The 144179-nt window shown below is 40.2% G+C and overlaps 1 protein-coding gene and 1 long non-coding RNA gene across 2 annotated transcripts; one reads left to right on the forward strand and one right to left on the reverse strand.

Annotated features, from left to right (window-relative positions):
• Nucleotides 1–11683: 11683 nt before the first annotated feature.
• LOC148639355 (uncharacterized) lies at nucleotides 11684–12683 on the forward strand. The gene is made up of 2 exons (XR_015930655.1): nucleotides 11684–11878; nucleotides 12283–12683. It is a non-coding gene; the product is annotated as an uncharacterized LOC148639355 (long non-coding RNA).
• Nucleotides 12684–23281: 10598 nt separating this feature from the next.
• Nucleotides 23282–75689, reverse strand: LOC148639356 (uncharacterized). Its single transcript, XM_088621595.1, has 4 exons — nucleotides 75219–75689; nucleotides 74925–75068; nucleotides 28909–29937; nucleotides 23282–23307 (listed from the first exon to the last, which is right to left on the reverse strand). Exons 3-4 carry the CDS (start codon nucleotides 29900–29902, stop codon nucleotides 23282–23284), a joined length of 1020 nt encoding a protein of 339 aa, XP_088477721.1. The 5' UTR covers nucleotides 29903–29937; nucleotides 74925–75068; nucleotides 75219–75689.
• Nucleotides 75690–144179: the final 68490 nt, after the last annotated feature.

The raw sequence follows: 144179 nt of genomic DNA on the forward strand, positions 1-144179 counted from the left end.
AAACATACTTTCAAAGGACTGGTAAAATCACAACTCCTACGCTTCCACAAAATCTGCACACAACAACAAGACTTTGAGGAAGCCAAACACACACTCTTCCAAGCTCTACGCCTGAGAGGATACACACGAAGTTTCCTCAGAAATGTGGCACAAACATTTCTAAACAGAAAAACACCTGATGACAGCAAAATAATACCCCTCATCACAACATACTCCCAACTCAGCGTAATAACCAACCAAAAACTAAAGTCTACATTCACCACGATATTAGAAAACACAAACCTACTGAGGGAACACAAAATCATATCTGCATATAGAAAAAACAAAAACCTACAGGATTATTTAGTCCAAAGCAAACTAAAACCTGTACAAAACAGATCAAATACACCAAAAGCCAAACACTTCAAACAGAAAACAACGATCCAAAACAACAAAACCAAAGAAATTTTCCAGTTGCAAAGGGCGCTCTCAGAAAACACCAATAACGCTGTCTATGGCATCCAGTGCAAAACGTGCGGGGTGACCTATGTGGGGGAAACAGGTAACTCCATCCGAACCCGACTGGCACAACACAGGTACAACATCCGGAACCAGCGGGAAAGGAGGACTCACCTGGTGGCACACTTCCTACAGCACGGGCTGGAAGCGCTGGAGGCCACAGGACTGGAGAGCAACCCCAACTGGACAGAGATGGAAAGAAAGAAAAAGGAAACGGAGTGGATCAAAAGACTTCATACTACCTTTCCACAAGGCCTGAACATCAGAAAATAAACTGGGAGGGTTTCAGTCGTTGGAAGGAGAGTGCAACACTCCTTGTCCCAGATGGTCCCTTTTTAGAGAAAATCTGGGAGAAAGAGCTTTGTTCCCCTACCCTAACCCTAACCCTAACCCTAACCCTAACCCTAGCCCTAGCCCTAACCCTAAACAAGATAAAAACAGGCCAACAGGGACACAGTGCCCCATAACAACGCCTGAAGAAGACCCAGGCAGGTCGAAACGTCGCGACACAAAGAAAAGCAAGATTGCCTTTTCACGGAGCCACAGACTCTACAGAGGTAAATTGCCTAACAGTGGAAACCTAACGGTGCCAACGAAGCTTTAGGCATTTTACTGGTAAGTATGGATCGTTATGGTATGCGTCAACCCAGAGTTGACAACGCACGCTGCCGTACGGTCACTCTCCACACCGCCGCCCACACCGCCTACACACCAAACCACACCACATCAAACACATCAAACAGACAGGATACCTTCCAACTAGGAACCAGGATCATCTACAAAATGATCCAGACAGTCCACCACCTAAAAAACACAGCAGTTTCCGGAGGGGAGAACCAGGCACCCGCCAGCCTACGACGGAAGACAGAGGAACTCAAGCACCTCATAAGACCGGCCAACCCAACCGCACTCACATGTTTGAAGCTAGTAAGCAATGCCAAAAACTGGCTCCACACCTCATTGCAGATCCTCGAAGAGCACTACGAGGAAACTCTCACACATCTGTCCAGACGACTGGAGGACCTGGAGCTTCCCCGCTGGGAACAAGCTTTCGCGGTTGCCTCCAACTGGGCAAAGAAAAATTATGGGAGGAAAATACAGAAGGACACGTTGGACCATACACAAGCTATGGTTACTGCTACACTTAGCAACAAGGAATCCACTATCCCCACGTCTCCAAACAGATTCCAAATACTCGACACACTAATCAGGGAAGAGGTAAATGGCTCGGAAGAGACATACGTAACCCAGGCAGAATCCCATCCAGAACCAGTGAAGAGACACTGGGAAAGCAGACATCCAACCCAGCAATCTGGCCCCATGAGAGCCAGAGCATATACTCCGGAAATAGATGACTTTCCTCCGATCCCCATGCCACAAAGGATCCGAAGAGAGCAGAGAAGACAAGAGGGAACCATGAGAAACACCCTAACTGGAATCTGTATCCCAAACAGCACCACCAGGGTACACCTCTCCCAGGACTCTAGCTCTGACCCTAACCTCAGCCCTAACCCTAACGCTTATACTGACGTTAACACCAACCCCGACACCAACCCTAACCCTAACCTTATCCCCAACCCTAATCCTAACCCTGACATTAACCCCGATCCTAACCCCGACCCTGATCCTAACCCTAACCCTAATACTAACACTGACATTAACCCTGATCCTAACCCCGACCCTGATCCTAACCCTAACCCTAATACTAACACTGACATTAACCCTGATCCTAACCCCGACCCTGATCCTAACCCTAACCCTAATACTAACACTGACATCAACCCTGATCCTAACCCCGACCCTGATCCTAACCCTGACTCCGACCCCGACTATTACCCCCCCACACCACCACCAGCCCAACCAAGATACAGACCACACCGACATGACAAGACCACAAGAAAGCTAACGGACTGGAAGCTGGAAACCCACAAACGCTGGCTCTGCATAGGGGACTCCAATTTATCAAGAATACCCCCCTATGAAAATCCAGATCTACAGATAGAAAGCTACCCAGGAGCATCATTTTACAATGCAGCAAACCTCCTACAACACACCCCCCGGAACACAGGAGTGGAGAAAATCATTCTGTCCTTTGGAATCAATAACAAGGCACAAAAAGCAAAGGAAACAGCCATCAAACAACTACAACAGATGCTACGGGAAGCTAAGGGAACCTTCCCATCTGCAGAAATATACATCCCACTGATTAATTACTCCAGAGACCTGGAACCAGGATTCAGGAAAAACCTGGACACAATAAACAATCACATACAGCAAAACATGCCATACCTCCCCAAACTGGAAGAAGCCCTTTTCAAGACAGAAAGAGATGGAATTCACTGGACCACCGCAACAGCTCAAAAAATGCTAGACCACTGGTCACAACATTTAAACTGGTAAGCCCCAAAGCCGCAGAACAAGATGGGGACAAGAACAACAAAAACATTGTAAATCTAAGCAACAACTTCCACCCCACAACTGAACAAATAAACCTCCTCAATAAGGGCTTATCATTTGTCCCCACAGTAGGGACAAAGAAAGGTCAGAAAACCCGACTGAAAAGCGAAATCCGACAATACCACCGTCGCCTTAAACTGACTGCCTTCTTTGAGGATAAAGACACCGACACAGAAAGGGTTCCCTTCCTGCCTAAATCCAGTTGGGAACCAAGGGAAAACCAACTGCCACCAGAAATCCAGGAAATAATCCAAGAGGACAACACACTTCTACAAAAACTCCGACCATACAGGGACTCACACAACATAACAAAGGAGGAAACCGTAGCCTTAAAACATTTAAAGGAAAACAAACATATAGTCATAAAACCAGCAGACAAAGGGAGTGCAATAGTTATCATGGATAGAGAACAATACATTGCAGAAGCACACAGACAATTAAATAATCAGGAACACTATACTACTTTGGAAGAACCTCTGTACCAACAAACAGCACTAGAAATAGGGCAAATCCTACAAACTCTGGTTGAACTAAAACACCTAACAAAAAAACAGGCATTCTACCTAAGAGGAGAGGAATCACCACGACCGAGGATCTTCTACCTCCTCCCAAAAATTCATAAAGCCCCAGAAACATGGCCACTCCCCTACGAAATTCCACCTGGGAGGCCCATAGTGTCCGACTGCAACAGTGAATCCTACAGAATAGCAGAATATCTAGACCATTTCCTCAACCCCATTTCTAAACACCACCCAAGTTACATCAAAGACACCTATGACTTTGTAGCCAAAGTCAAAAATACTACAATACAACAGGAAGCCTTCCTGTTCACCATTGACATTGACAGTTTATACACCAACATTGAAACTACGGAGGGGCTGAAAGCAGTCCGGGAGTGGTTTCTCAAATACCCTGACCGCAACAGACCAGAAACCCAAATTCTGAAGCTATTGGAAATTAGCCTCAACAAAAACGATTTTGAATTTGAAGAGCATCACTACTTACAAATAAAAGGAACTGCTATGGGGAAGCGCTTTGCTCCGGCCTATGCTGACATCTATATGGCCCATTGGGAAGCCACAGTATTCCCAAAATGCACACACAAACCTACACACTACTTCAGGTACCTCGACGACATCTGGGGAACCTGGACGCACGGCCCACAGGCCTTTCAAGAATTCATTAACACCCTCAACACACACCACAGGTCCATTAAACTCAAATACACCAAGCAGGAAAACCAGATAGATTTCCTAGACACCACCACATACAAGGGTTCCTCCTTCAACAACACAGGCAAACTGGACATTAAGGTATATTTCAAAGACACGGACACACACGGCTTACTGCACAAAGACAGCTTCCATCCAAAACATACTTTCAAAGGACTGGTAAAATCACAACTCCTACGCTTCCACAAAATCTGCACACAACAACAAGACTTTGAGGAAGCCAAACACACACTCTTCCAAGCTCTACGCCTGAGAGGATACACACGAAGTTTCCTCAGAAATGTGGCACAAACATTTCTAAACAGAAAAACACCTGATGACAGCAAAATAATACCCCTCATCACAACATACTCCCAACTCAGCGTAATAACCAACCAAAAACTGAAGTCTACATTCACCACGATATTAGAAAACACAAACCTACTGAGGGAACACAAAATCATATCTGCATATAGAAAAAACAAAAACCTACAGGATTATTTAGTCCAAAGCAAACTAAAACCTGTACAAAACAGATCAAATACACCAAAAGCCAAACACTTCAAACAGAAAACAACGATCCAAAACAACAAAACCAAAGAAATCTTCCAGTTGCAAAGGGCGCTCTCAGAAAACACCAATAACGCTGTCTATGGCATCCAGTGCAAAACGTGCGGGATGACCTATGTGGGGGAAACAGGTAACTCCATCCGAACCCGACTGGCACAACACAGGTACAACATCCGGAACCAGCGGGAAAGGAGGACGCACCTGGTGGCACACTTCCTACAGCACGGGCTGGAAGCGCTGGAGGCCACAGGACTGGAGAGCAACCCCAACTGGACAGAGATGGAAAGAAAGAAAAAGGAAACGGAGTGGATCAAAAGACTTCATACTACCTTTCCACAAGGCCTGAACATCAGAAAATAAACTGGGAGGGTTTCAGTCGTTGGAAGGAGAGTGCAACACTCCTTGTCCCAGATGGTCCCTTTTTAGAGAAAATCTGGGAGAAAGAGCTTTGTTCCCCTAACCCTAACCCTAACCCTAACCCTAACCCTAATACTAACACTGACACTGACATTAACCCTGATCCTAACCCCGACCCTGATCCTAACCCTGACTCCGACCCCGACTATTACCCCCCCACACCACCACCAGCCCAACCAAGATACAGACCACACCGACATGACAAGACCACAAGAAAGCTAACGGACTGGAAGCTGGAAACCCACAAACGCTGGCTCTGCATAGGGGACTCCAATTTATCAAGAATACCCCCCTATGAAAATCCAGATCTACAGATGGAAAGCTACCCAGGAGCATCATTTTACAATGCAGCAAACCTCCTACAACACACCCCCCGCAACACAGGAGTGGAGAAAATCATTCTGTCCTTTGGAATCAATAACAAGGCACAAAAAGCAAAGGAAACAGCCATCAAACAACTACAACAGATGCTACGGGAAGCTAAGGGAACCTTCCCATCTGCAGAAATATACATCCCACTGATTAATTACTCCAGAGACCTGGAACCAGGATTCAGGAAAAACCTGGACACAATAAACAATCACATACAGCAAAACATGCCATACCTCCCCAAACTGGAAGAAGCCCTTTTCAAGACAGAAAGAGATGGAATTCACTGGACCACCGCAACAGCTCAAAAAATGCTAGACCACTGGTCACAACATTTAAACTGGTAAGCCCCAAAGCCGCAGAACAAGATGGGGACAAGAACAAAAAAAACATTGTAAATCTAAGCAACAACTTCCAGCCCACAACTGAACAAATAAACCTCCTCAATAAGGGCTTATCATTTGTCCCCACAGTAGGGACAAAGAAAGGTCAGAAAACCCGACTGAAAAGCGAAATCCGACAATACCACCGTCGCCTTAAACTGACTGCCTTCTTTGAGGATAAAGACACCGACACAGAAAGGGTTCCCTTCCTGCCTAAATCCAGTTGGGAACCAAGGGAAAACCAACTGCCACCAGAAATCCAGGAAATAATCCAAGAGGACAACACAATTCTACAAAAACTCCGACCATACAGGGACTCACTCAACATAACAAAGGAGGAAACCGTAGCCTTAAAACATTTAAAGGAAAACAAACATATAGTCATAAAACCAGCAGACAAAGGGAGTGCAATAGTTATCATGGATAGAGAACAATACATTGCAGAAGCACACAGACAATTAAATAATCAGGAACACTATACTACTTTGGAAGAACCGCTGTACAAACAAACAGCACTAGAAATAGGGCAAATCCTACAAACTCTGGTTGAACTAAAACACCTAACAAAAAAACAGGCATTCTACCTAAGAGGAGAGGAATCACCACGACCGAGGATCTTCTACCTCCTCCCAAAAATTCATAAAGCCCCAGAAACATGGCCACTCCCCTACGAAATTCCACCTGGGAGGCCCATAGTGTCCGACTGCAACAGTGAATCCTACAGAATAGCAGAATATCTAGACCATTTCCTCAACCCCATTTCTAAACACCACCCAAGTTACATCAAAGACACCTATGACTTTGTAGCCAAAGTCAAAAATACTACAATACAACAGGAAGCCTTCCTGTTCACCATTGACATTGACAGTTTATACACCAACATTGAAACTACGGAGGGACTGAAAGCAGTCCGGGAGTGGTTTCTCAAATACCCTGACCGCAACAGACCAGAAACCCAAATTCTGAAGCTATTGGAAATTAGCCTCAACAAAAACGATTTTGAATTTGAAGAGCATCACTACTTACAAATAAAAGGAACTGCTATGGGGAAGCGCTTTGCTCCGGCCTATGCTGACATCTATATGGCCCATTGGGAAGCCACAGTATTCCCAAAATGCACACACAAACCTACACACTACTTCAGGTACCTCGACGACATCTGGGGAACCTGGACGCACGGCCCACAGGCCTTTCAAGAATTCATTAACACCCTCAACACACACCACAGGTCCATTAAAATCAAATACACCAAGCAGGAAAACCAGATAGATTTCCTAGACACCACCACATACAAGGGTTCCTCCTTCAACAACACAGGCAAACTGGACATTAAGGTATATTTCAAAGACACGGACACACACGGCTTACTGCACAAAGACAGCTTCCATCCAAAACATACTTTCAAAGGACTGGTAAAATCACAACTCCTACGCTTCCACAAAATCTGCACACAACAACAAGACTTTGAGGAAGCCAAACACACACTCTTCCAAGCTCTACGCCTGAGAGGATACACACGAAGTTTCCTCAGAAATGTGGCACAAACATTTCTAAACAGAAAAACACCTGATGACAGCAAAATAATACCCCTCATCACAACATACTCCCAACTCAGCGTAATAACCAACCAAAAACTAAAGTCTACATTCACCACGATATTAGAAAACACAAACCTACTGAGGGAACACAAAATCATATCTGCATATAGAAAAAACAAAAACCTACAGGATTATTTAGTCCAAAGCAAACTAAAACCTGTACAAAACAGATCAAATACACCAAAAGCCAAACACTTCAAACAGAAAACAACGATCCAAAACAACAAAACCAAAGAAATTTTCCAGTTGCAAAGGGCGCTCTCAGAAAACACCAATAACGCTGTCTATGGCATCCAGTGCAAAACGTGCGGGGTGACCTATGTGGGGGAAACAGGTAACTCCATCCGAACCCGACTGGCACAACACAGGTACAACATCCGGAACCAGCGGGAAAGGAGGACTCACCTGGTGGCACACCTCCTAATGCACGGGCTGGAAGCGCTGGAGGCCACAGGACTGGAGAGCAACCCCAACTGGACAGAGATGGAAAGAAAGAAAAAGGAAACTGAGTGGATCAAAAGACTTCATACTACCTTTCCACAAGGCCTGAACATCAGAAAATAAACTGGGAGGGTTTCAGTCGTTGGAAGGAGAGTGCAACACTCCTTGTCCCAGATGGTCCCTTTTTAGAGAAAATCTGGGAGAAAGAGCTTTGTTCCCCTACCCTAACCCTAACCCTAACCCTAACCCTAACCCCAACCCCAACCCAACCTATGTGGGGGAAACAGGTAACTCCATCCGAACCCGACTGGCACAACACAGGTACAACATCCGTAACCAGCGGGAAAGGAGGACTCACCTGGTGGCACACTTCCTACAGCACGGGCTGGAAGCGCTGGAGGCCACAGGACTGGAGAGCAACCCCAACTGGACAGAGATGGAAAAAAAGAAAAAGGAAACGGAGTGGATCAAAAGACTTCATACTACCTTTCCACAAGGCCTGAACATCAGAAAATAAACTGGGAAGGTTTCAGTCGTTGGAAGGAGAGTGCAACACTCCTTGTCCCAGATGGTCCCTTCTTACAGAAAATCTGGGAGAAAGAGCTTTGTTCCCCTACCCTAACCCTAACCCTAACCCTAACCCTAACCCTGACCCTGACCCTGACCCTGACCTGTACAAAACAGATCAAATACACCAAAGCCAAACACTTCAAACAGAAAACAACGATCCAAAACAACAAAACCAAAGAAATCTTCCAGTTGCAAAGGGCGCTCTCAGAAAACACCAATAACGCTGTCTATGGCATCCAGTGCAAAACGTGCGGGGTGACCTATGTGGGGGAAACAGGTAACTCCATCCGAACCCGACTGGCACAACACAGGTACAACATCCGGAACAAGCGGTAAAGGAGGCCTCACCTGGTGGCACACTTCCTACAGCACGGGCTGGAAGCGCTGGAGGCCACAGGACTGGAGAGCAACCCCAACTGGACAGAGATGGAAAGAAAGAAAAAGGAAACGGAGTGGATCAAAAGACTTCATACTACCTTTCCACAAGGCCTGAACATCAGAAAATAAACTGGGAGGGTTTCAGTCGTTGGAAGGAGAGTGCAACACTCCTTGTCCCAGATGGTCCCTTTTTAGAGAAAATCTGGGAGAAAGAGCTTTGTTCCCCTACCCTAACCCTAACCCTAACCCTAACCCTAACCCTAACCCTATACCCTATACCCTAACCCTAACCCTAACCTGATCAAAACAGATCAAATACACCAAAAGCCAAACACTTCAAAGAGAAAACAACGATCCAAAACAACAAAACCAAAGAAATCTTCCAGTTGCAAAGGGCGCTCTCAGAAAACACCAATAACGCTGTCTATGGCATCCAGTGCAAAACGTGCGGGGTGACCTATGTGGGGGAAACGGGTAACTCCATCCGAACCCGACTGGCACAACACAGGTACAACATCCGGAACAAGCGGTAAAGGAGGACTCACCTGGTGGCACACTTCCTACAGCACGGGCTGGAAGCGCTGGAGGCCACAGGACTGGAGAGCAACCCCAACTGGACAGAGATGGAAAGAAAGAAAAAGGAAACGGAGTGGATCAAAAGACTTCATACTACCTTTCCACAAGGCCTGAACATCAGAAAATAAACTGGGAGGGTTTCAGTCGTTGGAAGGAGAGTGCAACACTCCTTGTCCCAGATGGTCCCTTTTTAGAGAAAATCTGGGAGAAAGAGCTTTGTTCCCCTACCCTAACCCTAACCCAAACCCTAACCCTAACCCTAACCCTAACCCCTAACCCTAACCCCTAACCCTGACCCTGACCCTGACCCTGACCCTGACCTGTACAAAACAGATCAAATACACCAAAAGCCAAACACTTCAAACAGAAAACAACGATCCAAAACAACAAAACCAAAGAAATCTTCCAGTTGCAAAGGGCGCTCTCAGAAAACACCAAGAACGCTGTCTATGGCATCCAGTGCAAAACGTGCGGGGTGACCTATGTGGGGGAAACAGGTAACTCCATCCGAACCCGACTGGCACAACACAGGTACAACATCCGGAACAAGCGGTAAAGGAGGCCTCACCTGGTGGCACACTTCCTACAGCACGGGCTGGAAGCGCTGGAGGCCACAGGACTGGAGAGCAACCCCAACTGGACAGAGATGGAAAGAAAGAAAAAGGAAACGGAGTGGATCAAAAGACTTCATACTACCTTTCCACAAGGCCTGAACATCAGAAAATAAACTGGGAGGGTTTCAGTCGTTGGAAGGAGAGTGCAACACTCCTTGTCCCAGATGGTCCCTTTTTAGAGAAAATCTGGGAGAAAGAGCTTTGTTCCCCTACCCTAACCCTAACCCTAACCCCTAACCCCTAACCCTAACCCCAACCCCAACCCAACCTATGTGGGGGAAACAGGTAACTCCATCCGAACCCGACTGGCACAACACAGGTACAACATCCGTAACCAGCGGGAAAGGAGGACTCACCTGGTGGCACACTTCCTACAGCACGGGCTGGAAGCGCTGGAGGCCACAGGACTGGAGAGCAACCCCAACTGGACAGAGATGGAAAGAAAGAAAAAGGAAACGGAGTGGATCAAAAGACTTCATACTACCTTTCCACAAGGCCTGAACATCAGAAAATAAACTGGGAGGGTTTCAGTCGTTGGAAGGAGAGTGCAACACTCCTTGTCCCAGATGGTCCCTTTTTAGAGAAAATCTGGGAGAAAGAGCTTTGTTCCCCTACCCTAACCCTAACCCTAACCCTAACCCCCTGAAGCCTATGGGTAACAGGAAAGTCTCCGGCCCTGGTGAGGTTCCGGCTGTGGACCGCCCGGAAGCACAGAGTGATTCCTTGTTTGCCCCCACCCCGCCTCAGGATGGTCATGAGAGGCCCTGCGAGAGGCCGGGCAGGAGGGGCTCAAGAGTACGCAAACCTAAGGACAGGACTGTCCTCCCCATGGTGGCGACCCCTCCAGGGCAATGCCCTTCTCATGCCAATAGGAAGGAACACTTTCAGTTGCAAGAGGAGCTACGAAAAGTGGCCGAGGCAGAGGCCGCGCTGAAGGAGGAGCATCGCCGGAGGGAGGCCAGTCTGCAGGATGTGATGCGCCGGAAGGAGGCCATGATGAAGGACGAGATTCGCCAGAAGGAGGCCATGATGCAGGCGAAGCTCTTTAGAGCTCAGGAGGAGCTGAGGATGGTTCAGAGAGAGATGGAAGACTCCAGAGAGGTGGCCGGAAGGGAAAATAGAGGACTCCTGACCCGAAGGAAGACACTCCAGGCGAGGCAGAGCGAGCTTCGCCCCAGAGGACCGTGGGCCAACCACTGCTCTAAGGCCGTGCCTCTTCTGACCTGCAGAATGGAGAAGCAAAAAGCCTTCACTCCAAGGAAAGCCCTTCCTTTCAAAGGAGACAACCTTGATTATGGTTCTCCAATGGAAGACGGCGGATGCGCAGAATCGCACTTTCCCTCTGCGCTTTCCATCAGGAGAGACGTCAAGTGAGCCCTTACAGCCGTGGGCTAGAAGACGTCCCCTGTGGAAGGAGAAAGTACCTCAAGAAAGCAAGGCTCCCTGAAAGTGACGTGTCAGCGGCACAGGCTGCGCAGGCCCACTTCAGAAATAACACCGCATGTCTGGATGAACAAACTCTGTCAGTGGAAAACAGATATTTGTCACCTACAAGTCTGATGTGCCCTATCGCTGAGCAATTTCCATATGAGAATAGCCAGAGTGGAAACCCTCAGCTGGTGCCCTGTGAACTGTGTCACAGGAAGTTTGCTGTAGAGAGGTTGGAGAAACACAGCAAGATCTGCAAGAAGCTTCAGAATTCAAAGAGGAAGGTTTTTGACTCTTTCAAGCACAGGGCCAAGGGAACAGAACTGGAGACATACATCCATAAGAAGAAGGTTAGACCGCCAATCGTGGTAAGGGCTATCCTTACACTCTTTCCAAGCTTCCCTTGTTTTCTCCTAGTGTCAGACTCAGCTTATAAATCAATGTAAACAATAAATAAGTGTTTTATGAAGTACTCTACTGAAAAACTGCCGCAAAGGCACATTTGCCAGACAGAATAAATGGGTCTTAGTGACCTCTAAATTCTGTTGTAAAAATCTACATGAGATATCAAGCAAATAGCACTCACGGGAAACAAAACCATAACTAAATTGTACTCTCTACCCAATGACATGAAAGGTAGGCCCAGAAAGCTACGTTATTACTGTATTGATATTTTCTTGCCTTGTGAATGGTTTGCGACCAGACTGTGTACGCAGTGCTAGTCTGGACTTTTTCTGGAAGCTGTTTCATTGGTTTCATTTCCTGTTCCCAGCTGAGAAAGAACAACTGGAGGCAGAAGCACGAGGATTTCATTCGGAGCATCAAATAGGCCAGGGAGGTGCAGCAGGTGATCACGCAAGGAGGGAAGGTTGTGAACCTGCCCCAGCCCCCCGCGAATCCAAACCCCGACTACGTGCCCTGCCCTCACTGCGGCCGGCGCTTTGCCCCCAGGCCGGCACAGAGGCACATCCCCAAGTGTCAGCACATCACGAGCCGCCCCCCTCCTCCTCCTCACAGATGAAAACTGATGTGAAGAAGAGTAAAAGAGTCATGATCTTGGCTCACGACTCACGTCCTGCTTTTTCTTTTTAGAAATATATTTAGCACAGTTCATCCGTATGATGATAAAAAAAATGTTACCTTGTTTTAATAAAATGATTTTTTTTTGGTGGACTGGTGTTTGCGTAACTGTGGTTATTTCAGTTTTTTCCCTTGCGAAAATGTGTGTCGACCGTGAAAATAAATTTCAAGCTGTTCTTATCATTCATACACATTGACCTCCTAAAAATAATTGTTCAACCTGGAACGTACAATTAGCAGGCAATAGAACAGGTCACATTGGCCTTGGAACCATCAAAAAGTAGTATTCACACATTCTCGGCATCAATTTTCCTTAAAAACAACTGAAAAAGCAAGGTAAAGAGTGATTGATTTTTTTAATGAAAGTTATTTGATTTAATTTATTTAATTTTCATAATATTTGAAATATGTTGGGATTAATGTGACTCAATATTATCTGCAGCTCTTACACTCCAGGCACCTGATAAAGTGGAACGCAGTGTCTTTGCCTTACATGGCGCTCAGCTCTTCCTCAATCCCAGCAGAAGCAGCAGCCTCCTGGTCCTTCCTCATGCACAGCTTAAAATGCAACACCGAGTAATACAACAAACAACAGGGAAAACCATTCACGATCAGACACATCCGTTGATTGCTGGCTCAGTAAAGGGACATTGCTGTGGTCCACGCATGAATCTGTTTTCTAAGTGCCTTATCCAATACAGTGTTGAGGCCAGTTTTCCCAGAAGCCATCTAAAGGGGAACACACAATAACTTATAAAACCTCCAATTTACATCACAAAATAGACTACATTTCAAGGTTAAAGAATTACCATGTTCTGCGATTCAGAACGAGGCAGCAAAACTTCATGTAATCTGATGTGGCCCTGTGACATTGTAAAGGAGCAGGCTTGTGAATACATCTCGTTTAATCCAATGGAAATATTGCTCTCAACTTTTTTACGTTTTTGCCAATAAATAATATTACATTGTTAACTCTGCATAAAGAACCTTGGAATGGAACGTTTTTTGCAGTGAAATGTTTGCTGCATAACCTATACCTTTTCTCTCCTACATCACATTGCATTAGTCATTACAGTGATTAGTGAGCAGGAAGGGCTGCATCACATCGCAATTTGTGTGGAACTTGAATGCGAATTTGTTACAACATGGCGTAACTTACAGTACTTTCACAAAATTCATGATTTTGTGCTCAATTTTGAGTTTGTAAAGTTTTTCTATAATGTCAATGATTTTATTTTGTGACTGAAATTAAATACTTTTGTGTCTGCAAAATTGGGACTGTAGTTCCACCTTAACCTACTAGTACTGTATGTCTTTGGACTGTGGGAAGAAACTGGAGCACCTGGAAGAAATCCACACAAATGAAGGGAGAACATACAATTCCATCCAGACTGCACCCCAGGAATTGAACCCAGGACCCCAGCTCTGTGAACCACAGTGCCACCTCATTGCTATAGTCACTATAATTAATGTCAAAACTCATTTGCAAATGAGCAGCCTGGGATCCAAAAGGATCAAGACAAGGATCCAAACAAAGCACTATCCCAAAGCTTGGCTTTGTACAGTATATCATACAGGGCTTGATGCAGAAGGCAGATAATCTAAGTCCATGCAATAATTGCTAAGGGAAAGTGACTTTGTGTTTTTGGAGGGAAGTCACTCAACATGGAGCTGTGTTAGTGAAATGATTGTTCTGATGTACGGCTGATGTCCAAACACTGAAAACATGATTGTGTATGCAATCGCACTCCCGAACTCCATTGGGTATGGTTAAAATAACTTTTTATAGTTCATCACATTCAAAGTGTGTGTACCTGATGAAAGTGTAACACGCATTTGGAGGAGTTATTCAGGATTTTCTTTCATTCAACTATTTCAAGACCCATTATTTTCAGATGTTGTAGTATACGTGAATAATGAAAGGCCTTTATATTACACAATGAAGGAATGACTTCGCAGGTGTGAAGAATAAAAGATTAATTCAGCTCACTTTGGGGAGTTTCACAATGGCCCTCCTTAAAGAAATGTGGGTTTGATTAAAGGAGTGAAGAAAAAGCTGAATAATATTTGCTTCTGTAAACGTAATCATCTCAAAATATGGTTGAAGAAATTGAAGAAGGTTAAACATAATCCAAAACGTATACGGTCAATTTAAGTACAACCAGAATTCTAGTGTTTATGCAATGCATCTGTGGGTTGATATGAAATACGGCCGTTCTTAAACTAAACGAGGTTATCGAGAGCATATTCCGAGTACGGCTGTGGCCAGTTGTACTTTGAACTGCGAGGACCGTATCTTATCCTGAACTGGCTGTGCGAATACCGTCCTCTGCTGGCAGAAGGAATAGATTACAACGGCACTGTATTGGCGATTAGTCCTATTGCTAGAATATTGAAACAACAAGGAGTCCGCGGAGTCAAGCAATGCTGAATGAACAAGTACCTGAAATTCAATAGGATTTTGTGTATTGATTACAAATAGGTGTGAAATTCTCATGTACAGTGGTATTCATGGATTCCTTACACAAGCAGCCGTTGTTATGATACTTTCGTAATCTGAATATAAATCTTTTATCTACTTGAAACTGTAATTATTGAATAGATTAATGTCTTTGAAATGCTTCATTAACTGGGCAGTTTCCATGTTTGGAAATGTTTTTATTTTGATTGCTGATTGCTAGATACTGTATGTTTAATAGGCATGCTGTTAATATTTTCTACAAGAGCCAAATAAGACAGTTATGCTGTAGTAAGTTCTATATAAGTTATATAACATAAGTTATATTTTGTTCTGAGGTCAATTTGAATCTCATACTAAATTACTGGTGTCCTTTTATCTGAGAAACACTACCTGATTGATCACCTGATGCCTAGAAATTTGCATGCACAGTAGCCCAGCGTTTAGCATTGCTAGCTCACAGTGCTGAGGCCCTGGGTACACTTCTGGACCTGGGGTGCTATCTGTATGGAGCTTGTATGTTCTCCCCATGTTTGCATGACTTTGCTTTGGGTGCTCCGGCTTCCTCCCACAGTTCAAAGAACTACTGGTAGGTTAATTGGCTTCTGGGATAATTGGTGAGTGTCTGTGTCTTCCCTGCATTGGACTACCATCCAGTCCCAGGTATCTCCTGCTTATTACTTTCTGAGGCTCTGGCTCCCCCGTGCCCCGCGACCCCCTGACCCCCTGACCCTGAATTGGATGAAGCGGTTAGAAAATGGGTGGTTTCTGTTATGCTCTGGTCATGCTCTGCCATAGCAACAACTTGTAAAAAATGCAGATGCTAGGATTTAACTCAAAGAAGGAGCTCAGATCACTGTGTTGGCATCACTGTACAGGTGTCCGGTGTGTTTTAGAACATATGTTAAAATCTTATTTACTAACTTCTAGACTTTTTACCCCCCATATCAGCCTGCAGGTGCACAGTGGTCTGTGGACACCCTCCTTGCTCTGTCGTAAAACAGGAAATAAAAAGCAACTGGTTTTGACTTTAATGCACTGAGACTGTGGAACTCACAGAACTCTCTTGTCAGAAAGGCAGCTTCTAACAGCTTTTAAGTGAAGACTAAGAACACTTTTCTATTTTATTAAAATAGATGATATATGTTTTGTTTAAATATATGTTATAAATGTTAAAACGACAGCTCGTATAAGCTTGTATTTTTACCTTTCGATCATTTTTAGAATTGCTTTGAGTTGCTTTTACCATGATAAACAGTACAAAATATGAGGTGTTGAACTTGTCAAAAGTTTTAAAGCGCTTTATGACGTAAAGTGTGATGACAGTCCTTGGCGGTCTATGTAACAATTCTTCTTGAAGTAGGTCATCAGGCCAACAGTATATAAACATTACAGCTCAAGTGCTTTTGTATCTGAACGCTTTTAGGTAAGTAATTTAGCAGCTGCGGTATTAATCGTGATTTTAATGGCAAATTCAATTGCAGGTAAAATAAAAATGGCGGATAACTTTCTTTCTAGCTTTGTGAAGCGGTCGCGCCACATTATACATATATACCATAATAAGAAACATAATATGTACAATAGAATTTTTCACTTTAAGCTGGCATTATCCAGAACCGGGTCAGGGCCCGGACCCGGACCGTGCAGTGTGGTCCGTCGGCCTTCTAAAGATGTTTAGGAGATCGAGGCGCCCTTGGATTTGATTAGAAACTTGCATAATTTCTTAACTTGACCCCATTATCCTAAAAAAAAAAACGGCCAGGCCCAGACCAAAGCATGAAGGCTGCGAGGATCGGGGGACTCTCATTTTTGGTCACAGCGTACAGTAGTAGATCAGTAACCTCTGTTTATCGTGATAACATTTAATTATTTTCCAGTACTTTTTTAAATGATAAAACACATTGTCTCGCCAGTTTTGCTAAAGATACAGTTTTAGTGTTTACGCATAAATTTGTAAGCCGTAGGTTTAAATCTCGTGTTCTTATTTGCCTCATTTTCATCGTAAGAGAGGCGCTCGTTTGCGATTTACGCGCTGAATATTGTAAGCAGAGGAGCCTTAAGGCACAGCCTCGCCTTAACACCATCGTTTGCATTGTTATTGTCATCCAGAAAAGCAGTCGTAAGAAAATGAATCTGTGCCAGCTCCGAACATTAAAAAAACTATATCTAGACTGCAAATACATCCCAATCTTACTATCAACACGTTTTAAGAGCCCTCTCCTTTCCACCGGTATACAAGCTAAGAGAGAAATGTTGGAAATCCCATCTGAAGTAGCCCTCGTCTCAGCTTCGGAGCTGTGAGCGATGGGGATCATAATTAAAAGGGGTACAGTTACTTTGAAAATGTGTATGTGATACTTAAATTTAAATAAAATAAAAAGATAAATTATATAACACAGACTGCTATCAATGTCCATGTGTTTAAGACGTATGAATCGGTTTTAAATCAGGCACACCCCTTTACTTCTCACAAATCCAACTGGAGTCTCAGTCCATCGTCGCGATGAATTAGGAGCTCAGATGTAGGCTAAGTGATTGCAATTTACTTATTTAAAAGAACCACTTCAAATCAAAAGGGAGACATTTTGTAATGGTAGTTATCGTATTATACAGTATACGTAATTGAAGATATACAGTACATAAAGGGTATGAATAGGTGTGAGCTTTTACTGTATATTTAATATTTTATCTGACCCATTTGCAGAAACCGCCTTCTCAGATTTAGTTAAGTGGTCTGCCACCATAAAGACAGAAAAATATAATGACATCCTGTTACATTAACTGTAAAATAAACGCCGTAACTGCGGCCATATGAAAATTTGGATAAAGATTATACAAACATCCTAAGGAGCTCTATGACATATGAGCGTCGTAATAATGGTTGGTGACCTGACGTAACAGTGCTCCCTGAATTACGTGATCTGTATTTACCCAAATACAGATATATCACATAGGGAGATGCAGTCAAACATTGCATTGCTATCGTCGTGGTGAACTATTTCTCCGCTGTTTGAGACTTGTTTGGTAAGTGTCATCAAATATTCTTGTCAATTTGTAGCGAAATCGATATACTGTATCATAATCCTTCAGCTATCTATAATGTAGTGAAACGGCTAATTAATATTGATAAATTCCCTTATTCACAGTGACTTTTGCTCAAACCCCTGTTGCATAATAGGTTAACTTTATATAAAAAACATTTATATCATAGATATAATACAAGCTTTGAAATGAAATAGTACATTTCCAGGTTTCAGTTAAACATTTTTAAAAAAGCTCATGACTTTAAGCATTCTGAACATTGAGAATGTTATTTGGGAAACAAATGTTTATTATAATGTTTATGTTTAGGATCTGTCTCCTACTGAGTCAGCATGCAGCATTCAACACCATTAGGCTTAATATTAAAAAGTTGTGTATTTCCTGAATTGTTTTTTTTATTCTTTTCTATTAGACCATACTAGACTGTGCAGGATATCATTTATTTGCCATTTTTGCCTTTTCCAGATACCTGGGAAACAAAGCTCATATCTCATTTGCCAATGGAGCCCAGTCCTAAGCCTGGTGCTCTGTCCCCCTCCCCGAAGGACACAGACTCGAATCGACCCGCGCCCTTAAGGCGACAGGATCTGATCTCCACGTACTGCCCGCCTCCCAAGATACAGCTTCTGAAGGACACCTTCCAAGAGAAACTGATGCAGGAAAAGGAGAAAAAAATGATCGCCATATACAATCGACGGCAGGAGGCGGCTCTACAGAAGATGAGAAAATCTTTCCAATATGTCAAATACGCTGCGGAGAAGAAGACGGGGAACAGCTATCGCTTCCAAACCCAACAGGGCCCCGAGAAGAACATTGTGGGGTATGATCGGTCTTACCCCCTGAAGCCTATGGGTAACAGGAAAGTCTCCGGCCCTGGTGAGGTTCCGGCTGTGGACCGCCCGGAAGCACAGAGTGAATCCTTGTTTGCCCCCACCGTGCCTCAGGATGGTCATGAGAGGCCGGGCAGGAGGGACTCAAGAGTACGCAAACCTAAGGACAGGACTGTCCTCCCCATGGTGGCGACCCCTCCAGGGCAATGCCCTTCTCATGCCAATGGGAAGGAGCACTTTCAGTTGCAAGAGGAGCTACGAAAAGTGGCCGAGGCAGAGGCCGCGCTGAAGGAGGAGCATCGCCGGAGGGAGGCCAGTCTGCAGGATGTGATGCGCCGGAAGGAAGCCATGATGAAGGACGAGATTCGCCAGAAGGAGGCCATGATGCAGGCGAAGCTCTTTAGAGCTCAGGAGGAGCTGAGGATGGTTCAGAGAGAGATGGAAGAGTCCAGAGAGGTGGCCGGAAGGGAAAATAGAGGACTCCTGACCCGAAGGAAGACACTCCAGGCGAGGCAGAGCGAGCTTCGCCCCAGAGGACCGTGGGTCAACCACCGCTCTAAGGCCGTGCCTCTTCTGACCTGCAGAATGGAGAAGCAAAAAGCCTTCACTCCAAGGAAAGCCCATCCTTTCAAAGCAGACAACCTTGATTATGGTTCTCCAATGGAAGACGGCGGATGCGCAGAATCGCACTTTCCCTCTGCGCTTTCCCATCAGGAGAGACGTCAAGTGAGCCCTTGCAGCCGTGGGCTAGAAGACGTCCCCTGTGGAAGGAGAAAGTACCTCAAGAAAGCAAGGCTCCCTGAAAGTGACGTGTCAGCGGCACAGGCCGCGCAGGCCCACTTCAGAAATAACACTGCATGTCTGGATGAACAAACTCTGTCAGTGGAAAACAGATATTTGTCCCCTACAAGTCTGATCTGCCCTATCGCTGAGCAATTTCCATATGAGAATAGCCAGAGTGGAAACCCTCAGCTGGTGCCCTGTGAACAGTGTCACAGGAAGTTTGCTGTAGAGAGGTTGGAGAAACACAGCAAGATCTGCAAGAAGCTTCAGAATTCAAAGAGGAAGGTTTTTGAATCTTTCAAGCACAGGGCCAAGGGAACAGAACTGGAGACATACATCCATAAGAAGAAGGTTAGACCGCCAATCGTGGTAAGGGCTATCCTTAAACTCTTTCCAAGCTTCCCTTGTTTTCTCCTAGAGTCAGACTCAGCTTATAAATCAATGTAAACAATAAATAAGTGTTTTATGAAGTACTCTTCTGAAAAACTGCCGCAAAGGCACATTTGCCAGACAGAATAAATGGGTCTTAGTGACTTCTGAATTCTGTTGTAAAAATCTACATGAGATATCAAGCAAATAGCACTCACGGGAAACAAAACCATAACTAAATTGTACTCTCTACCCAATGACATGAAAGGTAGGCCCAGAAAGCTAAGTTATTACTGTATTAATATTTTCTTGCCTTGTGAATGGTTTGCGACCAGACTGTGTACGCAGTGCTAGTCTGGACTTTTTCTGGAAGCTGTTTCATTGGTTTCATTTCCTGTTCCCAGCTGAGAAAGAACAACTGGAGGCAGAAGCACGAGGATTTCATTCGGAGCATCAAATAGGCCAGAGAGGTGCAGCAGGTGATCACGCAAGGAGGGAAGGTTGTGAACCTGCCCCAGCCCCCCGCGAATCCAAACCCCGACTACGTGCCCTGCCCTCACTGCGGCCGGCGCTTTGCCCCCAGGCCGGCACAGAGGCACATCCCCAAGTGTCAGCACATCAGGAGCTGCCCTCCTCCTCCTCCTCACAGATGAAAACTGATGTGAAGAAGAGTAAAAGAATCATGATCTTGGCTCACGACTCACGTCCTGCTTTTTCTTTTTAGAAATATATTTAGCACAGTTCATCCGTATGATGATAAAAAAAATGTTACCTTGTTTTAATAAAATGATTTTTTTTTGGTGGACTGGTGTTTGCGTAACTGTGGTTATTTCAGTTTTTTCCCTTGCGAAAATGTGTGTCGACCGTGAAAATAAATTTCAAGCTGTTCTTATCATTCATACACCTTGACCTCCTAAAAATAACTGTTCAACCTGGAACGTACAATTAGCAGGCAATAGAACAGGTCACATTGGCCTTGGAACCATCAAAAAGTAGTATTCACACATTCTCGGCATCAATTTTCCTTTAAAACAACTGAAAAAGCAAGGTAAAGTGTGATTGATTTTTTTAATGAAAGTTATTTGATTTAATTTATTTAATTTTCATAATATTTGAAATATGTTGGGATTAATGTGACTCAATATTATCTGCAGCTCTTACACTCCAGGCACCTGATAAAGTGGAACGCAGTGTCTTTGCCTTACATGGCGCTCAGCTCTTCCTCAATCCCAGCAGAAGCAGCAGCCTCCGGGTCCTGCCTCATGCACAGCTTAAAATGCAACACCGAGTAATACAACAAACAACAGGGAAAACCATTCACGATCAGACACATCCGTTGATTGCTGGCTCTCAGTAAAGGGACATTGCTGTGGTCCACGCATGAATCTGTTTTCTAAGTGCCTTATCCAATACAGTGTTGAGGCCAGTTTTCCCAGAAGCCATCTAAAGGGGAACACACAATAACTTGTAAAACCTCCAATTTACATCACAAAATAGACTACATTTCAAGGTTAAAGAATTACCATGTTCTGCGATTCAGAACGAGGCAGCAAAACTTCCTGTAATCTGATGTGGCCCTGTGACATTGTAAAGGAGCAGGCTTGTGAATACATCTCGTTTAATCCAATGGAAATATTGCTCTCAACTTTTTTACGTTTTTGCCAATAAATAATATTACATTGTTAACTCTGCATAAAGAACCTTGGAATGGAACGGTTTTTGCAGTGAAATGTTTGCTGCATAACCTATACCTTTTCTCTCCTACATCACATTGCATTAGTCATTAAAGTGATTAGTGAGCAGGAAGGGCTGCATCACATCGCAATTTGTGTGGAACTTGAATGCGAATTTGTTACAACATGGCGTAACTTACAGTACTTTCACAAAATTCATGATTTTGTGCTCAATTTTGAGTTTGTAAAGTTTTTCTATAATGTCAATGATTTTATTTTGTGACTGAAATTAAATACTTTTGTGTCTGCAAAATTGGGACTGTAGTTCCACCTTAACCTACTAGTACTGTATGTCTTTGGACTGTGGGAAGAAACTGGAGCACCTGGAAGAAATCCACACAAATGAAGGGAGAACATACAATTCCATCCAGACTGCACCCCAGGAATTGAACCCAGGACCCCAGCTCTGTGAACCACAGTGCCACCTCATTGCTATAGTCTCTATAATTAATGTCAAAACTCATTTGCAAATGAGCCGCCTGGGATCCAAAAGGATCAAGACAAGGATCCAAACAAAGCACTATCCCAAAGCTTGGCTTTGTACAGTATGTCATACAGGGCTTGATGCAGAAGGCAGATAATCTAAGTCCATGCAATAATTGCTAAGGGAAAGTGACTTTGTGTTTTAGGAGGGAAGTCACTCAACATGGAGCTGTGTTAGTGAAATGATTGTTCTGATGTACGGCTGATGTCCAAACACTGAAAACATGATTGTGTATGGAATCGCACTCCCGAGCTCCATTGGGTATGGTTAAAATAACTTTTTATAGTTCATCACATTCAAAGTGTGTGTACCTGATGAAAGTGTAACACGCATTTGGAGGAGTTATTCAGGATTTTCTTTCATTCAACTATTTCAAGACCCATTATTTTCAGATGTTGTAGTATACGTGAATAATGAAAGGCCTTCATATTACACAATGAAGGAATGACTTCGCAGGTGTGAAGAATAAAAGATTAATTCAGCTCACTTTGGGGAGTTTCACAATGGCCCTCCTTATAGAAATGTGGGTTTGATTAAAGGAGTGAAGAAAAAGCACTTAATAATATTTGCTTCTGTAAACGTAATCATCTCAAAATATGGTTGAAGAAATTGAAGAAGGTTAAACATAATCCAAAACGTATAAGGTCAATTTAAGTACAACCAGAATTCTAGTGTTTATGCAATGCATCTGTGGGTTGATATGAAATACGGCCGTTCTTAAACTAAACGAGGTTATCGAGAGCATATTCCGAGTATGGCTGTGGCCAGTTGTACTGTGAACTGCGAGGACTGTATCTTATCCTGAACTGGCTGTGCGAATACCGTCCTCTGCTGGCAGAAGGAATAGATTACAACGGCACTGTATTGGCGATTAGTCCTATTGCTAGAATATTGAAAAAACAAGGAGTCCGCGGAGTCAAGCAATGCTGAATGAACAAGTACCTGAAATTCAATAGGATTTTGTGTATTGATTACAAATAGATGTGAAATTCTCATGTACAGTGGTATTCATAGATTCCTTACAAAAGCAGCCGTTGTTATGATACTTTCGTAATCTGAATATAAATCTGTTATCTACTTGAAACTGTAATTATTGAATAGATTAATGTCTTTGAAATGCTTCATTAACTGGGCAGTTTCCATGTTTGGAAATGTTTTTATTTTGATTGCTGATTGCTAGATACTGTATGTTTAATAGGCATGCTGTTAATATTTTCTACAAGAGCCAAATAAGACAGTTATGCTGTAGTAAGTTCTATATAAGTTATATAACATAAGTTATATTTTGTTCTGAGGTCAATTTGAATCTCATACTAAATTACTGGTGTCCTTTTATCTGAGAAACACTACCTGATTGATCACCTGATGCCTAGAAATTAGCATGCACAGTAGCCCAGCGTTTAGCATTGCTAGCTCACAGTGCTGAGGCCCTGGGTACACTTCTGGACCTGGGGTGCTATCTGTATGGAGCTTGTATGTTCTCCCCATGTTTGCATGAGTTTGCTTTGGGTGCTCCAGCTTCCTCCCAAAGTTCAAAGAACTACTGGTAGGTTAATTGGCTTCTGGGATAATTGGTGAGTGTCTGTGTCTTCCCTGCATTGGACTACCATCCAGTCCCAGGTATCTCCTGCTTATTACTTTCTGAGTCTCTGGCTCCCCCGTGACCCCCCGACCCCCTGACCACCTGACCCTGAATTGGATGAAGCGGTTAGAAAATGGGTGGTTTCTGTTATGCTCTGGTCATGCTCTGCCATAGCAACAACTTGTAAAAAATGCAGATGCTAGGATTTAACTCAAAGAAGGAGCTCAGATCACTGTGTTGGCATCACTGTACAGGTGTCCGGTGTGTTTTAGAACATATGTTAAAATCTTATTTACTAACTTCTAGACTTTTTACCCCCCATATCAGTCTGCAGGTGCACAGTGGTCTGTGGACACCCTCCTTGCTCTGTCGTAAAACAGGAAATAAAAAGCAACTGGTTTTGACTTTAATGCACTGAGACTGTGGAACTCACAGAACTCTCTTGTCAGAAAGGCAGCTTCTAACAGCTTTTAAGTGAAGACTAAGAACACTTTTCTATTTTATTAAAATAGATTATATATGTTTTGTTTAAATATATGTTATAAATGTTAAAACGACAGCTCGTATAAGCTTGTATTTTTACCTTTCGATCATTTTTAGAATTGCTTTGAGTTGCTTTTACCATGATAAACAGTACAAAATATGAGGTGTTGAACTTGTCAAAAGTTTTAAAGCGCTTTATGACGTAAAGTGTGATGACAGTCCTTGGCGGTCTATGTAACAATTCTTCTTGAAGTAGGTCATCGGGCCAACAGTATATAAACATTACAGCTCAAGTGCTTTTGTATCTGAACGCTTTTAGGTAAGTAATTTAGCAGCTGCGGTATTAATCGTGATTTTAATGGCAAATTCAATTGCAGGTAAAATAAAAATGGCGGATAACTTTCTTTCTAGCTTCGTGAAGCGGTCGCGCCACATTATACATATATACAATAATAAGAAACATAATATGTACAGTAGAATTTTTCACTTTAAGCTGGCATTATCCAGAACCGGGTCAGGGCCCGGACCCGGACCGTGCAGTGTGGTCCGTCGGCCTTCTAAAGATGTTTAGGAGATCGAGGCGCCCTTGGATTTGATTAGAAACTTGCATAATTATCCTAAAAAAAAAACGGCCAGGCCCAGACCAAAGCATGAAGGCTGCAAGGATCGGGGGACTCTCATTTTTGGTCACAGCGTACAGTAGTAGATCAGTAACCTCTGTTTATCGTGATAACCTTTAATTATTTTCCAGTACTTTTTTAAATGATAAAACACATTGTCTCGCCAGTTTTGCTAAAGATACGGTTTTAGTGTTTACGCATAAATTTGTAAGCCGTAGGTTTAAATCTCGTGTTCTTATTTGCCTCATTTTCATCGTAAGAGAGGCGCTCGTTTGCGATTTACGCGCTGAATATTGTAAGCAGAGGAGCCTTAAGGCACAGCCTCACCTTAACACCATCGTTTGCATTGTTATTGTCATCCAGAAAAGCAGTCGTAAGAAAATGAATCTGTGCCGGCTCCGAACATTAAAAAAACTATATCTAGACTGCAAATACATCCCAATCTTACTATCAACACGTTTTAAGAGCCCTCTCCTTTCCACCGGTATACAAGCTAAGAGAGAAATGTTGGAAATCCCATCTGAAGTAGCCCTCGTCTCAGCTTCGGAGCTGTGAGCGATGGGGATCATAATTAAAAGGGGTACAGTTACTTAGAAAATGTGTATGTGATACTTAAATTTAAATAAAATAAAAAGATAAATTATATAACACAGACTGCTATCAATGTCCATGTGTTTAAGACGTATGAATCGGTTTTAAATCAGGCACACCCCTTTACTTCTCACAAATCCAACTGGAGTCTCAGTCCGTCGTCGCGATGAATTAGGAGCTCAGATGTAGGCTAAGTGATTGCAATTTACTTATTTAAAAGAACCACTTCAAATCAAAAGGGAGACATTTTGTAATGGTAGTTATCGTATTATACAGTATACGTAATTGTAGATATACAGTACATAAAGGGTATGAATAGGTGTGAGCTTTTACTGTATATTTAATATTTTATCTGACCCATTTGTAGAAACCGCCTACTCAGATTTAGTTAAGTGGTCTGCCACCATAAAGACAGAAAAATATAATGACATCCTGTTACATTAACTGTAAAATAAACGCAGTAACTGCGGCCATATGAAAATTTGGATAAAGATTATACAAACATCCTAAGGAGCTCTATGACATATGAGCGTCGTAATAATGGTTGGTGACCTGACGTAACAGTGCTCCCTGAATTACGTGATCTGTATTTACCCAAATACAGATATATCACATAGGGAGATGCAGTCAAACATTGCATTGCTATCGTCGTGGTGAACTATTTCTCCGCTGTTTAAAACTTGTTTGGTAAGTGTCATCAAATATTCTTGTCAATTTGTAGCGAAATCGATATACTGTATCATAATCCTTCAGCTATCTATAATGTAGTGAAACGGCTAATTAATATTGATAAATTCCCTTATTCACAGTGACTTTTGCTCAAACCCCTGTTGCATAATGGGTTAATTTTATATAAAAAACATGTATATCATAGATATAATACAAGCTTTGAAATGAAATAGTACATTTCCAGGTTTCAGTTAAACATTTTTAAAAAAGCTCATGACTTTAAGCATTCTGAACATTGAGAATGTTATTTGGGAAACAAATGTTTATTATAATGTTTATGTTTAGGATCTGTCTCCTACTGAGTCAGCATGCAGCATTCAACACCATTAGGTTTAATATTAAAAAGTTGTGTATTTCCTGAATTGTTTTTTTTATTCTTTTCTATTAGACCATACTAGACTGTGCAGGATATCATTTATTTGCCATTTTTGCCTTTTCCAGATACCTGGGAAACAAAGCTCATATCTCATTTGCCAATGGAGCCCAGTCCTAAGCCTGGTGCTCTGTCCCCCTCCCCGAAGGACACAGACTCGAATCGACCCGCGCCCTTAAGGCGACAGGATCTGATCTCCACGTACTGCCCGCCTCCCAAGATACAGCTTCTGAAGGACACCTTCCAAGGGAAACTGATGCAGGAAAAGGAGAAAAAAATGATCGCCATATACAATCGACGGCAGGAGGCGACTCTACAGAAGATGAGAAAATCTTTCCAATATGTCAAATACGCTGCGGAGAAGAAGACGGGGAACAGCTATCGCTTCCAAACCCAACAGGGCCCCGAGAAGAACATTGTGGGGTATGATCGGTCTTACCCCCTGAAGCCTATGGGTAACAGGAAAGTCTCCGGCCCTGGTGAGGTTCGGGCTGTGGACCGCCCGGAAGCACAGAGTGATTCCTTGTTTGCCCCCACCCCGCCTCAGGATGGTCATGAGAGGCCCTGCGAGAGGCCGGGCAGGAGGGACTCAAGAGTACGCAAACCTAAGGACAGGACTGTCCTCCCCATGGTGGCGACCCCTCCAGGGCAATGCCCTTCTCATGCCAATGGGAAGGAGCACTTTCAGTTGCAAGAGGAGCTACGAAAAGTGGCCGAGGCAGAGGCTGAAGGAGGAGCATCGCCGGAGGGAGGCCAGTCTGCAGGATGTGATGCCCCGGAAGGAGGCCATGATGAAGGACGAGATTCGCCAGAAGGAGGCCATGATGCAGGCGAAGCTCTTTAGAGCTCAGGAGGAGCTGAGGATGGTTCAGAGAGAGATGGAAGACTCCAGAGAGGTGGCCGGAAGGGAAAATAGAGGACTCCTGACCCGAAGGAAGACACTCCAGGCGAGGCAGAGCGAGCTTCGCCCCAGAGGACCGTGGGCCAACCACTGCTCTAAGGCCGTGCCTCTTCTGACCTGCAGAATGGAGAAGCAAAAAGCCTTCACTCCAAGGAAAGCCCTTCCTTTCAAAGGAGACAACCTTGATTATGGTTCTCCAATGGAAGACGGCGGATGCGCAGAATCGCACTTTCCCTCTGCGCTTTCCCATCAGGAGAGACGTCAAGTGAGCCCTTGCAGCCGTGGGCTAGAAGACGTCCCCTGTGGAAGGAGAAAGTACCTCAAGAAAGCAAGGCTCCCTGAAAGTGACGTGTCAGCGGCACAGGCCGCGCAGGCCCACTTCGAATGAAATGCTCCGAATGAAATCCTCGTGCTTCTGCCTCCAGTTGTTCTTTCTCAGCTGGGAACAGGAAATGAAACCAATGAAACAGCTTCCAGAAAAAGTCCAGACTAGCACTGCGTACACAGTCTGGTCGCAAACCATTCACAAGGCAAGAAAATATCAATACAGTAATAACGTAGCTTTCTGGGCCTACCTTTCATGTCATTGGGTAGAGAGTACAATTTAGTTATGGTTTTGTTTCCCGTGAGTGCTATTTGCTTGATATCTCATGTAGATTTTTACAACAGAATTCAGAAGTCACTAAGACCCATTTATTCTGTCTGGCAAATGTGCCTTTGCGGCAGTTTTTCAGAAGAGTACTTCATAAAACACTTATTTATTGTTTACATTGATTTATAAGCTGAGTCTGACTCTAGGAGAAAACAAGGGAAGCTTGGAAAGAGTTTAAGGATAGCCCTTACCACGATTGGCGGTCTAACCTTCTTCTTATGGATGTATGTCTCCAGTTCTTTTCCCTTGGCCCTGTGCTTGAAAGAGTCAAAAACCTTCCTCTTTGAATTCTGAAGCTTCTTGCAGATCTTGCTGTGTTTCTCCAACCTCTCTACAGCAAACTTCCTGTGACACTGTTCACAGGGCACCAGCTGAGGGTTTCCACTCTGGCTATTCTCATATGGAAATTGCTCAGCGATAGGGCACATCAGACTTGTAGGGGACAAATATCTGTTTTCCACTGACAGAGTTTGTTCATCCAGACATGCAGTGTTATTTCTGAAGTGGGCCTGCGCGGCCTGTGCCGCTGACACGTCACTTTCAGGGAGCCTTGCTTTCTTGAGGTACTTTCTCCTTCCACAGGGGACGTCTTCTAGCACACGGCTGCAAGGGCTCACTTGACGTCTCTCCCGATGGGAAAGCGCAGAGGGAAAGTGCGATTCTGCGCATCCGCCGTCTTCCATTGAACCATAATCAAGGTTGTGTCCTTTGAAAGGAAGGGCTTTCCTTGGAGTGAAGGCTTTTTGCTTCTCCATTCTGCAGGTCAGAAGAGGCACGGCCTTAGAGCGGTGGTTGACCCACGGTCCTCTGGGGCGAAGCTCGCTCTGCCTCGCCTGGAGTGTCTTCCTTCGGGTCAGGAGTCCTCTATTTTCCCTTCCGGCCACCTCTCTGGAGTCTTCCATCTCTCTCTGAACCATCCTCAGCTCCTCCTGAGCTCTAAAGAGCTTCGCCTGCATCATGGCCTCCTTCTGGCGAATCTCGTCCTTCATCATGGCCTCCTTCCGGGGCATCACATCCTGCAGACTGGCCTCCCTCCGGCGATGCTCCTCCTTCAGCGCGGCCTCTGCCTCGGCCACTTTTCGTAGCTCCTCTTGCAACTGAAAGTGCTCCTTCCCATTGGCATGAGAAGGGCATTGCCCTGGAGGGGTCGCCACCATGGGGAGGACAGTCCTGTCCTTAGGTTTGCGTACTCTTGAGCCCCTCCTGCCCGGCCTCTCGCAGGGCCTCTCATGACCATCCTGAGGCGGGGTGGGGGCAAACAAGGAATCACTCTGTGCTTCCGGGCGGTCCACAGCCGGAACCTCACCAGGGCCGGAGACTTTCCTGTTACCCATAGGCTTCAGGGGGTAAGACCGATCATACCCCACAATGTTCTTCTCGGGGCCCTGTTGGGTTTGGAAGCGATAGCTGTTCCCCGTCTTCTTCTCCGCAGCGTATTTGACATATTGGAAAGATTTTCTCATCTTCTGTAGAGCCGCCTCCTGCCGTCGATTGTATATGGCGATCATTTTTTTCTCCTTTTCCTGCATCAGTTTCTCTTGGAAGGTGTCCTTCAGAAGCTGTATCTTGGGAGGCGGGCAGTACGTGGAGATCAGATCCTGTCGCCTTAAGGGCGCGGGTCGATTCGAGTCTGTGTCCTTCGGGGAGGGGGACAGAGCACCAGGCTTAGGACTGGGCTCCATTGGCAAATGAGATATGAGCTTTGTTTCCCAGGTATCTGGAAAAGGCAAAAATGGCAAATAAATGATATCCTGCACAGTCTAGTATGGTCTAATAGAAAAGAATAAAAAAAACAATTCAGGAAATACACAACTTTTTAATATTAAACCTAATGGTGTTGAATGCTGCATGCTGACTCAGTAGGAGACAGATCTTAAACATAAACATTATAATAAACATTTGATTCCCAAATAACATTCTCAATGTTCAGAATGCTTAAAGTCATGAGCTTTTTTAAAAATGTTTAACTGAAACCTGGAAATGTACTATTTCATTTCAAAGCTTGTATTATATCTATGATATAAATGTTTTTTATATAAAATTAACCCATTATGCAACAGGGGTTTGAGCAAAAGTCACTGTGAATAAGGGAATTTATCAATATTAATTAGCCGTTTCACTACATTATAGATAGCTGAAGGATTATGATACAGTATATCGATTTCGCTACAAATTTACAAGAATATTTGATGACACTAACCAAACAAGTCTCAAACAGCGGAGAAATAGTTCACCACGACGATAGCAATGCAATGTTTGACTGCATCTCCCTATGTGATATATCTGTATTTGGGTAAACCATTATTACGACGCTCATATGTCATAGAGCTCCTTAGGATGTTTGTATAATCTTTATCCAAATTTTCATATGGCCGCAGTTACGGCGTTTATTTTACAGTTAATGTAACAGGATGTCATTATATTTTTCTGTCTTTATGGTGGCAGACCACTTAACTAAATCTGAGTAGGCGGTTTCTACAAATGGGTCAGATAAAATATTAAATATACAGTAAAAGCTCACACCTATTCATACCCTTTATGTACTGTATATCTACAATTACGTATACTGTATAATACGATAACTACCATTACAAAATGTCTCCCTTTTGATTTGAAGTGGTTCTTTTAAATAAGTAAATTGCAATCACTTAGCCTACATCTGAGCTCCTAATTCATCGCGACGACGGACTGAGACTCCAGTTGGATTTGTGAGAAGTAAAGGGGTGTGCCTGATTTAAAACCGATTCATACGTCTTAAACACATGGACATTGATAGCAGTCTGTGTTATATAATTTATCTTTTTATTTTATTTAAATTTAAGTATCACATACACAATTTCAAAGTAACTGTACCCCTTTTAATTATGATCCCCATCGCTCACAGCTCCGAAGCTGAGACGAGGGCTACTTCAGATGGGATTTCCAACATTTCTCTCTTAGCTTGTATACCGGTGGAAAGGAGAGGGCTCTTAAAACGTGTTGATAGTAAGATTGGGATGTATTTGCAGTCTAGATATAGTTTTTTTAATGTTCGGAGCTGGCACAGATTCATTTTCTTACGACTGCTTTTCTGGATGACAATAACAATGCAAACGATGGTGTTAAGGCGAGGCTGTGCCTTAAGGCTCCTCTGCTTACAATATTCAGCGCGTAAATCGCAAACGAGCGCCTCTCTTACGATGAAAATGAGGCAAATAAGAACACGAGATTTAAACCTACGGCTTACAAATTTATGCGTAAACACTAAAACCGTATCTTTAGCAAAACTGGCGAGACAATGTGTTTTATCATTTAAAAAAGTACTGGAAAATAATTAAATGTTATCACGATAAACAGAGGTTACTGATCTACTACTGTACGCTGTGACCAAAAATGAGAGTCCCCCGATCCTCGCAGCCTTCATGCTTTGGTCTGGGCCTGGCCGTTTTTTTTTTAGGATAATGGGGTCAAGTTAAGAAATTATGCAAGTTTCTAATCAAATCCAAGGGCGCCTCGATCTCCTAAACATCTTTAGAAGGCCGACGGACCACACTGCACGGTCCGGGTCCGGGCCCTGACCCGGTTCTGGATAATGCCAGCTTAAAGTGAAAAATTCTATTGTACATATTATGTTTCTTATTATGGTATATATGTATAATGTGGCGCGACCGCTTCACGAAGCTAGAAAGAAAGTTATCCGCCATTTTTATTTTACCTGCAATTGAATTTGCCATTAAAATCACGATTAATACCGCAGCTGCTAAATTACTTACCTAAAAGCGTTCAGATACAAAAGCACTTGAGCTGTAATGTTTATATACTGTTGGCCTGATGACCTACTTCAAGAAGAATTGTTACATAGACCGCCAAGGACTGTCATCACACTTTACGTCATAAAGCGCTTTAAAACTTTTGACAAGTTCAACACCTCATATTTTGTACTGTTTATCATGGTAAAAGCAACTCAAAGCAATTCTAAAAATGATCGAAAGGTAAAAATACAAGCTTATACGAGCTGTCGTTTTAACATTTATAACATATATTTAAACAAAACATATATCATCTATTTTAATAAAATAGAAAAGTGTTCTTAGTCTTCACTTAAAAGCTGTTAGAAGCTGCCTTTCTGACAAGAGAGTTCTGTGAGTTCCACAGTCTCAGTGCATTAAAGTCAAAACCAGTTGCTTTTTATTTCCTGTTTTACGACAGAGCAAGGAGGGTGTCCACAGACCACTGTGCACCTGCAGGCTGATATGGGGGGTAAAAAGTCTAGAAGTTAGTAAATAAGATTTTAACATATGTTCTAAAACACACCGGACACCTGTACAGTGATGCCAACACAGTGATCTGAGCTCCTTCTTTGAGTTAAATCCTAGCATCTGCATTTTTTACAAGTTGTTGCTATGGCAGAGCATGACCAGAGCATAACAGAAACCACCCATTTTCTAACCGCTTCATCCAATTCAGGGTCAGGGGGTCAGGGGGTCGCGGGGCACGGGGGAGCCAGAGCCTCAGAAAGTAATAAGCAGGAGATACCTGGGACTGGATGGTAGTCCAGTGCAGGGAAGACACAGACACTCACCAATTATCCCAGAAGCCAATTAACCTACCAGTAGTTCTTTGAACTGTGGGAGGAAGCCGGAGCACCCAAAGCAAACTCATGCAAACATGGGGAGAACATACAAGCTCCATACAGATAGCACCCCAGGTCCAGAAGTGTACCCAGGGCCTCAGCACTGTGAGCTAGCAATGCTAAACGCTGGGCTACTGTGCATGCTAATTTCTAGGCATCAGGTGATCAATCAGGTAGTGTTTCTCAGATAAAAGGACACCAGTAATTTAGTATGAGATTCAAATTGACCTCAGAACAAAATATAACTTATGTTATATAACTTATATAGAACTTACTACAGCATAACTGTCTTATTTGGCTCTTGTAGAAAATATTAACAGCATGCCTATTAAACATACAGTATCTAGCAATCAGCAATCAAAATAAAAACATTTCCAAACATGGAAACTGCCCAGTTAATGAAGCATTTCAAAGACATTAATCTATTCAATAATTACAGTTTCAAGTAGATAAAAGATTTATATTCAGATTACGAAAGTATCATAACAACGGCTGCTTGTGTAAGGAATCCATGAATACCACTGTACATGAGAATTTCACACCTATTTGTAATCAATACACAAAATCCTATTGAATTTCAGGTACTTGTTCATTCAGCATTGCTTGACTCCGCGGACTCCTTGTTGTTTCAATATTTTAGCAATAGGACTAATCGCCAATACAGTGCCGTTGTAATCTATTCCTTCTGCCAGCAGAGGACGGTATTCGCACAGCCAGTTCAGGATAAGATACGGTCCTCGCAGATCAAAGTACAACTGGCCACAGCCGTACTCGGAATATGCTCTCGATAACCTCGTTTAGTTTAAGAACGGCCGTATTTCATATCAACCCACAGATGCATTGCATAAACACTAGAATTCTGGTTGTACTTAAATTGACCGTATACGTTTTGGATTATGTTTAACCTTCTTCAATTTCTTCAACCATATTTTGAGATGATTACGTTTACAGAAGCAAATATTATTCAGCTTTTTCTTCACTCCTTTAATCAAACCCACATTTCTTTAAGGAGGGCCATTGTGAAACTCCCCAAAGTGAGCTGAATTAATCTTTTATTCTTCACACCTGCGAAGTCATTCCTTCATTGTGTAATATAAAGGCCTTTCATTATTCACGTATACTACAACATCTGAAAATAATGGGTCTTGAAATAGTTGAATGAAAGAAAATCCTGAATAACTCCTCCAAATGCGTTAAACTTTCATCAGGTACACACACTTTGAATGTGATGAACTATAAAAAGTTATTTTAACCATACCCAATGGAGCTCGGGAGTGCGAGTGCTTTGTTTGGATCCTTGTCTTGATCCTTTTGGATCCCAGGCTGCTCATTTGCAAATGAGTTTTGACATTAATTATAGTGACTATAGCAATGAGGTGGCACTGTGGTTCACAGAGCTGGGGTCCTGGGTTCAATTCCTGGGGTGCAGTCTGGATGGAATTGTATGTTCTCCCTTCATTTGTGTGGATTTCTTCCAGGTGCTCCAGTTTCTTCCCACAGTCCAAAGACATACAGTACTAGTAGGTTAAGGTGGAACTACAGTCCCAATTTTGCAGACACAAAAGTATTTAATTTCAGTCACAAAATAAAATCATTGACATTATAGAAAAACTTTACAAACTCAAAATTGAGCACAAAATCATGAATTTTGTGAAAGTACTGTAAGTTACGCCATGTTGTAACAAATTCGCATTCAAGTTCCACACAAATTGCGATGTGATGCAGCCCTTCCTGCTCACTAATCACTGTAATGACTAATGCAATGTGATGTAGGAGAGAAAAGGTATAGGTTATGCAGCAAACATTTCACTGCAAAAAACGTTCCATTCCAAGGTTCTTTATGCAGAGTTAACAATGTAATATTATTTATTGGCAAAAACGTAAAAAAGTTGAGAGCAATATTTCCATTGGATTAAACGAGATGTATTCACAAGCCTGCTCCTTTACAATGTCACAGGGCCACATCAGATTACATGAAGTTTTGTTGCCTCGTTCTGAATCGCAGAACATGGTAATTCTTTAACCTTGAAATGTAGTCTATTTTGTGATGTAAATTGGAGGTTTTATAAGTTATTGTGTGTTCCCCTTTAGATGGCTTCTGGGAAAACTGGCCTCAACACTGTATTGGATAAGGCACTTAGAAAACAGATTCATGCGTGGACCACAGCAATGTCCCTTTACTGAGCCAGCAATCAACGGATGTGTCTGATCGTGAATGGTTTTCCCTGTTGTTTGTTGTATTACTCGGTGTTGCATTTTAAGCTGTGCATGAGGCAGGACCCGGAGGCTGCTGCTTCTGCTGGGATTGAGGAAGAGCTGAGCGCCATGTAAGGCAAAGACACTGCGTTCCACTTTATCAGGTGCCTGGAGTGTAAGAGCTGCAGATAATATTGAGTCACATTAATCCCAACATATTTCAAATATTATGAAAATTAAATAAATTAAATCAAATAACTTTCATTAAAAAAATCAATCACTCTTTACCTTGCTTTTTCAGTTGTTTTTAAGGAAAATTGATGCCGAGAATGTGTGAATACTACTTTTTGATGGTTCCAAGGCCAATGTGACCTGTTCTATTGCCTGCTAATTGTACGTTCCAGGTTGAACAATTAATTTTAGGAGGTCAAGGTGTATGAATGATAAGAACAGCTTGAAATTTATTTTCACGGTCGACACACATTTTCGCAAGGGAAAAAACTGAAATAACCACAGTTACGCAAACACCAGTCCACCAAAAAAAAATCATTTTATTAAAACAAGGTAACATTTTTTTTATCATCATACGGATGAACTGTGCTAAATATATTTCTAAAAAGAAAAAGCAGGACGTGAGTCGTGAGCCAAGATCATGACTCTTTTACTCTTCTTCACATCAGTTTTCATCTGTGAGGAGGAGGAGGGGGGCGGCTCCTGATGTGCTGACACTTGGGGATGTGCCTCTGTGCCGGCCTGGGGGCAAAGCGCCGGCCGCAGTGAGGGCAGGGCACGTAGTCGGGGTTTGGATTCGCGGGGGGCTGGGGCAGGTTCACAACCTTCCCTCCTTGCGTGATCACCTGCTGCACCTCCCTGGCCTATTTGATGCTCCGAATGAAATCCTCGTGCTTCTGCCTCCAGTTGTTCTTTCTCAGCTGGGAACAGGAAATGAAACCAATGAAACAGCTTCCAGAAAAAGTCCAGACTAGCACTGCGTACACAGTCTGGTCGCAAACCATTCACAAGGCAAGAAAATATCAATACAGTAATAACGTAGCTTTCTGGGCCTACCTTTCATGTCATTGGGTAGAGAGTACAATTTAGTTATGGTTTTGTTTCCCGTGAGTGCTATTTGCTTGATATCTCATGTAGATTTTTACAACAGAATTCAGAGGTCACTAAGACCCATTTATTCTGTCTGGCAAATGTGCCTTTGCGGCAGTTTTTCAGAAGAGTACTTCATAAAACACTTATTTATTGTTTACATTGATTTATAAGCTGAGTCTGACTCTAGGAGAAAACAAGGGAAGCTTGGAAAGAGTTTAAGGATAGCCCTTACCACGATTGGCGGTCTAACCTTCTTCTTATGGATGTATGTCTCCAGTTCTGTTCCCTTGGCCCTGTGCTTGAAAGAGTCAAAAACCTTCCTCTTTGAATTCTGAAGCTTCTTGCAGATCTTGCTGTGTTTCTCCAACCTCTCTACAGCAAACTTCCTGTGACACAGTTCACAGGGCACCAGCTGAGGGTTTCCACTCTGGCTATTCTCATATGGAAATTGCTCAGCGATAGGGCACATCAGACTTGTAGGGGACAAATATCTGTTTTCCACTGACAGAGTTTGTTCATCCAGACATGCGGTGTTATTTCTGAAGTGGGCCTGCGCAGCCTGTGCCGCTGACACGTCACTTTCAGGGAGCCTTGCTTTCTTGAGGTACTTTCTCCTTCCACAGGGGACGTCTTCTAGCCCACGGCTGTAAGGGCTCACTTGACGTCTCTCCTGATGGGAAAGCGCAGAGGGAAAGTGCGATTCTGCGCATCCGCCGTCTTCCATTGGAGAACCATAATCAAGGTTGTCTCCTTTGAAAGGAAGGGCTTTCCTTGGAGTGAAGGCTTTTTGCTTCTCCATTCTGCAGGTCAGAAGAGGCACGGCCTTAGAGCAGTGGTTGGCCCACGGTCCTCTGGGGCGAAGCTCGCTCTGCCTCGCCTGGAGTGTCTTCCTTCGGGTCAGGAGTCCTCTATTTTCCCTTCCGGCCACCTCTCTGGAGTCTTCCATCTCTCTCTGAACCATCCTCAGCTCCTCCTGAGCTCTAAAGAGCTTCGCCTGCATCATGGCCTCCTTCTGGCGAATCTCGTCCTTCATCATGGCCTCCTTCTGGCGCATCACATCCTGCAGACTGGCCTCCCTCCAGCGATGCTCCTCCTTCAGCGCGGCCTCTGCCTCGGCCACTTTTCGTAGCTCCTCTTGCAACTGAAAGTGTTCCTTCCCATTGGCATGAGAAGGGCATTGCCCTGGAGGGGTCGCCACCATGGGGAGGACAGTCCTGTCCTTAGGTTTGCGTACTCTTGAGCCCCTCCTGCCCGGCCTCTCGCAGGGCCTCTCATGACCATCCTGAGGCGGGGTGGGGGCAAACAAGGAATCACTCTGTGCTTCCGGGCGGTCCACAGCCGGAACCTCACCAGGGCCGGAGACTTTCCTGTTACCCATAGGCTTCAGGGGGTAAGACCGATCATACCTCACAATGTTCTTCTCGGGGCCCTGTTGGGCTTGGAAGCGATAGCTGTTCCCCGTCTTCTTCTCCGCAGCGTATTTGACATATTGGAAAGATTTTCATCTTCATCTGAGAAGTCATGAGCTTTTTTAAAAATGTTTAACTGAAACCTGGAAATGTACTATTTCATTTCAAAGCTTGTATTATATCTATGATATAAATGTTTTTTATATAAAATTAACCCATTATGCAACAGGGGTTTGAGCAAAAGTCACTGTGAATAAGGGAATTTATCAATATTAATTAGCCGTTTCACTACATTATAGATAGCTGAAGGATTATGATACAGTATATCGATTTCGCTACAAATTGACAAGCATATTTGATGACACTTACCAAACAAGTTTTAAACAGCGGAGAAATAGTTCACCACGACGATAGCAATGCAATGTTTGACTGCATCTCCCTAGGTGATATACCTGTATTTGGGTATATACAGATCACGTAATTCAGGGAGCACTGTTACGTCAGGTCACCAACCATTATTACAACGCTCATATGTCATAGAGCTCCTTAGGATGTTTGTATAATCTTTATCCAAATTTTCATATGGCCGCAGTTACGGCGTTTATTTTACAGTTAATGTAACAGGGTGTCATTATATTTTTCTGTCTTTATGGTGGCAGACCACTTAACTAAATCTGAGTAGGCGGTTTCTACAAATGGGTCAGATAAAATATTAAATATACAGAAAAAGCTCACACCTTTTCATACCCTTTATGTACTGTATATCTTCAATTACGTATACTGTATAATACGATAACTACCATTACAAAATGTCTCCCTTTTGATTTGAAGTGGTTCTTTTAAATAAGTAAATTGCAATCACTTAGCCTACATCTGAGCTCCTAATTCATCGCAACGACGGACTGAGACTCCAGTTGGATTTGTGAGAAGTAAAGGGGTGTGCCTGTTTTAAAACCGATTCATACGTCTTAAACACATGGACATTGATAAGCAGTCTGTGTTATATAATTTATCTTTTTATTTTATTTAAATTTATCACATACACATTTTCAAAGTAACTGTACCCCTTTTAATTATGATTCCCATCGCTCACAGCTCCGAAGCTGAGACGAGGGCTACTTCAGATGGGATTTCCAATATTTCTCTCTTAGCTTGTATACCGGTGGAAAGGAGAGCGCTCTTAAAACGTGTTGATAGTAAGATTGGGATGTATTTGCAGTCTAGATATAGTTTTTTTAATGTTCGGAGCCGGCACAGATTCATTTTAATCGCAAACGAGCGCCTCTCTTACGATGAAAATGCGGCAAATAAGAACACGAGATTTAAACCTACGGCTTACAAATTTATGCGTAAACACTAAAACCGTATCTTTAGCAAAACTGGCGAGACAATGTGTTTTATCATTTAAAAAAGTACTGGAAAATAATTAAAGGTTATCACGATAAACAAAGGTTACTGATCTACTACTGTACGCTGTGACCAAAAATGAGAGTCCCCCGATCCTCGCAGCCTTCATGCTTTGGTCTGGGCCTGGCCGTTTTTTTTTTAGGATAATGGGGTCAAGTTAAGAAATTATGCAAGTTTCTAATCAAATACAAGGGCGCCAGCTTAAGGTGAAAAATTCTACTGTACATATTATGTTTCTTATTATGGTATATATGTATAATGTGGCGCGACCGCTTCACGAAGCTAGAAAGAAAGTTATCCGCCATTTTTATTTTACCTGCAATTGAATTTGCCATTAAAATCACGATTAATACCGCAGCTGCTAAATTACTTACCTAAAAGCGTTCAGATACAAAAGCACTTGAGCTGTAATGTTTATATACTGTTGGCCCGATGACCTACTTCAAGAAGAATTGTTACATAGACCGCCAAGGACTGTCATCACACTTTACGTCATAAAGCGCTTTAAAACTTTTGACAAGTTCAACACCTCATATTTTGTACTGTTTATCATGGTAAAAGCAACTCAAAGCAATTCTAAAAATGATCGAAAGGTAAAAATACAAGCTTATACGAGCTGTCGTTTTAACATTTATAACATATATTTAAACAAAACATATATCATCTATTTTAATAAAATAGAAAAGTGTTCTTAGTCTTCACTTAAAAGCTGTTAGAAGCTGCCTTTCTGACAAGAGAGTTCTGTGAGTTCCACAGTCTCAGTGCATTAAAGTCAAAACCAGTTGCTTTTTATTTCCTGTTTTACGACAGAGCAAGGAGGGTGTCCACAGACCACTGTGCACCTGCAGACTGATATGGGGGGTAAAAAGTCTAGAAGTTAGTAAATAAGATTTTAACATATGTTCTAAAACACACCGGACACCTGTACAGTGATGCCAACACAGTGATCTGAGCTCCTTCTTTGAGTTAAATCCTAGCATCTGCATTTTTTACAAGTTGTTGCTATGGCAGAGCATGACCAGAGCATAACAGAAACCACCCATTTTCTAACCGCTTCATCCAATTCAGGGTCAGGTGGTCAGGGGGTCGCGGGGCACGGGGGAGCCAGAGCCTCAGAAAGTAATAAGCAGGAGATACCTGGGACTGGATGGTAGTCCAATGCAGGGAAGACACAGACACTCACCAATTATCCCAGAAGCCAATTAACCTACCAGTAGTTCTTTGAACTGTGGGAGGAAGCCGGAGCACCCAAAGCAAACTCATGCAAACATGGGGAGAACATACAAGCTCCATACAGATAGCACCCCAGGTCCAGAAGTGTACCCAGGGCCTCAGCACTGTGAGCTAGCAATGCTAAACGCTGGGCTACTGTGCATGCTAATTTCTAGGCATCAGGTGATCAATCAGGTAGTGTTTCTCAGATAAAAGGACACCAGTTATTTAGTATGAGATTCAAATTGACCTCAGAACAAAATATAACTTATGTTATATAACTTATATAGAACTTACTACAGCATAACTGTCTTATTTGGCTCTTGTAGAAAATATTAACAGCATGCCTATTAAACATACAGTATCTAGCAATCAGCAATCAAAATAAAAACATTTCCAAACATGGAAACTGCCCAGTTAATGAAGCATTTCAAAGACATTAATCTATTCAATAATTACAGTTTCAAGTAGATAACAGATTTATATTCAGATTACGAAAGTATCATAACAACGGCTGCTTGTGTAAGGAATCCATGAATACCACTGTACATGAGAATTTCACACCTATTTGTAATCAATACACAAAATCCTATTGAATTTCAGGTACTTGTTCATTCAGCATTGCTTGACTCCGCGGACTCCTTGTTGTTTCAATATTCTAGCAATAGGACTAATCGCCAATACAGTGCCGTTGTAATCTATTCCTTCTGCCAGCAGAGGACGGTATTCGCACAGCCAGTTCAGGATAAGATACGGTCCTCGCAGTTCACAGTACAACTGGCCACAGCCGTACTCTGAATATGCTCTCGATAACCTCGTTTAGTTTAAGTTTCATATCAACCCACAGATGCATTGCATAAACACTAGAATTCTGGTTGTACTTAAATTGACCTTATACGTTTTGGATTATGTTTAACCTTCTTCAATTTCTTCAACCATATTTTGAGATGATTACGTTTACAGAAGCAAATATTATTCAGTGCTTTTTCTTCACTCCTTTAATCAAACCCACATTTCTTTAAGGAGGGCCATTGTGAAACTCCCCAAAGTGAGATGAATTAATCTTTTATTCTTCACACCTGCGAAGTCATTCCTTCATTGTGTAATATGAAGGCCTTTCATTATTCACGTATACTACAACATCTGAAAATAATGGGTCTTGAAATAGTTGAATGAAAGAAAATCCTGAATAACTCCTCCAAATGCGTGTTACACTTTCATCAGGTACACACACTTTGAATGTGATGAACTATAAAAAGTTATTTTAACCATACCCAATGGAGCTCAGGAGTGCGATTGCATACACAATCATGTTTTCAGTGTTTGGACATCAGCCGTACATCAGAACAATCATTTCACTAACACAGCTCCATGTTGAGTGACTTCCCTCCAAAAACACAAAGTCACTTTCCCTTAGCAATTATTGCATGGACTTAGATTATCTGCCTTCTGCATCAAGCCCTGTATGATATACTGTACAAAGCCAAGCTATGGGATAGTGCTTTGTTTGGATCCTTGTCTTGATCCTTTTGGATCCCAGGCGGCTCATTTGCAAATGAGTTTTGACATTAATTATAGTGACTATAGCAATGAGGTGGCACCGTGGTTCACAGAGCTGGGGTCCTGGGTTCAATTCCTGGGGTGCAGTCTGGATGGAATTGTATGTTCTCCCTTCATTTGTGTGGATTTCTTCCAGGTGCTCCAGTTTCTTCCCACAGTCCAAAGACATACAGTACTAGTAGGTTAAGGTGGAACTACAGTCCCAATTTTGCAGACACAAAAGTATTTAATTTCAGTCACAAAATAAAATCATTGAGATTATAGAAAAACTTTATAAACTCAAAATTGAGCACAAAATCATGAATTTTGTGAAAGTACTGTAAGTTACGCCATGTTGTAACAAATTCGCATTCAAGTTCCACACAAATTGCGATGTGATGCAGCCCTTCCTGCTCACTAATCACTGTAATGACTAATGCAATGTGATGTAGGAGAGAAAAGGTATAGGTTATGCAGCAAACATTTCACTGCAAAAAACGTTCCATTCCAAGGTTCTTTATGCAGAGTTAACAATGTAATATTATTTATTGGCAAAAATGTAAAAAAGTTGAGAGCAATATTTCCATTGGATTAAACGAGATGTATTCACAAGCCTGCTCCTTTACAATGTCACAGGGCCACATCAGATTACAGGAAGTTTTGCTGCCTCGTTCTGAATCGCAGAACATGGTAATTCTTTAACCTTGAAATGTAGTCTATTTTGTGATGTAAATTGGAGGTTTTACAAGTTATTGTGTGTTCCCCTTTAGATGGCTTCTGGGAAAACTGGCCTCAACACTGTATTGGATAAGGCACTTAGAAAACAGATTCATGCGTGGACCACAGCAATGTCCCTTTACTGAGAGCCAGCAATCAACGGATGTGTCTGATCGTGAATGGTTTTCCCTGTTGTTTGTTGTATTACTCGGTGTTGCATTTTAAGCTGTGCATGAGGCAGGACCCGGAGGCTGCTGCTTCTGCTGGGATTGAGGAAGAGCTGAGCGCCACGTAAGGCAAAGACACTGCGTTCCATTTTATCAGGTGCCTGGAGTGTAAGAGCTGCAGATAATATTGAGTCACATTAATCCCAACATATTTCAAATATTATGAAAATTAAATAAATTAAATCAAATAACTTTCATTAAAAAAATCAATCACACTTTACCTTGCTTTTTCAGTTGTTTTAAAGGAAAATTGATGCAGAGAATGTGTGAATACTACTTTTTGATGGTTCCAAGGCCAATGTGACCTGTTCTATTGCCTCCTAATTGTACGTTCCAGGTTGAACAATTATTTTTAGGAGGTCAAGGTGTATGAATGATAAGAACAGCTTGAAATTTATTTTCACGGTCGACACACATTTTCGCAAGGGAAAAAAACTGAAATAACCACAGTTACGCAAACACCAGTCCACCAAAAAAAAAAATCATTTTATTAAAACAAGGTAACATTTTTTTTATCATCATACGGATGAACTGTGCTAAATATATTTCTAAAAAGAAAAAGCAGGACGTGAGTCGTGAGCCAAGATCATGACTCTTTTACTCTTCTTCACATCAGTTTTCATCTGTGAGGAGGAGGAGGAGGGCGGCTCCTGATGTGCTGACACTTGGGGATGTGCCTCTGTGCCGGCCTGGGGGCAAAGCGCCGGCCGCAGTGAGGGCAGGGCACGTAGTCGGGGTTTGGATTCGCGGGGGGCTGGGGCAGGTTCACAACCTTCCCTCTTTGCGTGATCACCTGCTGCACCTCCCTGGCCTATTTGATGCTCCGAATGAAATCCTCGTGCTTCTGCCTCCAGTTGTTCTTTCTCAGCTGGGAACAGGAAATGAAACCAATGAAACAGCTTCCAGAAAAAGTCCAGACTAGCACTGCGTACACAGTCTGGTTGCAAACCATTCACAAGGCAAGAAAATATCAATACAGTAATAACTTAGCTTTCTGGGCCTACCTTTCATGTCATTGGGTAGAGAGTACAATTTAGTTATGGTTTTGTTTCCCGTGAGTGCTATTTGCTTGATATCTCATGTAGATTTTTACAACAGAATTCAGAAGTCACTAAGACCCATTTATTCTGTCTGGCAAATGTGCCTTTGCGGCAGTTTTTCAGAAGAGTACTTCATAAAACACTTATTTATTGTTTACATTGATTTATAAGCTGAGTCTGACTCTAGGAGAAAACAAGGGAAGCTTGGAAAGAGTTTAAGGATAGCCCTTACCACGATTGGCGGTCTAACCTTCTTCTTATGGATGTATGTCTCCAGTTCTGTTCCCTTGGCCCTGTGCTTGAAAGAGTCAAAAACCTTCCTCTTTGAATTCTGAAGCTTCTTGCAGATCTTGCTGTGTTTCTCCAACCTCTCTACAGCAAACTTCCTGTGACACAGTTCACAGGGCACCAGCTGAGGGTTTCCACTCTGGCTATTCTCATATGGAAATTGCTCAGCGGTAGGGCACATCAGACTTGTAGGGGACTGTTGTAACAGAAGAAATAAGGTTCTTGATCCCGAGATGAAGTAAAACAAATGAGTTTATTGCATGCAAGGAACAATAAAGCCGAAGTCTTGTTTCCCGCAAGAAACAACAAAACCGAAGTATTGTTAGCCGTACTGTTACAAACTTTTGGGTTATATAGTGTTTTCTTCTCCGTTTCTGACGTCACTTGGTCTGATGGTAAAGAGGGGGGTTCATGGTATTTGGCCAGTTTACGATGTTCTGGACAAATGGTCAGTTTAAGATTACACCCAGGGGGGTTCCTAGCTTGCATCTGCAGTCCTTATCAGTTAACCCCCTTTCCTGCCATAAACCCCAGCTTGTGACTTAGAAGTCTAAACCCCCTACAGAAAGGATTAAATTCAAACCCCCGTCTTCACATCATTCTTCAATGTCAAGTGGCAAATGTTGACTGGTGATGTTATGTGAATCATAGGAAATGGTCATTTTTCAATCGAGTCTATATTTCTCAGAATTTGAGACAGAGAGGTCAATCTCTGCAATCCGAGCTGAGGGCATTTCTTGGAATGGAAAGGTAAGAGCAACGTGTTCTTTGATTTCTCTTAAGACTCTTCGCCAGATTTTACGATGAAAAATGTAAATAATAATAACAAACATTATTTGATATAGTGCCTTGAAAGGTGGCTTCTTTACAGAATGACAAAACCAACTACAATAAATAATACACAAGATATGCACGATGACAATACACAGTTAGAGGAAACAGTAGATGGTCATTGTCAGTGTACTCTGAAGGTAGTTTTCCAATATTTTGGAACGGGGTAAAAGAGGCCACCTCTACTAGAATCTTTGTCCTAACCAAAAATGTAACAAAGTATAATAATAATATTAAAAATAATAATGATAAACTTTATCTATAGAGCACCTTTCATACAAATAGTGCTTTGGTGCTTTAAAAACCAAACGTAAAAATAAAATATTAAAATTGAGAGATATACTTTCAGTTGTAAAGGAAAATACAGCAATACAGTAAAGCAACATACATGTCAATTAAATAAATAAAAATTAGGAAAGTCGTAATAAAATAAGAACAATTAAACAGAACTAAAAAAAGAAACAGAAATAGAAAGAACAAAGAACCACTTTAACTAAAAGCAACATTTTCAAATGTTTTTCAAAACAATGTACCGAGCTTGACTGCCTAATAAAAAGTGGAAGTGAGTTTCATAATTTAGAAGCATAAAAACAAAAAGCAGCCTCTCCACTCTTTCTGCATTTCACATGTGGTATTTGCAGTAGGCCAGTATGTGCAGATCTCAGGTCACGTATAGGAACATATGATGACAGACATTCAGTAAGGTACAGACGTGCTAGGTCGCTTAAAGCTTTAAAAACAAGTAAAAGAACTTTCAAATTTATCCTCGATAATACAGGTGACCAGTGAAGTTTTTTCAAAACAGGAATGATATTCTCTTTCTTGTATTTGTTAGGATCTGTGCTACTGCATTTCGAACAAGTAGTAAGGGATTTATTGTTTTCTTGGGAAGCTCACAAAACAGAGCAATAAAATCATATCCATATCAATGTGAGCAATGGAGAAGTCAAATTAACGTGTCTAAATATCATCTAGTTCTATCCCAGGGAAGAGGGCTGTTGCCTACACAGACGACAAGACACAAAACGCTCAACTGTGCAAAACACGCATAAGGACATCAGTCAGGAGGAACAAGGTAAAGTGTTTTTTCTTCTTCACCATGGTCATGTAGTTTCACTCCAAGCACTATCATATGAAATAACTGTGGAAACGACCTCCCCAACATTTTGGGTTGTTGCATTTTGCTTCAATGAATTTTAACCTTTTCTTTTAGACATTAAGAGGAAGGACACATTCACCCTTGGTAGAGATTCAGTTGTTCTATGAGATGTCAAGGTGAGAATTAACCACTTCAGGGATAAGTCAATCCACATAACTGAAAAAGGGGCAATGAACAGGATATGGGGATTTTGCTAGTTATAAAGTACAATAATCATCATTACATGATCTAAGACTACTGAAGTATAAGCTGTGTCCCTGACTCATTAATTAGCAAATTCAGCTTTGTAGAGTGCAGCTACTATCTATTCAGTGGCATTTCCTTAAAACAATTGTATTCCCACATTCTGAATATGGAGTGAGATCATGTAGAGAATGTTGGACTTGTAATAACTAATTGAAGGATAATAATAATCAACGAAAGTGCTTAAAAGTATCAACAAATGCCTTCAAAGTACTTGACACGTACTTTGCTTTCAAAAGTGAAACATAATTAATGCTTACGTAAGATTTCTCTTGACTTCTCAGGAGTATACTAACTCCAAGGACAAGTAACATCACAAACCATTATTTAAGTGCTGATGTTGGAGCTGCAATACTACTACCAAGACAAAAAATGATACAGGTAACACTGCTTTCAGATTTCTAAGAATTGCTAAAATAGTATGTTTACAGAGCATTCAGAGTTGAGAATATGACAAGTTCCTACCATCTCAAACACTGCCAATCTAGAACAAAAAGAAAGTACTTGAACGCCTGCAGTAATCGAACACAAACCAGAACATATCAGTGCATGACAAGGAAATGTAGTCACAAAATGATTCTACCCTTTCAAGTCCCAAAAAGGACCGAGGAACTTACCGGAGGCGATACCTGGATTTCAAACAGAGTACAATGTAGCCACTGTAGGGGAGAAGATCACAGAGAGCTCTTCTCAGATTGCTCAGAGTCAGCCCCAGCACCCTGTCCTGACTGAAGCAGACAAAGTGGTCAAACAGGTAGGTAGAAATGAGTAAGGAACAGAGAGTATGGTTATTCTTGCATTGTTTTGTTCGTCTGTCAAAGAAAAGAGTGCTTCTGACTTCTGTCAATGTTCATCTTTATTTTAGGAGAAGAACAAACGGTGGTATCACACTTTGCTCAAGTGTATGATACCATGTGTGTACAGCAGACATCACCAAAGGAACAGGAGACACCTGAGTAGAGAACAAGAATATGAAAAGACTGATGAAAAAAAGCACCAGGAGAAATCCATTGAATATGCACAATCTCGTCCAGTATTTCAATGAAAAGTTTCAGTGTTGTTTTTAGTGTCGTCGTATTGCATACATTTAAAACAATGTGTCTTATTTAATGAACAATTTCATTTACTTTAGTAAAAAGTGTTGTTTACTGTAGTCCTAGCATGGATGCAATTGTTAGAAAAAACGGGAATGAAAAACTGAATGTTTCATACAATATGGGTTTGTGTTAACCCACACACCTAAGTGAAATGTTTGATTACGTTTACAAGACATAACACATAGTTCAGTTGAGTGTGAAAGGGAACAACAGAGAAAGTCACAAACAAAACATTTGTGAAGGACTTGATGAATGTTTTTTCTTTAGAAATGACAAAAAATAAAGAATTTTTCAACAAGATGTCTTTCTATAGCGAGTTTCATTTGAGATAGTCTTTTCTTAGACGTGCAAGAGTGGTATTCCCTACAACTTATTCCCCAATTTGATCATTCTCAGAAATTAGGAGACGGAAACCACACCTACTGTAATATTAGACCTTGTAACAAGGCAACTAGGTTTCAATGGCTTAAAAGGTGCAGAAAGAGGCTCATGTATAATGACCTCCAGTGTCCCACAGGTTTCCCAAATCATTTCTTAGAGTATGGAAAAAGAGGAAATAAAGTGTCTACAGAAAGCGTATACCCCCTTGAACTTTGTTCAGTTTGTTGCGCCAGTGCCCGAGTTTCATGCAATTAAATGAGGACCTCTATCTCACACCACATATGTTATACTTTCAATGGGAAAAAAGGAAATATTACAATTGTATACATTTTCACCCACATGTTAATATTTGGTAGAAGCCCTTTTCACATCAATTTCAGCTGTGAGTCTGTTGGTAATGGGCTCCACCACCTCTGCACCAACAAGATTTGATAATATTTGAGAATTTCAGAAGTCTGTCTGGTTTAGCTGAAGAATCAGCTAAGGTAAGTTTCAGGAAGAGCATCTGATTTCTTTCAATAAAGCAGAACAGAGAAAAAACACACAATACAAAATCATGAGAATTTGTATCCATATGACACTTTGACTCGAATACTTTTATCAGACCTACACAGAGTATATACTGTACACACTTTTTCAGCCCAGGTTTATACATTTGGATCTGCCATTTGTAGGTGTTTTTGTGTCTTAGCTCAACACTGTGAAACCTGTAGTTACAAACATGGAGGATGAAGACATGAAGACATATATTGTACCTCTGACCGGCCTACCTTCCAAGAGGTGAAAGATGAAACTTTTCCTTTATCGTCAACTCAGTGAATGTCTCTAAACTTTCGAAAGCTGTAACAAAGAATAAGTTAAAAAACTTATTTTCATTGGACCCACAGAAAAGTCAAAGTTGTCCATAGAAATGCCCGTCTAAATCAGAAATCTACAGCACAAAGGCAGTGGCCTTTCGGGACATAAAAATGAAATCAGACTTTACTCAGACGAATTGCCCTTGGTCACGGACATCTTGCTATCAGTCACTACAAAGATGTTTTCTCTCGTGCCATGGCTTGCCTGACTTGCTTCTTCTGCTGGATGGCTTCTGGTCGCTGGTCAGGATCGACAGCCAGCATGTCCTGGAGCAGTGTCCTTAGCTCCGTGCTTATGGCTCTATTTACTTTCAGGGGGATGTGGAACTGCAGCCAGGGGTTCTCATCCAGGGCCTCTCCAACAGGCCCTGACAGACATATGCTCCTGTATCGGAAACACACTTTAGTTCAATTCTAAAATATTTCTCATAGGACTGAAGGAACCTTTCTAAAGATTCACATCTCTAAAGATCTAACCTGGACTGTGAACACTGACTCTATCATGAAGAAGGCTCAGCAGCGCCTCTATTTCTTAAGGTGCCTCAAGCGATGGGGGATGCCAATACATGTGTTGGTGAACTTCTACCGCTGCACTATCGAGAGCGTCCTCACCAACGGGATCACCGTGTGGTATGGCAACACCTCTTCGCGAGAAAGAAAGGCACTGCAGAGAATGGTCAATATGGCCCAGAAGATCATTGGCTGCGGTCTCACCGAGATTAAACAGCTCTATGAGGACCGCTGCCGTGGTAGAATTCTGGCCATCACAGAGGACAGTCACCACCCCGGGCATGAGCTCTTCACCCCACTGCCCTCAGGCAAGAGATATAAGAGCATACGGACACTTACCACTAGATTCTTCAATAGCTTCTATCCACAAGCAGTGAGACTGGCGAACACATTTAGCCATCCCCCTCGGACCACACCCACACCATCACCATCTACCTCATTGTAATTTATTTATTGTACGTCTTCAGTCATTGTTTACATGTCTGTATTGTTTACATTCAAACTGCCTGCATGTTTACTTGCACATTGTCTATTGTTTGCACATTGTCTTGATGCACTGTTTGCACTTTGTTTTGTTTTTACACTTGTTTTACAATCGAGAGACTTTCTGTAAGTAAGAATTCCATTGTACCAGTACCGGTTACATATGGCAATAAAGTTCAAGTTCAAGTTCAAGTTCAAGTTCTTTGCCTGTTAAGAGTTAACAATTAGGTCCTCAAGAACTGTTTTACGGTTTTCTACACTCCTGGCTGGCCAAGGTCTCTTTAAGGTCTCTTAAGTGGAGGTGTAACTCATGTATCCTACATGTGATTTAGCAACATGAAAGGGAATAGCTTCTTATCGGATTATGGTCTTGGTTAACTGCCTAAGGCTGACCTAAGTGCCTAACTTTCTGACTTTCTTTATACCTTATATGTTAAGAAGCTTCTTCTGACCAATCAGAAATGTATGCTTTATGTATGAACATTTTGCTCATCAAAGTGAGTGAGAGACAAGGTTAACAGAAATTAGCCACGGCAGTAAATGACAGCATATTTTTGGGTTCTTAAATGGTCTCTACCTGGCACACCTGCAGTGCAAACTGACACACACTGTTTAGAGAAACAGCTACTCTATTACTAATATTAATGAAACATTTCTTATTCTATGGAACAAAAACAAACAGTAAAACTAAAACACAGATCTCTTAGCTTCCTATTTCATGAACCAGATGACTGAATGACCAAGCCTAACTAGTAGCCAGAACCCCAGTTAACCCTCCGTAACACAAAGTTGAACCACACGACAGGAACTCTTTCAAACTGAGTGAAAATCATAAATGGATCCATAACTTTACATCAATTTACTATGTTGTGCCAATACCTGCATTTACATTTAGAACGAATGATGTCATAGAACCAGCATCACACCAGTTCCAGGTGTCTCCAAGGAGACAACAGAACTTCAGTTGTGTTTGCTAAAATACACACTTTGAAACATACTGTAACACTTAGTTAACATGTCTGGTTTAGTTGAAGAATCGGCTAAGGTAAGTTTCAGGCTTTAATGGTGGGATGGCACCTGTGCTTTTTTCCCCCAACCGCTAGAATATGATTCGCACCAAACCCAAAAGAAATACTGCACAGTTCAGGAACTTCATCAACCTAGCAACTGTAAAATAAGCTTACAAACAACTGAATTGAAATGCCAAAAAGTTAAGAGAAAGGCACAAACTATGTTTACTTGGGGTTTACAAAATTAAAGCTAACTAAAACTGTAATGATAAACAATCATGCTGCCAATGGACAGAGAAATATCATGTTTTTTGAATAATGTATTATTTGTTACATAGGAACCCAGTATAAGGGAATCCCTTGCGATCCTGTCTGCAGAGATAAAGGTAAGTATTGTTTTCTCTTTAGCTCTGTCACTCCAAGAAATATAATGAACATAAATATATTTGCCAATCTTTTCATAGTAATCCAAACAACTCTGCGTGTATCTGACATTTGTAATATTTATCTACCGCAGTATAACTCTTCTGGCAAGGCGATTGGTATTGTACCTTGAAAGAAAACTGATTGGAAATGTCATGTACTCTATGGTTTCTATTGATGTCAAGTGGCAAATGTTGACTGGTGATGTTATGTGAATCTTAGGAAATGGTCATTTTTCAATCGAGTCTATGTTTCTCAGAATTTGAGACAGAGAGGTCAATCTCTGCAATCCGAGCTGAGGGCATTTCTTGGAATGGAAAGGTAAGAGCAACGTGTTCTTTGATATTCTCTTAAGACTCTTCGCCAGATTTAACGATGAAAAATGTAAATAATAATAACAAACATTATTTTATATAGTGCCTTGAAAGGTGGCTTCTTTACAGAATGACAAAACCAACTACAATAAATAATACACAAGATATGCATGATGACAATACACAGTTAGAGGAGACAGTAGATGGTCATTGTCAGTGTATTCTGAAGGTAGTTTTCCAATTTTTTGGAACGGGGTAAAAGAGGCCACCTCTACTAGAATCTTTGTCCTAACCAAAAATGTAACAAAGTATAATAATAATATTAAAAATAATAATAATAAACTTTATCTATAGAGCACCTTTCATACAAATAGTGCTTTGGTGCTTTAAAAACCAAGCGTAAAAATAAAATATTAAAATTGAGAGATATACTTTCAGTTGTAAAGGAAAATACAGCAATACAGTAAAGCAACATACATGTCAATTAAATAAATTAAAATTAGGAAAGTCGTAATAAAATAAGAACAATTAAAGAGAACTAAAAAAAGAAACAGAAATAGAAAGAACAAAGAACCACTTTAACTAAAAGCAACATTTTCAAATGTTTTTTAAAACAATGTACCGAGCTTGACTGCCTAATAAAAAGTGGAAGTGAGTTTCATAATTTAGAAGCATAAAAACAAAAAGCAGCCTCTCCACTCTTTCTGCATTTCACATGTGGTATTTGCAGTAGGCCAGTATGTGCAGATCTCAGGTCACGTATAGGAACATATGATGACAGACATTCAGTAAGGTACAGACGTGCTAGGTCGCTTAAAGCTTTAAAAACAAATAAAAGAACTTTCAAATTTATCCTAGATAATACAGGTGACCAGTGAAGTTTTTTCAAAACAGGAATGATATTCTCTTTCTTGTATTTGTTAGGATCTGTGCTACTGCATTTCGAACAAGTAGTAAGGGATTTATTGTTTTCTTGGGAAGCCCACAAAACAGAGCATTATAATGATATCCACATCAATGTGAGCAATGGAGAAGTCAAATTAACGTGTCTAAATATCATCTAGTTCTATCCCAGGGAAGAGGGCTGTTGCCTACACAGACGACAAGACACAAAACGCTCAACTGTGCAAAACACGCATAAGGACATCAGTCAGGAGGAACAAGGTAAAGTGTTTTTTCTTCTTCACCATGGTCATGTAGTTTCACTCCAAGCACTGTCATATGAAATAACTGTGGAAACGACCTCCCCAACATTTTGGGTTGTTGCATTTTGCTTCAATGAATTTTAACCTTTTCTTTTAGACATTAAGAGGAAGGACACATTCACCCTTGGTAGAGATTCAGTTGTTCTATGAGATGTCAAGGTGAGAATTAACCACTTCAGGGATAAGTCAATCCACATAACTGAAAAAGGGGCAATGAACAGGATATGGGGATTTTGCTAGTTATAAAGTACAATAATCATCATTACATGATCCAAGACTACTGAAGTATAAGCTGTGTCCCTGACTGATTAATTAGCAAATTCATCTTTGTAGAGTGCAGCTACTATCTATTCAGTGGCATTTCCTTAAAACAATTGTATTCCCACATTCTGAATATGGAGTGAGATCATGTAGAGAATGTTGGACTTGTAATAACTAATTGAAGGATAATAATAATCAACGAAAGTGCTTAAAAGTATCAACAAATGCCTTCAAAGTACTTGACACGTACTTTGCTTTCAAAAGTGAAACATAATTAATGCTTACGTAAGATTTCTCTTGACTTCTCAGGAGTATACTAACTCCAAGGACAAGTAACATCACAAACCATTATTTAAGTGCTGATGTTGGAGCTGCAATACTACTACCAAGACAAAAAATGATACAGGTAACACTGCTTTCAGATTTCTAAGAATTGCTAAAATAGTATGTTTACAGAGCATTCAGAGTTGAGAATATGACAAGTTCCTACCATCTCAAACACTGCCAATCTAGAACAAAAAGAAAGTACTTGAACGCCTGCAGTAATCGAACACAAACCAGAACATATCAGTGCATGACAAGGAAATGTAGTCACAAAATGATTCTACCCTTTCAAGTCCCAAAAAGGACCGAGGAACTTACCGGAGGCGATACCTGGATTTCAAACAGAGTACAATGTAGCCACTGTAGGGGAGAAGATCACAGAGAGCTCTTCTCAGATTGCTCAGAGTCAGCCCCAGCACCCTGTCCTGACTGAAGCAGACAAAGTGGTCAAACAGGTAGGTAGAAATGAGTAAGGAACAGAGAGTATGGTTATTCTTGCATTGTTTTGTTCGTCTGTCAAAGAAAAGAGTGCTTCTGACTTTTGTCAATGTTCATCTTTATTTTAGGAGAAGAACAAACGGTGGTATCACACTTTGCTCAAGTGTATGATACCATGTGTGTACAGCAGACATCACCAAAGGAACAGGAGACACCTGAGTAGAGAACAAGAATATGAAAAGACTGATGAAAAAAAGCACCAGGAGAAATCCATTGAATATGCACAATCTCGTCCAGTATTTCAATGAAAAGTTTCAGTGTTGTTTTTAGTGTCGTCGTATTGCATACATTTAAAACAATGTGTCTTGTTTAATTAACAATTTGATTTACTTTAGTAAAAAGTGTTGTTTACTGTAGTCCTAGCATGGATGCAATTGTTAGAAAAAACGGGAATGAAAAACTGAATGTTTCATACAATATGGGTTTGTGTTAACCCACACACCTAAGTGAAATGTTTGATTACGTTTACAAGACATAACACATAGTTCAGTTGAGTGTGAAAGGGAACAACAGAGAAAGTCACAAACAAAACATTTGTGAAGGACTTGATGAATGTTTTTTCTTTAGAAATGACAAAAAATAAAGAATTTTTTATCCAAGATGTCTTTCTATAGCGAGTTTCATTTGAGATAGTCTTTTCTTAGAAGTGCAAGAGTGGTATTCCCTACAACTTATTCCCCAATTTGATCATTCTCAGAAATTAGGAGACGGAAACCACACCTACTGTAATATTAGACCTTGTAACAAGGCAACTAGGTTTCAATGTCTTAAAAGGTGCGGAAAGAGGCTCATGTATAATGACCTCCAGTGTCCCACAGGTTTCCCAAATCATTTCTTAGAGTATGGAAAAAGAGGAAATAAAGTGTCTACAGAAAGCGTATACCCCCTTGAACTTTGTTCAGTTTGTTGCGCCAGTGCCCGAGTTTCATGCAATTAAATGAGGACCTCTATCTCACACCACATATGTTATACTTTCAATGGGAAAAAAGGAAATATTACAATTGTATACATTTTCACCCACATGTTAATATTTGGTAGAAGCCCTTTTCACATCAATTTCAGCTATGAGTCTGTTGGTAATGGGCTCCACCACCTCTGCACCAACAAGATTTGATAATATTTGAGAATTTCAGAAGTCTGTCTGGTTTAGCTGAAGAATCAGCTAAGGTAAGTTTCAGGAAGAGCATCTGATTTCTTTCAATAAAGCAGAACAGAGAAAAAACACACAATACAAAATCATGAGAATTTGTATCCATATGACACTTTGACTCGAATACTTTTATCAGACCTACACAGAGTATATACTGTACACACTTTTTCAGCCCAGGTTTATACATTTGGATTTGCCATTTGTAGGTGTTTTTGTGTCTTAGCTCAACACTGTGAAACCTGTAGTTACAAACATGGAGGATGAAGACACGAAGACATATATTGTACCTCTGACCGGCCTACCTTCCAAGAGGTGAAAGATGAAACTTTTCCTTTATCGTCAACTCAGTGAATGTCTTTAAACTTTCGAAAACTGTAACAAAGAATAAGTTAAAAAACTTATTTTCATTGGACCCACAGAAAAGTCAAAGTTGTCCATAGAAATGCCCGTCTAAATCAGAAATCTACAGCAGAAAGGCAGTGGCCTTTCGGGACATAAAAATGAAATCAGACTTTACTCAGACGAATTGCCCTTGGTCACGGACATCTTGCTATCAGTCACTACAAAGATGTTTTCTCTCGTGCCATGGCTTGCCTGACTTGCTTCTTCTGCTGGATGGCTTCTGGTCGCTGGTCAGGATCGACAGCCAGCATGTCCTGGAGCAGTGTCCTTAGCTCCGTGCTTTTGGCTCTATTTACTTTCAGGGGGATGTGGAACTGCAGCCAGGGGTTCTCATCCAGGGCCTCTCCAACAGGCCCTGACAGACATATGCTCCTGTATCGGAAACACACTTTAGTTCAATTCTAAAATATTTCTCATAGGACTGAAGGAACCTTTCTAAAGATTCACATCTCTAAAGATCTAACCTGGACTGTGAACACTGACTCTATCATGAAGAAGGCTCAGCAGCGCCTCTATTTCTTAAGGTGCCTCAAGCGATGGGGGATGCCAATACATGTGTTGGTGAACTTCTACCGCTGCACTATCGAGAGCGTCCTCACCAACGGGATCACCGTGTGGTATGGCAACACCTCTTCGCGAGAAAGAAAGGCACTGCAGAGAATGGTCAATATGGCCCAGAAGATCATTGGCTGCGGTCTCACCGAGATTAAACAGCTCTATGAGGACCGCTGCCGTGGTAGAATTCTGGCCATCACAGAGGACAGTCACCACCCCGGGCATGAGCTCTTCACCCCACTGCCCTCAGGCAAGAGATATAAGAGCATACGGACACTTACCACTAGATTCTTCAATAGCTTCTATCCACAAGCAGTGAGACTGGCGAACACTTTTAGCCATCCCCCTCGGACCACACCCACACCATCACCATCTACCTCATTGTAATTTATTTATTGTACGTCTCCAGTCATTGTTTACATGTCTGTATTGTTTACATTTAAACTGCCTGCATGTTTACTTGCACATTGTCTATTGTTTGCACATTGTCTTGATGCACTGTTTGCACTTTGTTTTGTTTTTACACTTGTTTTACAATCGAGAGACTTTCTGTAAGTAAGAATTCCATTGTACCAGTACCGGTTACATATGGCAATAAAGTTCAAGTTCAAGTTCAAGTTCAAGTTCTTTGCCTGTTAAGAGTTAACAATTAGGTCCTCAAGAACTGTTTTACGGTTTTCTACACTCCTGGCTGGCCAAGGTCTCTTTAAGGTCTCTTAAGTGGAGGTGTAACTCATGTATCCTACATGTGATTTAGCAACATGAAAGGGAATAGCTTCTTATCGGATTATGGTCTTGGTTAACTGCCTAAGGCTGACCTAAGTGCCTAACTTTCTGACTTTCTTTATACCTTATATGTTAAGAAGCTTCTTCTGACCAATCAGAAATGTATGCTTTATGTATGAACATTTTGCTCATCAAAGTGAGTGAGAGACAAGGTTAACAGAAATTAGCCACGGCAGTAAATGACAGCATATTTTTGGGTTCTTAAATGGTCTCTACCTGGCACACCTGCAGTGCAAACTGACACACACTGTTTAGAGAAACAGCTACTCTATTACTAATATTAATGAAACATTTCTTATTCTATGGAACAAAAACAAACAGTAAAACTAAAACACAGATCTCTTAGCTTCCTATTTCATGAACCAGATGACTGAATGACCAAGCCTAACTAGTAGCCAGAACCCCAGTTAACCCTCCGTAACACAAAGTTTAACCACACGACAGGAACTCTTTCAAACTGAGTGAAAATCATAAATGGATCCATAACTTTACATCAATTTACTATGTTGTGCCAATACCTGCATTTACATTTAGAACGAATGATGTCATAGAACCAGCATCACACCAGTTCCAGGTGTCTCCAAGGAGACAACAGAACTTCAGTTGTGTTTGCTAAAATACACACTTTGAAACATACTGTAACACTTAGTTAACATGTCTGGTTTAGTTGAAGAATCGGCTAAGGTAAGTTTCAGGGTTTAATGGTGGGATGGCACCTGTGCTTTTTTCCCCCAACCGCTAAAATATGATTCGCACCAAACCCAAAAGAAATACTGCACAGTTCAGGAACTTCATCAACCTAGCAACTGTAAAATAAGCTTACAAACAACTGAATTGAAATGCCAAAAAGTTCAGAGAAAGGCACAAACTATGTTTACTTGGGGTTTACAAAATTAAAGCTAACTAAAACTGTAATGATAAACAATCATGCTGCCAATGGACAGAGAAATATCATGTTTTTTGAATAATGTATTATTTGTTACATAGGAACCCAGTATAAGGGAATCCCTTGCGATCCTGTCTGCAGAGATAAAGGTAAGTATTGTTTTCTCTTTAGCTCTGTCACTCCAAGAAATATAATGAACATAAATATATTTGCCAATCTTTTCATAGTAATCCAAACAACTCTGCGTGTATCTGACATTTGTAATATTTATCTACCGCAGTATAACTCTTCTGGCAAGGTGATTGGTATTGTACCTTGAAAGAAAACTGATTGGAAATGTCATGTACTCTATGGTTTCTATTGATGTCAAGTGGCAAATGTTGACTGGTGAAGTTATGTGAATCTTAGGAAATGGTCATTTTTCAATCGAGCCTATGTTTCTCAGAATTTGAGACAGAGAGGTCAATCTCTGCAATCCGAGCTGAGGGCATTTCTTGGAATGGAAAGGTAAGAGCAACGTGTTCTTTGATATTCTCTTAAGACTCTTCGCCAGATTTAACGATGAAAAATGTAAATAATAATAACAAACATTATTTTATATAGTGCCTTGAAAGGTGGCTTCTTTACAGAATGACAAAACCAACTACAATAAATAATACACAAGATATGCATGATGACAATACACAGTTAGAGGAGACAGTAGATGGTCATTGTCAGTGTATTCTGAAGGTAGTTTTCCAATTTTTTGGAACGGGGTAAAAGAGGCCACCTCTACTAGAATCTTTGTCCTAACCAAAAATGTAACAAAGTATAATAATAATATTAAAAATAATAATAATAAACTTTATCTATAGAGCACCTTTCATACAAATAGTGCTTTGGTGCTTTAAAAACCAAGCGTAAAAATAAAATATTAAAATTGAGAGATATACTTTCAGTTGTAAAGGAAAATACAGCAATACAGTAAAGCAACATACATGTCAATTAAATAAATAAAAATTAGGAAAGTCGTAATAAAATAAGAACAATTAAAGAGAACTAAAAAAAGAAACAGAAATAGAAAGAACAAAGAACCACTTTAACTTAAAGCAACATTTTCAAATGTTTTTTTAAAACAATGTACCGAGCTTGACTGCCTAATAAAAAGTGGAAGTGAGTTTCATAATTTAGAAGCATAAAAACAAAAAGCAGCCTCTCCACTCTTTCTGCATTTCACATGTGGTATTTGCAGTAGGCCAGTATGTGCAGATCTCAGGTCACGTATAGGAACATATGAAGACAGACATTCAGTAAGGTACAGACGTGCTAGGTCGCTTAAAGCTTTAAAAACAAGTAAAAGAACTTTCAAATTTATCCTAGATAATACAGGTGACCAGTGAAGTTTTTTCAAAACAGGAATGATATTCTCTTTCTTGTATTTGTTAGGATCTGTGCTACTGCATTTCGAACAAGTAGTAAGGGATTTATTGTTTTCTTGGGAAGCCCACAAAACAGAGCATTATAATCATATCCACATCAATGTGAGCAATGGAGAAGTCAAATTAACGTGTCTAAATATCATCTAGTTCTATCCCAGGGAAGAGGGCTGTTGCCTACACAGACGACAAGACACAAAACGCTCAACTGTGCAAAACACGCATAAGGACATCAGTCAGGAGGAACAAGGTAAAGTGTTTTTTCTTCTTCACCATGGTCATGTAGTTTCACTCCAAGCACTGTCATATGAAATAACTGTGGAAACGACCTCCCCAACATTTTGGGTTGTTGCATTTTGCTTCAATGAATTTTAACCTTTTCTTTTAGACATTAAGAGGAAGGACACATTCACCCTTGGTAGAGATTCAGTTGTTCTATGAGATGTCAAGGTGAGAATTAACCACTTCAGGGATAAGTCAATCCACATAACTGAAAAAGGGGCAATGAACAGGATATGGGGATTTTGCTAGTTATAAAGTACAATAATCATCATTACATGATCTAAGACTACTGAAGTATAAGCTGTGTCCCTGACTGATTAATTAGCAAATTCATCTTTGTAGAGTGCAGCTACTATCTATTCAGTGGCATTTCCTTAAAACAATTGTATTCCCACATTCTGAATATGGAGTGAGATCATGTAGAGAATGTTGGACTTGTAATAACTAATTGAAGGATAATAATAATCAACGAAAGTGCTTAAAAGTATCAACAAATGCCTTCAAAGTACTTGACACGTACTTTGCTTTCAAAAGTGAAACATAATTAATGCTTACGTAAGATTTCTCTTGACTTCTCAGGAGTATACTAACTCCAAGGACAAGTAACATCACAAACCATTATTTAAGTGCTGATGTTGGAGCTGCAATACTACTACCAAGACAAAAAATGATACAGGTAACACTGCTTTCAGATTTCTAAGAATTGCTAAAATAGTATGTTTACAGAGCATTCAGAGTTGAGAATATGACAAGTTCCTACCATCTCAAACACTGCCAATCTAGAACAAAAAGAAAGTACTTGAACGCCTGCAGTAATCGAACACAAACCAGAACATATCAGTGCATGACAAGGAAATGTAGTCACAAAATGATTCTACCCTTTCAAGTCCCAAAAAGGACCGAGGAACTTACCGGAGGCGATACCTGGATTTCAAACAGAGTACAATGTAGCCACTGTAGGGGAGAAGATCACAGAGAGCTCTTCTCAGATTGCTCAGAGTCAGCCCCAGCACCCTGTCCTGACTGAAGCAGACAAAGTGGTCAAACAGGTAGGTAGAAATGAGTAAGGAACAGAGAGTATGGTTATTCTTGCATTGTTTTGTTCGTCTGTCAAAGAAAAGAGTGCTTCTGACTTTTGTCAATGTTCATCTTTATTTTAGGAGAAGAACAAACGGTGGTATCACACTTTGCTCAAGTGTATGATACCATGTGTGTACAGCAGACATCACCAAAGGAACAGGAGACACCTGAGTAGAGAACAAGAATATGAAAAGACTGATGAAAAAAAGCACCAGGAGAAATCCATTGAATATGCACAATCTCGTCCAGTATTTCAATGAAAAGTTTCAGTGTTGTTTTTAGTGTCGTCGTATTGCATACATTTAAAACAATGTGTCTTGTTTAATGAACAATTTCATTTACTTTAGTAAAAAGTGTTGTTTACTGTAGTCCTAGCATGGATGCAATTGTTAGAAAAAACGGGAATGAAAAACTGAATGTTTCATACAATATGGGTTTGTGTTAACCCACACACCTAAGTGAAATGTTTGATTACGTTTACAAGACATAACACATAGTTCAGTTGAGTGTGAAAGGGAACAACAGAGAAAGTCACAAACAAAACATTTGTGAAGGACTTGATGAATGTTTTTTCTTTAGAAATGACAAAAAATAAAGAATTTTTCAACAAGATGTCTTTCTATAGCGAGTTTCATTTGAGATAGTCTTTTCTTAGAAGTGCAAGAGTGGTATTCCCTACAACTTATTCCCCAATTTGATCATTCTCAGAAATTAGGAGACGGAAACCACACCTACTGTAATATTAGACCTTGTAACAAGGCAACTAGGTTTCAATGGCTTAAAAGGTGCAGAAAGAGGCTCATGTATAATGACCTCCAGTGTCCCACAGGTTTCCCAAATCATTTCTTAGAGTATGGAAAAAGAGGAAATAAAGTGTCTACAGAAAGCGTATACCCCCTTGAACTTTGTTCAGTTTGTTGCGCCAGTGCCCGAGTTTCATGCAATTAAATGAGGACCTCTATCTCACACCACATATGTTATACTTTCAATGGGAAAAAAGGAAATATTACAATTGTATACATTTTCACCCACATGTTAATATTTGGTAGAAGCCCTTTTCACATCAATTTCAGCTGTGAGTCTGTTGGTAATGGGCTCCACCACCTCTGCACCAACAAGATTTGATAATATTTGAGAATTTCAGAAGTCTGTCTGGTTTAGCTGAAGAATCAGCTAAGGTAAGTTTCAGGAAGAGCATCTGATTTCTTTCAATAAAGCAGAACAGAGAAAAAACACACAATACAAAATCATGAGAATTTGTATCCATATGACACTTTGACTCGAATACTTTTATCAGACCTACACAGAGTATATACTGTACACACTTTTTCAGCCCAGGTTTATACATTTGGATCTGCCATTTGTAGGTGTTTTTGTGTCTTAGCTCAACACTGTGAAACCTGTAGTTACAAACATGGAGGATGAAGACATGAAGACATATATTGTACCTCTGACCGGCCTACCTTCCAAGAGGTGAAAGATGAAACTTTTCCTTTATCGTCAACTCAGTGAATGTCTTTAAACTTTCGAAAACTGTAACAAAGAATAAGTTAAAAAACTTATTTTCATTGGACCCACAGAAAAGTCAAAGTTGTCCATAGAAATGCCCGTCTAAATCAGAAATCTACAGCAGAAAGGCAGTGGCCTTTCGGGACATAAAAATGAAATCAGACTTTACTCAGACGAATTGCCCTTGGTCACGGACATCTTGCTATCAGTCACTACAAAGATGTTTTCTCTCGTGCCATGGCTTGCCTGACTTGCTTCTTCTGCTGGATGGCTTCTGGTCGCTGGTCAGGATCGACAGCCAGCATGTCCTGGAGCAGTGTCCTTAGCTCCGTGCTTATGGCTCTATTTACTTTCAGGGGGATGTGGAACTGCAGCCAGGGGTTCTCATCCAGGGCCTCTCCAACAGGCCCTGACAGACATATGCTCCTGTATCGGAAACACACTTTAGTTCAATTCTAAAATATTTCTCATAGGACTGAAGGAACCTTTCTAAAGATTCACATCTCTAAAGATCTAACCTGGACTGTGAACACTGACTCTATCATGAAGAAGGCTCAGCAGCGCCTCTATTTCTTAAGGTGCCTCAAGCGATGGGGGATGCCAATACATGTGTTGGTGAACTTCTACCGCTGCACTATCGAGAGCGTCCTCACCAACGGGATCACCGTGTGGTATGGCAACACCTCTTCGCGAGAAAGAAAGGCACTGCAGAGAATGGTCAATATGGCCCAGAAGATCATTGGCTGCGGTCTCACCGAGATTAAACAGCTCTATGAGGACCGCTGCCGTGGTAGAATTCTGGCCATCACAGAGGACAGTCACCACCCCGGGCATGAGCTCTTCACCCCACTGCCCTCAGGCAAGAGATATAAGAGCATACGGACACTTACCACTAGATTCTTCAATAGCTTCTATCCACAAGCAGTGAGACTGGCGAACACGTTTAGCCATCCCCCTCGGACCACACCCACACCATCACCATCTACCTCATTGTAATTTATTTATTGTACGTCTCCAGTCATTGTTTACATGTCTGTATTGTTTACATTTAAACTGCCTGCATGTTTACTTGCACATTGTCTATTGTTTGCACATTGTCTTGATGCACTGTTTGCACTTTGTTTTGTTTTTACACTTGTTTTACAATCGAGAGACTTTCTGTAAGTAAGAATTCCATTGTACCAGTACCGGTTACATATGGCAATAAAGTTCAAGTTCAAGTTCAAGTTCAAGTTCTTTGCCTGTTAAGAGTTAACAATTAGGTCCTCAAGAACTGTTTTACGGTTTTCTACACTCCTGGCTGGCCAAGGTCTCTTTAAGGTCTCTTAAGTGGAGGTGTAACTCATGTATCCTACATGTGATTTAGCAACATGAAAGGGAATAGCTTCTTATCGGATTATGGTCTTGGTTAACTGCCTAAGGCTGACCTAAGTGCCTAACTTTCTGACTTTCTTTATACCTTATATGTTAAGAAGCTTCTTCTGACCAATCAGAAATGTATGCTTTATGTATGAACATTTTGCTCATCAAAGTGAGTGAGAGACAAGGTTAACAGAAATTAGCCACGGCAGTAAATGACAGCATATTTTTGGGTTCTTAAATGGTCTCTACCTGGCACACCTGCAGTGCAAACTGACACACACTGTTTAGAGAAACAGCTACTCTATTACTAATATTAATGAAACATTTCTTATTCTATGGAACAAAAACAAACAGTAAAACTAAAACACAGATCTCTTAGCTTCCTATTTCATGAACCAGATGACTGAATGACCAAGCCTAACTAGTAGCCAGAACCCCAGTTAACCCTCCGTAACACAAAGTTTAACCACACGACAGGAACTCTTTCAAACTGAGTGAAAATCATAAATGGATCCATAACTTTACATCAATTTACTATGTTGTGCCAATACCTGCATTTACATTTAGAACGAATGATGTCATAGAACCGGCATCACACCAGTTCCAGGTGTCTCCAAGGAGACAACAGAACTTCAGTTGTGTTTGCTAAAATACACACTTTGAAACATACTGTAACACTTAGTTAACATGTCTGGTTTAGTTGAAGAATCGGCTAAGGTAAGTTTCAGGGTTTAATGGTGGGATGGCACCTGTGCTTTTTTCCCCCAACCGCTAGAATATGATTCGCACCAAACCCAAAAGAAATACTGCACAGTTCAGGAACTTCATCAACCTAGCAACTGTAAAATAAGCTTACAAACAACTGAATTGAAATGCCAAAAAGTTCAGAGAAAGGCACAAACTATGTTTACTTGGGGTTTACAAAATTAAAGCTAACTAAAACTGTAATGATAAACAATCATGCTGCCAATGGACAGAGAAATATCATGTTTTTTGAATAATGTATTATTTGTTACATAGGAACCCAGTATAAGGGAATCCCTTGCGATCCTGTCTGCAGAGATAAAGGTAAGTATTGTTTTCTCTTTAGCTCTGTCACTCCAAGAAATATAATGAACATAAATATATTTGCCAATCTTTTCATAGTAATCCAAACAACTCTGCGTGTATCTGACATTTGTAATATTTATCTACCGCAGTATAACTCTTCTGGCAAGGCGATTGGTATTGTACCTTGAAAGAAAACTGATTGGAAATGTCATGTACTCTATGGTTTCTATTGATGTCAAGTGGCAAATGTTGACTGGTGAAGTTATGTGAATCTTAGGAAATGGTCATTTTTCAATCGAGCCTATGTTTCTCAGAATTTGAGACAGAGAGGTCAATCTCTGCAATCCGAGCTGAGGGCATTTCTTGGAATGGAAAGGTAAGAGCAACGTGTTCTTTGATATTCTCTTAAGACTCTTCGCCAGATTTAACGATGAAAAATGTAAATAATAATAACAAACATTATTTTATATAGTGCCTTGAAAGGTGGCTTCTTTACAGAATGACAAAACCAACTACAATAAATAATACACAAGATATGCATGATGACAATACACAGTTAGAGGAGACAGTAGATGGTCATTGTCAGTGTATTCTGAAGGTAGTTTTCCAATTTTTTGGAACGGGGTAAAAGAGGCCACCTCTACTAGAATCTTTGTCCTAACCAAAAATGTAACAAAGTATAATAATAATATTAAAAATAATAATAATAAACTTTATCTATAGAGCACCTTTCATACAAATAGTGCTTTGGTGCTTTAAAAACCAAGCGTAAAAATAAAATATTAAAATTGAGAGATATACTTTCAGTTGTAAAGGAAAATACAGCAATACAGTAAAGCAACATACATGTCAATTAAATAAATAAAAATTAGGAAAGTCGTAATAAAATAAGAACAATTAAAGAGAACTAAAAAAAGAAACAGAAATAGAAAGAACAAAGAACCACTTTAACTTAAAGCAACATTTTCAAATGTTTTTTTAAAACAATGTACCGAGCTTGGCTGCCTAATAAAAAGTGGAAGTGAGTTTCATAATTTGGAAGCATAAAAACAAAAAGCAGCCTCTCCACTCTTTCTGCATTTCATATGTGGTATTTGCAGTAGGCCAGTATGTGCAGATCTCAGGTCACGTATAGGAACATATGAAGACAGACATTCAGTAAGGTACAGACGTGCTAGGTCGCTTAAAGCTTTAAAAACAAGTAAAAGAACTTTCAAATTTATCCTAGATAATACAGGTGACCAGTGAAGTTTTTTCAAAACAGGAATGATATTCTCTTTCTTGTATTTGGTAGGATCTGTGCTACTGCATTTCGAACAAGTAGTAAGGGATTTATTGTTTTCTTGGGAAGCCCACAAAACAGAGCATTATAATCATATCCACATCAATGTGAGCAATGGAGAAGTCAAATTAACGTGTCTAAATATCATCTAGTTCTATCCCAGGGAAGAGGGCTGTTGCCTACACAGACGACAAGACACAAAACGCTCAACTGTGCAAAACACGCATAAGGACATCAGTCAGGAGGAACAAGGTAAAGTGTTTTTTCTTCTTCACCATGGTCATGTAGTTTCACTCCAAGCACTGTCATATGAAATAACTGTGGAAACGACCTCCCCAACACTTTGGGTTGTTGCATTTTGCTTCAGGGAATTTTAACCTTTTCTTTTAGACATTAAGAGGAAGGACACATTCACCCTTGGTAGAGATTCAGTTGTTCTATGAGATGTCAAGGTGAGAATTAACCACTTCAGGGATAAGTCAATCCACATAACTGAAAAAGGGGCAATGAACAGGATATGGGGATTTTGCTAGTTATAAAGTACAATAATCATCATTACATGATCTAAGACTACTGAAGTATAAGCTGTGTCCCTGACTGATTAATTAGCAAATTCATCTTTGTAGAGTGCAGCTACTATCTATTCAGTGGCATTTCCTTAAAACAATTGTATTCCCACATTCTGAATATGGAGTGAGATCATGTAGAGAATGTTGGACTTGTAATAACTAATTGAAGGATAATAATAATCAACGAAAGTGCTTAAAAGTATCAACAAATGCCTTCAAAGTACTTGACACGTACTTTGCTTTCAAAAGTGAAACATAATTAATGCTTACGTAAGATTTCTCTTGACTTCTCAGGAGTATACTAACTCCAAGGACAAGTAACATCACAAACCATTTTTTAAGTGCTGATGTTGGAGCTGCAATACTACTACCAAGACAAAAAATGATACAGGTAACACTGCTTTCAGATTTCTAAGAATTGCTACAATAGTATGTTTACAGAGCATTCAGAGTTGAGAATATGACAAGTTCCTACCATCTCAAACACTGCCAATCTAGAACAAAAAGAAAGTACTTGAACGCCTGCAGTAATCGAACACAAACCAGAACATATCAGTGCATGACAAGGAAATGTAGTCACAAAATGATTCTACCCTTTCAAGTCCCAAAAAGGACCGAGGAACTTACCGGAGGTGATACCTGGATTTCAAACAGAGTACAATGTAGCCACTGTAGGGGAGAAGATCACAGAGAGCTCTTCTCAGATTGCTCAGAGTCAGCCCCAGCACCCTGTCCTGACTGAAGCAGACAAAGTGGTCAAACAGGTAGGTAGAAATGAGTAAGGAACAAAGAGTATGGTTATTCTTGCATTGTTTTGTTCGTCTGTCAAAGAAAAGAGTGCTTCTGACTTTTGTCAATGTTCATCTTTATTTTAGGAGAAGAACAAACGGTGGTATCACACTTTGCTCAAGTGTATGATACCATGTGTGTACAGCAGACATCACCAAAGGAACAGGAGACACCTGAGTAGAGAACAAGAATATGAAAAGACTGATGAAAAAAAGCACCAGGAGAAATCCATTGAATATGCACAATCTCGTCCAGTATTTCAATGAAAAGTTTCAGTGTTGTTTTTAGTGTCGTCGTATTGCATACATTTAAAACAATGTGTCTTGTTTAATTAACAATTTGATTTACTTTAGTAAAAAGTGTTGTTTACTGTAGTCCTAGCATGGATGCAATTGTTAGAAAAAACGGGAATGAAAAACTGAATGTTTCATACAATATGGGTTTGTGTTAACCCACACACCTAAGTGAAATGTTTGATTACGTTTACAAGACATAACACATAGTTCAGTTGAGTGTGAAAGGGAACAACAGAGAAAGTCACAAACAAAACATTTGTGAAGGACTTGATGAATGTTTTTTCTTTAGAAATGACAAAAAATAAAGAATTTTTCAACAAGATGTCTTTCTATAGTGAGTTTCATTTGAGATAGTCTTTTCTTAGAAGTGCAAGAGTGGTATTCCCTACAACTTATTCTCCAATTTGATCATTCTCAGAAATTAGGAGACGGAAACCACACCTACTGTAATATTAGACCTTGTAACAAGGCAACTAGGTTTCAATGGCTTAAAAGGTGCAGAAAGAGGCTCATGTATAATGACTTCCAGTGTCCCACAGGTTTCCCAAATCATTTCTTAGAGTATGGAAAAAGAGGAAATAAAGTGTCTACAGAAAGCGTATACCCCCTTAATAAATTATGCTAATATTAAATTCGATTCTGCTCTGAGAATGTAGGGGGAAGGAAAAATGCCAGTGGTCTTTCCACTGATGAACTTGTGCCTGATGAACACCACTGCGTCACACCACACAGCTGCAAGTGCACCTCACTGTGCCCGGCCACCACTGCATCACACAACTGCAAGTGCACCTCACTGTGCCCGGCCACCACTGCATCACACAACTGCCAGCGCACCTCACCGTGCCAGGCCACCACTGCGTCACACAGCTGCCAGCGCACCTCACCATGCCAGGCCACCACTGCGTCACACAGCTGCCAGCGCACCTCACCATGCCCAGCCACCACTGCATCACACAGCTGCAAGCGCACCTCAAAGTTCCCAGCCACTACTGAATCACACCACACAGGTGGCAGCGCACCGTACCAGACCACCACTGCGTCACACAGGTGCCAGTGCACCTCACCGTGCCCGGCCACCACTTCATCATACAACTGCCAGTACACCTGACCGTGCAAGGCCACCACTGAGTCACACAGCTGCCAGCACACCTCACCATGCCAGGCAACCACTGCGTCACACCACACAGCTGCCAGTGCACCTCACCGTGCCAAGCCACCACTGCATCACACAGCTGCCAGCACACCTCACCGAGCATGGCCACAGCTGCATCACGCAGCTGCCAGCGCACCTCACCGTATTCTGCCACAGCTGCCAGCGCACCTCACCGTGCCAGGCCACCACTACGTCACACATCTGCCAACGCACCTCACCGTGCCCAGCCACCACTGCGTCACACAGCTGCCAGCGCACCTCACCGTGCCAGGCCACCACTTCATCATACAACTGCCAGTACACCTGACCGTGCAAGGCCACCACTGCGTCACACAGCTGCCAGCGCACCTCACCGTGCCAGGCCACCACTGCGTCACACAGCTGCCAGCACACCTCACAGTGCCAGACCACCACTGCGTCAAACCACAAAAGTGCCAGTGCACCTCACTGTGCCTAGCAGCCTCTGCATCACACAGCTGAAAGCACAACTCACCGTGCCAGGACACCACTGTGTCACACCACACAGCTGCCAGTGCACCTCACCATGCCAGGCCACCACTGCGTCACACCACACAGCTGCCAGCACACCTCACCATGCCAGGCACCCACAGAGTCACACCACACATCTGCCAGCACACCTCACCGTGCCGGGCCACCACTGCGTCACACCACACAGCTGCCAGTGCACCTCAGCATGCCAGGCCGCCACTGAGTCACACCACACAGCCACCAGCGCACCTCACCTTGCCAGGCCGCCACTGAGTCACGCCACACAGCCACCAGCGTACCTCACCGTGCCAAGCCACCACTGCGTCACACAGCTGCCAGCACACCTCACCGAGCATGGCCACAGCTGCATCACGCAGCTGCCAGCGCACCTCACCGTATTCTGCCACAGCTGCCAGCGCACCTCACCATGCCAGGCCACCACTACGTCACACATCTGCCAACGCACCTCACCGTGCCCAGCCACCACTGCGTCACACAGCTGCCAGCACACCTCACCGTGCCCGGCCACCACTTCATCATACAACTGCCAGTACACTTGACCGTGCAAGGCCACCACTGCGTCACACAGCTGCCAGCGCACCTCACCGTGCCAGGCCACCACTGCGTCACACAGCTGCCAGCACACCTCACAGTGCCAGGCCACCACTACGTCAAACCACACAAGTGCCAGTGCACCTCACTGTGCCTAGCAGCCTCTGCATCACACAGCTGAAAGCACAACTCCACTGAGTCACGCCACACAGCCACCAGCGCACCTCACCGTGCCACGCCAGCACTGAGTCACGCCACACAGCCACCAGCGCACCTCACCGTGCCAGGCCACCACTGAGTCACGCCACACAGCCACCAGCGCACCTAACCGTGACAGGCCAGCACTGAGCCACGCCACACAGCCACCAGCGCACCTCACCGTGCCAGGCCACCACTGCGTCACACATCTGCCAACGCACCTCACCGTGCCAGGCCACCACTACGTCAAACCACACAGCCGCCAGTGCACCTCACCGTGCCCAGCCACCACTGCGTCACACAGCTGCCAGCGCACCTCACCATAACAGGCCACCACTACGTCAAACCACACAGCCGCCAGTACACCTCACCGTGACAGGCCACCACTGAGTCACACCACACAGCCGCCAGCGCACCTCACTGTGCCAGGCCACCATGCGTCACACAACTGAAAGCGCACCTCACCATGCCAAGCCACCACTGCATCACACAGCTGCCAGCACACCTCACCGTACCAGGCCACAACTGCGTCACACAGATGCCAGCACACCTCACCGAGCCCGGCCACAGCTGCATCACACAGCTGCCAGCGCACCTCACCGTACCCTGCCACAGCTGCGTCATACAGCTGCCAGCGCACCTCACCGTGCCAGGCCACCACTGCGTCACACCACACAGCTGCCAGCGCACCTCACCGTGCCAGGCCACCACTGCGTCACACAGCTGCCAGCGCACCTCACCGTGCCAGGCCACCACTGCGTCACTCCACACAGCCGCCAGCGCACATCACTGTGCCAGGCCACCACTGCGTCACACAGCTGAAATCGCACTTCACCGTGCCAAGCCACAACTGCGTCACACAGCTGCCAGCAGACCTCACCGTGCCCGGCCACCACTGCATCACACAGCTGCCAGCGCACCTCTCCATACCAGGCCACCACTACATCAAACCACACAGGTGCCAGTGCACCTCACTGTGCCCAGCAGCCACTGCATCACACAGCTGAAAGCACAACTCACCGTGCCAGGACACCACTGTGTCACACCACACAGCTGCCAGTGCACCTCACCGTGCCAGGCCACCACTGCGTCACACCACACAGCTGCCAGTGCACCTCAGCGTGTCAGGCCGCCACTGCGTCACACCACACAGCCACCAGCGCACCTCACCGTGCAAGGCCACCACTGTGTCACACCACACAGATGCCAGTGCACCTCACCGTGCCAGGCCACCACTTCATCATAGAATTTCCAGCGCACCTCAAAGTACCCGGCCACCAATGCGTCATTCCACACAGCTGCCAGCGCACCTCACCGTGCCAGGCCACCACTGCGTCACACCACACAGCTGCCAGTGCACCTCACCGTGCAAGGCCACCACTGCATCACACACCTGCCAGAACACCTGAGCGTGCAAGGCCACCACTGCGTCACACAGCTGCCAGCGCACCTTACCATGCCAGGCCACCACTGCGTCACACCACACAGCTGCCAGCGCACCTCACCGTGCCAGGCCACCACTGCGTCAGACCACACACAGCTGAAAGCGCACCTCACCGTGCCAAGCCACCACTGCGTCAAACAGCTGCCAGCACACCTCACCGTGCCAGGCCACCACTGCATCACACAGCTGCCAGCGCACCTCACCGTACCAGGCCACCACTGCGTCATACAGCTGCCAGCGCACCTCACCATGCCAGCCACCACTGCGTCACACCACACAGCTGCCAGCGCACCTCAACGTGCCAGGCCACCACTGCATCCCACAGCTGCCAGCACACCTCATGCCTTGTTATGTGAAACTTCTCTTTTTAGGAGAATTACAATTTGTGAACCACAATTCACGCTCAACCACATCACTGATCTACTACACATACCTCAGGATGGTGACGTCACTGCCTTTCATATGGAAACATTTTGACACCGCGCTCAACAATCTTAGGAAGATCACAAAACAAGCCTGCTAGCCTGGATTTTACCTAAAAAAATCACGCCCGAGAAAGTGAAGTACTGTAGCATTAACTAGCAAAGGTGTATTGCAGACATAGGCATAGTACGTAATACAGGCTTTATGAAATCTAATAATATTGTTTCGGCTGTGAATCCTTCTTCAGCTGTGAGGGTCTTCAGCTCATAATGAAACGCTTAGAGTTTGCAATGTACGGCGCTCTGAACGAGTTCAACTTTAATGCAGAAAAAATGGATTTCCCAGAAGCTATACTGATTCTTATGGAAGCCCGTTTCCGCCAGGGAGTAGAAAAAATGCGCCCTGGTATTCTCTGGGATGCAGTGCAGTTAAAACTGTTCACTGTTACTGACCATACTGCCTGCCTGCGGGCACTTTTCCTTTCCGTGGGGGAGGGTGGACTGTCTTTCATTAGAAGGTTAGTCTATTCTACTCGGAGAATGTAGAGGGGGTGGAAAGTGCCCGCGGTCATTTAATTAGTATTACAATTCGCACTGATTCCCTTGCGAAGATATGGACATAAGAATATTCGTGCTTGGTCAAAAAATGCCATAAAAACGACAAAATGAAGGCTGTGAAAACATTCACAATGTGCTGTATACACAAAGCACGTGTTCTCACAACTCGAGGAGGTTTCGTGAAAACTTTATATCGTCACACAAAATGTTACAAAGAATGTGGACCAGGGTAATACTTTGAGTTTACAGCTTGTCCAAGGTCATTCATTATTAATACTATTAGGGATATCTTCGGTAAAGACTGACAGCAGGAACATTCCTGTTCTTTACTCAGCAGCTTATTAAAAACAGGGTGTTCAAAACGTTTTTTTTTTTTACCCAGAAGAGTGACACAGCTTCGCGTTGTGAATCTGTTATTCCGTATTTACAAAGAAAGTGGAATACAGTAATACTACCTGCTATATAGATACATATTTTTAGATATTCAGATCCTTAAATTAATATCATTATTCATTTCTTTAGATACGTGATTCCATACTATATTCCCTATTACAAAACCAATAATTCCAGTCCTGAAATCTGATTGGCTGACACACATTCGAAGAACATACTGTAACACTTAGTTAACATGTCTGGTTTAGTTGAAGAATTGGCTAAGGTAAGTTTCAGGGTTTAATGGTGGGATGGCACCTGTGCTTTTTCCCCCCAACCGTTAGAATATGATTTGCACAAAACCCAAAAGAAATACTGCACAGTTCAGGAACCTAGCAACTGTAAAATAAGCTTAAAAACAACTGAACTGAAATGCAAAAAAGTTCAGAGAAAGGCACAAAATATGTTTACTTGGGGTTTAAAAAATTAAAACTAACTAAAACATTCCAAACAGAAGCCGGCCTACCTTCTTTTCTTTGTACCTGATAAAGATGAGGATGGCTTTAAAGATACAGCTAAACTTTTGCAGAACCATTCAAGCGCATTGTTACTGTTTGCTGTAGAAGCCAAAAATATGAGAATCTCAAAATCTAAAAATCTCATGGCGTCAGAATGTACAACTTTAAAAAAATAAATAATAATAATAATAAACATTAATTTATATAGCGCCTTGAAAGGTGGCGTCTTAATAGAATGACAAAACCAACAACAATAAATAATACACAAGATATGCATGCTGACAATACACAGTTAGAGGAGACAGTAGATGGTGGTACTAAACACAGTGAGAGCAGAAGGATAAAGAACAGGGGTGAGTTTCCCGAAAACAACTAATCTTAGAGACTTTCAAGCAACTTTAGGATGTACGTATGTACGTATGTAAACAATCGATTGACAATTCTTTCATTATATGGTGTCGGTTTTGGTCCTTCAGTGGGATGAAATAAAGTTGTGAAAAGGAATATGAAGTAAACTTGACATCATAGTTTAAGCAAAAGCATATAGATAGGCACAAAAAGGGACCTTATTGTTTCTAAGAGCAAAGAAAAGAAATGACTGACATGCCGTAAAAGAAAACCAAGATTAACTGCGTGGACAGTGTATGCGTCCCGCACGACGTCCTTGATTTAAAGCAATATTTTTTGGCGCACTTCCATAGTTAAGAATCAATATTTCATGAGAAAAAACTGTTATTTAGAGTTATTGGGTGTACTGGAACTCAATGGAAACATTAACTACTAAGTTTGGCATGTGTCACTCAACAAATACAGGACCTATAATCAAATTTAAAAACAAGTACATCTAAGCTTTACCGTCAACAATCACGACAGAACATCAAACGGTGTTGGAACTACGCGGTATCGACCGCGGGTTTGGGTGCGGAATGGAGCAGGCGTGGGACTCAGGAATGGGGCTGAACAACACATTTATTAACTCGAATCGGGAAAGGTACACACACAGGGACAGGGGTTACAGCGCTGCACCTTCACTAACACACACACACACACACACCTGAAGGGAAGAGACTGTATCCCAGCCTCCGTCCCGCTATACAGTCCGGTAGAACCCAGGTGCTGTTCTCAGCCTGCCTTGCGTGCGCATGACTAAAGCGCCCTGCGTGGCGCTACATTATAAATACATGTTAGGCCCAATGATTTCACTTAAATAATGCATTGCTGCATTTCATACTGAAAATAATATCATCTAGTCAAGTATAAAAATGAATATGAAATATACCCAGGATGACTCATAAATTCATCACTGTATAAATAAATGTTCTTTTTTCGAATTTCCTCTGACACAGTACAACACAATATCAAAGTCCTTCATATAAACTCTTAGTGTCCTGTATTCCCAGAGGATGCCCCTGCCGTGAAGTGACTGTGCTCTGTCTGGCGATCTCTGGCGCTCAGGGTGGGCAGGAGGAGGCCAGTTTAAGAAGCACTTAGTGATGAACGAGCGGGTCGGGGAGCACGTAGATGACGAAGGATTTAACGTGCTACTTCAGTTACGATGGGTTTTGGGAAACACTCGTCAATTAACGATCGAGCTTAAGAGCGAGTTTACGATGTTCTTAGCGCTACGATGCTTTCGGGAAACAGAATCATAATATCTAGAAGGATTACCATATATAAAAATAGAAAGAATGATATATGATATATACAAGTAATTATATCATATCATATATTATTAACACCATACCCACCATCTATGTACATTCACATTACCACACATATCAGATCAATATCAAATCAATCACAATGATTAGAATGCGCGCAGAAATCGCCCCTTTCTCTTCCCATCTTTCAGCACATTATACGTCCTCTCCACGATACAAGCCGATATCCGTTATCTTACTCTACAATGCACCTTTTTCCGTGTTGTACGTTAACATTTGGTTCATAAAATCGACACACCTGAAATACTAAATAAGAAAGAAAACAATTATAACACAACAGATGACAGAGCCTCTAGAACAGAAAACCCGTTGGCGTCACACACGCTGAATGTCTCTCTCTCTCCTGCTCAGCAAAACACAACATGTGGGTCAACACCGTGTGAGGCATTAAACATCACCTTCGTGCATTACCGCGATTCATCTGGCACACAACTGTACTACTACAGAAATAATATATATAATGTCGCCACACGAATCTGTAATGAAAATAAAATTAAAAATGCCGCTGGCGTCTCACCCGACTGGCGGCCACAGCGCGTCTGAGGGCTCCCCAGAGAAACGAGCCGCCTGTGACCCCAGGGGCACCTTCACTGGCGCCCCGCCACCAACAAACCCCAAGGGCTGTCGCAAAGCCAACTCCATACAGAAAAACGGAACTCATCTGGGGGAAGTTCACAAAATAAAATAATAAAATAAAAGATGACATCATATAACCACGGCTCAACGCAGCTGGCTACACGTGTGAGAAGGTGCAGTACTTGAAGTGCGCTGGGCAAACTTCCGAGGTCAAATTCTTCCAGCACGGTTGTACCTTTAAAGCGGAGACGACGGCACCGAAATTTTTTGGCGCGCCTTCTCTTTAAAGCCCTGGCCAAATATGAAGACAGTACGTACAGTTATAATTCAAACGGAATTAAAAACTACACATCCCAGTTACCATGGTGGTGCTTGTGATCATTGCGTTTAACCAACGAAACAGGGCGAAAAATCAGTCACATGACTTTGGGGCAGAGTTTCGAAAGCTTAACCTATCAGCAACAAAGCGAAATTTACACGATAGGCTACCTCAAACTGTCAGTTACACGACTGTGTATGTCGCTTAAGCCACTCCTATTTGGCATTTTAGTTATGGAGGCGAGAAGACGCCCCCCCCCCCTCTCTGGGTGCCTGATTTGCCGCCATCTTTAACCGCTTCGTGTCCAAATCGCAGTAGCTACGCGTACGAAATAAAGTTCATCCCAGCTACAAAACATATATATTTTTGTGGTAAGAGGGAGCAAAACATCAGTATTTACTGCTATTAATTAGTGTATGATTTATAGTTGAAATCTGAGCCTAAATATAAAGTCAAAATCTCGACAAAGCAATGTAGGAAATACAGAGAAAATAAATCCTTTCTGACATCTAAAATCAGTTTCGATCAAGGTCTCTAAAACGAACAAGAAAAAGAGGATTTTCGGAGGGCAATTACGCTGTATTTATATAGAATAAGTGATTTATGAGCAATCTAATTTCTTGTTCGTTTAAAACAGTGAAATATCAGCTGCAAAAGATCGCCCCAGAAACAGCACTCTCTCTGCCTGTCATAGACGTTCAGGAAAGGCTGAATGAAGTCATGGTGATCAATAATAACAGTTGTAGGACAAGAAACAAAAGATAGTGAAAACTTAAGATTTTTAAGGCTAAAACTCAAATTCATTCTACAAATTAAGGCAAATGAAAATTCACGACGTTAAAGTGCTAGAGGTGTAAAAAAATACAAAAATGCACATGAGCAAAAAGTTTTAGAAATGGAGCAAACAGAATAAAAGCCATGCCTATAGTGCAGAAGAGGGATGCAGGAACACTTGCTTAGATATACAACAACATTATTTTATTAAACCTTTACAATTTCTTGCATTAGTAATTATCTTTTCGCATACCCCAGCTTGCTCTCCATGAGATACACAGACACACAGATGAAAGAGATAGGGAGAGAGCCTGTGGTCAGAGTACAGGGTCAGCCATTGTACAGCGCCCCTGGAGCAGTTGGGGTTAAGGGCCTTGCTCAGCAGCCCAACGGAGTAGGATTCTTCTGCTGGGTGCGGGATTTATTGTTAAATTATTACTTTAAATGAATACTTTGAGTTACTGAAACAGCCCGCTAATAAAATTGTCGCAATTTTGTTCTCGTTTGGAAGAGAGAATCAAAAATGAGACATAATGATGGTTTCCGGCTTAGACCTTTAAAGGTACCCCCATCACGGAAGAATTTGACCTCGGAACGTTTACCCAGCGTAATATTGTATTTCATTTCACTTTGACCGATTGTCTTTAAATCAATTGTTGTCAGAATATCCCCACCTCCAAACAAGAACAAAATTGCAACGATTTTATTAACTGGCTGTTTCAGTAACTTAAAGTACATATTTAAAGTAATAATTTAACAAGATATGTAAATGTTTTAAGATATGTATATGTTGTGAATGTCTGTAGATTGTATCTTATGATTTAAATACTTTTATTTTTTCACAATCTGGCAATGCCAGACAGAATTCAAATGGCCTTGCAGATCAGAAAATCAAGGAACAAAACAATTATTGCGCCCAGCTCCTCAATGGGATAGCTTTAACTTGCTAATGCGTTGGTGTAACAGTCCGGGTGTGGCAAGCTTCTAATGTCTCCAGACTTCGCGAAAGGAACCCGTCTTTCATAGGCACTCTTTCCCCTAGTTTAACAGTCTGTCCAGAAACAAAACATTCCTGTTAAACAAGAGGAATGTAAAACAAATTGTACAAAAGTAAAAAACAATTACTTTTTGACAATGAAAACTGGTGTGTATCTCTCTCTTTGCTGGTGCGCGGGCGCGGTGGGGTGCTGTACCACCCACACAGAACATTAAAGTGTCCCTTTCCATTCAATGGGTGTCTGAGTTGCTGTGTCCTATCTTCTGACAGTCGCTGTTGTGAATGTCTGCAGAGTGTATCTTATTTTTAGCATTGTAGCGCTTTCGCCCTGGGGGGCGGCTGAAGAACACCCGGCTGGGGTGCGCGGTGAGGGGCAGGACAGGAGTGGTCAGGGCGGGGTTTAGGTAGGCCGCTGACTATTGCAGCTGCCACACAGTGAAAGGGGCATACGGGCTGGGGAGATCGCCCGTTTTCCATGTAAATAGTTCCCTGGTTCCGCACCCCTCTCTCCCTCCCTCTCCAGATACAGCTGTATGAGCTCCACCAGTCAGGACAGGAGGCTCTACTGTACGCACAGAGGGGTGGTAGAGGGGAACAAGTTGCAAGCCGTGGGGTTGAAGCTGATACCCTGGATCCTCTCCAGACACAGCTGTATGAGCTCCACCAGTCAGGAAGGAGGCTCTACTGTACACAGAGAGGGGTGGGAGGGGGGAACAAGCTACCCAGCCATGGGGTTGAAGCTGATACCCTGGATCCTCTCGAGACACAGCTGTATGAGCTCCACCAGTCATGAAGGAATGCTCTACTGTACACAGAGAGGGGTGGGAGGGGGGAACAAGCTACCCAGCCATGGGGTTGACCCTGATACCATGGATCCTCTCCAGACACAGTTGTATGAGCTCCACCAGTCAGGACAGGAGCCTCTACTGTACAGAGAGAGGTGCGGGAGGGGGGAACAAGCTGATACCCTGGCTTCTCACACAAACCTTAAAATCACGTAATAGGTTTATTCCATGCTGAAAAAAAGAAGAAAGAATACACATTCCATAGGAATCAGTGCCTTTATATAGCGCCTTTAAAGGTGGCTTCTCAAAGTGCCTTACGGGATAAAAACAACAAAAACAAAAACAATATTTTTTTCCATTGCACTTTGACAGATCATCTTTAAATCAATTGTTGATTTAAAGTTTGACAGTAAATGTTTATATTGTAAAGCATACAGCCGCCATTTCTTTCTAAAAATTAAAAAAATTGTTTGCGCAGTCTAAGAGGGGGGGGGGGGTCTGCTGACAATCCCCCATACACTCAAGTGAAATATTAATAACCCCAATGTAAACAGCGTATTTACAATTTGTTGATAATAAAAATGTTAAGTTCTCTAAGACTTTGTGATACTTTACCCAGGGAGCTGTGTAAGCATGCGTGGTGACTATTCATTGTTATTAAAAAATGACTTAGATTCGAACATGTTGTGATATTTAGAAATATAAAAAGTCAATTAATTGTCCATAATATTGCTATTTTATTTCTTCAAAGAAATGCTTGTTAAAAGAAAAGTCATGGCACAGGCTGGATTTGAACAGCCAACCTCTCGCTTACAAGTTCAGCACATGAATAGAATTATATCATTATTAATTTCTTTAGATATGCGATTCCATATTATATTCCCTATTAATCAAATTCTAAAAGTATGCTTGTTTGCTCCTGTATTGAGCGTATTTGCAGAAAAGCTTAAAACTACCACTTTTTATACACATGTTATTTCACGTTAGTTAAAGACTTCGATGCTTAATATTGTTTAGGGAGAAATGGAATACTGGTGTGTATTTTTGTACCGAGACCAGCCATATACAGTTTACATACTGTAATACTGTATGTTTATGTTCCAAAATTAATATCGTTTATGGCCTTCACACGCGTTATGCTCCTATTCTTTTTATGCTCAGCTACTAAGATTTCCCTTCAGTGGTAAAATTCCATATAAATATTTAATACTTAAACGGGCACAGTAAAGACATTAAATATACATATACATACTGTATACAGTACAGTTTGCATACAGTAATATGTTTATGTTCCTAAATCAATATCTCTTATGAGCATGCAAAAGGCATGGTGAATTGGAGATTCTCAAAAATGACTGTACTTTGCATGATTGGAAACAAATGCGTGATTGGATCAACGAAATGCTGTGGTGTTACTTTTACAAAGACGGTCAATGAAAAAAAGAATGTGGACCAGGGCAATACTTTGAGTTTACAGCTTGTCCAAGGTCATTCATTAGAACATGTGGTATTATGCGGTACTATGCGAGAATACACGGTATTAATATGGTAACTTGTGTTACACCGCGATAAGCACACCGCAAAATAATGCGGTATCGCCCGCTTGTTTTGAATGGCTGCATCTGTATATCCCTGCTAGTGATGATGACCATGGTCACCTCACCCTCGCAATACACCGGCTGAAAGAACTTTAGAACAGGGTAAATCAAGAACAGGGCATTGGCAATGAGTTCCCCTTCTTTTCATGGTTAAAATCATTTTTTGGGTCTTGGGGACTGTTTTTCTTAAAGCTATTCATGCCTGTTGTAGTGTTTTTGCTGTTGTGCTGTTGTCTGACTAGGGTGACCCCTATGAGGACTCTGTGGTATGAACACATTTAAGGATAAAAAGGAGGGAATGTAATGAAAAGTTACTGAGAAAAAGTGTTTTATTCTATGTTGTTTACGGACAGAGCTGTGCAGCAGAAGCAGCTGGATACTTAGAACAAAGTGTGATAGCACCCAACTTGTCAAGGGCACAGGATGTTTTAATACTGTTTATCTCGGCTGCTTGAAGAAGGGAGTGTGAGAAACCATTTGAATAACTGCTCTTCTTTGCTTAAAGGAAAAACCTATAAGGAATGGAAAATGACTGCTTTGCCTGTCCTTGAAGTGTTGCATCAGCTTAAAAAAGATATAAAACAAGGGGTCTCCCTGCTTGCTTTTGAATCAGCTTTCACTTCTCTGCGCAGACAGGTGATGGCTTTTTCCCATATTGCAAAATGAATAAAGACCTTACTGAGTGAATGAGAATACCTCTCCTGGCTAAATCCCTTACAACTTGTTCGAAATGCAGTACGGCCATATTTCATATCAACCCACAGATGCATTGCATAAACACTAGAATTCTGGTTGTACTTAAATTGACCTTATATGTTTTGGATTGTGTTTAACCTTCTTCAATTTCTTTCATTTCTTCAACCATATTTTGAGATGATTACGTTTACAGAAGCAAATATTATTCAGTGCTTTTTCTTCACTCCTTTAATCAAACCCACATTTCTATAAGGAGGGCCATTGTGAAACTCCCCAAAGTGAGCTGAATTAATCTTTTATTCTTCACACCTGCAAAGTCATTCCTTCATTGTGTAATATAAAGGCCTTTCATTATTCACGTATACTACAACATCTGAAAATAATAGGTCTTGAAATAGCTGAATGAAAGAAAATCCTGAATAACTCCTCCAAATGCGTGTTACACTTTCATCAGGTACACACACTTTGAATGTGATGAACTATAAAAAGTTATTTTAACCATACCCAATGGAGCTCGGGAGTGCGATTGCATACACAATCATGTTTTCAGTGTTTGGACATCAGCCGTACATCAGAACAATCATTTCACTAACACAGCTCCATGTTGAGTGACTTCCCTCCAAAAACACAAAGTCACGTTCCCTTAGCAATTATTGCATGGACTTAGATTATCTGCCTTCTGCATCAGGCCCTGTATGATATACTGTACAAAGCCAAGCTTTGGGAAAGTGCTTTGTTTGGATCCTTGTCTTTATCCTTTAGGATCCCAGGCTGCTCATTTGCAAATGTGTTTTGACATTAATTATAGTGACTATAGCAATGAGGTGGCACTGTGGTTCACAGAGCTGGGGTCCTGGGTTCAATTCCTGGGGTGCAGTCTGGATGGAATTGTATGTTCTCCCTTCATTTGTGTGGATTTCTTCCAGGTGCTCCAGTTTCTTCCCACAGTCCAAAGACATACAGTACTAGTAGGTTAAGTTGGAACTACAGTCCCAATTTTGCAGACACAAAATTATTTAATTTCAGTCACAAAATAAAATCATTGACATTATAGAAAAAACTTTACAAACTCAAAATTGAGCACAAAATCATTAACTTGGTGAAAGTACTGTAAGTTACGCCATGTTGTAACAAATTCGCATTCAAGTTCCACACAAATTGCGATGTGATGCAGCCCTTCCTGCTCACTAATCACTGTAATGACTAATGCAATGTGATGTAGGAGAGAAAAGGTATAGGTTATGCAGCAAACATTTCACTGCAAAAAACGTTCCATTCCAAGGTTCTTTATGCAGAGTTAACAATGTAATATTATTTATTGGCAAAAACGTAAAAAAGTTGAGAGCAATATTTCCATTGGATTAAACGAGATGTATTCACAAGCCTGCTCCTTTACAATGTCACAGGGCCACATCAGATTACAGGAAGTTTTGCTGCCTCGTTCTGAATCGCAGAACATGGTAATTCTTTAACCTTGAAATGTAGTCTATTTTGTGATGTAAATTGGAGGTTTTACAAGTTATTGTGTGTTCCCCTTTAGATGGCTTCTGGGAAAACTGGCCTCAACACTGTATTGGATAAGGCACTTAGAAAACAGATTCATGCGTGGACCACAGCAATGTCCCTTTACTGAGAGCCAGCAATCAACGGATGTGTCTGATCGTGAATGGTTTTCCCTGTTGTTTGTTGTATTACTCGGTGTTGCATTTTAAGCTGTGCATGAGGCAGGACCCGGAGGCTGCTGCTTCTGCTGGGATTGAGGAAGAGCTGAGCGCCATGTAAGGCAAAGACACTGCGTTCCACTTTATCAGGTGCCTGGAGTGTAAGAGCTGCAGATAATATTGAGTCACATTAATCCCAACATATTTCAAATATTATGAAAATTAAATAAATTAAATCAAATAACTTTCATTAAAAAAATCAATCACTCTTTACCTTGCTTTTTCAGTTGTTTTTAAGGAAAATTGATGCCGAGAATGTGTGAATACTACTTTTTGATGGTTCCAAGGCCAATGTGACCTGTTCTATTGCCTGCTAATTGTACGTTCCAGGTTGAACAATTATTTTTAGGAGGTCAAGGTGTATGAATGATAAGAACAGCTTGAAATTTATTTTCTCGGTCGACACACATTTTCGCAAGGGAAAAAACTGAAATAACCACAGTTACGCAAACACCAGTCCACCAAAAAAAAATCATTTTATTAAAACAAGGTAACATTTTTTTTATCATCATATGGATGAACTGTGCTAAATATATTTCTAAAAAGAAAAAGCAGGACGTGAGTCGTGAGCCAAGATCATGACTCTTTTACTCTTCTTCACATCAGTTTTCATCTGTGAGGAGGAGGAGGGGGGCGGCTCCTGATGTGCTGACACTTGGGGATGTGCCTCTGTGCCGGCCTGGGGGCAAAGCGCGGGCCGCAGTGAGGGCAGGGCACGTAGTCGGGGTTTGGATTCGCGGGGGGCTGGGGCAGGTTCACAACCTTCCCTCCTTGCGTGATCACCTGCTGCACCTCCCTGGCCTATTTGATGCTCCGAATGAAATCCTCGTGCTTCTGCCTCCAGTTGTTCTTTCTCAGCTGGGAACAGGAAATGAAACCAATGAAACAGCTTCCAGAAAAAGTCCAGACTAGCACTGCGTACACAGTCTGGTCGCAAACCATTCACAAGGCAAGAAAATATCAATACAGTAATAACGTAGCTTTCTGGGCCTACCTTTCATGTCATTGGGTAGAGAGTACAATTTAGTTATGGTTTTGTTTCCCGTGAGTGCTATTTGCTTGATATCTCATGTAGATTTTTACAACAGAATTCAGAGGTCACTAAGACCCATTTATTCTGTCTGGCAAATGTGCCTTTGCGGCAGTTTTTCAGAAGAGTACTTCATAAAACACTTATTTATTGTTTACATTGATTTATAAGCTGAGTCTGACTCTAGGAGAAAACAAGGGAAGCTTGGAAAGAGTTTAAGGATAGCCCTTACCACGATTGGCGGTCTAACCTTCTTCTTATGGATGTATGTCTCCAGTTCTGTTCCCTTGGCCCTGTGCTTGAAAGAGTCAAAAACCTTCCTCTTTGAATTCTGAAGCTTCTTGCAGATCTTGCTGTGTTTCTCCAACCTCTCTACAGCAAACTTCCTGTGACACAGTTCACAGGGCACCAGCTGAGGGTTTCCACTCTGGCTATTCTCATATGGAAATTGCTCAGCGGTAGGGAAGATCAGACTTGTAGGGGACAAATATCTGTTTTCCTCTGACAGAGTTTGTTCATCCAGACATGCGGTGTTATTTCTGAAGTGGGCCTGCGCGGCCTGTGCCGCTGACACGTCACTTTCAGGGAGCCTTGCTTTCTTGAGGTACTTTCTCCTTCCACAGGGGACGTCTTCTAGCCCACGGCTGCAAGGGCTCACTTGACGTCTCTCCTGATGGGAAAGCGCAGAGGGAAAGTGCGAATCTGCGCATCCGCCGTCTTCCATTGGAGAACCATAATCAAGGTTGTCTCCTTTGAAAGGAAGGGCTTTCCTTGGAGTGAAGGCTTTTTGCTTCTCCATTCTGCAGGTCAGAAGAGGCACGGCCTTAGAGCGGTGGTTGGCCCACGGTCCTCTGGGGCGAAGCTCGCTCTGCCTCGCCTGGAGTGTCTTCCTTCGGGTCAGGAGTCCTCTATTTTCCCTTCCGGCCACCTCTCTGGAGTCTTCCATCTCTCTCTGAACCATCCTCAGCTCCTCCTGAGCTCTAAAGAGCTTCACCTGCATCATGGCCTCCTTCTGGCGAATCTCGTCCTTCATCATGGCCTCCTTCCGGTGCATCACATCCTGCAGACTGGCCTCCCTCCGGCGATGCTCCTCCTTCAGCGCGGCCTCTGCCTCGGCCACTTTTCGTAGCTCCTCTTGCAACTGAAAGTGTTCCTTCCCATTGGCATGAGAAGGGCATTGCCCTGGAGGGGTCGCCACCATGGGGAGGACAGTCCTGTCCTTAGGTTTGCGTACTCTTGAGCCCCTCCTGCCCGGCCTCTCGCAGGGCCTCTCATGACCATCCTGAGGCGGGGTGGGGGCAAACAAGGAATCACTCTGTGCTTCCGGGCGGTCCACAGCCGGAACCTCACCAGGGCCGGAGACTTTCCTGTTACCCATAGGCTTCAGGGGGTAAGACCGATCATACCCCACAATGTTCTTCTCGGGGCCCTGTTGGGCTTGGAAGCGATAGCTGTTCCCCGTCTTCTTCTCCGCAGCGTATTTGACATATTGGAAAGATTTTCTCATCTTCTGTAGAGCTGCTTCCTGCCGCCAATTGTACATGGCGATCATTTTTTTCTCCTTTTCCTGCATCAGTTTCTCTTGGAAGGTGTCCTTCAGAAGCTGTATCTTGGGAGACGGGCAGTACGTGGAGATCAGATCCTGTCACCTTTAGGGCGCGGGTCGATTCGAGTCTGTGTCCTTCAGGGAGGGGGACAGAGCACCAGGCTTAGGACTGGGCTCCATTGGCAAATGAGATATGAGCTTTGTTTCCCAGGTATCTGGAAAAAGCAAAAATGGCAAATAAATAATATCCTGCACAGTCTAGTATGGTCTAATAGAAAATAATAAAAAAAACAATTCAGGAAATACACAACTTTTTAATATTAAACCTAATGGTGTTGAATGCTGCATGCTGACTCAGTAGGAGACAGATCCTAAACATAAACATTATAATAAACATTTGTTTCCCAAATAACATTCTCAATGTTCAGAATGCTTAAAGTCATGAGCTTTTTTAAAAATGTTTAACTGAAACCTGGAAATGTACTATTTCATTTCAAAGCTTGTATTATATCTATGATATAAATGTTTTTTATATAAAATTAACCCATTATGCAACAGGGGTTTGAGCAAAAGTCACTGTGAATAAGGGAATTTATCAATATTAATTAGCCGTTTCACTACATTATAGATAGCTGAAGGATTATGATACAGTATATCGATTTCGCTACAAATTGACAAGCATATTTGATGACACTTACCAAACAAGTTTTAAACAGCGGAGAAATAGTTCACCACGACGATAGCAATGCAATGTTTGACTGCATCTCCCTAGGTGATATACCTGTATTTGGGTATATACAGATCACGTAATTCAGGGAGCACTGTTACGTCAGGTCACCCACCATTATTACAACGCTGATATGTCATAGAGCTCCTTAGGATGTTTGTATAATCTTTATCCAAATTTTCATATGGCCGCAGTTACGGCGTTTATTTTACAGTTAATGTAACAGGATGTCATTATATTTTTCTGTCTTTATGGTGGCAGACCACTTAACTAAATCTGAGTAGGCGGTTTCTACAAATGGGTCAGATAAAATATTAAATATACAGTAAAAGCTCACACCTATTCATACCCTTTATGTACTGTATATCTTCAATTACGTATACTGTATAATACGATAACTACCATTACAAAATGTCTCCCTTTTGATTTGAAGTGGTTCTTTTAAATAAGTAAATTGCAATCACTTAGCCTACATCTGAGCTCCTAATTCATCGCGACGACGGACTGAGACTCCAGTTGGATTTGTGAGAAGTAAAGGGGTGTGCCTGTTTTAAAACCGATTCATACGTCTTAAACACATGGACATTGATAGCAGTCTGTGTTATATAATTTATCTTTTTATTTTATTTAAATTTAAGTATCACATACACATTTTCAAAGTAACTGTACCCCTTTTAATTATGATCCCCATCGCTCACAGCTCCGAAGCTGAGACGAGGGCTACTTCAGATGGGATTTCCAACATTTATCTCTTAGCTTGTATACCGGTGGAAAGGAGAGCGCTCTTATAACGTGTTGATAGTAAGATTGGGATGTATTTGCAGTCTAGATATAGTTTTTTTAATGTTCGGAGCCGGCACAGATTCATTTTCTTACGACTGCTTTTCTGGATGACAATAACAATGCAAACGATGGTGTTAAGGCGAGGCTGTGCCTGTACAATGTTCAGCGCGTAAATCGCAAACGAGCGCCTCTCTTACGATGAAAATGCGGCAAATAAGAACACGAGATTTAAACCTACGGCTTACAAATTTATGCGTAAACACTAAAACCGTATCTTTAGCAAAACTGGCGAGACAATGTGTTTTATCATTTAAAAAAGTACTGGAAAATAATTAAATGTTATCACGATAAACAGAGGTTACTGATCTACTACTGTACGCTGTGACCAAAAATGAGAGTCCCCCGATCCTCGCAGCCTTCATGCTTTGGTCTGGGCCTGGCCGTTTTTTTTTTAGGATAATGGGGTCAAGTTAAGAAATTATGCAAGTTTCTAATCAAATCCAAGGGCGCCTCGATCTCCTAAACATCTTTAGAAGGCCGACGGACCACACTGCACGGTCCGGGTCCGGGCCCTGACCCGGTTCTGGATAATGCCAGCTTAAAGTGAAAAATTCTATTGTACATATTATGTTTCTTATTATGGTATATATGTATAATGTGGCGCGACCGCTTCACGAAGCTAGAAAGAAAGTTATCCGCCATTTTTATTTTACCTGCAATTGAATTTGCCATTAAAATCACGATTAATACCGCAGCTGCTAAATTACTTACCTAAAAGCGTTCAGATACAAAAGCACTTGAGCTGTAATGTTTATATACTGTTGGCCCGATGACCTACTTCAAGAAGAATTGTTACATAGACCGCCAAGGACTGTCATCACACTTTACGTCATAAAGCGCTTTAAAACTTTTGACAAGTTCAACACCTCATATTTTGTACTGTTTATCATGGTAAAAGCAACTCAAAGCAATTCTAAAAATGATCGAAAGGTAAAAATACAAGCTTATACGAGCTGTCGTTTTAACATTTATAACATATATTTAAACAAACATATATAATCTATTTTAATAAAATAGAAAAGTGTTCTTAGTCTTCACTTAAAAGCTGTTAGAAGCTGCCTTTCTGACAAGAGAGTTCTGTGATTTCCACAGTCTCAGTGCATTAAAGTCAAAACCAGTTGCTTTTTATTTCCTGTTTTACAACAGAGCAAGGAGGGTGTCCACAGACCACTGTGCACCTGCAGACTGATATGGGGGGTAAAAAGTCTAGAAGTTAGTAAATAAGATTTTAACATATGTTCTAAAACACACCGGACACCTGTACAGTGATGCCAACACAGTGATCTGAGCTCCTTCTTTGAGTTAAATCCTAGCATCTGCATTTTTTACAAGTTGTTGCTATGGCAGAGCATGACCAGAGCATAACAGAAACCACCCATTTTCTAACCGCTTCATCCAATTCAGGGTCAGGGGGTCAGGGGGTCGCGGGGCACAGGCGAGCCAGAGCCTCAGAAAGTAATAAGCAGGAGATACCTGGGACTGGATGGTAGTCCAATGCAGGGAAGACACAGACACTCACCAATTATCCCAGAAGCCAATTAACCTACCAGTAGTTCTTTGAAGTGTGGGAGGAAGCCGGAGCACCCAAAGCAAACTCATGCAAACATGGGGAGAACATACAAGCTCCATACAGATAGCACCCCAGGTCCAGAAGTGTACCCAGGGCCTCAGCACTGTGAGCTAGCAATGCTAAACGCTGGGCTACTGTGCATGCTAATTTCTAGGCATCAGGTGATCAATCAGGTAGTGTTTCTCAGATAAAAGGACACCAGTAATTTAGTATGAGATTCAAATTGACCTCAGAACAAAATATAACTTATGTTATATAACTTATATAGAACTTACTACAGCATAACTGTCTTATTTGGCTCTTGTAGAAAATATTAACAGCATGCCTATTAAACATACAGTATCTAGCAATCAGCAATCAAAATAAAAACATTTCCAAACATGGAAACTGCCCAGTTAATGAAGCATTTCAAAGACATTAATCTATTCAATAATTACAGTTTCAAGTAGATAAAAGATTTATATTCAGATTACGAAAGTATCATAACAACGGCTGCTTGTGTAAGGAATCCATGAATACCACTGTACATGAGAATTTCACACCTATTTGTAATCAATACACAAAATCCTATTGAATTTCAGGTACTTGTTCATTCAGCATTGCTTGACTCCGCGGACTCCTTGTTGTTTCAATATTCTAGCAATAGGACTAATCGCCAATACAGTGCCGTTGTAATCTATTCCTTCTGCCAGCAGAGGACGGTATTCGCACAGCCAGTTCAGGATAAGATACGGTCCTCGCAGTTCACAGTACAACTGGCCACAGCCGTACTCGGAATATGCTCTCGATAACCTCGTTTAGTTTAAGAACGGCCGTATTTCATATCAACCCACAGATGCATTGCATAAACACTAGAATTCTGGTTGTACTTAAATTGACCGTATACGTTTTGGATTATGTTTAACCTTCTTCAATTTCTTCAACCATATTTTGAGATGATTACGTTTACAGAAGCAAATATTATTCAGCTTTTTCTTCACTCCTTTAATCAAACCCACATTTCTTTAAGGAGGGCCATTGTGAAACTCCCCAAAGTGAGCTGAATTAATCTTTTATTCTTCACACCTGCAAAGTCATTCCTACATTGTGTAATATAAAGGCCTTTCATTATTCACGTATACTACAACATCTGAAAATAATGGGTCTTGAAATAGTTGAATGAAAGAAAATCCTGAATAACTCCTCCAAATGCGTTACACTTTCATCAGGTACACACACTTTGAATGTGATGAACTATAAAAAGTTATTTTAACCATACCCAATGGAGCTCGGGAGTGCGATTGCATACACAATCATGTTTTCAGTGTTTGGACATCAGCCGTACATCAGAACAATCATTTCACTAACACAGCTCCATGTTGAGTGACTTCCCTCCAAAAACACAAAGTCACTTTCCCTTAGCAATTATTGATGGACTTAGATTATCTGCCTTCTGCATCAAGCCCTGTATGATATACTGTACAAAGCCAAGCTTTGGGATAGTGCTTTGTTTGGATCCTTGTCTTGATCCTTTTGGATCCCAGGCTGCTCATTTGCAAATGAGTTTTGACATTAATTATAGTGACTATAGCAATGAGGTGGCACTGTGGTTCACAGAGCTGGGGTCCTGGGTTCAATTCCTGGGGTGCAGTCTGGATGGAATTGTATGTTCTCCCTTCATTTGTGTGGATTTCTTCCAGGTGCTCCAGTTTCTTCCCACAGTCCAAAGACATACAGTACTAGTAGGTTAAGGTGGAACTACAGTCCCAATTTTGCAGACACAAAAGTATTTAATTTCAGTCACAAAATAAAATCATTGACATTATAGAAAAACTTTACAAACTCAAAATTGAGCACAAAATCATGAATTTTGTGAAAGTACTGTAAGTTACGCCATGTTGTAACAAATTCGCATTCAAGTTCCACACAAATTGCGATGTGATGCAGCCCTTCCTGCTCACTAATCACTGTAATGACTAATGCAATGTGATGTAGGAGAGAAAAGGTATAGGTTATGCAGCAAACATTTCACTGCAAAAAACGTTCCATTCCAAGGTTCTTTATGCAGAGTTAACAATGTAATATTATTTATTGGCAAAAACGTAAAAAAGTTGAGAGCAATATTTCCATTGGATTAAACGAGATGTATTCACAAGCCTGCTCCTTTACAATGTCACAGGGCCACATCAGATTACATGAAGTTTTGCTGCCTCGTTCTGAATCGCAGAACATGGTAATTCTTTAACCTTGAAATGTAGTCTATTTTGTGATGTAAATTGGAGGTTTTATAAGTTATTGTGTGTTCCCCTTTAGATGGCTTCTGGGAAAACTGGCCTCAACACTGTATTGGATAAGGCACTTAGAAAACAGATTCATGCGTGGACCACAGCAATGTCCCTTTACTGAGCCAGCAATCAACGGATGTGTCTGATCGTGAATGGTTTTCCCTGTTGTTTGTTGTATTACTCGGTGTTGCATTTTAAGCTGTGCATGAGGCAGGACCCGGAGGCTGCTGCTTCTGCTGGGATTGAGGAAGAGCTGAGCGCCATGTAAGGCAAAGACACTGCGTTCCACTTTATCAGGTGCCTGGAGTGTAAGAGCTGCAGATAATATTGAGTCACATTAATCCCAACATATTTCAAATATTATGAAAATTAAATAAATTAAATCAAATAACTTTCATTAAAAAAATCAATCACTCTTTACCTTGCTTTTTCAGTTGTTTTTAAGGAAAATTGATGCCGAGAATGTGTGAATACTACTTTTTGATGGTTCCAAGGCCAATGTGACCTGTTCTATTGCCTGCTAATTGTACGTTCCAGGTTGAACAATTATTTTTAGGAGGTCAAGGTGTATGAATGATAAGAACAGCTTGAAATTTATTTTCACGGTCGACACACATTTTCGCAAGGGAAAAAACTGAAATAACCACAGTTACGCAAACACCAGTCCACCAAAAAAAAATCATTTTATTAAAACAAGGTAACATTTTTTTTATCATCATACGGATGAACTGTGCTAAATATATTTCTAAAAAGAAAAAGCAGGACGTGAGTCGTGAGCCAAGATCATGACTCTTTTACTCTTCTTCACATCAGTTTTCATCTGTGAGGAGGAGGAGGGGGGCGGCTCCTGATGTGCTGACACTTGGGGATGTGCCTCTGTGCCGGCCTGGGGGCAAAGCGCCGGCCGCAGTGAGGGCAGGGCACGTAGTCGGGGTTTGGATTCGCGGGGGGCTGGGGCAGGTTCACAACCTTCCCTCCTTGCGTGATCACCTGCTGCACCTCCCTGGCCTATTTGATGCTCCGAATGAAATCCTCGTGCTTCTGCCTCCAGTTGTTCTTTCTCAGCTGGGAACAGGAAATGAAACCAATGAAACAGCTTCCAGAAAAAGTCCAGACTAGCACTGCGTACACAGTCTGGTCGCAAACCATTCACAAGGCAAGAAAATATCAATACAGTAATAACGTAGCTTTCTGGGCCTACCTTTCATGTCATTGGGTAGAGAGTACAATTTAGTTATGGTTTTGTTTCCCGTGAGTGCTATTTGCTTGATATCTCATGTAGATTTTTACAACAGAATTCAGAGGTCACTAAGACCCATTTATTCTGTCTGGCAAATGTGCCTTTGCGGCAGTTTTTCAGAAGAGTACTTCATAAAACACTTATTTATTGTTTACATTGATTTATAAGCTGAGTCTGACTCTAGGAGAAAACAAGGGAAGCTTGGAAAGAGTTTAAGGATAGCCCTTACCACGATTGGCGGTCTAACCTTCTTCTTATGGATGTATGTCTCCAGTTCTGTTCCCTTGGCCCTGTGCTTGAAAGAGTCAAAAACCTTCCTCTTTGAATTCTGAAGCTTCTTGCAGATCTTGCTGTGTTTCTCCAACCTCTCTACAGCAAACTTCCTGTGACACAGTTCACAGGGCACCAGCTGAGGGTTTCCACTCTGGCTATTCTCATATGGAAATTGCTCAGCGGTAGGGCACATCAGACTTGTAGGGGACTGTTGTAACAGAAGAAATAAGGTTCTTGATCCCGAGATGAAGTAAAACAAATGAGTTTATTGCATGCAAGGAACAATAAAGCCGAAGTCTTGTTTCCCGCAAGAAACAACAAAACCGAAGTATTGTTAGCCGTACTGTTACAAACTTTTGGGTTATATAGTGTTTTCTTCTCCGTTTCTGACGTCACTTGGTCTGATGGTAAAGAGGGGGGTTCATGGTATTTGGCCAGTTTACGATGTTCTGGACAAATGGTCAGTTTAAGATTACACCCAGGGGGGTTCCTAGCTTGCATCTGCAGTCCTTATCAGTTAACCCCCTTTCCTGCCATAAACCCCAGCTTGTGACTTAGAAGTCTAAACCCCCTACAGAAAGGATTAAATTCAAACCCCCGTCTTCACATCATTCTTCAATGTCAAGTGGCAAATGTTGACTGGTGATGTTATGTGAATCATAGGAAATGGTCATTTTTCAATCGAGTCTATGTTTCTCAGAATTTGAGACAGAGAGGTCAATCTCTGCAATCCGAGCTGAGGGCATTTCTTGGAATGGAAAGGTAAGAGCAACGTGTTCTTTGATTTCTCTTAAGACTCTTCGCCAGATTTTACGATGAAAAATGTAAATAATAATAACAAACATTATTTGATATAGTGCCTTGAAAGGTGGCTTCTTTACAGAATGACAAAACCAACTACAATAAATAATACACAAGATATGCATGATGACAATACACAGTTAGAGGAGACAGTAGATGGTCATTGTCAGTGTACTCTGAAGGTAGTTTTCCAATTTTTTGGAACGGGGTAAAAGAGGCCACCTCTACTAGAATCTTTGTCCTAACCAAAAATGTAACAAAGTATAATAATAATATTAAAAATAATAATGATAAACTTTATCTATAGAGCACCTTTCATACAAATAGTGCTTTGGTGCTTTAAAAACCAAACGTAAAAATAAAATATTAAAATTGAGAGATATACTTTCAGTTGTAAAGGAAAATACAGCAATACAGTAAAGCAACATACATGTCAATTAAATAAATAAAAATTAGGAAAGTCGTAATAAAATAAGAACAATTAAAGAGAACTAAAAAAAGAAACAGAAATAGAAAGAACAAAGAACCACTTTAACTAAAAGCAACATTTTCAAATGTTTTTTAAAACAATGTACCGAGCTTGACTGCCTAATAAAAAGTGGAAGTGAGTTTCATAATTTAGAAGCATAAAAACAAAAAGCAGCCTCTCCACTCTTTCTGCATTTCACATGTGGTATTTGCAGTAGGCCAGTATGTGCAGATCTCAGGTCACGTATAGGAACATATGAAGACAGACATCCAGTAAGGTACAGACGTCCTAGGTCGCTTAAAGCTTTAAAAAGAAGTAAAAGAACTTTCAAATTTATCCTCGATAATACAGGTGACCAGTGAAGTTTTTTCAAAACAGGAATGATATACTCTTTCTTGTATTTGTTAGGATCTGTGCTACTGCATTTCGAACAAGTAGTAAGGGATTTATTGTTTTCTTGGGAAGCTCCAAAACAGAGCAATAAAATCATATCCACATCAATGTGAGCAATGGAGAAGTCAAATTAACGTGTCTAAATATCATCTAGTTCTATCCCAGGGAAGAGGGCTGTTGCCTACACAGACGACAAGACACAAAACGCTCAACTGTGCAAAACACGCATAAGGACATCAGTCAGGAGGAACAGGGTAAAGTGTTTTTACTTCTTCACCATGGTCATGTAGTTTCACTCCAAGCACTGTCATATGAAATAACTGTGGAAACGACCTCCCCAACATTTTGGGTTGTTGCATTTTGCTTCAATGAATTTTAACCTTTTCTTTTAGACATTAAGAGGAAGGACACATTCACCCTTGGTAGAGATTCAGTTGTTCTATGAGATGTCAAGGTGAGAATTAACCACTTCAGGCATAAGTCAATCCACATGACTGAAAAAGGGGCAATGAACAGGATATGGGGATTTTGCTAGTTATAAAGTACAATAATCATCATTAAATGATCTAAGACTACTGAAGTATAAGCTGTGTCCCTGACTGATTAATTAGCAAATTCATCTTTGTAGAGTGCAGCTACTATCTATTCAGTGGCATTTCCTTAAAACAACTGTATTCCCACATTCTAAATATGGAGTGAGATCATGTAGAGAATGTTGGACTTGTAATAACTAATTGAAGGATAATAATAATCAACGAAAGTGCTTAAAAGTATCAACAAATGCCTTCAAAGTACTTGACACGTACTTTGCTTTCAAAAGTGAAACATAATTAATGCTTACGTAAGATTTCTCTTGACTTCTCAGGAGTATACTAACTCCAAGGACAAGTAACATCACAAACCATTATTTAAGTGCTGATGTTGGAGCTGCAATACTACTACCAAGACAAAAAATGATACAGGTAACACTGCTTTCAGATTTCTAAGAATTGCTAAAATAGTATGTTTACAGAGCATTCAGAGTCTCATAGAGAAAATAAGTTGAGAATATGACAAGTTCCTACCATCTCAAACACTGCCAATCTAGAACAAAAAGAAAGTACTTGAACGCCTACAGTAATGGAACACAAACCAGAACATATCAGTGCATGACAAGGAAATGTAGTCACAAAATGATTCTACCCTTTCAAGTCCCAAAAAGGACCGAGGAACTTACCGGAGGCGATACCTGGATTTCAAAAAGAGTACAATGTAGCCACTGTAGGGGAGAAGATCACAGAGAGCTCTTCTCAGATTGCTCAGAGTCAGCCCCAGCACCCTGTCCTGACTGAAGCAGACAAAGTGGTCAAACAGGCAGGTAGAAATGAGTAAGGAACAGAGAGTATGGTTATTCTTGCATTGTTTTGTTCGTCTGTCAAAGAAAAGAGTGCTTCTGACTTTTGTCAATGTTCATCTTTATTTTAGGAGAAGAACAAACGGTGGTATCACACTTTGCTCAAGTGTATGATACCATGTGTGTACAGCAGACATCACCAAAGGAACAGGAGACACCTGAGTAGAGAACAAGAATATGAAAAGACTGATGAAAAAAAGCACCAGGAGAAATCCATTGAATATGCACAATCTCGTCCAGTATTTCAATGAAAAGTTTCAGTGTTGTTTTTAGTGTCGTCGTATTGCATACATTTAAAACAATGTGTCTTGTTTAATGAACAATTTGATTTACTTTAGTAAAAAGTGTTGTTTACTGTAGTCCTAGCATGGATGCAATTGTTAGAAAAAACTTGAATGAAAAACTGAATGTTTCATACAATATGGGTTTGTGTTAACCCACACACCTAAGTGAAATGTTTGATTACGTTTACAAGACATAACACATAGTTCAGTTGAGTGTGAAAGGGAACAACAGAGAAAGTCACAAACAAAACATTTGTGAAGGACTTGAATGTTTTTTCTTTAGAAATGACAAAAAATAAAGAATTTTTCAACAAGATGTCTTTCTATAGCGAGTTTCATTTGAGGTAGTCTTTTCTTAGAAGTGCAAGAGTGGTATTCCCTACAACTTATTCCCCAATTTGATCATTCTCAGAAATTAGGAGACGGAAACCACACCTACTGTAATATTAGACCTTGTAACAAGGCAACTAGGTTTCAATGGCTTAAAAGGTGCAGAAAGAGGCTCATGTATAATGACCTCCAGTGTCCCACAGGTTTCCCAAATCATTTCTTAGAGTATGGAAAAAGAGGAAATAAAGTGTCTACAGAAAGCGTATACCCCCTTGAACTTTGTTCAGTTTGTTGCGCCAGTGCCAGAGTTTCATGCAATTAAATGAGGACCTCTATCTCACACCACATATGTTATACTTTCAATGGGAAAAAAGGAAATATTACAATTGTATACATTTTCACCCACATGTTAATATTTGGTAGAAGCCCTTTTCACAGCAATTTCAGCTGTGAGTCTGTTGGTAATGGGCTCAACCACCTCTGCACCAACAAGATTTGATAATATTTGAGAATTTCAGAAGTCTGTCTGGTTTAGCTGAAGAATCAGCTAAGGTAAGTTTCAGGAAGAGCATCTGATTTCTTTCAATAAAGCAGAACAGAGAAAAAACACACAATACAAAATCATGAGAATTTGTATCCATATGACACTTTGACTCGAATACTTTTATCAGACCTACACAGAGTATATACTGTACACACTTTTTCAGCCCAGGTTTATACATTTGGATCTGCCATTTGTAGGTGTTTTTGTGTCTTAGCTCAACACTGTGAAACCTGTAGTTACAAACATGGAGGATGAAGACATGAAGACATATATTGTACCTCTGACCGGCCTACCTTCCAAGAGGTGAAAGATGAAACTTTTCCTTTATCGTCAACTCAGTGAATGTCTTTAAACTTTCGAAAACTGTAACAAAGAATAAGTTAAAAAACTTATTTTCATTGGACCCACAGAAAAGTCAAAGTTGTCCATAGAAATGCCCGTCTAAATCAGAAATCTACAGCAGAAAGGCAGTGGCCTTTCGGGACATAAAAATGAAATCAGACTTTACTCAGACGAATTGCCCTTGGTCACGGACATCTTGCTATCAGTCACTACAAAGATGTTTTCTCTCGTGCCATGGCTTGCCTGACTTGCTTCTTCTGCTGGATGGCTTCTGGTCGCTGGTCAGGATCGACAGCCAGCATGTCCTGGAGCAGTGTCCTTAGCTCCGTGCTTATGGCTCTATTTACTTTCAGGGGGATGTGGAACTGCAGCCAGGGGTTCTCATCCAGGGCCTCTCCAACAGGCCCTGACAGACATATGCTCCTGTATCGGAAACACACTTTAGTTCAATTCTAAAATATTTCTCATAGGACTGAAGGAACCTTTCTAAAGATTCACATCTCTAAAGATCTAACCTGGACTGTGAACACTGACTCTATCATGAAGAAGGCTCAGCAGCGCCTCTATTTCTTAAGGTGCCTCAAGCGATGGGGGATGCCAATACATGTGTTGGTGAACTTCTACCGCTGCACTATCGAGAGCGTCCTCACCAACGGGATCACCGTGTGGTATGGCAACACCTCTTCGCGAGAAAGAAAGGCACTGCAAAGAATGGTCAATATGGCCCAGAAGATCATTGGCTGCGGTCTCACCGAGATTAAACAGCTCTATGAGGACCGCTGCCGTGGTAGAATTCTGGCCATCACAGAGGACAGTCACCACCCCGGGCATGAGCTCTTCACCCCACTGCCCTCAGGCAAGAGATATAAGAGCATACGGACACTTACCACTAGATTCTTCAATAGCTTCTATCCACAAGCAGTGAGACTGGCGAACACATTTAGCCATCCCCCTCGGACCACACCCACACCATCACCATCTACCTCATTGTAATTTATTTATTGTACGTCTCCAGTCATTGTTTACATGTCTGTATTGTTTACATTCAAACTGCCTGCATATTTACTTGCACATTGTCTATTGTTTGCACATTGTCTTGATGCACTGTTTGCACTTTGTTTTGTTTTTACACTTGTTTTACAATCGAGAGACTTTCTGTAAGTAAGAATTCCATTGTACCAGTACCGGTTACATATGGCAATAAAGTTCAAGTTCAAGTTCAAGTTCTTTGCCTGTTAAGAGTTAACAATTAGGTCCTCAAGAACTGTTTTACGGTTTTCTACACTCCTGGCTGGCCAAGGTCTCTTTAAGGTCTCTTAAGTGGAGGTGTAACTCATGTATCCTACATGTGATTTAGCAACATGAAAGGGAATAGCTTCTTATCGGATTATGGTCTTGGTTAACTGCCTAAGGCTGACCTAAGTGCCTAACTTTCTGACTTTCTTTATACCTTATATGTTAAGAAGCTTCTTCTGACCAATCAGAAATGTATGCTTTATGTATGAACATTTTGCTCATCAAAGTGAGTGAGAGACAAGGTTAACAGAAATTAGCCACGGCAGTAAATGACAGCATATTTTTGGGTTCTTAAATGGTCTCTACCTGGCACACCTGCAGTGCAAACTGACACACACTGTTTAGAGAAACAGCTACTCTATTACTAATATTAATGAAACATTTCTTATTCTATGGAACAAAAACAAACAGTAAAACTAAAACACAGATCTCTTAGCTTCCTATTTCATGAACCAGATGACTGAATGACCAAGCCTAACTAGTAGCCAGAACCCCAGTTAACCCTCCGTAACACAAAGTTTAACCACACGACAGGAACTCTTTCAAACTGAGTGAAAATCATAAATGGATCCATAACTTTACATCAATTTACTATGTTGTGCCAATACCTGCATTTACATTTAGAACGAATGATGTCATAGAACCAGCATCACACCAGTTCCAGGTGTCTCCAAGGAGACAACAGAACTTCAGTTGTGTTTGCTAAAATACACACTTTGAAACATACTGTAACAATTAGTTAACATGTCTGGTTTAGTTGAAGAATCGGCTAAGGTAAGTTTCAGGGTTTAATGGTGGGATGGCACCTGTGCTTTTTTCCCCCAACCGCTAGAATATGATTCGCACCAAACCCAAAAGAAATACTGCACAGTTCAGGAACTTCATCAACCTAGCAACTGTAAAATAAGCTTACAAACAACTGAATTGAAATGCCAAAAAGTTCAGAGAAAGGCACAAACTATGTTTACTTGGGGTTTACAAAATTAAAGCTAACTAAAACTGTAATGATAAACAATCATGCTGCCAATGGACAGAGAAATATCATGTTTTTTGAATAATGTATTATTTGTTACATAGGAACCCAGTATAAGGGAATCCCTTGCGATCCTGTCTGCAGAGATAAAGGTAAGTATTGTTTTCTCTTTAGCTCTGTCACTCCAAGAAATATAATGAACATAAATATATTTGCCAATCTTTTCATAGTAATCCAAACAACTCTGCGTGTATCTGACATTTGTAATATTTATCTACCGCAGTATAACTCTTCTGGCAAGGCGATTGGTATTGTACCTTGAAAGAAAACTGATTGGAAATGTCATGTACTCTATGGTTTCTATTGATGTCAAGTGGCAAATGTTGACTGGTGATGTTATGTGAATCTTAGGAAATGGTCATTTTTCAATCGAGTCTATGTTTCTCAGAATTTGAGACAGAGAGGTCAATCTCTGCAATCCGAGCTGAGGGCATTTCTTGGAATGGAAAGGTAAGAGCAACGTGTTCTTTGATATTCTCTTAAGACTCTTCGCCAGATTTAACGATGAAAAATGTAAATAATAATAACAAACATTATTTTATATAGTGCCTTGAAAGGTGGCTTCTTTACAGAATGACAAAACCAACTACAATAAATAATACACAAGATATGCATGATGACAATACACAGTTAGAGGAGACAGTAGATGGTCATTGTCAGTGTATTCTGAAGGTAGTTTTCCAATTTTTTGGAACGGGGTAAAAGAGGCCACCTCTACTAGAATCTTTGTCCTTACCAAAAATGTAACAAAGTATAATAATAATATTAAAAATAATAATAATAAACTTTATCTATAGAGCACCTTTCATACAAATAGTGCTTTGGTGCTTTAAAAACCAAGCGTAAAAATAAAATATTAAAATTGAGAGATATACTTTCAGTTGTAAAGGAAAAAACAGCAATACAGTAAAGCAACATACATGTCAATTAAATAAATAAAAATTAGGAAAGTCGTAATAAAATAAGAACAATTAAAGAGAACTAAAAAAAGAAACAGAAATAGAAAGAACAAAGAACCACTTTAACTTAAAGCAACATTTTCAAATGTTTTTTTAAAACAATGTACCGAGCTTGACTGCCTAATAAAAAGTGGAAGTGAGTTTCATAATTTAGAAGCATAAAAACAAAAAGCAGCCTCTCCACTCTTTCTGCATTTCACATGTGGTATTTGCAGTAGGCCAGTATGTGCAGATCTCAGGTCACGTATAGGAACATATGATGACAGACATTAAGTAAGGTACAGACGTGCTAGGTCGCTTAAAGCTTTAAAAACAAGTAAAAGAACTTTCAAATTTATCCTAGATAATACAGGTGACCAGTGAAGTTTTTTCAAAACAGGAATGATATTCTCTTTCTTGTATTTGTTAGGATCTGTGCTACTGCATTTCGAACAAGTAGTAAGGGATTTATTGTTTTCTTGGGAAGCCCACAAAACAGAGCATTATAATCATATCCACATCAATGTGAGCAATGGAGAAGTCAAATTAACGTGTCTAAATATCATCTAGTTCTATCCCAGGGAAGAGGGCTGTTGCCTACACAGACGACAAGACACAAAACGCTCAACTGTGCAAAACACGCATAAGGACATCAGTCACGAGGAACAAGGTAAAGTGTTTTTTCTTCTTCACCATGGTCATGTAGTTTCACTCCAAGCACTGTCATATGAAATAACTGTGGAAACGACCTCCCCAACATTTTGGGTTGTTGCATTTTGCTTCAATGAATTTTAACCTTTTCTTTTAGACATTAAGAGGAAGGACACATTCACCCTTGGTAGAGATTCAGTTGTTCTATGAGATGTCAAGGTGAGAATTAACCACTTCAGGGATAAGTCAATCCACATAACTGAAAAAGGGGCAATGAACAGGATATGGGGATTTTGCTAGTTATAAAGTACAATAATCATCATTACATGATCTAAGACTACTGAAGTATAAGCTGTGTCCCTGACTGATTAATTAGCAAATTCATCTTTGTAGAGTGCAGCTACTATCTATTCAGTGGCATTTCCTTAAAACAATTGTATTCCCACATTCTGAATATGGAGTGAGATCATGTAGAGAATGTTGGACTTGTAATAACTAATTGAAGGATAATAATAATCAACGAAAGTGCTTAAAAGTATCAACAAATGCCTTCAAAGTACTTGACACGTACTTTGCTTTCAAAAGTGAAACATAATTAATGCTTACGTAAGATTTCTCTTGACTTCTCAGGAGTATACTAACTCCAAGGACAAGTAACATCACAAACCATTATTTAAGTGCTGATGTTGGAGCTGCAATACTACTACCAAGACAAAAAATGATACAGGTAACACTGCTTTCAGATTTCTAAGAATTGCTACAATAGTATGTTTACAGAGCATTCAGAGTTGAGAATATGACAAGTTCCTACCATCTCAAACACTGCCAATCTAGAACAAAAAGAAAGTACTTGAACGCCTACAGTAATGGAACACAAACCAGAACATATCAGTGCATGACAAGGAAATGTAGTCACAAAATTATTCTACCCTTTCAAGTCCCAAAAAGGACCGAGGAACTTACCGGAGGCGATACCTGGATTTCAAACAGAGTACAATGTAGCCACTGTAGGGGAGAAGATCACAGAGAGCTCTTCTCAGATTGCTCAGAGTCAGCCCCAGCACCCTGTCCTGACTGAAGCAGACAAAGTGGTCAAACAGGCAGGTAGAAATGAGTAAGGAACAGAGAGTATGGTTATTCTTGCATTGTTTTGTTCGTCTGTCAAAGAAAAGAGTGCTTCTGACTTTTGTCAATGTTCATCTTTATTTTAGGAGAAGAACAAACGGTGGTATCACACTTTGCTCAAGTGTATGATACCATGTGTGTACAGCAGACATCACCAAAGGAACAGGAGACACCTGAGTAGAGAACAAGAATATGAAAAGACTGATGAAAAAAAGCACCAGGAGAAATCCATTGAATATGCACAATCTCGTCCAGTATTTCAATGAAAAGTTTCAGTGTTGTTTTTAGTGTCGTCGTATTGCATACATTTAAAACAATGTGTCTTGTTTAATGAACAATTTGATTTACTTTAGTAAAAAGTGTTGTTTACTGTAGTCCTAGCATGGATGCAATTGTTAGAAAAAACTTGAATGAAAAACTGAATGTTTCATACAATATGGGTTTGTGTTAACCCACACACCTAAGTGAAATGTTTGATTACGTTTACAAGACATAACACATAGTTCAGTTGAGTGTGAAAGGGAACAACAGAGAAAGTCACAAACAAAACATTTGTGAAGGACTTGAATGTTTTTTCTTTAGAAATGACAAAAAATAAAGAATTTTTCAACAAGATGTCTTTCTATAGCGAGTTTCATTTGAGATAGTCTTTTCTTAGAAGTGCAAGAGTGGTATTCCCTACAACTTATTCCCCAATTTGATCATTCTCAGAAATTAGGAGACGGAAACCACACCTACTGTAATATTAGACCTTGTAACAAGGCAACTAGGTTTCAATGGCTTAAAAGGTGCAGAAAGAGGCTCATGTATAATGACCTCCAGTGTCCCACAGGTTTCCCAAATCATTTCTTAGAGTATGGAAAAAGAGGAAATAAAGTGTCTACAGAAAGCGTATACCCCCTTGAACTTTGTTCAGTTTGTTGCGCCAGTGCCAGAGTTTCATGCAATTAAATGAGGACCTCTATCTCACACCACATATGTTATACTTTCAATGGGAAAAAAGGAAATATTACAATTGTATACATTTTCACCCACATGTTAATATTTGGTAGAAGCCCTTTTCACAGCAATTTCAGCTGTGAGTCTGTTGGTAATGGGCTCAACCACCTCTGCACCAACAAGATTTGATAATATTTGAGAATTTCAGAAGTCTGTCTGGTTTAGCTGAAGAATCAGCTAAGGTAAGTTTCAGGAAGAGCATCTGATTTCTTTCAATAAAGCAGAACAGAGAAAAAACACACAATACAAAATCATGAGAATTTGTATCCATATGACACTTTGACTCGAATACTTTTATCAGACCTACACAGAGTATATACTGTACACACTTTTTCAGCCCAGGTTTATACATTTGGATCTGCCATTTGTAGGTGTTTTTGTGTCTTAGCTCAACACTGTGAAACCTGTAGTTACAAACATGGAGGATGAAGACATGAAGACATATATTGTACCTCTGACCGGCCTACCTTCCAAGAGGTGAAAGATGAAACTTTTCCTTTATCGTCAACTCAGTGAATGTCTTTAAACTTTCGAAAACTGTAACAAAGAATAAGTTAAAAAACTTATTTTCATTGGACCCACAGAAAAGTCAAAGTTGTCCATAGAAATGCCCGTCTAAATCAGAAATCTACAGCAGAAAGGCAGTGGCCTTTCGGGACATAAAAATGAAATCAGACTTTACTCAGACGAATTGCCCTTGGTCACGGACATCTTGCTATCAGTCACTACAAAGATGTTTTCTCTCGTGCCATGGCTTGCCTGACTTGCTTCTTCTGCTGGATGGCTTCTGGTCGCTGGTCAGGATCGACAGCCAGCATGTCCTGGAGCAGTGTCCTTAGCTCCGTGCTTATGGCTCTATTTACTTTCAGGGGGATGTGGAACTGCAGCCAGGGGTTCTCATCCAGGGCCTCTCCAACAGGCCCTGACAGACATATGCTCCTGTATCGGAAACACACTTTAGTTCAATTCTAAAATATTTCTCATAGGACTGAAGGAACCTTTCTAAAGATTCACATCTCTAAAGATCTAACCTGGACTGTGAACACTGACTCTATCATGAAGAAGGCTCAGCAGCGCCTCTATTTCTTAAGGTGCCTCAAGCGATGGGGGATGCCAATACATGTGTTGGTGAACTTCTACCGCTGCACTATCGAGAGCGTCCTCACCAACGGGATCACCGTGTGGTATGGCAACACCTCTTCGCGAGAAAGAAAGGCACTGCAAAGAATGGTCAATATGGCCCAGAAGATCATTGGCTGCGGTCTCACCGAGATTAAACAGCTCTATGAGGACCGCTGCCGTGGTAGAATTCTGGCCATCACAGAGGACAGTCACCACCCCGGGCATGAGCTCTTCACCCCACTGCCCTCAGGCAAGAGATATAAGAGCATACGGACACTTACCACTAGATTCTTCAATAGCTTCTATCCACAAGCAGTGAGACTGGCGAACACATTTAGCCATCCCCCTCGGACCACACCCACACCATCACCATCTACCTCATTGTAATTTATTTATTGTACGTCTCCAGTCATTGTTTACATGTCTGTATTGTTTACATTCAAACTGCCTGCATATTTACTTGCACATTGTCTATTGTTTGCACATTGTCTTGATGCACTGTTTGCACTTTGTTTTGTTTTTACACTTGTTTTACAATCGAGAGACTTTCTGTAAGTAAGAATTCCATTGTACCAGTACCGGTTACATATGGCAATAAAGTTCAAGTTCAAGTTCAAGTTCTTTGCCTGTTAAGAGTTAACAATTAGGTCCTCAAGAACTGTTTTACGGTTTTCTACACTCCTGGCTGGCCAAGGTCTCTTTAAGGTCTCTTAAGTGGAGGTGTAACTCATGTATCCTACATGTGATTTAGCAACATGAAAGGGAATAGCTTCTTATCGGATTATGGTCTTGGTTAACTGCCTAAGGCTGACCTAAGTGCCTAACTTTCTGACTTTCTTTATACCTTATATGTTAAGAAGCTTCTTCTGACCAATCAGAAATGTATGCTTTATGTATGAACATTTTGCTCATCAAAGTGAGTGAGAGACAAGGTTAACAGAAATTAGCCACGGCAGTAAATGACAGCATATTTTTGGGTTCTTAAATGGTCTCTACCTGGCACACCTGCAGTGCAAACTGACACACACTGTTTAGAGAAACAGCTACTCTATTACTAATATTAATGAAACATTTCTTATTCTATGGAACAAAAACAAACAGTAAAACTAAAACACAGATCTCTTAGCTTCCTATTTCATGAACCAGATGACTGAATGACCAAGCCTAACTAGTAGCCAGAACCCCAGTTAACCCTCCGTAACACAAAGTTTAACCACACGACAGGAACTCTTTCAAACTGAGTGAAAATCATAAATGGATCCATAACTTTACATCAATTTACTATGTTGTGCCAATACCTGCATTTACATTTAGAACGAATGATGTCATAGAACCAGCATCACACCAGTTCCAGGTGTCTCCAAGGAGACAACAGAACTTCAGTTGTGTTTGCTAAAATACACACTTTGAAACATACTGTAACAATTAGTTAACATGTCTGGTTTAGTTGAAGAATCGGCTAAGGTAAGTTTCAGGGTTTAATGGTGGGATGGCACCTGTGCTTTTTTCCCCCAACCGCTAGAATATGATTCGCACCAAACCCAAAAGAAATACTGCACAGTTCAGGAACTTCATCAACCTAGCAACTGTAAAATAAGCTTACAAACAACTGAATTGAAATGCCAAAAAGTTCAGAGAAAGGCACAAACTATGTTTACTTGGGGTTTACAAAATTAAAGCTGACTAAAACTGTAATGATAAACAATCATGCTGCCAATGGACAGAGAAATATCATGTTTTTTGAATAATGTATTATTTGTTACATAGGAACCCAGTATAAGGGAATCCCTTGCGATCCTGTCTGCAGAGATAAAGGTAAGTATTGTTTTCTCTTTAGCTCTGTCACTCCAAGAAATATAATGAATATAATCCAAACAACTCTGCGTGTATCTGACATTTGTAATATTTATCTACCGCAGTATAACTCTTCTGGCAAGGCGATTGGTATTGTACCTTGAAAGAAAACTGATTGGAAATGTCATGTACTCTATGGTTTCTATTGATGTCAAGTGGCAAATGTTGACTAGTGATGTTATGTGAATCTTAGGAAATGGTCATTTTTCAATCGAGTCTATGTTTCTCAGAATTTGAGACAGAGAGGTCAATCTCTGCAATCCGAGCTGAGGGCATTTCTTGGAATGGAAAGGTAAGAGCAACGTGTTCTTTGATATTCTCTTAAGACTCTTCGCCAGATTTTACGATGAAAAATGTAAATAATAATAACAAACATTATTTTATATAGTGCCTTGAAAGGTGGCTTCTTTACAGAATGACAAAACCAACTACAATAAATAATACACAAGATATGCATGATGACAATACACAGTTAGAGGAGACAGTAGATGGTCATTGTCAGTGTATTCTGAAGGTAGTTTTCCAATTTTTTGGAACGGGGTAAAAGAGGCCACCTCTACTAGAATCTTTGTCCTAACCAAAAATGTAACAAAGTATAATAATAATATTAAAAAGAATAATAATAAACTTTATCTTTAGAGCACCTTTCATACAAATAGTGCTTTGGTGCTTTAAAAACCAAGCGTAAAAATAAAATATTAAAATTGAGAGATATACTTTCAGTTGTAAAGGAAAATACAGCAATACAGTAAAGCAACATACATGTCAATTAAATAAATAAAAATTAGGAAAGTCGTAATAAAATAAGAACAATTAAAGAGAACTAAAAAAAGAAACAGAAATAGAAAGAACAAAGAACCACTTTAACTTAAAGCAACATTTTCAAATGTTTTTTTAAAACAATGTACCGAGCTTGACTGCCTAATAAAAAGTGGAAGTGAGTTTCATAATTTAGAAGCATAAAAACAAAAAGCAGCCTCTCCACTCTTTCTGCATTTCACATGTGGTATTTGCAGTAGGCCAGTATGTGCAGATCTCAGGTCACGTATAGGAACATATGAAGACAGACATTCAGTAAGGTACAGACGTGCTAGGTCGCTTAAAGCTTTAAAAACAAGTAAAAGAACTTTCAAATGTATCCTAGATAATACAGGTGACCAGTGAAGTTTTTTCAAAACAGGAATGATATTCTCTTTCTTGTATTTGTTAGGATCTGTGCTACTGCATTTCGAACAAGTAGTAAGGGATTTATTGTTTTCTTGGGAAGCCCACAAAACAGAGCATTATAATCATATCCACATCAATGTGAGCAATGGAGAAGTCAAATTAACGTGTCTAAATATCATCTAGTTCTATCCCAGGGAAGAGGGCTGTTGCCTACACAGACGACAAGACACAAAACGCTCAACTGTGCAAAACACGCATAAGGACATCAGTCAGGAGGAACAAGGTAAAGTGTTTTTTCTTCTTCACCATGGTCATGTAGTTTCACTCCAAGCACTGTCATATGAAATAACTGTGGAAACGACCTCCCCAACATTTTGGGTTGTTGCATTTTGCTTCAATGAATTTTAACCTTTTCTTTTAGACATTAAGAGGAAGGACACATTCACCCTTGGTAGAGATTCAGTTGTTCTATGAGATGTCAAGGTGAGAATTAACCACTTCAGGGATAAGTCAATCCACATAACTGAAAAAGGGGCAATGAACAGGATATGGGGATTTTGCAAGTTATAAAGTACAATAATCATCATTACATGATCTAAGACTACTGAAGTATAAGCTGTGTCCCTGACTGATTAATTAGCAAATTCATCTTTGTAGAGTGCAGCTACTATCTATTCAGTGGCATTTCCTTAAAACAATTGTATTCCCACATTCTGAATATGGAGTGACATCATGTAGAGAATGTTGGACTTGTAATAACTAATTGAAGGATAATAATAATCAACGAAAGTGCTTAAAAGTATCAACAAATGCCTTCAAAGTACTTGACACGTACTTTGCTTTCAAAAGTGAAACATAATTAATGCTTACGTAAGATTTCTCTTGACTTCTCAGGAGTATACTAACTCCAAGGACAAGTAACATCACAAACCATTATTTAAGTGCTGATGTTGGAGCTGCAATACTACTACCAAGACAAAAAATGATACAGGTAACACTGCTTTCAGATTTCTAAGAATTGCTAAAATAGTATGTTTACAGAGCATTCAGAGTTGAGAATATGACAAGTTCCTACCATCTCAAACACTGCCAATCTAGAACAAAAAGAAAGTACTTGAACGCCTACAGTAATGGAACACAAACCAGAACATATCAGTGCATGACAAGGAAATGTAGTCACAAAATGATTCTACCCTTTCAAGTCCCAAAAAGGACCGAGGAACTTACCGGAGGCGATACCTGGATTTCAAACAGAGTACAATGTAGCCACTGTAGGGGAGAAGATCACAGAGAGCTCTTCTCAGATTGCTCAGAGTCAGCCCCAGCACCCTGTCCTGACTGAAACAGACAAAGTGGTCAAACAGGCAGGTAGAAATGAGTAAGGAACAGAGAGTATGGTTATTCTTGCATTGTTTTGTTCGTCTGTCAAAGAAAAGAGTGCTTCTGACTTTTGTCAATGTTCATCTTTATTTTAGGAGAAGAACAAACGGTGGTATCACACTTTGCTCAAGTGTATGATACCATGTGTGTACAGCAGACATCACCAAAGGAACAGGAGACACCTGAGTAGAGAACAAGAATATGAAAAGACTGATGAAAAAAAGCACCAGGAGAAATCCATTGAATATGCACAATCTCGTCCAGTATTTCAATGAAAAGTTTCAGTGTTGTTTTTAGTGTCGTCGTATTGCATACATTTAAAACAATGTGTCTTGTTTAATGAACAATTTCATTTACATTAGTAAAAAGTGTTTTTTACTGTAGTCCTAGCATGGATGCAATTGTTAGAAAAAAACGTGAATGAAAAACTGAATGTTTCATACAATATGGGTTTGTGTTAACCTACACACCTAAGTGAAATGTTTGATTACGTTTACAAGACATTACACATAGTTCAGTTGAGTGTGAAAGGGAACAACAGAGAAAGTCACAAACAAAACATTTGTGAAGGACTTGATGAATGTTTTTTCTTTAGAAATGACAAAAAATAAAGAATTTTTCAACAAGATGTCTTTGTATAGCGAGTTTCATTTGAGATAGTCTTTTTTTAGACGTGCAAGAGTGGTATTCCCTACAACTTATTCCCCAATTTGATCATTCTCAGAAATTAGGAGACAGAAACCACACCTACTGTAATATTAGACCTTGTAACAAGGCAACTAGGTTTCAATGGCTTAAAAGGTGCAGAAAGAGGCTCATGTATAATGACCTCCAGTGTCCCACAGGTTTCCCAAATCATTTCTTAGAGTATGGAAAAAGAGGAAATAAAGTGTCTACAGAAAGCGTATACCCCCTTGAACTTTGTTCAGTTTGTTGCGCCAGTGCCAGAGTTTCATGCAATTAAATGAGGACCTCTTTCTCACACCACATATGTTATACTTTCAAAGGGAAAAAAGGAAATATTACAATTGTATACATTTTCACCCACATGTTAATATTTGGTAGAAGCCCTTTTCACAGCAATTTCAGCTGTGAGTCTGTTGGTAATGGGCTCCACCACCTCTGCACCAACAAGATTTGATAATATTTGAGAATTTCAGAAGTCTGTCTGGTTTAGCTGAAGAATCAGCTAAGGTAAGTTTCAGGAAGAGCATCTGATTTCTTTCAATAAAGCAGAACAGAGAAAAAACACACAATACAAAATCATGAGAATTTGTATCCATATGACACTTTGACTCGAATACTTTTATCAGACCTACACAGAGTATATACCGTACACACTTTTTCAGCCCAGGTTTATACATTTGGATCTGCCATTTGTAGGTGTTAAGGAACAAGTAATAGGTTTATTCCATGCTGGAATAATCAGCATGGAATAAACCTATTACTTGTTCCTTTGCAGCCTACGCATGCTGACGCAGCTACCCACCCATTTGTAGGTGTTTTTGTGTCTTAGCTCAACACTGTGAAACCTGTAGTTACAAACATGGAGGATGAAGACATGAAGACATATATTGTACCTCTGACCGGCCTACCTTCCAAGAGGTGAAAGATGAAACTTTTCCTTTATCGTCAACTCAGTGAATGTCTTTAAACTTTCGAAAACTGTAACAAAGAATAAGTTAAAAAACTTATTTTCATTGGACCCACAGAAAAGTCAAAGTTGTCCATAGAAATGCCCGTCTAAATCAGAAATCTACAGCACAAAGGCAGTGGCCTTTTGGGACATAAAAATGAAATCAGAGTTTACTCAGACGAATTGCCCTTGGTCACGGACATCTTGCTATCAGTCACTACAAAGATGTTTTCTCTCGTGCCATGGCTTGCCTGACTTGCTTCTTCTGCTGGATGGCTTCTGGTCGCTGGTCAGGATCGACAGCCAGCATGTCCTGGAGCAGTGTCCTTAGCTCAGTGCTAATGGCTCTATTTACTTTCAGGGGGATGTGGAACTGCAGCCAGGGGTTCTCATCCAGGGCCTCTCCAACAGGCCCTGACAGACATATGCTCCTGTATCGGAAACACACTTTAGTTCAATTCTAAAATATTTCTCATAGGACTGAAGGAACCTTTGCCTGTTAAGAGTTAACAATTAGGTCCTCAAGAACTGTTTTACGGTTTTCTACACTCCTGGCTGGCCAAGGTCTCTTTAAGGTCTCTTAAGTGGAGGTGTAACTCATGTATCCTACATGTGATTTAGCAACATGAAAGGGAATAGCTTCTTATCGGATTATGGTCTTGGTTAACTGCCTAAGGCTGACCTAAGTGCCTAACTTTCTGACTTTCTTTATACCTTATATGTTAAGAAGCTTCTTCTGACCAATCAGAAATGTATGCTTTATGTATGAACATTTTGCTCATCAAAGTGAGTGAGAGACAAGGTTAACAGAAATTAGCCACGGCAGTAAATGACAGCATATTTTTGGGTTCTTAAATGGTCTCTACCTGGCACACCTGCAGTGCAAACTGACACACACTGTTTAGAGAAACAGCTACTCTATTACTAATATTAATTAAACATTTCTTATTCTATGGAACAAAAACAAACAGTAAAACTAAAACACAGATCTCTTAGCTTCCTATTTCATGAACCAGATGACTGAATGACCAAGCCTAACTAGTAGCCAGAACCCCAGTTAACCCTCCGTAACACAAAGTTTAACCACACGACAGGAACTCTTTCAAACTGAGTGAAAATCATAAATGGATCCATAACTTTTCATCAATTTACTATGTTGTGCCAATACCTGCATTTACATTAAGAACGAATGATGTCATAGAACCAGCATCACACCAGTTCCAGGTGTCTCCAAGGAGACAACAGAACTTCAGTTGTGTTTGCTAAAATACACACTTTGAAACATACTGTAACACTTAGTTAACATGTCTGGTTAAGTTGAAGAATCGGCTAAGGTAAGTTTCAGGGTTTAATGGTGGGATGGCACCTGTGCTTTTTTCCCCCAACCGCTAGAATATGATTCGCACCAAACCCAAAAGAAATACTGCACAGTTCAGGAACTTCATCAACCTAGCAACTGTAAAATAAGCTTACAAACAACTGAATTGAAATGCCAAAAAGTTCAGAGAAAGGCACAAACTATGTTTACTTGGGGTTTACAAAATTAAAGCTAACTAAAACTGTAATGATAAACAATCGTGCTGCCAATGGACAGAGAAATATCATGTTTTTTGAATAATGTATTATTTGTTACATAGGAACCCAGTATAAGGGAATCCCTTGCGATCCTGTCTGCAGAGATAAAGGTAAGTATTGTTTTCTCTTTAGCTCTGTCACTCCAAGAAATATAATGAACATAAATATATTTGCCAATCTTTTCATAGTAATCCAAACAACTCTGCGTGTATCTGACATTTGTAATATTTATCTACCACAGTATAACTCTTCTGGCAAGGCGATTGGTATTGTACCTTAAAAGAAAACTGATTGGAAATGTCATGTACTCTATGGTTTCTATTGATGTCAAGTGGCAAATGTTGACTGGTGATGTTATGTGAATCTTAGGAAATGGTCATTTTTCAATCGAGTCTATGTTTCTCAGAATTTGAGACAGAGAGGTCAATCTCTGCAATCCGAGCTGAGGGCATTTCTTGGAATGGAAAGGTAAGAGCAACGTGTTCTTTGATATTCTCTTAAGACTCTTCGCCAGATTTAACGATGAAAAATGTAAATAATAATAACAAACATTATTTTATATAGTGCCTTGAAAGGTGGCTTCTTTACAGAATGACAAAACCAACTACAATAAATAATACACAAGATATGCATGATGACAATACACAGTTAGAGGAGACAGTAGATGGTCATTGTCAGTGTATTCTGAAGGTAGTTTTCCAATTTTTTGGAACGGGTTAAAAGAGGCCACCTCTACTAGAATCTTTGTCCTAACCAAAAATGTAACAAAGTATAATAATAATATTAAAAAGAATAATAATAAACTTTATCTATAGAGCACCTTTCATACAAATAGTGCTTTGGTGCTTTAAAAACCAAGCGTAAAAATAAAATATTAAAATTGAGAGATATACTTTCAGTTGTAAAGGAAAATACAGCAATACAGTAAAGCAACATACATGTCAATTAAATAAATAAAAATTAGGAAAGTCGTAATAAAATAAGAACAATTAAAGAGAACTAAAAAAAGAAATAGAAATAGAAAGAACAAAGAACCACTTTAACTAAAAGCAACATTTTCAAATGTTTTTTAAAACAATGTACCGAGCTTGACTGCCTAATAAAAAGTGGAAGTGAGTTTCATAATTTAGAAGCATAAAAACAAAAAGCAGCCTCTCCACTCTTTCTGCATTTCACATGTGGTATTTGCAGTAGGCCAGTATGTGCAGATCTCAGGTCACGTATAGGAACATATGATGACAGACATTAAGTAAGGTACAGACGTGCTAGGTCGCTTAAAGCTTTAAAAACAAGTAAAAGAACATTCAAATTTATCCTAGATAATACAGGTGACCAGTGAAGTTTTTTCAAAACAGGAATGATATTCTCTTTCTTGTATTTGTTAGGATCTGTGCTACTGCATTTCGAACAAGTAGTAAGGGATTTATTGTTTTCTTGGGAAGCCCACAAAACAGAGCATTATAATCATATCCACATCAATGTGAGCAATGGAGAAGTCAAATTAACGTGTCTAAATATCATCTAGTTCTATCCCAGGGAAGAGGGCTGTTGCCTACACAGACGACAAGACACAAAACGCTCAACTGTGCAAAACACGCATAAGGACATCAGTCAGGAGGAACAAGGTAAAGTGTTTTTTCTTCTTCACCATGGTCATGTAGTTTCACTCCAAGCACTGTCATATGAAATAACTGTGGAAACGACCTCCCCAACATTTTGGGTTGTTGCATTTTGCTTCAATGAATTTTAACCTTTTCTTTTAGACATTAAGAGGAAGGACACATTCACCCTTGGTAGAGATTCAGTTGTTCTATGAGATGTCAAGGTGAGAATTAACCACTTCAGGGATAAGTCAATCCACATAACTGAAAAAGGGGCAATGAACAGGATATGGGGATTTTGCTAGTTATAAAGTACAATAATCATCATTACATGATCTAAGACTACTGAAGTATAAGCTGTGTCCCTGACTGATTAATTAGCAAATTCATCTTTGTAGAGTGCAGCTACTATCTATTCAGTGGCATTTCCTTAAAACAATTGTATTCCCACATTCTGAATATGGAGTGAGATCATGTAGAGAATGTTGGACTTGTAATAACTAATTGAAGGATAATAATAATCAACGAAAGTGCTTAAAAGTATCAACAAATGCCTTCAAAGTACTTGACACGTACTTTGCTTTCAAAAGTGAAACATAATTAATGCTTACGTAAGATTTCTCTTGACTTCTCAGGAGTATACTAACTCCAAGGACAAGTAACATCACAAACCATTATTTAAGTGCTGATGTTGGAGCTGCAATACTACTACCAAGACAAAAAATGATACAGGTAACACTGCTTTCAGATTTCTAAGAATTGCTACAATAGTATGTTTACAGAGCATTCAGAGTTGAGAATATGACAAGTTCCTACCATCTCAAACACTGCCAATCTAGAACAAAAAGAAAGTACTTGAACGCCTACAGTAATGGAACACAAACCAGAACATATCAGTGCATGACAAGGAAATGTAGTCACAAAATTATTCTACCCTTTCAAGTCCCAAAAAGGACCGAGGAACTTACCGGAGGCGATACCTGGATTTCAAACAGAGTACAATGTAGCCACTGTAGGGGAGAAGATCACAGAGAGCTCTTCTCAGATTGCTCAGAGTCAGCCCCAGCACCCTGTCCTGACTGAAGCAGACAAAGTGGTCAAACAGGCAGGTAGAAATGAGTAAGGAACAGAGAGTATGGTTATTCTTGCATTGTTTTGTTCGTCTGTCAAAGAAAAGAGTGCTTCTGACTTTTGTCAATGTTCATCTTTATTTTAGGAGAAGAACAAACGGTGGTATCACATTTTGCTCAAGTGTATGATACCATGTGTGTACAGCAGACATCACCAAAGGAACAGGAGACACCTGAGTAGAGAACAAGAATATGAAAAGACTGATGAAAAAAAGCACCAGGAGAAATCCATTGAATATGCACAATCTCGTCCAGTATTTCAATGAAAAGTTTCAGTGTTGTTTTTAGTGTCGTCGTATTGCATACATTTAAAACAATGTGTCTTGTTTAATGAACAATTTGATTTACTTTAGTAAAAAGTGTTGTTTACTGTAGTCCTAGCATGGATGCAATTGTTAGAAAAAACTTGAATGAAAAACTGAATGTTTCATACAATATGGGTTTGTGTTAACCCACACACCTAAGTGAAATGTTTGATTACGTTTACAAGACATAACACATAGTTCAGTTGAGTGTGAAAGGGAACAACAGAGAAAGTCACAAACAAAACATTTGTGAAGGACTTGAATGTTTTTTCTTTAGAAATGACAAAAAATAAAGAATTTTTCAACAAGATGTCTTTCTATAGCGAGTTTCATTTGAGGTAGTCTTTTCTTAGAAGTGCAAGAGTGGTATTCCCTACAACTTATTCCCCAATTTGATCATTCTCAGAAATTAGGAGACGGAAACCACACCTACTGTAATATTAGACCTTGTAACAAGGCAACTAGGTTTCAATGGCTTAAAAGGTGCAGAAAGAGGCTCATGTATAATGACCTCCAGTGTCCCACAGGTTTCCCAAATCATTTCTTAGAGTATGGAAAAAGAGGAAATAAAGTGTCTACAGAAAGCGTATACCCCCTTGAACTTTGTTCAGTTTGTTGCGCCAGTGCCAGAGTTTCATGCAATTAAATGAGGACCTCTATCTCACACCACATATGTTATACTTTCAATGGGAAAAAAGGAAATATTACAATTGTATACATTTTCACCCACATGTTAATATTTGGTAGAAGCCCTTTTCACAGCAATTTCAGCTGTGACTCTGTTGGTAATGGGCTCAACCACCTCTGCACCAACAAGATTTGATAATATTTGAGAATTTCAGAAGTCTGTCTGGTTTAGCTGAAGAATCAGCTAAGGTAAGTTTCAGGAAGAGCATCTGATTTCTTTCAATAAAGCAGAACAGAGAAAAAACACACAATACAAAATCATGAGAATTTGTATCCATATGACACTTTGACTCGAATACTTTTATCAGACCTACACAGAGTATATACCGTACACACTTTTTCAGCCCAGGTTTATACATTTGGATCTGCCATTTGTAGGTGTTAAGGAACAAGTAATAGGTTTATTCCATGCTGGAATAATCAGCATGGAATAAACCTATTACTTGTTCCTTTGCAGCCTACGCATGCTGACGCAGCTACCCACCCATTTGTAGGTGTTTTTGTGTCTTAGCTCAACACTGTGAAACCTGTAGTTACAAACATGGAGGATGAAGACATGAAGACATATATTGTACCTCTGACCGGCCTACCTTCCAAGAGGTGAAAGATGAAACTTTTCCTTTATCGTCAACTCAGTGAATGTCTTTAAACTTTCGAAAACTGTAACAAAGAATAAGTTAAAACACTTATTTTCATTGGACCCACAGAAAAGTCAAAGTTGTCCATAGAAATGCCCGTCTAAATCAGAAATCTACAGCAGAAAGGCAGTGGCCTTTCGGGACATAAAAATGAAATCAGACTTTACTCAGACGAATTGCCCTTGGTCACGGACATCTTGCTATCAGTCACTACAAAGATGTTTTCTCTCGTGCCATGGCTTGCCTGACTTGCTTCTTCTGCTGGATGGCTTCTGGTCGCTGGTCAGGATCGACAGCCAGCATGTCCTGGAGCAGTGTCCTTAGCTCCGTGCTTATGGCTCTATTTACTTTCAGGGGGATGTGGAACTGCAGCCAGGGGTTCTCATCCAGGGCCTCTCCAACAGGCCCTGACAGACATATGCTCCTGTATCGGAAACACACTTTAGTTCAATTCTAAAATATTTCTCATAGGACTGAAGGAACCTTTCTAAAGATTCACATCTCTAAAGATCTAACCTGGACTGTGAACACTGACTCTATCATGAAGAAGGCTCAGCAGCGCCTCTATTTCTTAAGGTGCCTCAAGCGATGGGGGATGCCAATACATGTGTTGGTGAACTTCTACCGCTGCACTATCGAGAGCGTCCTCACCAACGGGATCACCGTGTGGTATGGCAACACCTCTTCGCGAGAAAGAAAGGCACTGCAGAGAATGGTCAATATGGCCCAGAAGATCATTGGCTGCGGTCTCACCGAGATTAAACAGCTCTATGAGGACCGCTGCCGTGGTAGAATTCTGGCCATCACAGAGGACAGTCACCACCCCGGGCATGAGCTCTTCACCCCACTGCCCTCAGGCAAGAGATATAAGAGCATACGGACACTTACCACTAGATTCTTCAATAGCTTCTATCCACAAGCAGTGAGACTGGCGAACACATTTAGCCATCCCCCTCGGACCACACCCACACCATCACCATCTACCTCATTGTAATTTATTTATTGTACGTCTCCAGTCATTGTTTACATGTCTGTATTGTTTACATTCAAACTGCCTGCATGTTTACTTGCACATTGTCTATTGTTTGCACATTGTCTTGATGCACTGTTTGCACTTTGTTTTGTTTTTACACTTGTTTTACAATCGAGAGACTTTCTGTAAGTAAGAATTCCATTGTACCAGTACCGGTTACATATGGCAATAAAGTTCAAGTTCAAGTTCAAGTTCAAGTTCTTTGCCTGTTAAGAGTTAACAATTAGGTCCTCAAGAACTGTTTTACGGTTTTCTACACTCCTGGCTGGCCAAGGTCTCTTTAAGGTCTCTTAAGTGGAGGTGTAACTCATGTATCCTACATGTGATTTAGCAACATGAAAGGGAATAGCTTCTTATCGGATTATGGTCTTGGTTAACTGCCTAAGGCTGACCTAAGTGCCTAACTTTCTGACTTTCTTTATACCTTATATGTTAAGAAGCTTCTTCTGACCAATCAGAAATGTATGCTTTATGTATGAACATTTTGCTCATCAAAGTGAGTGAGAGACAAGGTTAACAGAAATTAGCCACGGCAGTAAATGACAGCATATTTTTGGGTTCTTAAATGGTCTCTACCTGGCACACCTGCAGTGCAAACTGACACACACTGTTTAGAGAAACAGCTACTCTATTACTAATATTAATGAAACATTTCTTATTCTATGGAACAAAAACAAACAGTAAAACTAAAACACAGATCTCTTAGCTTCCTATTTCATGAACCAGATGACTGAATGACCAAGCCTAACTAGTAGCCAGAACCCCAGTTAACCCTCCGTAACACAAAGTTTAACCACACGACAGGAACTCTTTCAAACTGAGTGAAAATCATAAATGGATCCATAACTTTACATCAATTTACTATGTTGTGCCAATACCTGCATTTACATTTAGAACGAATGATGTCATAGAACCAGCATCACACCAGTTCCAGGTGTCTCCAAGGAGACAACAGAACTTCAGTTGTGTTTGCTAAAATACACACTTTGAAACATACTGTAACACTTAGTTAACATGTCTGGTTAAGTTGAAGAATCGGCTAAGGTAAGTTTCAGGGTTTAATGGTGGGATGGCACCTGTGCTTTTTTCCCCCAACCGCTAGAATATGATTCGCACCAAACCCAAAAGAAATACTGCACAGTTCAGGAACTTCATCAACCTAGCAACTGTAAAATAAGCTTACAAACAACTGAATTGAAATGCCAAAAAGTTCAGAGAAAGGCACAAACTATGTTTACTTGGGGTTTACAAAATTAAAGCTAACTAAAACTGTAATGATAAACAATCATGCTGCCAATGGACAGAGAAATATCATGTTTTTTGAATAATGTATTATTTCTTACATAGGAACCCAGTATAAGGGAATCCCTTGCGATCCTGTCTGCAGAGATAAAGGTAAGTATTGTTTTCTCTTTAGCTCTGTCACTCCAAGAAATATAATGAACATAAATATATTTGCCAATCTTTTCATAGTAATCCAAACAACTCTGCGTGTATCTGACATTTGTAATATTTATCTACCGCAGTATAACTCTTCTGGCAAGGCGATTGGTATTGTACCTTGAAAGAAAACTGATTGGAAATGTCATGTACTCTATGGTTTCTATTGATGTCAAGTGGCAAATGTTGACTGGTGATGTTATGTGAATCTTAGGAAATGGTCATTTTTCAATCGAGTCTATGTTTCTCAGAATTTGAGACAGAGAGGTCAATCTCTGCAATCCGAGCTGAGGGCATTTCTTGGAATGGAAAGGTAAGAGCAACGTGTTCTTTGATATTCTCTTAAGACTCTTCGCCAGATTTAACGATGAAAAATGTAAATAATAATAACAAACATTATTTTATATAGTGCCTTGAAAGGTGGCTTCTTTACAGAATGACAAAACCAACTACAATAAATAATACACAAGATATGCATGATGACAATACACAGTTAGAGGAGACAGTAGATGGTCATTGTCAGTGTATTCTGAAGGTAGTTTTCCAATTTTTTGGAACGGGGTAAAAGAGGCCACCTCTACTAGAATCTTTGTCCTAACCAAAATTGTAACAAAGTATAATAATAATAATATTAAAAAGAATAATAATAAACTTTATCTATAGAGCACCTTTCACACAAATAGTGCTTTGGTGCTTTAAAAACCAAGCGTAAAAATAAAATATTAAAATTGAGAGATATACTTTCAGTTGTAAAGGAAAATACAGCAATACAGTAAAGCAACATACATGTCAATTAAATAAATAAAAATTAGGAAAGTCGTAATAAAATAAGAACAATTAAAGAGAACTAAAAAAAGAAACAGAAATAGAAAGAACAAAGAACCACTTTAACTAAAAGCAACATTTTCAAATGTTTTTCAAAACAATGTACCGAGCTTGACTGCCTAATAAAAAGTGGAAGTGAGTTTCATAATTTAGAAGCATAAAAACAAAAAGCAGCCTCTCCACTCTTTCTGCATTTCACATGTGGTATTTGCAGTAGGCCAGTATGTGCAGATCTCAGGTCACGTATAGGAACATATGAAGACAGACATTCAGTAAGGTACAGACGTGCTAGGTCGCTTAAAGCTTTAAAAACAAGTAAAAGAACTTTCAAATTTATCCTAGATAATACAGGTGACCAGTGAAGTTTTTTCAAAACAGGAATGCTATTCTCTTTCTTGTATTTGTTAGGATCTGTGCTACTGCATTTCGAACAAGTAGTAAGGGATTTATTGTTTTCTTGGGAAGCTCACAAAACAGAGCAATAAAATCATATCCATATCAATGTGAGCAATGGAGAAGTCAAATTAACGTGTCTAAATATCATCTAGTTCTATCCCAGGGAAGAGGGCTGTTGCCTACACAGACGACAAGACACAAAACGCTCAACTGTGCAAAACACGCATAAGGACATCAGTCAGGAGGAACAAGGTAAAGTGTTTTTTCTTCTTCACCATGGTCATGTAGTTTCACTCCAAGCACTGTCATATGAAATAACTGTGGAAACGACCTCCCCAACATTTTGGGTTGTTGCATTTTGCTTCAATGAATTTTAACCTTTTCTTTTAGACATTAAGAGGAAGGACACATTCACCCTTGGTAGAGATTCAGTTGTTCTATGAGATGTCAAGGTGAGAATTAACCACTTCAGGCATAAGTCAATCCACATAACTGAAAAAGGGGCAATGAACAGGATATGGGGATTTTGCTAGTTATAAAGTACAATAATCATCATTACATGATCTAAGACTACTGAAGTATAAGCTGTGTCCCTGACTGATTAATTAGCAAATTCATCTTTGTAGAGTGCAGCTACTATCTATTCAGTGGCATTTCCTTAAAACAACTGTATTCCCACATTCTAAATATGGAGTGAGATCATGTAGAGAATGTTGGACTTGTAATAACTAATTGAAGGATAATAATAATCAACGAAAGTGCTTAAAAGTATCAACAAATGCCTTCAAAGTACTTGACACGTACTTTGCTTTCAAAAGTGAAACATAATTAATGCTTACGTAAGATTTCTCTTGACTTCTCAGGAGTATACTAACTCCAAGGACAAGTAACATCACAAACCATTATTTAAGTGCTGATGTTGGAGCTGCAATACTACTACCAAGACAAAAAATGATACAGGTAACACTGCTTTCAGATTTCTAAGAATTGCTAAAATAGTATGTTTACAGAGCATTCAGAGTTGAGAATATGACAAGTTCCTACCATCTCAAACACTGCCAATCTAGAACAAAAAGAAAGTACTTGAACGCCTACAGTAATGGAACACAAACCAGAACATATCAGTGCATGACAAGGAAATGTAGTCACAAAATGATTCTACCCTTTCAAGTCCCAAAAAGGACCGAGGAACTTATCGGAGGCGATACCTGGATTTCAAACAGAGTACAATGTAGCCACTGTAGGGGAGAAGATCACAGAGAGCTCTTCTCAGATTGCTCAGAGTCAGCCCCAGCACCCTGTCCTGACTGAAGCAGACAAAGTGGTCAAACAGGCAGGTAGAAATGAGTAAGGAACAGAGAGTATGGTTATTCTTGCATTGTTTTGTTCGTCTGTCAAAGAAAAGAGTGCTTCTGACTTTTGTCAATGTTCATCTTTATTTTAGGAGAAGAACAAACGGTGGTATCACACTTTGCTCAAGTGTATGATACCATGTGTGTACAGCAGACATCACCAAAGGAACAGGAGACACCTGAGTAGAGAACAAGAATATGAAAAGACTGATGAAAAAAAGCACCAGGAGAAATCCATTGAATATGCACAATCTCGTCCAGTATTTCAATGAAAAGTTTCAGTGTTGTTTTTAGTGTCGTCGTATTGCATACATTTAAAACAATGTGTCTTGTTTAATGAACAATTTCATTTACTTTAGTAAAAAGTGTTGTTTACTGTAGTCCTAGCATGGATGCAATTGTTAGAAAAAACTTGAATGAAAAACTGAATGTTTCATACAATATGGGTTTGTGTTAACCCACACACCTAAGTGAAATGTTTGATTACGTTTACAAGACATAACACATAGTTCAGTTGAGTGTGAAAGGGAACAACAGAGAAAGTCACAAACAAAACATTTGTGAAGGACTTGAATGTTTTTTCTTTAGAAATGACAAAAAATAAAGAATTTTTCAACAAGATGTCTTTCTATAGCAAGTTTCATTTGAGATAGTCTTTTCTTAGAAGTGCAAGAGTGGTATTCCCTACAACTTATTCCCCAATTTGATCATTCTCAGAAATTAGGAGACGGAAACCACACCTACTGTAATATTAGACCTTGTAACAAGGCAACTAGGTTTCAATGGCTTAAAAGGTGCAGAAAGAGGCTCATGTATAATGACCTCCAGTGTCCCACAGGTTTCCCAAATCATTTCTTAGAGTATGGAAAAAGAGGAAATAAAGTGTCTACAGAAAGCGTATACCCCCTTGAACTTTGTTCAGTTTGTTGCGCCAGTGCCAGAGTTTCATGCAATTAAATGAGGACCTCTATCTCACACCACATATGTTATACTTTCAATGGGAAAAAAGGAAATATTACAATTGTATACATTTTCACCCACATGTTAATATTTGGTAGAAGCCCTTTTCACAGCAATTTCAGCTGTGAGTCTGTTGGTAATGGGCTCAACCACCTCTGCACCAACAAGATTTGATAATATTTGAGAATTTCAGAAGTCTGTCTGGTTTAGCTGAAGAATCAGCTAAGGTAAGTTTCAGGAAGAGCATCTGATTTCTTTCAATAAAGCAGAACAGAGAAAAAACACACAATACAAAATCATGAGAATTTGTATCCATATGACACTTTGACTCGAATACTTTTATCAGACCTACACAGAGTATATACTGTATACACTTTTTCAGCCCAGGTTTATACATTTGGATCTGCCATTTGTAGGTGTTTTTGTGTCTTAGCTCAACACTGTGAAACCTGTAGTTACAAACATGGAGGATGAAGACATGAAGACATATATTGTACCTCTGACCGGCCTACCTTCCAAGAGGTGAAAGATGAAACTTTTCCTTTATCGTCAACTCAGTGAATGTCTTTAAACTTTCGAAAACTGTAACAAAGAATAAGTTAAAAAACTTATTTTCATTGGACCCACAGAAAAGTCAAAGTTGTCCATAGAAATGCCCGTCTAAATCAGAAATCTACAGCAGAAAGGCAGTGGCCTTTCGGGACATAAAAATGAAATCAGACTTTACTCAGACGAATTGCCCTTGGTCACGGACATCTTGCTATCAGTCACTACAAAGATGTTTTCTCTCATGCCATGGCTTGCCTGACTTGCTTCTTCTGCTGGATGGCTTCTGGTCGCTGGTCAGGATCGACAGCCAGCATGTCCTGGAGCAGTGTCCTTAGCTCCGTGCTTATGGCTCTATTTACTTTCAGGGGGATGTGGAACTGCAGCCAGGGGTTCTCATCCAGGGCCTCTCCAACAGGCCCTGACAGACATATGCTCCTGTATCGGAAACACACTTTAGTTCAATTCTAAAATATTTCTCATAGGACTGAAGGAACCTTTCTAAAGATTCACATCTCTAAAGATCTAACCTGGACTGTGAACACTGACTCTATCATGAAGAAGGCTCAGCAGCGCCTCTATTTCTTAAGGTGCCTCAAGCGATGGGGGATGCCAATACATGTGTTGGTGAACTTCTACCGCTGCACTATCGAGAGCGTCCTCACCAACGGGATCACCGTGTGGTATGGCAACACCTCTTCGCGAGAAAGAAAGGCACTGCAGAGAATGGTCAATATGGCCCAGAAGATCATTGGCTGCGGTCTCACCGAGATTAAACAGCTCTATGAGGACCGCTGCCGTGGTAGAATTCTGGCCATCACAGAGGACAGTCACCACCCCGGGCATGAGCTCTTCACCCCACTGCCCTCAGGCAAGAGATATAAGAGCATACGGACACTTACCACTAGATTCTTCAATAGCTTCTATCCACAAGCAGTGAGACTGGCGAACACATTTAGCCATCCCCCTCGGACCACACCCACACCATCACCATCTACCTCATTGTAATTTATTTATTGTACGTCTCCAGTCATTGTTTACATGTCTGTATTGTTTACATTCAAACTGCCTGCATGTTTACTTGCACATTGTCTATTGTTTGCACATTGTCTTGATGCACTGTTTGCACTTTGTTTTGTTTTTACACTTGTTTTACAATCGAGAGACTTTCTGTAAGTAAGAATTCCATTGTACCAGTACCGGTTACATATGGCAATAAAGTTCAAGTTCAAGTTCAAGTTCAAGTTCTTTGCCTGTTAAGAGTTAACAATTAGGTCCTCAAGAACTGTTTTACGGTTTTCTACACTCCTGGCTGGCCAAGGTCTCTTTAAGGTCTCTTAAGTGGAGGTGTAACTCATGTATCCTACATGTGATTTAGCAACATGAAAGGGAATAGCTTCTTATCGGATTATGGTCTTGGTTAACTGCCTAAGGCTGACCTAAGTGCCTAACTTTCTGACTTTCTTTATACCTTATATGTTAAGAAGCTTCTTCTGACCAATCAGAAATGTATGCTTTATGTATGAACATTTTGCTCATCAAAGTGAGTGAGAGACAAGGTTAACAGAAATTAGCCACGGCAGTAAATGACAGCATATTTTTGGGTTCTTAAATGGTCTCTACCTGGCACACCTGCAGTGCAAACTGACACACACTGTTTAGAGAAACAGCTACTCTATTACTAATATTAATGAAACATTTCTTATTCTATGGAACAAAAACAAACAGTAAAACTAAAACACAGATCTCTTAGCTTCCTATTTCATGAACCAGATGACTGAATGACCAAGCCTAACTAGTAGCCAGAACCCCAGTTAACCCTCCGTAACACAAAGTTTAACCACACGACAGGAACTCTTTCAAACTGAGTGAAAATCATAAATGGATCCATAACTTTACATCAATTTACTATGTTGTGCCAATACCTGCATTTACATTTAGAACGAATGATGTCATAGAACCAGCATCACACCAGTTCCAGGTGTCTCCAAGGAGACAACAGAACTTCAGTTGTGTTTGCTAAAATACACACTTTGAAACATACTGTAACACTTAGTTAACATGTCTGGTTTAGTTGAAGAATCGGCTAAGGTAAGTTTCAGGGTTTAATGGTGGGATGGCACCTGTGCTTTTTTCCCCCAACCGCTAGAATATGATTCGCACCAAACCCAAAAGAAATACTGCACAGTTCAGGAACTTCATCAACCTAGCAACTGTAAAATAAGCTTACAAACAACTGAATTGAAATGCCAAAAAGTTCAGAGAAAGGCACAAACTATGTTTACTTGGGGTTTACAAAATTAAAGCTAACTAAAACTGTAATGATAAACAATCATGCTGCCAATGGACAGAGAAATATCATGTTTTTTGAATAATGTATTATTTCTTACATAGGAACCCAGTATAAGGGAATCCCTTGCGATCCTGTCTGCAGAGATAAAGGTAAGTATTGTTTTCTCTTTAGCTCTGTCACTCCAAGAAATATAATGAACATAAATATATTTGCCAATCTTTTCATAGTAATCCAAACAACTCTGCGTGTATCTGACATTTGTAATATTTATCTACCGCAGTATAACTCTTCTGGCAAGGCGATTGGTATTGTACCTTGAAAGAAAACTGATTGGAAATGTCATGTACTCTATGGTTTCTATTGATGTCAAGTGGCAAATGTTGACTGGTGATGTTATGTGAATCTTAGGAAATGGTCATTTTTCAATCGAGTCTATGTTTCTCAGAATTTGAGACAGAGAGGTCAATCTCTGCAATCCGAGCTGAGGGCATTTCTTGGAATGGAAAGGTAAGAGCAACGTGTTCTTTGATATTCTCTTAAGACTCTTCGCCAGATTTAACGATGAAAAATGTAAATAATAATAACAAACATTATTTTATATAGTGCCTTGAAAGGTGGCTTCTTTACAGAATGACAAAACCAACTACAATAAATAATACACAAGATATGCATGATGACAATACACAGTTAGAGGAGACAGTAGATGGTCATTGTCAGTGTATTCTGAAGGTAGTTTTCCAATTTTTTGGAACGGGGTAAAAGAGGCCACCTCTACTAGAATCTTTGTCCTAACCAAAAATGTAACAAAGTATAATAATAATAATATTAAAAAGAATAATAATAAACTTTATCTATAGAGCACCTTTCATACAAATAGTGCTTTGGTGCTTTAAAAACCAAGCGTAAAAATAAAATATTAAAATTGAGAGATATACTTTCAGTTGTAAAGGAAAATACAGCAATACAGTAAAGCAACATACATGTCAATTAAATAAATAAAAATTAGGAAAGTCGTAATAAAATAAGAACAATTAAAGAGAACTAAAAAAAGAAACAGAAATAGAAAGAACAAAGAACCACTTTAACTAAAAGCAACATTTTCAAATGTTTTTCAAAACAATGTACCGAGCTTGACTGCCTAATAAAAAGTGGAAGTGAGTTTCATAATTTAGAAGCATAAAAACAAAAAGCAGCCTCTCCACTCTTTCTGCATTTCACATGTGGTATTTGCAGTAGGCCAGTATGTGCAGATCTCAGGTCACGTATAGGAACATATGAAGACAGACATTCAGTAAGGTACAGACGTGCTAGGTCGCTTAAAGCTTTAAAAACAAGTAAAAGAACTTTCAAATTTATCCTAGATAATACAGGTGACCAGTGAAGTTTTTTCAAAACAGGAATGCTATTCTCTTTCTTGTATTTGTTAGGATCTGTGCTACTGCATTTCGAACAAGTAGTAAGGGATTTATTGTTTTCTTGGGAAGCTCACAAAACAGAGCAATAAAATCATATCCATATCAATGTGAGCAATGGAGAAGTCAAATTAACGTGTCTAAATATCATCTAGTTCTATCCCAGGGAAGAGGGCTGTTGCCTACACAGACGACAAGACACAAAACGCTCAACTGTGCAAAACACGCATAAGGACATCAGTCAGGAGGAACAAGGTAAAGTGTTTTTTCTTCTTCACCATGGTCATGTAGTTTCACTCCAAGCACTGTCATATGAAATAACTGTGGAAACGACCTCCCCAACATTTTGGGTTGTTGCATTTTGCTTCAATGAATTTTAACCTTTTCTTTTAGACATTAAGAGGAAGGACACATTCACCCTTGGTAGAGATTCAGTTGTTCTATGAGATGTCAAGGTGAGAATTAACCACTTCAGGCATAAGTCAATCCACATAACTGAAAAAGGGGCAATGAACAGGATATGGGGATTTTGCTAGTTATAAAGTACAATAATCATCATTACATGATCTAAGACTACTGAAGTATAAGCTGTGTCCCTGACTGATTAATTAGCAAATTCATCTTTGTAGAGTGCAGCTACTATCTATTCAGTGGCATTTCCTTAAAACAACTGTATTCCCACATTCTAAATATGGAGTGAGATCATGTAGAGAATGTTGGACTTGTAATAACTAATTGAAGGATAATAATAATCAACGAAAGTGCTTAAAAGTATCAACAAATGCCTTCAAAGTACTTGACACGTACTTTGCTTTCAAAAGTGAAACATAATTAATGCTTACGTAAGATTTCTCTTGACTTCTCAGGAGTATACTAACTCCAAGGACAAGTAACATCACAAACCATTATTTAAGTGCTGATGTTGGAGCTGCAATACTACTACCAAGACAAAAAATGATACAGGTAACACTGCTTTCAGATTTCTAAGAATTGCTAAAATAGTATGTTTACAGAGCATTCAGAGTTGAGAATATGACAAGTTCCTACCATCTCAAACACTGCCAATCTAGAACAAAAAGAAAGTACTTGAACGCCTACAGTAATGGAACACAAACCAGAACATATCAGTGCATGACAAGGAAATGTAGTCACAAAATGATTCTACCCTTTCAAGTCCCAAAAAGGACCGAGGAACTTACCGGAGGCGATACCTGGATTTCAAACAGAGTACAATGTAGCCACTGTAGGGGAGAAGATCACAGAGAGCTCTTCTCAGATTGCTCAGAGTCAGCCCCAGCACCCTGTCCTGACTGAAGCAGACAAAGTGGTCAAACAGGCAGGTAGAAATGAGTAAGGAACAGAGAGTATGGTTATTCTTGCATTGTTTTGTTCGTCTGTCAAAGAAAAGAGTGCTTCTGACTTTTGTCAATGTTCATCTTTATTTTAGGAGAAGAACAAACGGTGGTATCACACTTTGCTCAAGTGTATGATACCATGTGTGTACAGCAGACATCACCAAAGGAACAGGAGACACCTGAGTAGAGAACAAGAATATGAAAAGACTGATGAAAAAAAGCACCAGGAGAAATCCATTGAATATGCACAATCTCGTCCAGTATTTCAATGAAAAGTTTCAGTGTTGTTTTTAGTGTCGTCGTATTGCATACATTTAAAACAATGTGTCTTGTTTAATGAACAATTTCATTTACTTTAGTAAAAAGTGTTGTTTACTGTAGTCCTAGCATGGATGCAATTGTTAGAAAAAACTTGAATGAAAAACTGAATGTTTCATACAATATGGGTTTGTGTTAACCCACACACCTAAGTGAAATGTTTGATTACGTTTACAAGACATAACACATAGTTCAGTTGAGTGTGAAAGGGAACAACAGAGAAAGTCACAAACAAAACATTTGTGAAGGACTTGAATGTTTTTTCTTTAGAAATGACAAAAAATAAAGAATTTTTCAACAAGATGTCTTTCTATAGCGAGTTTCATTTGAGATAGTCTTTTCTTAGAAGTGCAAGAGTGGTATTCCCTACAACTTATTCCCCAATTTGATCATTCTCAGAAATTAGGAGACGGAAACCACACCTACTGTAATATTAGACCTTGTAACAAGGCAACTAGGTTTCAATGGCTTAAAAGGTGCAGAAAGAGGCTCATGTATAATGACCTCCAGTGTCCCACAGGTTTCCCAAATCATTTCTTAGAGTATGGAAAAAGAGGAAATAAAGTGTCTACAGAAAGCGTATACCCCCTTGAACTTTGTTCAGTTTGTTGCGCCAGTGCCAGAGTTTCATGCAATTAAATGAGGACCTCTATCTCACACCACATATGTTATATTTTCAATGGGAAAAAAGGAAATATTACAATTGTATACATTTTCACCCACATGTTAATATTTGGTAGAAGCCCTTTTCACAGCAATTTCAGCTGTGAGTCTGTTGGTAATGGGCTCAACCACCTCTGCACCAACAAGATTTGATAATATTTGAGAATTTCAGAAGTCTGTCTGGTTTAGCTGAAGAATCAGCTAAGGTAAGTTTCAGGAAGAGCATCTGATTTCTTTCAATAAAGCAGAACAGAGAAAAAACACACAATACAAAATCATGAGAATTTGTATCCATATGACACTTTGACTCGAATACTTTTATCAGACCTACACAGAGTATATACTGTACACACTTTTTCAGCCCAGGTTTATACATTTGGATCTGCCATTTGTAGGTGTTTTTGTGTCTTAGCTCAACACTGTGAAACCTGTAGTTACAAACATGGAGGATGAAGACATGAAGACATATATTGTACCTCTGACCGGCCTACCTTCCAAGAGGTGAAAGATGAAACTTTTCCTTTATCGTCAACTCAGTGAATGTCTTTAAACTTTCGAAAACTGTAACAAAGAATAAGTTAAAAAACTTATTTTCATTGGACCCACAGAAAAGTCAAAGTTGTCCATAGAAATGCCCGTCTAAATCAGAAATCTACAGCAGAAAGGCAGTGGCCTTTCGGGACATAAAAATGAAATCAGACTTTACTCAGACGAATTGCCCTTGGTCACGGACATCTTGCTATCAGTCACTACAAAGATGTTTTCTCTCATGCCATGGCTTGCCTGACTTGCTTCTTCTGCTGGATGGCTTCTGGTCGCTGGTCAGGATCGACAGCCAGCATGTCCTGGAGCAGTGTCCTTAGCTCCGTGCTTATGGCTCTATTTACTTTCAGGGGGATGTGGAACTGCAGCCAGGGGTTCTCATCCAGGGCCTCTCCAACAGGCCCTGACAGACATATGCTCCTGTATCGGAAACACACTTTAGTTCAATTCTAAAATATTTCTCATAGGACTGAAGGAACCTTTCTAAAGATTCACATCTCTAAAGATCTAACCTGGACTGTGAACACTGACTCTATCATGAAGAAGGCTCAGCAGCGCCTCTATTTCTTAAGGTGCCTCAAGCGATGGGGGATGCCAATACATGTGTTGGTGAACTTCTACCGCTGCACTATCGAGAGCGTCCTCACCAACGGGATCACCGTGTGGTATGGCAACACCTCTTCGCGAGAAAGAAAGGCACTGCAGAGAATGGTCAATATGGCCCAGAAGATCATTGGCTGCGGTCTCACCGAGATTAAACAGCTCTATGAGGACCGCTGCCGTGGTAGAATTCTGGCCATCACAGAGGACAGTCACCACCCCGGGCATGAGCTCTTCACCCCACTGCCCTCAGGCAAGAGATATAAGAGCATACGGACACTTACCACTAGATTCTTCAATAGCTTCTATCCACAAGCAGTGAGACTGGCGAACACATTTAGCCATCCCCCTCGGACCACACCCACACCATCACCATCTACCTCATTGTAATTTATTTATTGTACGTCTCCAGTCATTGTTTACATGTCTGTATTGTTTACATTCAAACTGCCTGCATGTTTACTTGCACATTGTCTATTGTTTGCACATTGTCTTGATGCACTGTTTGCACTTTGTTTTGTTTTTACACTTGTTTTACAATCGAGAGACTTTCTGTAAGTAAGAATTCCATTGTACCAGTACCGGTTACATATGGCAATAAAGTTCAAGTTCAAGTTCAAGTTCAAGTTCTTTGCCTGTTAAGAGTTAACAATTAGGTCCTCAAGAACTGTTTTACGGTTTTCTACACTCCTGGCTGGCCAAGGTCTCTTTAAGGTCTCTTAAGTGGAGGTGTAACTCATGTATCCTACATGTGATTTAGCAACATGAAAGGGAATAGCTTCTTATCGGATTATGGTCTTGGTTAACTGCCTAAGGCTGACCTAAGTGCCTAACTTTCTGACTTTCTTTATACCTTATATGTTAAGAAGCTTCTTCTGACCAATCAGAAATGTATGCTTTATGTATGAACATTTTGCTCATCAAAGTGAGTGAGAGACAAGGTTAACAGAAATTAGCCACGGCAGTAAATGACAGCATATTTTTGGGTTCTTAAATGGTCTCTACCTGGCACACCTGCAGTGCAAACTGACACACACTGTTTAGAGAAACAGCTACTCTATTACTAATATTAATGAAACATTTCTTATTCTATGGAACAAAAACAAACAGTAAAACTAAAACACAGATCTCTTAGCTTCCTATTTCATGAACCAGATGACTGAATGACCAAGCCTAACTAGTAGCCAGAACCCCAGTTAACCCTCCGTAACACAAAGTTTAACCACACGACAGGAACTCTTTCAAACTGAGTGAAAATCATAAATGGATCCATAACTTTACATCAATTTACTATGTTGTGCCAATACCTGCATTTACATTTAGAACGAATGATGTCATAGAACCAGCATCACACCAGTTCCAGGTGTCTCCAAGGAGACAACAGAACTTCAGTTGTGTTTGCTAAAATACACACTTTGAAACATACTGTAACACTTAGTTAACATGTCTGGTTTAGTTGAAGAATCGGCTAAGGTAAGTTTCAGGGTTTAATGGTGGGATGGCACCTGTGCTTTTTTCCCCCAACCGCTAGAATATGATTCGCACCAAACCCAAAAGAAATACTGCACAGTTCAGGAACTTCATCAACCTAGCAACTGTAAAATAAGCTTACAAACAACTGAATTGAAATGCCAAAAAGTTCAGAGAAAGGCACAAACTATGTTTACTTGGGGTTTACAAAATTAAAGCTAACTAAAACTGTAATGATAAACAATCATGCTGCCAATGGACAGAGAAATATCATGTTTTTTGAATAATGTATTATTTCTTACATAGGAACCCAGTATAAGGGAATCCCTTGCGATCCTGTCTGCAGAGATAAAGGTAAGTATTGTTTTCTCTTTAGCTCTGTCACTCCAAGAAATATAATGAACATAAATATATTTGCCAATCTTTTCATAGTAATCCAAACAACTCTGCGTGTATCTGACATTTGTAATATTTATCTACCGCAGTATAACTCTTCTGGCAAGGCGATTGGTATTGTACCTTGAAAGAAAACTGATTGGAAATGTCATGTACTCTATGGTTTCTATTGATGTCAAGTGGCAAATGTTGACTGGTGATGTTATGTGAATCTTAGGAAATGGTCATTTTTCAATCGAGTCTATGTTTCTCAGAATTTGAGACAGAGAGGTCAATCTCTGCAATCCGAGCTGAGGGCATTTCTTGGAATGGAAAGGTAAGAGCAACGTGTTCTTTGATATTCTCTTAAGACTCTTCGCCAGATTTAACGATGAAAAATGTAAATAATAATAACAAACATTATTTTATATAGTGCCTTGAAAGGTGGCTTCTTTACAGAATGACAAAACCAACTACAATAAATAATACACAAGATATGCATGATGACAATACACAGTTAGAGGAGACAGTAGATGGTCATTGTCAGTGTATTCTGAAGGTAGTTTTCCAATTTTTTGGAACGGGGTAAAAGAGGCCACCTCTACTAGAATCTTTGTCCTAACCAAAAATGTAACAAAGTATAATAATAATATTAAAAATAATAATAATAAACTTTATCTATAGAGCACCTTTCATACAAATAGTGCTTTGGTGCTTTAAAAACCAAGCGTAAAAATAAAATATTAAAATTGAGAGATATACTTTCAGTTGTAAAGGAAAATACAGCAATACAGTAAAGCAACATACATGTCAATTAAATAAATAAAAATTAGGAAAGTCGTAATAAAATAAGAACAATTAAAGAGAACTAAAAAAAGAAACAGAAATAGAAAGAACAAAGAACCACTTTAACTAAAAGCAACATTTTCAAATGTTTTTCAAAACAATGTACCGAGCTTGACTGCCTAATAAAAAGTGGAAGTGAGTTTCATAATTTAGAAGCATAAAAACAAAAAGCAGCCTCTCCACTCTTTCTGCATTTCACATGTGGTATTTGCAGTAGGCCAGTATGTGCAGATCTCAGGTCACGTATAGGAACATATGAAGACAGACATTTAGTAAGGTACAGACGTGCTAGGTCGCTTAAAGCTTTAAAAACAAGTAAAAGAACTTTCAAATTTATCCTAGATAATACAGGTGACCAGTGAAGTTTTTTCAAAACAGGAATGCTATTCTCTTTCTTGTATTTGTTAGGATCTGTGCTACTGCATTTCGAACAAGTAGTAAGGGATTTATTGTTTTCTTGGGAAGCCCACAAAACAGAGCATTATAATCATATCCACATCAATGTGAGCAATGGAGAAGTCAAATTAACGTGTCTAAATATCATCTAGTTCTATCCCAGGGAAGAGGGCTGTTGCCTACACAGACGACAAGACACAAAACGCTCAACTGTGCAAAACACGCATAAGGACATCAGTCAGGAGGAACAAGGTAAAGTGTTTTTTCTTCTTCACCATGGTCATGTAGTTTCACTCCAAGCACTGTCATATGAAATAACTGTGGAAACGACCTCCCCAACATTTTGGGTTGTTGCATTTTGCTTCAATGAATTTTAACCTTTTCTTTTAGACATTAAGAGGAAGGACACATTCACCCTTGGTAGAGATTCAGTTGTTCTATGAGATGTCAAGGTGAGAATTAACCACTTCAGGGATAAGTCAATCCACATAACTGAAAAAGGGGCAATGAACAGGATATGGGGATTTTGCTAGTTATAAAGTACAATAATCATCATTACATGATCTAAGACTACTGAAGTATAAGCTGTGTCCCTGACTGATTAATTAGCAAATTCATCTTTGTAGAGTGCAGCTACTATCTATTCAGTGGCATTTCCTTAAAACAATTGTATTCCCACATTCTGAATATGGAGTGAGATCATGTAGAGAATGTTGGACTTGTAATAACTAATTGAAGGATAATAATAATCAACGAAAGTGCTTAAAAGTATCAACAAATGCCTTCAAAGTACTTGACACGTACTTTGCTTTCAAAAGTGAAACATAATTAATGCTTACGTAAGATTTCTCTTGACTTCTCAGGAGTATACTAACTCCAAGGACAAGTAACATCACAAACCATTATTTAAGTGCTGATGTTGGAGCTGCAATACTACTACCAAGACAAAAAATGATACAGGTAACACTGCTTTCAGATTTCTAAGAATTGCTAAAATAGTATGTTTACAGAGCATTCAGAGTTGAGAATATGACAAGTTCCTACCATCTCAAACACTGCCAATCTAGAACAAAAAGAAAGTACTTGAACGCCTGCAGTAATCGAACACAAACCAGAACATATCAGTGCATGACAAGGAAATGTAGTCACAAAATTATTCTACCCTTTCAAGTCCCAAAAAGGACCGAGGAACTTACCGGAGGCGATACCTGGATTTCAAACAGAGTACAATGTAGCCACTGTAGGGGAGAAGATCACAGAGAGCTCTTCTCAGATTGCTCAGAGTCAGCCCCAGCACCCTGTCCTGACTGAAGCAGACAAAGTGGTCAAACAGGCAGGTAGAAATGAGTAAGGAACAGAGAGTATGGTTATTCTTGCATTGTTTTGTTCGTCTGTCAAAGAAAAGAGTGCTTCTGACTTTTGTCAATGTTCATCTTTATTTTAGGAGAAGAACAAACGGTGGTATCACACTTTGCTCAAGTGTATGATACCATGTGTGTACAGCAGACATCACCAAAGGAACAGGAGACACCTGAGTAGAGAACAAGAATATGAAAAGACTGATGAAAAAAAGCACCAGGAGAAATCCATTGAATATGCACAATCTCGTCCAGTATTTCAATGAAAAGTTTCAGTGTTGTTTTTAGTGTCGTCGTATTGCATACATTTAAAACAATGTGTCTTGTTTAATGAACAATTTCATTTACTTTAGTAAAAAGTGTTGTTTACTGTAGTCCTAGCATGGATGCAATTGTTAGAAAAAACTTGAATGAAAAACTGAATGTTTCATACAATATGGGTTTGTGTTAACCCACACACCTAAGTGAAATGTTTGATTACGTTTACAAGACATAACACATAGTTCAGTTGAGTGTGAAAGGGAACAACAGAGAAGGTCACAAACAAAACATTTGTGAAGGACTTGATGAATGTTTTTTCTTTAGAAATTACAAAAAATAAAGAATTTTTCAACAAGATGTCTTTCTATAGCGAGTTTCATTTGAGATAGTCTTTTCTTAGAAGTGCAAGAGTGGTATTCCCTACAACTTATTCCCCAATTTGATCATTCTCAGAAATTAGGAAACGGAAACCACACCTACTGTAATATTAGACCTTGTAACAAGGCAACTAGGTTTCAATGGCTTAAAAGGTGCAGAAAGAGGCTCATGTATAATGACCTCCAGTGTCCCACAGGTTTCCCAAATCATTTCTTAGAGTATGGAAAAAGAGGAAATAAAGTGTCTACAGAAAGCGTATACCCCCTTGAACTTTGTTCAGTTTGTTGCGCCAGTGCCAGAGTTTCATGCAATTAAATGAGGACCGCTTTCTCACACCACGTATGTTATACTTTCAAAGGGAAAAAAGGAAATATTACAATTGTATACATTTTCACCCACATGTTAATATTTGGTAGAAGCCCTTTTCACAGCAATTTCAGCTGTGAGTCTGTTGGTAATGGGCTCAACCACCTCTGCACCAACAAGATTTGATAATATTTGAGAATTTCAGAAGTCTGTCTGGTTTAGCTGAAGAATCAGCTAAGGTAAGTTTCAGGAAGAGCATCTGATTTCTTTCAATAAAGCAGAACAGAGAAAAAACACACAATACAAAATCATGAGAATTTGTATCCATATGACACTTTGACTCGAATACTTTTATCAGACCTACACAGAGTATATACTGTACACACTTTTTCAGCCCAGGTTTATACATTTGGATCTGCCATTTGTAGGTGTTTTTGTGTCTTAGCTCAACACTGTGAAACCTGTAGTTACAAACATGGAGGATGAAGACATGAAGACATATATTGTACCTCTGACCGGCCTACCTTCCAAGAGGTGAAAGATGAAACTTTTCCTTTATCGTCAACTCAGTGAATGTCTCTAAACTTTCGAAAACTGTAACAAAGAATAAGTTAAAAAACTTATTTTCATTGGACCCACAGAAAAGTCAAAGTTGTCCATAGAAATGCCCGTCTAAATCAGAAATCTACAGCACAAAGGCAGTGGCCTTTCAGGACATAAAAATGAAATCAGACTTTACTCAGACGAATTGCCCTTGGTCACGGACATCTTGCTATCAGTCACTACAAAGATGTTTTCTCTCGTGCCATGGCTTGCCTGACTTGCTTCTTCTGCTGGATGGCTTCTGGTCGCTGGTCAGGATCGACAGCCAGCATGTCCTGGAGCAGTGTCCTTAGCTCCGTGCTTATGGCTCTATTTACTTTCAGGGGGATGTGGAACTGCAGCCAGGGGTTCTCATCCAGGGCCTCTCCAACAGGCCCTGACAGACATATGCTCCTGTATCGGAAACACACTTTAGTTCAATTCTAAAATATTTCTCATAGGACTGAAGGAACCTTTGCCTGTTAAGAGTTAACAATTAGGTCCTCAAGAACTGTTTTACGGTTTTCTACACTCCTGGCTGGCCAAGGTCTCTTTAAGGTCTCTTAAGTGGAGGTGTAACTCATGTATCCTACATGTGATTTAGCAACATGAAAGGGAATAGCTTCTTATCGGATTATGGTCTTGGTTAACGGCCTAAGGCTGACCTAAGTGCCTAACTTTCTGACTTTCTTTATACCTTATATGTTAAGAAGCTTCTTCTGACCAATCAGAAATGTATGCTTTATGTATGAACATTTTGCTCATCAAAGTGAGTGAGAGACAAGGTTAACAGAAATTAGCCACGGCAGTAAATGACAGCATATTTTTGGGTTCTTAAATGGTCTCTACCTGGCACACCTGCAGTGCAAACTGACACACACTGTTTAGAGAAACAGCTACTCTATTACTAATATTAATGAAACATTTCTTATTCTATGGAACAAAAACAAACAGTAAAACTAAAACACAGATCTCTTAGCTTCCTATTTCATGAACCAGATGACTGAATGACCAAGCCTAACTAGTAGCCAGAACCCCAGTTAACCCTCCGTAACACAAAGTTTAACCACACGACAGGAACTCTTTCAAACTGAGTGAAAATCATAAATGGATCCATAACTTTACATCAATTTACTATGTTGTGCCAATACCTGCATTTACATTTAGAACGAATGATGTCATAGAACCAGCATCACACCAGTTCCAGGTGTCTCCAAGGAGACAACAGAACTTCAGTTGTGTTTGCTAAAATACACACTTTGAAACATACTGTAACACTTAGTTAACATGTCTGGTTTAGTTGAAGAATCGGCTAAGGTAAGTTTCAGGGTTTAATGGTGGGATGGCACCTGTGCTTTTTTCCCCCAACCGCTAGAATATGATTCGCACCAAACCCAAAAGAAATACTGCACAGTTCAGGAACTTCATCAACCTAGCAACTGTAAAATAAGCTTACAAACAACTGAATTGAAATGCCAAAAAGTTCAGAGAAAGGCACAAACTATGTTTACTTGGGGTTTACAAAATTAAAGCTAACTAAAACTGTAATGATAAACAATCATGCTGCCAATGGACAGAGAAATATCATGTTTTTTGAATAATGTATTATTTCTTACATAGGAACCCAGTATAAGGGAATCCCTTGCGATCCTGTCTGCAGAGATAAAGGTAAGTATTGTTTTCTCTTTAGCTCTGTCACTCCAAGAAATATAATGAACATAAATATATTTGCCAATCTTTTCATAGTAATCCAAACAACTCTGCGTGTATCTGACATTTGTAATATTTATCTACCGCAGTATAACTCTTCTGGCAAGGCGATTGGTATTGTACCTTGAAAGAAAACTGATTGGAAATGTCATGTACTCTATGGTTTCTATTGATGTCAAGTGGCAAATGTTGACTGGTGATGTTATGTGAATCTTAGGAAATGGTCATTTTTCAATCGAGTCTATGTTTCTCAGAATTTGAGACAGAGAGGTCAATCTCTGCAATCCGAGCTGAGGGCATTTCTTGGAATGGAAAGGTAAGAGCAACGTGTTCTTTGATATTCTCTTAAGACTCTTCGCCAGATTTAACGATGAAAAATTTAAATAATAATAACAAACATTATTTTATATAGTGCCTTGAAAGGTGGCTTCTTTACAGAATGACAAAACCAACTACAATAAATAATACACAAGATATGCATGATGACAATACACAGTTAGAGGAGACAGTAGATGGTCATTGTCAGTGTATTCTGAAGGTAGTTTTCCAATTTTTTGGAACGGGGTAAAAGAGGCCACCTCTACTAGAATCTTTGTCCTAACCAAAAATGTAACAAAGTATAATAATAATATTAAAAATAATAATAATAAACTTTATCTATAGAGCACCTTTCATACAAATAGTGCTTTGGTGCTTTAAAAACCAAGCGTAAAAATAAAATATTAAAATTGAGAGATATACTTTCAGTTGTAAAGGAAAATACAGCAATACAGTAAAGCAACATACATGTCAATTAAATAAATAAAAATTAGGAAAGTCGTAATAAAATAAGAACAATTAAAGAGAACTAAAAAAAGAAACAGAAATAGAAAGAACAAAGAACCACTTTAACTAAAAGCAACATTTTCAAATGTTTTTCAAAACAATGTACCGAGCTTGACTGCCTAATAAAAAGTGGAAGTGAGTTTCATAATTTAGAAGCATAAAAACAAAAAGCAGCCTCTCCACTCTTTCTGCATTTCACATGTGGTATTTGCAGTAGGCCAGTATGTGCAGATCTCAGGTCACGTATAGGAACATATGAAGACAGACATTCAGTAAGGTACAGACGTGCTAGGTCGCTTAAAGCTTTAAAAACAAGTAAAAGAACTTTCAAATTTATCCTAGATAATACAGGTGACCAGTGAAGTTTTTTCAAAACAGGAATGCTATTCTCTTTCTTGTATTTGTTAGGATCTGTGCTACTGCATTTCGAACAAGTAGTAAGGGATTTATTGTTTTCTTGGGAAGCCCACAAAACAGAGCATTATAATCATATCCACATCAATGTGAGCAATGGAGAAGTCAAATTAACGTGTCTAAATATCATCTAGTTCTATCCCAGGGAAGAGGGCTGTTGCCTACACAGACGACAAGACACAAAACGCTCAACTGTGCAAAACACGCATAAGGACATCAGTCAGGAGGAACAAGGTAAAGTGTTTTTTCTTCTTCACCATGGTCATGTAGTTTCACTCCAAGCACTGTCATATGAAATAACTGTGGAAACGACCTCCCCAACATTTTGGGTTGTTGCATTTTGCTTCAATGAATTTTAACCTTTTCTTTTAGACATTAAGAGGAAGGACACTTTCACCCTTGGTAGAGATTCAGTTGTTCTATGAGATGTCAAGGTGAGAATTAACCACTTCAGGGATAAGTCAATCCACATAACTGAAAAAGGGGCAATGAACAGGATATGGGGATTTTGCTAGTTATAAAGTACAATAATCATCATTACATGATCTAAGACTACTGAAGTATAAGCTGTGTCCCTGACTGATTAATTAGCAAATTCATCTTTGTAGAGTGCAGCTACTATCTATTCAGTGGCATTTCCTTAAAACAATTGTATTCCCACATTCTGAATATGGAGTGAGATCATGTAGAGAATGTTGGACTTGTAATAACTTATTGAAGGATAATAATAATCAACGAAAGTGCTTAAAAGTATCAACAAATGCCTTCAAAGTACTTGACACGTACTTTGCTTTCAAAAGTGAAACATAATTAATGCTTACGTAAGATTTCTCTTGACTTCTCAGGAGTATACTAACTCCAAGGACAAGTAACATCACAAACCATTATTTAAGTGCTGATGTTGGAGCTGCAATACTACTACCAAGACAAAAAATGATACAGGTAACACTGCTTTCAGATTTCTAAGAATTGCTAAAATAGTATGTTTACAGAGCATTCAGAGTTGAGAATATGACAAGTTCCTACCATCTCAAACACTGCCAATCTAGAACAAAAAGAAAGTACTTGAACGCCTGCAGTAATCGAACACAAACCAGAACATATCAGTGCATGACAAGGAAATGTAGTCACAAAATGATTCTACCCTTTCAAGTCCCAAAAAGGACCGAGGAACTTACCGGAGGCGATACCTGGATTTCAAACAGAGTACAATGTAGCCACTGTAGGGGAGAAGATCACAGAGAGCTCTTCTCAGATTGCTCAGAGTCAGCCCCAGCACCCTGTCCTGACTGAAGCAGACAAAGTGGTCAAACAGGCAGGTAGAAATGAGTAAGGAACAGAGAGTATGGTTATTCTTGCATTGTTTTGTTCGTCTGTCAAAGAAAAGAGTGCTTCTGACTTTTGTCAATGTTCATCTTTATTTTAGGAGAAGAACAAACGGTGGTATCACACTTTGCTCAAGTGTATGATACCATGTGTGTACAGCAGACATCACCAAAGGAACAGGAGACACCTGAGTAGAGAACAAGAATATGAAAAGACTGATGAAAAAAAGCACCAGGAGAAATCCATTGAATATGCACAATCTCGTCCAGTATTTCAATGAAAAGTTTCAGTGTTGTTTTTAGTGTCGTCGTATTGCATACATTTAAAACAATGTGTCTTGTTTAATGAACAATTTCATTTACTTTAGTAAAAAGTGTTGTTTACTGTAGTCCTAGCATGGATGCAATTGTTAGAAAAAACTTGAATGAAAAACTGAATGTTTCATACAATATGGGTTTGTGTTAACCCACACACCTAAGTGAAATGTTTGATTACGTTTACAAGACATAACACATAGTTCAGTTGAGTGTGAAAGGGAACAACAGAGAAGGTCACAAACAAAACATTTGTGAAGGACTTGATGAATGTTTTTTCTTTAGAAATGACAAAAAATAAAGAATTTTTCAACAAGATGTCTTTCTATAGCGAGTTTCATTTGAGATAGTCTTTTCTTAGAAGTGCAAGAGTGGTATTCCCTACAACTTATTCCCCAATTTGATCATTCTCAGAAATTAGGAGACGGAAACCACACCTACTGTAATATTAGACCTTGTAACAAGGCAACTAGGTTTCAATGGCTTAAAAGGTGCAGAAAGAGGCTCATGTATAATGACCTCCAGTGTCCCACAGGTTTCCCAAATCATTTCTTAGAGTATGGAAAAAGAGGAAATAAAGTGTCTACAGAAAGCGTATACCCCCTTGAACTTTGTTCAGTTTGTTGCGCCAGTGCCAGAGTTTCATGCAATTAAATGAGGACCTCTTTCTCACACCACATATGTTATACTTTCAAAGGGAAAAAAGGAAATATTACAATTGTATACATTTTCACCCACATGTTAATATTTGGTAGAAGCCCTTTTCACAGCAATTTCAGCTGTGAGTCTGTTGGTAATGGGCTCCACCACCTCTGCACCAACAAGATTTGATAATATTTGAGAATTTCAGAAGTCTGTCTGGTTTAGCTGAAGAATCAGCTAAGGTAAGTTTCAGGAAGAGCATCTGATTTCTTTCAATAAAGCAGAACAGAGAAAAAACACACAATACAAAATCATGAGAATTTGTATCCATATGACACTTTGACTCGAATACTTTTATCAGACCTACACAGAGTATATACTGTACACACTTTTTCAGCCCAGGTTTATACATTTGGATCTGCCATTTGTAGGTGTTTTTGTGTCTTAGCTCAACACTGTGAAACCTGTAGTTACAAACATGGAGGATGAAGACACGAAGACATATATTGTACCTCTGACCGGCCTACCTTCCAAGAGGTGAAAGATGAAACTTTTCCTTTATCGTCAACTCAGTGAATGTCTTTAAACTTTCGAAAACTGTAACAAAGAATAAGTTAAAAAACTTATTTTCATTGGACCCACAGAAAAGTCAAAGTTGTCCATAGAAATGCCCGTCTAAATCAGAAATCTACAGCACAAAGGCAGTAGCCTTTCGGGACATAAAAATGAAATCAGACTTTACTCAGACGAATTGCCCTTGGTCACGGACATCTTGCTATCAGTAACTACAAAGATGTTTTCTCTCGTGCCATGGCTTGCCTGACTTGCTTCTTCTGCTGGATGGCTTCTGGTCGCTGGTCAGGATCGACAGCCAGCATGTCCTGGAGCAGTGTCCTTAGCTCAGTGCTTATGGCTCTATTTACTTTCAGGGGGATGTGGAACTGCAGCCAGGGGTTCTCATCCAGGGCCTCTCCAACAGGCCCTGACAGACATATGCTCCTGAATCGGAAACACACTTTAGTTCAATTCTAAAATATTTCTCATAGGACTGAAGGAACCTTTGCCTGTTAAGAGTTAACAATTAGGTCCTCAAGAACTGTTTTACGGTTTTCTACACTCCTGGCTGGCCAAGGTCTCTTTAAGGTCTCTTAAGTGGAGGTGTAACTCATGTATCCTACATGTGATTTAGCAACATGAAAGGGAATAGCTTCTTATCGGATTATGGTCTTGGTTAACTGCCTAAGGCTGACCTAAGTGCCTAACTTTCTGACTTTCTTTATACCTTATATGTTAAGAAGCTTCTTCTGACCAATCAGAAATGTATGCTTTATGTATGAACATTTTGCTCATCAAAGTGAGTGAGAGACAAGGTTAACAGAAATTAGCCACGGCAGTAAATGACAGCATATTTTTGGGTTCTTAAATGGTCTCTACCTGGCACACCTGCAGTGCAAACTGACACACACTGTTTAGAGAAACAGCTACTCTATTACTAATATTAATGAAACATTTCTTATTCTATGGAACAAAAACAAACAGTAAAACTAAAACACAGATCTCTTAGCTTCCTATTTCATGAACCAGATGACTGAATGACCAAGCCTAACTAGTAGCCAGAACCCCAGTTAACCCTCCGTAACACAAAGTTTAACCACACGACAGGAACTCTTTCAAACTGAGTGAAAATCATAAATGGATCCATAACTTTACATCAATTTACTATGTTGTGCCAATACCTGCATTTACATTTAGAACGAATGATGTCATAGAACCAGCATCACACCAGTTCCAGGTGTCTCCAAGGAGACAACAGAACTTCAGTTGTGTTTGCTAAAATACACACTTTGAAACATACTGTAACACTTAGTTAACATGTCTGGTTTAGTTGAAGAATCGGCTAAGGTAAGTTTCAGGGTTTAATGGTGGGATGGCACCTGTGCTTTTTTCCCCCAACCGCTAGAATATGATTCGCACCAAACCCAAAAGAAATACTGCACAGTTCAGGAACTTCATCAACCTAGCAACTGTAAAATAAGCTTACAAACAACTGAATTGAAATGGCAAAAAGTTCAGAGAAAGGCACAAACTATGTTTACTTGGGGTTTACAAAATTAAAGCTAACTAAAACTGTAATGATAAACAATCATGCTGCCAATGGACAGAGAAATATCATGTTTTTTGAATAATGTATTATTTGTTACATAGGAACCCAGTATAAGGGAATCCCTTGCGATCCTGTCTGCAGAGATAAAGGTAAGTATTGTTTTCTCTTTAGCTCTGTCACTCCAAGAAATATAATGAATATAAATATATTTGCCAATCTTTTCATAGTAATCCAAACAACTCTGCGTGTATCTGACATTTGTAATATTTATCTACCGCAGTTTAACTCTTCTGGCAAGGCGATTGGTATTGTACCTTGAAAGAAAACTGATTGGAAATGTCATGTACTCTATGGTTTCTATTGATGTCAAGTGGCAAATGTTGACTGGTGATGTTATGTGAATCTTAGGAAATGGTCATTTTTCAATCGAGTCTATGTTTCTCAGAATTTGAGACAGAGAGGTCAATCTCTGCAATCCGAGCTGAGGGCATTTCTTGGAATGGAAAGGTAAGAGCAACGTGTTCTTTGATATTCTCTTAAGACTCTTCGCCAGATTTAACGATGAAAAATGTAAATAATAATAACAAACATTATTTTATATAGTGCCTTGAAAGGTGGCTTCTTTACAGAATGACAAAACCAACTACAATAAATAATACACAAGATATGCATGATGACAATACACAGTTAGAGGAGACAGTAGATGGTCATTGTCAGTGTATTCTGAAGGTAGTTTTCCAATTTTTTGGAACGGGGTAAAAGAGGCCACCTCTACTAGAATCTTTGTCCTAACCAAAAATGTAACAAAGTATAATAATAATATTAAAAATAATAATAATAAACTTTATCTATAGAGCACCTTTCATACAAATAGTGCTTTGGTGCTTTAAAAACCAAGCGTAAAAATAAAATATTAAAATTGAGAGATATACTTTCAGTTGTAAAGGAAAATACAGCAATACAGTAAAGCAACATACATGTCAATTAAATAAATAAAAATTAGGAAAGTCGTAATAAAATAAGAACAATTAAAGAGAACTAAAAAAAGAAACAGAAATAGAAAGAACAAAGAACCACTTTAACTAAAAGCAACATTTTCAAATGTTTTTTAAAACAATGTACCGAGCTTGACTGCCTAATAAAAAGTGGAAGTGAGTTTCATAATTTGGAAGCATAAAAACAAAAAGCAGCCTCTCCACTCTTTCTGCATTTCACATGTGGTATTTGCAGTAGGCCAGTATGTGCAGATCTCAGGTCACGTATAGGAACATATGAAGACAGACATTCAGTAAGGTACAGACGTGCTAGGTCGCTTAAAGCTTTAAAAACAAGTAAAAGAACTTTCAAATTTATCCTAGATAATACAGGTGACCAGTAAAGTTTTTTCAAAACAGGAATGCTATTCTCTTTCTTGTATTTGTTAGGATCTGTGCTACTGCATTTCGAACAAGTAGTAAGGGATTTATTGTTTTCTTGGGAAGCCCACAAAACAGAGCATTATAATCATATCCACATCAATGTGAGCAATGGAGAAGTCAAATTAACGTGTCTAAATATCATCTAGTTCTATCCCAGGGAAGAGGGCTGTTGCCTACACAGACGACAAGACACAAAACGCTCAACTGTGCAAAACACGCATAAGGACATCAGTCAGGAGGAACAAGGTAAAGTGTTTTTTCTTCTTCACCATGGTCATGTAGTTTCACTCCAAGCACTGTCATATGAAATAACTGTGGAAACGACCTCCCCAACATTTTGGGTTGTTGCATTTTGCTTCAATGAATTTTAACCTTTTCTTTTAGACATTAAGAGGAAGGACACATTCACCCTTGGTAGAGATTCAGTTGTTCTATGAGATGTCAAGGTGAGAATTAACCACTTCAGGGATAAGTCAATCCACATAACTGAAAAAGGGGCAATGAACAGGATATGGGGATTTTGCTAGTTATAAAGTACAATAATCATCATTACATGATCTAAGACTACTGAAGTATAAGCTGTGTCCCTGACTGATTAATTAGCAAATTCATCTTTGTAGAGTGCAGCTACTATCTATTCAGTGGCATTTCCTTAAAAC

This window comes from Lepisosteus platostomus, chromosome 26 (assembly GCF_059453375.1).
Source record: "Lepisosteus platostomus isolate fLepPlt1 chromosome 26, fLepPlt1.hap1, whole genome shotgun sequence".
NCBI lineage: Eukaryota > Metazoa > Chordata > Actinopteri > Semionotiformes > Lepisosteidae > Lepisosteus > Lepisosteus platostomus.

Excerpts from the sequence above, each read along its gene's own strand:
- LOC148639356 (XM_088621595.1), bottom strand. The coding sequence starts at position 29,902 with ATGGAGCCCAGTCCTAAGCCTGGTGCTCTGTCCCCCTCCCCGAAGGAC. Across the intron at positions 23,308-28,908 it reads AGGACACAACCTTGATTATG|GAATCTATGAATACCACTGT; the intron begins GTTCAATGGAAG and ends TGCTTTTGTAAG.